This window comes from Myripristis murdjan, chromosome 7 (genome assembly GCF_902150065.1).
Source record: "Myripristis murdjan chromosome 7, fMyrMur1.1, whole genome shotgun sequence".
Classification (NCBI taxonomy): domain Eukaryota; kingdom Metazoa; phylum Chordata; class Actinopteri; order Holocentriformes; family Holocentridae; genus Myripristis; species Myripristis murdjan.
In genome coordinates this window covers 16,876,457-17,020,635 of record NC_043986.1, presented here as the reverse complement: position 1 = coordinate 17,020,635, position 144,179 = coordinate 16,876,457, and the positions used below count along the sequence as shown (strand labels likewise).

At 42.4% G+C, this 144,179-nt stretch overlaps 4 protein-coding genes and 1 long non-coding RNA gene across 8 annotated transcripts in view; 1 reads left to right on the top strand and 4 right to left on the bottom strand.

Annotated features, from left to right (window-relative positions):
* Window positions 1-39,315: 39,315 nt before the first annotated feature.
* Window positions 39,316-75,775, bottom strand: LOC115361701 (uncharacterized). Its single transcript, XR_003928438.1, has 3 exons — window positions 75,665-75,775; window positions 71,406-71,567; window positions 39,316-39,498 (listed from the first exon to the last, which is right to left on the bottom strand). It is a non-coding gene; the product is annotated as an uncharacterized LOC115361701 (long non-coding RNA).
* A 1,437-nt stretch (window positions 75,776-77,212) lies between these two features.
* On the bottom strand, window positions 77,213-87,644 carry dhx35 (DEAH-box helicase 35). The gene is made up of 21 exons (XM_030055355.1): window positions 87,538-87,644; window positions 86,935-87,062; window positions 86,712-86,804; window positions 86,199-86,276; window positions 85,981-86,085; window positions 85,834-85,895; window positions 85,642-85,711; window positions 85,432-85,491; window positions 84,928-85,040; window positions 84,685-84,781; window positions 84,393-84,551; window positions 83,685-83,895; window positions 82,967-83,091; window positions 82,636-82,690; window positions 82,123-82,313; window positions 81,954-82,031; window positions 81,742-81,871; window positions 80,934-81,015; window positions 80,742-80,813; window positions 79,325-79,436; window positions 77,213-79,080 (listed from the first exon to the last, which is right to left on the bottom strand). The coding sequence occupies exons 1-21, from the start codon at window positions 87,575-87,577 to the stop codon at window positions 79,042-79,044; spliced, it is 2,100 nt and encodes a 699-aa protein (XP_029911215.1). The 5' UTR covers window positions 87,578-87,644; the 3' UTR covers window positions 77,213-79,041.
* A 425-nt stretch (window positions 87,645-88,069) lies between these two features.
* Window positions 88,070-93,318, bottom strand: rab5if (RAB5 interacting factor). The gene is made up of 4 exons (XM_030055356.1): window positions 92,981-93,318; window positions 92,047-92,150; window positions 91,365-91,494; window positions 88,070-89,729 (listed from the first exon to the last, which is right to left on the bottom strand). Exons 1-4 carry the CDS (start codon window positions 93,086-93,088, stop codon window positions 89,688-89,690), a joined length of 384 nt encoding a protein of 127 aa, XP_029911216.1. The 5' UTR covers window positions 93,089-93,318; the 3' UTR covers window positions 88,070-89,687.
* An 8,608-nt stretch (window positions 93,319-101,926) lies between these two features.
* Window positions 101,927-117,084, top strand: zhx3b (zinc fingers and homeoboxes 3b). 3 transcript variants are annotated; one of them, XM_030055202.1, is made up of 7 exons: window positions 101,927-102,076; window positions 108,958-109,843; window positions 109,966-110,076; window positions 110,244-111,935; window positions 112,054-112,794; window positions 114,817-115,111; window positions 115,791-117,084. In XM_030055202.1, the coding sequence occupies exons 2-7, from the start codon at window positions 109,103-109,105 to the stop codon at window positions 115,799-115,801; spliced, it is 3,591 nt and encodes a 1,196-aa protein (XP_029911062.1). In that variant the 5' UTR covers window positions 101,927-102,076; window positions 108,958-109,102; the 3' UTR covers window positions 115,802-117,084. The 3 variants fall into 3 exon arrangements, with proteins under 3 accessions (XP_029911062.1, XP_029911059.1, XP_029911060.1); XM_030055199.1 differs by lacking the exon at window positions 101,927-102,076 and adding an exon at window positions 102,086-102,339; XM_030055200.1 differs by lacking the exon at window positions 101,927-102,076 and adding an exon at window positions 108,486-108,780.
* Window positions 117,085-117,971: 887 nt separating this feature from the next.
* The window catches only part of plcg1 (phospholipase C, gamma 1), a 31,173-nt gene continuing 4,965 nt past the window's right edge, over window positions 117,972-144,179 (bottom strand). The window contains exons 2-33 of one of the 2 annotated variants that reach the window (XM_030055197.1): window positions 144,009-144,179; window positions 136,495-136,647; window positions 135,870-135,963; window positions 135,617-135,664; window positions 134,964-135,048; window positions 134,376-134,459; window positions 133,931-133,953; window positions 133,743-133,812; window positions 133,516-133,617; window positions 131,468-131,586; window positions 130,758-130,843; window positions 130,363-130,483; window positions 129,972-130,140; window positions 129,638-129,760; window positions 129,316-129,417; window positions 128,788-128,975; window positions 127,642-127,842; window positions 127,071-127,190; window positions 126,483-126,663; window positions 126,212-126,289; window positions 125,974-126,077; window positions 125,718-125,811; window positions 124,972-125,041; window positions 124,068-124,231; window positions 123,673-123,769; window positions 123,308-123,532; window positions 122,981-123,129; window positions 122,714-122,828; window positions 122,125-122,286; window positions 121,617-121,705; window positions 121,267-121,523; window positions 117,972-121,129 (exon numbers count right to left, since the gene is read on the bottom strand). The exon at window positions 144,009-144,179 is cut by the window's right edge and continues 117 nt beyond it. In XM_030055197.1, the coding sequence (XP_029911057.1) occupies window positions 121,087-121,129; window positions 121,267-121,523; window positions 121,617-121,705; window positions 122,125-122,286; window positions 122,714-122,828; window positions 122,981-123,129; window positions 123,308-123,532; window positions 123,673-123,769; window positions 124,068-124,231; window positions 124,972-125,041; window positions 125,718-125,811; window positions 125,974-126,077; window positions 126,212-126,289; window positions 126,483-126,663; window positions 127,071-127,190; window positions 127,642-127,842; window positions 128,788-128,975; window positions 129,316-129,417; window positions 129,638-129,760; window positions 129,972-130,140; window positions 130,363-130,483; window positions 130,758-130,843; window positions 131,468-131,586; window positions 133,516-133,617; window positions 133,743-133,812; window positions 133,931-133,953; window positions 134,376-134,459; window positions 134,964-135,048; window positions 135,617-135,664; window positions 135,870-135,963; window positions 136,495-136,647; window positions 144,009-144,179 (3,887 nt within the window). In that variant the 3' untranslated portion in view covers window positions 117,972-121,086. The remainder of the gene's footprint in view (window positions 121,130-121,266; window positions 121,524-121,616; window positions 121,706-122,124; window positions 122,287-122,713; window positions 122,829-122,980; window positions 123,130-123,307; window positions 123,533-123,672; window positions 123,770-124,067; window positions 124,232-124,971; window positions 125,042-125,717; window positions 125,812-125,973; window positions 126,078-126,211; window positions 126,290-126,482; window positions 126,664-127,070; window positions 127,191-127,641; window positions 127,843-128,787; window positions 128,976-129,315; window positions 129,418-129,637; window positions 129,761-129,971; window positions 130,141-130,362; window positions 130,484-130,757; window positions 130,844-131,467; window positions 131,587-133,515; window positions 133,618-133,742; window positions 133,813-133,930; window positions 133,954-134,375; window positions 134,460-134,963; window positions 135,049-135,616; window positions 135,665-135,869; window positions 135,964-136,494; window positions 136,648-144,008) is intronic. The other variant, XM_030055198.1, reaches the window with a different exon arrangement.

The following is a 144,179-nucleotide window of genomic DNA, read 5'->3' as shown; positions in this document are numbered from 1 at the left end:
CTGACAACTTCAGTAGCGCTAAAACTGGCGTTAATGTTAGTTGCAAACTTCACATTTGTTAGCCTAACATTAGTGACAGTCATATCTTTACATCACTATCTGATGTAGCTAGCCAACATGACCAACATCAGCAGCAGAAGTATAAATGAAACTCAACTGGAACTAACCTCAACCAGAGAGCATGATCTGTCTCAAAAATCTTTAATATTACGTTATCTCTACAGGGCTCCTAATAACCTGTCTGGGCTACAAGAATTTTCATTGTACTTGTCTGGTGGGTTTCTGCAAAACATCCTTTACACCATTATCTGCCTTTTTACATAATCATTATTGGACAAGTAATAACAATATGTCTAGCTAGTAAAAAATTCACTCTACTGAAGTTTCTATGGTTAATGTGTCTGCTAGCTAAATATTAACATTAAGGTCTTTACGTAAAGTGCAGATGCACCAGAACTTGTACAACTAGAGAAGTCCACCTCCTCCCTCTGTCGCTAAGCAGTTGACCCAAAGTGCCTGTGCCAGCTCTTTCATTCCAGCCAGACAAATAGCACAGCCAGGCGACCTGCCACGTTTCATTCCTCTGTTCCCTTCTCCCCTGCGGGATATAAAGCACCCTTCACCCATTTCATCCAGGTTCTCATCCTCGCTTCCATATCTCTCCAAGAACCCCACGAGGCCCCAGCGCAGAGCACCCTGAAATATAGACTAGCGTAATGGCCCACTAAATTAACTCCTTGTAAGCGCGGTTTAGGAATGGCTGTAATTAGCATATAATAGGTGTGGGAGAGGAGGTAAAGGGCCAGGCCTGCCCTGGGGGCCCGATGCTGGGGCCGTGGCCCTCTCCCGTCTCTCCCTCTAATAGCACTGCAAAGTTCAGCCTTATAAACATGTCAGGGAGGTGCGTGATTAAACGTCATGGTCATTAGATAATGGATCCCGTACCTGTGGGCTGCCTATCACTCCCCTATCGGGCCAGCTCAGCTCTACCATGGTGTGTTCCCTGACATGCATACACACACAGGCACACACACCACCTAACAGTATCTTCCTGTTCTCCTTCCACTTCCAAAAAAAAAAAAAAAAAACAGAAAAAGGAAAGAAAGAGTGAGACAGAGAGAGAGAGAGAAAGGGAGAGAGAGAGAACAGCCCACTGCGGAGGAGTAGCACCCTGACTGATGTAGTTCCAATAATTGCAAGGCCCTGCTTCCTCATCCAAGTGCCTTTTACTTATTTAAACTGTTTGCTTTAAGCGCCACTGAAGCCAATTAGGGGAGGCATAATTCAATGGGGCAGGGAATGAAGGGAACAGAATGGAGGAGGGGAGGGAAAAGAAGCACAGAAGCTGCTTTTCAGCAAGCCCTTCATCATTTTCCTGCACTGTCCACTCTCTCGCTTTCACTGCTCCACTCTCCGTGTCCCTCTCTCTTTTAATTTTTTGATGGATACTTGGACCTTAGACCTGGCCCTTGTTTGCCTGTCAAGGCACTTCTCCAGGAAGACCTGCTGGACTTGCACAAACAACAAGGATTTACAAATAGGTCATTAACTATAATGGTATTGCTCATGTTAACAAGCTGTCATTCACATATCCATACACAAATGCATACAGCAACACACCCAGGCTTGCAAGTTCTCATAAACTGAGAGTTAGAAAACAACTGCAGTGTACATTTGTGGTGCACATGACATGCCATTTTTATCATTAAAAACTTGTTTTTCTTCAAACAATGTTTGGAAAAAAAAATCTGAGGATGGGATGAGATAATCCCACTTGTTTCCAATGCCAATAAACTTGTTTCGCAAATTTTGTTTCAACATATTATACTTTTTTTTTCTCTGACACAAGTGAAACTACACTGGAAACAAGTGGAAACATTTCACCACACCCTCCCAAAATAAGATCTCTAAATCTAAATCTGAGACTGAAAAAGTGTTTGTGATTTTTTTTTGCAGTGTAACTCTGAGCGCTAGCAGAAGGGGATGCATTCCCGCTGAGGCTACCCATACTAAAGATGTATGCAGTCATGGTTCTGTAAAGCAGTTTGTATACAAGTGTTTACCATGTGTTTACATGCACACAAATACTCTTGGGTCACGCAAACACATTAATCTAACTGTCTTACTTCAAGTAAGGTCAACTGCGGGTCGTAATGGAGCATTCACATTGCAATCAAAAGATGTATTGTAAGTTGCTGTTTTATTAGTAAAAAAAATTTAGAGCAGAAGGGATATAACGGAGAAACAAAATCAGTCCATCCTGCTTGCTAAGGAAACACTAATAGATGAGATGATGCACTCAAGATGTGGGCAGGGCAGGGAGTGAGAAACCACATCCAATCACTGAATCAGATGCTTCTTCATATCTATCCACTTCAGACATTTAACCATTCTTTGACTGCTTTCAGATTAATAAGAGCTAAAGCTGGTGGAGCGACGCAGGCTGGCCTGGACCTTCACTCATTCTAACAGCCGTTTAATAAATGTGATTGCAAATGGAACTTGTCACTTGCACTGGGGAGAGCTGGCCAGTCAATACCTCAGCTGGCAGGTGCCTGGGGTCACATATAAGTCAGCAAGTGATGGATATGTATCCAATAATTGATGTAGGGCAGCCGTTATTGTCAGTTTGGCTCCTGCCTCTATTGCTTATTAAAAGCTGTTGGCCTTAAGTACCAGCCAGCCAATTACTGAAGGAGCGAGGTGACTGTTTAGGAGCCAAGACCCTTAGGCACTTTGTAGGGAAGAGAAATGGACTATTCTATTGTTTTAGTGTGTGCTGGTGGATGCCTCTGTGTGTGTGTGTGTGTGTGTGTGTGTGTGTGTGTGTGTGTGTGTGTGTGTGTGTGTGTGTGTCCATGTGTGCTCCAGTGTTTATTTTTTCAGTGCACTTCCTCTATTTCTGCATGGCTCTGTTGCATTGTTATAACTCCATGGTTTCCTCAAATGTACATTTACTGTAATACAAGGCACATTTATCTGCTGCGTGAAGTCCTACCCCTCATCAGGTCAAAACAGAGCCATTGTCTTTCCCCACTATTGTTGTTGACCTTGCAGGTTGTGACAGACCCTGAGAAAAATAGAACATAGAAAACAGCGTTACTCCTCCTACTGACCTGCTGACCTTGCCCTGCGCTTCTCAGTTATTAATGAACTGGCAAGTTTCACCACTTCCTCTATCTGGGTTCAAGGTTCACACATCCACAGATGAACTTGTATGTTGTATTGTTGTTCCTATCTCAGTGAGGAGCGGGACTCTCCACATTTAAACAGACATTGACAGGACAGTGTGGGAACTCTGTGTGGGCGACAGACATGTTGACCCCTGGTCAATAGAACATAGTCCAGTACTGAAAACACTAACACTACCAAAAGCATAGAAGCCAGCCTGCCACAGCAACAACCTATCTCCCTAACACAATCTCCCAGCTCCATGCTCAGCAGGGAGAAAGCAGAATGAGAGCCGTAATAACGCTCGACGCCGCGGGCCCTAACCCCAAGACTGAAGGGAGAGAGGGAGGGGGAACTTTGGATGTGACCGTGGCGTGTAGTAATTGTAAAACTCAGAAAGAGCTGCTGAAGCAGATTTCTGACATGTAGCGCTGCTTTTCAGTTCTGATCAAAGGGTCCACCAGAGCAGCAGCTGATAACCCAATCAATTCACTCCTTTTGTTTTTCGCTGAATGATGCACGTTTAGCGCTAACCTCCGGGCGAAGAATGAAGGAAAGAAAAGGAGGTGAGGGAGGGAGAAAAAAAAAGGTGGTGGAGAAAGAAGGAAAGGGGGGGTAAAAGGAGATGGAGGGGAAAAAGGAGGGGATGTGCATTTGAATTCCAGGAAACGTCAAAAAAGCTAGAGGGAGAGAAGGAGAAAAAATTGAATAAACTTAGCAGAGTGTTGGTGAGTTTGATGGATCTATAGAAAGGTATTAAGAGGTGCTGCGGGGGATGTGACGTGCATAGGAGTCGATTAGAATATGAAATGTTTTAGCAGAGAATGGAGTAGAAAGGCAGGGAGATGGAGGGGAGATTAAAAGATTACCTGTCTACTGCTCTCGTCCTTCAGGAGCCAAGTGACTGTCTGGCAGACTGAGAGCCCCCTGCCTACAGAAGATAGTCAATGAGAGACAGAGGGAAGGGATAGAGAGGGTGTGTGTGTGTGTGTGTGTGTGTGTGTGTGTGTGCGCGTGTACATGCAAGAAAGTGAATCTGACAGAGAGAGAGCAAAAAAGGATAAAGAGAGACACAATTCTGTAAAGTTGGGTGGACATAGAGGTGGAATGAGAAAGCAAGATAAGCCAATCATTACAGTTTGTGATGATAAAGAGGCCTCTTAGACGCCAATCAATCAATCAGTCAGACGATCAATCAGGCTGTATTTAGTAGGCATAGCGTTCTCCAGACACCGTGACAGAAAGAGGGGAGAGTCACATGAAAAGGTGAAGGCCTGACTCACAGCTCCTGGGAAGCACAATTATTGGTATTACAAGAGAAAGCATGCAGCACTAACAGAAAGAGTGAGAAACACAAACATGAAAGACTGAAATAACATAACATGAAAGACTTCTACTTCTGTTCAGAATTCGGATCTGTAAACAAAGCGGCAATACAGTGAAAAAGACTCTTGACACTACCATCTGTCAAGTGTATAATTGAGAATACTAAAATTTCATAGATTTGTATTGCTTCATTATGTTTATTGCATTTTGTTCTTAAAATTAAATTTGTTTTGCCTTGAAGACATCTGGAAAAGCGGCCTAGCTACTTACTAAAGGAGGCCTTAATCAACAAATAACCAAACTAAAGCATCCACAAACCTCTGTCACTTTCTCTCATTATCTCTAATTATCTCTCCTGTTCCATTTCAGCTTCTCAAGTGGACTCAGCCCACTGGCTCTGCAAATTTTGAGCAATAGGTGAACATGAAAAACAAACTCAGAAGCCCCAAAAAGGTGGTCTCAGTTTAGGTTTGTGGCGTGCTCTGTGGATCACTTGATTTTTATATTGTGAATACAAAGCAGACCAAGTACACTTTGAGTTATGCTTTACCCTTGAGGTTTGCCATGCGTATGCACACGTGGATTAAAAACAAAAAGGAGAATGTGAGGTGAGGTGTGGTGTGAAGATCAAGTGTGGTGCAGCTGTGTGGAGTCACGAAGACATATTTATTGGGCCCTATCTTACACCCAGCACCAAGTGGTGCCAAGCATGACACAAGTTTCTTTGCTAGTTTCCAACCGACGCAGTTGTCATTTTCCCATCCAGTGCCAACATTGGGAAAATGGCAAATGTACTTCTGTCCATCTGTGCACCCATGGACGTGTTGGTTTTAAAATGAGGTGTGGTCAAGCACATTGTAAGAGAATTGCTATTTTGGGGCAGTTGAAAATGTTTGTGTGATTGACCAACAAAAAACAGGTCTGAAGTCAGTGGCACAGTCACACTATTATTTTAAGGGTGCATTATAAAGATAGTGATGCATGCCTACATATGCGCGTGCTAATGTGTGCAAACTGCTTGTTACACACACAGGGATGCCTGTTTCACCTCAGGGAGCTTTGATGGAATCCTGCTGTTGCCCAAGATGATCTGCTTGTGCACTGTCACATCAGATCTGCATGAGCAGATCCACTGCCTCAGCAGAGAAGCGTCCCTTCTTACCTGGCAAATGCACCATTGTGACAGCAATCCGCCGAGGTGCAAGCACATGGCTTTTAAACAGAATAGGAGATGGCATTCACACAATTGGTGTTTTCCATGTTATGCCCAAAACACACCCATGATTAACTAAGAGTACAACCCTTTTGAACTATGCATCTGGGTCAACAACCCTTTTTTCCACCGTTAAAATAGCAAAAGTGGACTTTTACACACTTGTGCCATGCTTCTCAGACTCTGCACTTAGATCATTAAAATAGAGCCCATTGTCTGCATTTATTGAAATAAGGGACAAGGACAATGCCAAAAGGCAGATGTTCTCTTTCCCCCAATTTTCCCAGCAATTTTTGGAAAAAATGAAAACCAGAGGTTACTGCAGAGCTGCCGTGAAAAGTGAAAAAAGAGAACATGCGTGACACAATGAATGCAAGTGGAGACATCAAGGATATCTGTCCTGTCTGTGATTAACTTGATGGAATTTTGGGTGCAAGCATCTGTGCCAGTCCCACAGATGTACTTGAGGGAGGAAGTGTGACACCGGTGGCAGATTAATCAGATAATCTTTATGCTGATTGTAAACCCAACTGGAACATCCTTACAAGTCAGTACTGGGTCTGGCCAGTCAAACCTAATTATCCTGTAGTGTGAAGTGGTTTAAGGCTGGGGATTTTGACTCTTAAGACCAGTCAGAGCCTGATAAGATTTTTTCAAAACTTGTTTGATTTGAAGTGGTCCAAGACTCGCCAAGACTGCAACCTGAGAAGAAGCGTGGATGCAGCCAATGAAAGTTTAGTCAAAGGGTAAGAGAAGTCCACTGGGCTTGAGGTCACTTGTAACAGCAACAACTTCCACTGACACATAGTTTATAGAGATTCAAAACTCCATTTGTTCCAATGTTGATAGGTTGTTAGACAGGATACCATACTGCATAAAGTGGTAGTGAATGGCAACATGCCTCATCATTTCAAATGCATATGCTAATGCAAATGAAGTGGAAAAAAGTCTAATACACATTTTCATCAGTGCTACATCTGCAATGTCACTTTCAAAGAATTAATTTGTGAAATATGAATATAAATATAAACTCTGGACCATGGAGACAAACATGGAACCAATAGAACCTATTTTGCACATTTATATACACTGAACTTGTTTTAATTTGTGGGATGCCCCATCTTTGCCCTTCATTCTGACGTGCACAGAATGGAGACTGAGTCACATCTTCTCTTTTTCAGGGTTTAGCACTATAAAACAACTTTCTGAAGTTGGTCAGTATGTGCTCAGATAACTGTGCTACATAGACCAAACCAAAGAGGCAGTGCTAAGGATAAATAAACTTGCAGTGTACACACACTTGACAACCACTTGTGATGCCAAATATGTATGAGGAGGAAACCACACCCACTCCTTGGTAATGAAAGCCATTCAAGTCAAGAGGCAAACATCAAAAAAGGAGATAATCAATTATTTTTCCACAAGTAAAGTTTGGTGTCTGGCACTGCACCAGCAATAAGACATAAACAAGACATCATTATTCTTATTATGTTATTTTGATGGCTGCTAGGATGCTATTCATAGTGTGGTGTGGTCTGCTTATGAATTACTCTACATCACCACTGTGAAATACACTATAGGCATATGAATAAATAGCAAGGTTTGACAGGTGCGGTACAGTACTGCTGGTGTGTTCAGAGATAGGTCTGGTAATTTCATGCACAGCGGTAGAGGAAAACTTAATGTTCTATTTGTGAGAAAACTAACTGTGAAAACAGTGGTAAGAGTAATGAATGCAGTAGCTGATAATGTGTGCTAATTGCTTAATTGCTTTGGTACAGCTTTAGAGAGAGGAAAACTCTTGTCTGTCGTGTGTAAATTGTACAGGTTGTGTATGCAATGTGACTACTGACTTACATGTGCAGTCGGAAGTGAGGGCGTGTTGAGGATTAGCACAGGAGGAGGGGACCCACAAGGACAATTATGTCCCAGGCACAGAGGATTTCCAGAAAGTCTGTCTCCTCTGTGTACTGCCACCACTGTCCACTCTCCTGTGTGGTGCTGGCCTGCCCTGACGGATGGGGATTAAAAGACGCTAATGTGCACACGTGGGCCGCTGACCTTCCATAGAGATTGACTTTACACCAGTGGAAATAGAAGCGAGTAAATCAGCGGGCTGCTGCGGTGCTCATCCCAACACATCACTCCCTCTGACACTGTCAGCTGAGACAGGAGCACATCAATCACAAACACAGGCCCCGACGCTGTGCTGTAGGTACAGCCATGTCACATGCATTTATCCATTTAGCACTGACTTTAACACACATGGACATGGACAGACAACACAAATGATCAGATGCACACATGCACGTATGCCTGCATGCATGCCGTGTGCACTCACACTGCACAAACGCATATGCAAGTATTACGAGAAATATCTCGGCATCCATACTTAATAAAACAATGAGATGACAATAATATTTTATTTTTAAGTGCAAAGTTTTATTACTTCCAGTGCATTTACGGCATGTACAGTACTCCAATTTTAATCTAAATGTCTTGCTAATGGTGTATAACCTTTGCAAACAGAGGAGTGCAATCTGTTAGTTTCTGGTGTGTGGTTTTTATCTGTGTGCGGAGACAAGTCTTTTGTTTGTGGTTTCTGGCAGCCAGGCCTGGTTAGAGAAGAGGAACATCTGTGATAAATTTCACATCGAACCAAATGAGCTCTGGCACAGCAGAGGGCCCATGACAAACTTCCTGCATGTGTTAATGTGAGGATGGATTTGGAGCCAGTCAATCGCAAGCTGGCACACAAGCACACACATACACACATGACATGCGGGTGCACATGCGCGCGCGTGCACACACACACACACACACACACACACACAAGCACACAAGCACACACACACAAGCACACACACACACAATCACTCACTCACATGCATACATGCACACCCACAAAGGCAAATGCACACACTTATAGTTATCTAGAGAAAAATAAGGCTCTTGTGATAGGAATATCTCAATGAAACACAAGTAAACACACATTTCCAGTGCAAGATAGGGACAGAGAGAAGAGGAAGATAAAGCAGCAGGGCCTGTAAAAACAGATATTTATCTTTCAAACAAAACTATATGCACTGACTAAGCTAGACTCCTACAGACTGAGTATATTTAGTGCATTGCTCTCCAGGCAGTGTTAGCAGTATTATCAGTAGTGGAGTGGATTCACAGTGGTCGTTGATAGAACTCATTCAGTCTTATTGACCAGTGAAGGGCCCCACGGAGACTCTAGTCCCTTTATGGACTGACCCCCAGCCGTTCACCATACAGAGGCTAGAGGCTAGTGAGGGCCAGGGGGGCATTAACCCTCCCACAGGTCAGGCCCCTGACCCACCAGAGCCTACCTAAACCCACTACCCAGCCCAAGTGCAGCCCACTCCACTCAATACCCTTTTAATTGCATTGGGATGGTTTGCGGCCTATCGATTAATACGTGTATTTATGTCGTCTCAGGCCCTGGGGCTACATTGTATTTCTGTGTGGCATATTCATTTATTTACCTATCTGTCCCGCCCCTCATGCATCATCCATATATCTATCCATCTCTCCTCCGAGAGCACTTCAATTCAAGGGCTCCCATAATTACTGCAGCCCTATAATTGAGTGCTTTGATTTAGGATTTTTTTCTGTTCCCTCTCCTCTGCCACCGCCATCATTCGCTCCACGCCTCTCCCAATGAAAGACGGAGGGATGAGATATGGAAATAGAAAAATGGGAGATGGAGAGCAGAAGATACCCCCCTCATACACACACCCCATACCAACACACACACACACACACACAGTCTTATCAGAATCTACTGTTTCTGTCATCCGTGAGGGGAGGGGTGAGTTGATAATTACTGAGGGAGATTCATGCAAATCGATGCCAAATTAAAGCATTATAAAGCCTTTTATCAGCTTTTCTTTTCCAAATTGAAGGTGATAAAAACCCATTTTAGAGGCGGGAGAAATGGCCCCGGTCCCTTCATTTAAAAAAGAGAGAACTGTAATTATGTTAACACCAATAGAATCCAAAACCCCTTTTCTTAACACACTCACTCATTCATAATTAATTAATTTCTCAGACAACTGGGCAGGAAGAACAATACCGTCCGGTGTCTGCTTTCTCTCTTTCTCTCTCTCACGCTATTTCTAGGAGAATAAGGGAGAATTCAAGAGATATTGTTGAGTATTGTGACGGAGGGCTCATTTCCATACCTGGTCCTGGGCAAGGATTCTCTCTTTCCTTAGCTTAGCTCTGTCTGCCTCAGGGCAGCAATAAAAGTGGCTCTGTTTTAGAAACAAAGGTGGGTGGACAAGGACAGGATTGTGTTTCCGGAGACATGTGAGGCCTATGGAGACAGAGAGAGTGAGACAGACAGAGAGAAAGACAAACCAAGAGAGACACAGAGTCAGAACAAAGGAGAAGAGATGTCCTTTTACCATAAATACTTTCTTACAACAATAAAACATTCCAACCCCCACCAGGCCTTAACCTAGATTGTATTTTTGGGGTTCGTTACCAAAACACAGAATTCCCTGCATGTACGTCATGGCCAGCATCTTCATACCAGCTCTACAGTTCATGGCTATGAACTTAAACAGGAACAGCTCTTTGGGGAAAAAAAAACAAAACAGATAGCGACAGCAGATAGACACAACAGAGATAATGACGCACAGAGAAAACGATTGAGAGAACCACTGCCTGTTAGACAGTCACCCCAGGCCTGTCTCATCTCATCCATTAGACATCCAACGCTCTCCTCAACACCAACAGCACTGCCCCGGGACACCTTCCCTCTCCCTCCCCAACCCCTGTCAGAAAGCTGTGTCGGGACAGACCAAACACAGACAAGGAGGTGAGGAGGGGGTGGTGGAGATAGAGAGAGATAACCTGTCACTCCACAGGGTTTTTACCCCTAACACATGGTAGGCACATGTACATACATCAACCTTTGCACCGTAGCAAGGCTGACATGCGTGATGTGTGCACGTTTGAGATCATATCATATCTATCCCCCCCACATACAATTCGTCTCCTATTGACAGACAATGATAATGTGCTCGTGTCCCAGAGAATTAAAACTGTACGTGTTTGTTTGTTGTTTTTATTATCATATATATATGTATGTATATATATATATATATATATATTTTGTGAGCGTACACACACACTGACACTAACACAGAAATGCACACCTGCAGGGTTTGGCTGAGCAGCTTTTCTGTCTGGATTTTTTGCTGTTTATGACCCTATTTGGCCTGTGTTTGGAGGGGGCAGCAGTGCTAGCCAGGAGTCGCTACGCTGCTAATCCTGGCTAATGTGCTGTTGACAACAGCCCAATTACACAGGACTCCTGCTGCGAGAGGAGAGAGGAGAGAGGAGAGAAGAGAGAGGAGAGAGGTGGGAGGGCTGAGGACAGAAGGGGGGAGCGATGGGGATTGAAGAGAGGGGGCTCTGAAAACAAAACAGGAGGACTACAGGATACCGAGAGTGCAAGAGAGAAAGAAGGCAAGAAAAGAAAGATAAATTCAGTACACACTAAAGAGAGAGGTGAGGCGTGTGTGTGTGTGTGTGTGTGTGTGTGTGTGTGTGTGTGTTTATGCACATGTGGTTCAGCGGTGGCGCGTGGTGCTGTGCAAACACAGGCCTGCTGGGCAGAGAGACAGAAAGAGACAGAGGGAGACTTGGTGAGGCAGTGTGGCGCTGCAGGGAGCCTCATTACACCCAGCAGGAGCCTCACTCTGCCTCATCACTTCTGGCTGTATGGGAAACAACCATTGCTTACTACTGTACTTGAAACACAGCAACAGACCATAACCACTGGAGAGCTGAAGATGACCATCCGGCAGTAGAACCGCTACTATCAGAGAACTGGAGAACGGTTTTGTTCAAGACTATGAAATGTTGAGAACTCAGGGGGGGACTGAGGACTGAAGTGTCCTTATAATATAAACACATAAACACAAAGGTAAGTCACAACTGCAATATATCATGCTGTGCATGAACTAGGGCTCCTCCACGTTTATCTGTTATTCAAACCCACAGGAAGCAACGGTGCATTCAAGACAACTAGGATCTCCAACTCAGTGATGTAAAATATTGCTGTGAAGCAGCTTTTACAACAGCGACAGAAACAATAGAGGTTAATCTTCATTAATAGACATTTTTCTCTCGTCCCACGATACACTGCCATATCGCATAGCCCTAGTATCCACAAAGCATGCTCAGGTAAAGGAAGATATTTTTAGAATGCCACACATACCCCTTTGGTTGACCACTTGATTAGCAAGACATATTGTAATCAAACCTCTCTTTATACAAAGGCTTTGATTGCAATTGAATACCGTATAGGCTTAAATATAAGGTGACGCTGATTTTACTACTACCCTTTGTCAACAACAGTTTTTGGAAGAAGACTTTTTGAAAAGAAAATATTGTTTTTCTATATGAAGAAAACAATTTTATTTGACAAAAATAAAGAAATAAATACAGTATAAATAAAAAAGTAGGCTAATTCTCAGCATCTTTTAAATCAATCAACAAACAGTCAAAACATTGCAGTGCAATAACCAGCAAACATATAGTCTAATTGTAGACTGGTAGAGAACTTGAAACAAATCTGACTGAGAAAATGCCTGAGCTCAGACTGTAATAAAACAAAGAAAAAAAGACAAGAACAAAAGAAATATGCAGACTTCTTTTGCCTAATTCTTTTGGGCTATGGCAACAAGACAAATTGGTCCAAATTGGTTCCGCATCTTATTTTGCTTTTTTTCCTGTTTTTCCACACAGGTCCCGTGTGTCTCGTGTTCACTTTCACTATCGTCACTTTCTTGCTCCTCCCATATAACGTTAACCATTGCTGCTGACCCTCATTAGTGCAATATCTCATGGCACTAATGACCATGATACTTTCTTGTGCATGAACATGGGAAGACTTCATGTTTTCAGATGTAATTTTCAGATAAAAATACTGTCTTATATTTGGGCCAATACGATAATATGCAGTTACATGTTCAACATAAATCCTATACAGCTAGTCAAATGTAAGGTTCTATAAAGCAACTCAACACTGTATAAGGCACTGCCTGGGGCCATATCTACACTACACTGGGTATATTTGAAAACAGCTTTTGTCTTTTTTTTTCTCTGCTCTTGCCTTCCATCCACACTATGCCCATGTTTTCCACCTGCAAAAATAAGGCATTTTGTTTAAATTTGACAACAAAGGCCTGGGATTAGAGTGTTATGCAATATGATTGCCATGTGATCTCGGTCATAGTTTGGCATCAAGCATCTGAAGGTCATGCATGTAGGCACACACATACTCAATAAGTCCAGTGTGGTGGGCTTTTGGGAAAACAGTCTGAAAACATCAGTGCGGTGTTGTGTGGATGGAACAAATTTACCCAACTTAGTATGGACATGGCCTTACATTAAATAGCAGATGGCCAATGACTTGTGCATAAACCCATGATGTTCTCTAATGATTTTGAGGCTGTGCACAGCTATTGTGTCATCACATCACCAAACAGGATGGGGAAGCTCAGTAAGGAACATGAGGCTGGAAGAGATAACCTCATGACTTGAGAGGCATCGTCTTATAATTCAGGCAGAGGGAGGACAAATGCTGGGGTATCCGATACATGAATGCAATTTAACAAACACACATGCGGACACATATGCACACAAATGTGCAATTATGTGCGCCCACACAAATACACAGATGTGATATGTACACACACACACACACACACACACACACACAAATACACGCAAGTAAAAACAAAGCTCATCAGCCCACCAACAACAGCTCTCCTCAGGGCCACAAATCCAGGAGCATAAATCTGGGCTGGCAGGAAAATGAGGCTGGGGGAAATGGAGAGAATGAAAGACAGAGGAGAGAGAAAAGGAAAAGGGGGAGGGAGGACAGTGTAAAAAGAGAGATAGTGCAGAATAGAGGAAAGGCACAAAGAGGAAGCAGGACGACGGAGGGAATGGAAGTGAGAAGAACATCAGGAAGGAAAGAAGAGGTGAAAGGAAGTGGTGGTGAAATGAGGGTAGGGCAAGGAAGAGCGAGTGAGCGTCTGAGAGAGAGAAAGAATTAAATAAAAATGCAATAAAGCAGCCGGTGTGAAATCAATCTGCTTAGAGTTTTGTTTAATAAAAATTCATGAAGGGCTGGTGGCCGAGAGCTCATGAGAAATATTGGTGGCAATGTGGGGGACGCCGGGCTTGGGGGAGGGAGGGAGGGGCCGCTCATGTCTGTGTAGATCGGGTGTGTTTGTGTGTGTGTGCATGTGTGCTTTTGGCTGTTTATCTGTGTGTTTGTTTTGACATCGGTGTGAGTTACAGAGCTGCTGTGAGTCCATGAGAGAGGGGACAAAGAAGTAAAGGATTGAAGGTCTTCATAATAACAGCCTTCCTACAGTGGAGAGAGGGAATGGAACTGGGCTGTAAGTCATGGTGTCTGCCTCTGTGTGTGTGTGAGTGTGTGTGTGTGTGTGTGTGTGTGTGTGTGTGTGTGTGTGTGTGCATCTTTGTCTCTGTCTCTCTCTTCCTCTCTCTCGTCAAGGCCTCAGTGTGTGAGGTATGGCAGGGTTATACTAACGTGGTGTAAATCATGTCATGCAGAGCAGACAAGTCCAGGTTGGCCAGTGGTTTATGTGCTGTCCTAGAGGCCAAAGCCAGCTGTCTGCACATCGCTGGCATGCATGGTCACTGTCCAACTATTGTCTGGACCCAGGCGGCTTTCACAGAGTTAGGAGCTGTCGTAACTTTACCTGTTATTACCACAAAATATTAAAGACCAAGCAATAATGATAGAGAGTGTGTTTCAAACCGTTTTAAAGGACAAAGAGTGTGTTACCAACATCTATAAAGGGCTAAAAGTGTGTTTCAAACATCTTTAAAGGTGTCAAAAATACTAGGTAGCCAAACACATACAAATGCACAGTGCTTTTGCAAAAGTATTCAGCCTTGATTTTTGTCATGCTGTTAAGTTATTTCCAAATGTGTTTAACAAGGATTTGTTTTTATGGATAATTGCTGGGTAAAGTTTTGCTTGCATGGCAGCCTAAACAAATTAAAGGGGCTTCAAGGACCATACCTCTGATTTTGCATGTTTATCATAATAACTATCAAATATATACATTTCACATTTCTGCTAACTGTTTCCTAAAGCAAGCAAAACTTTTTCCTACCTTTTATCCAGCCATTCGTTTCCATTCATTCTACTAGGATATTAAAATTAACTTTCAGAGATTTCACACCAGTATTCCATCACCTTAATAAAGTCGTCCACATTAGTTTTCCTAAACGAATCAGCACTGTTGTGTTATGGTGACTTGAAATTTGGAGTTAAATGGTCTCTTTGCAGAACATAATCCTCATGAAAACATTTGCTTTACAGAGTGAAAAATCAGTTCCATGATTTATGAATGGCAACAACTTTGTTAGTCACAGAAGCAGAACCTTATAACCAACCAAACATCCAAATTTTAAAATCAAGGGATTTTAATCATATTTTGTGAAATCTTTAGTACCCTCACATGATTTGCACAATGGCCTGTTTTAATGTAAAATGAAGATAAACTGTAGTAAATGAGACAAACATTTAAAATCACTTGTATGGTCCTTTAATAGCACAACAATATGTGCCAAAAGTCAATGGGTCTGAATAGTTTTGCAGGACACTGTATACAGGATCCAGCTGCAGGGAAGCCCTTGGTGCCCCCCATCCTCAAAAGGTCTTTCACTCAGAAATGAACACACAGACACACACACAATGCATTGTATTATCATCCCTTGCACTTCTTCATTATCCAACTACCAGTACAGATAATGAGACACAACTGTTGGCTTTTGACAGACACAGTTCTGGAAGTTGATGTGAATAAGATTTCTACCTAAGTATCAAATCTACACGTAGTTTATACTGCATATCCTCCAGGGTCATTTACTGGCAGAGGCTGACACAGACTGCCAGGCAGGTCGGAGGGTCAGATAGCGGGGGTCAAGGGTCAGGATGCAGTGGTGATTTAATATCTACAGTCATGAGACATGAGGGCCAGGGCCAAGACAATTTAGATAAGAATTCTTTCTCTCTATTTCCCCTTCCTTTTTTCTTTACTTGCTCCTTTCAAGCACAGGAGGTAGATCCAATGGTTAGACAGTAACAGACATTATTGGATGGCTCCAGCAACTTCCAGTTCTTGCCACTGTGCCTGTGGGCAAGGCATGGCAAAAACTGCACTCTCAGTGAAAAAAAACGGCAGCATTTCGCCAACTGGAGTTGTACCTTATTTATCTTACACAGCATTTCTCCTCTTCCAGGATTTATTTTCTAAATGCTAGCGAGGCAGAGCTTGTGTTGTGTCTTCAGGTCTCCTTATCATGTTTACAGGAAATGCATACAAACAGCATGTCCACTTCAAGGCCAGATTGTGCAGTTGACACACTCACCCCGCACCATGAGTCATGCTATTGCAATACATGATGGATATCAGACACAAAAGTTAGCAGCCCTACTGTCTCAAAGGAGAAAGTAGCAGTTTTGAAATGTATCCTGAAATCAGGCCAAGGGTCTCGCCAATGATCTTGGAGAGGAGCTCAAGGTCAAACAAGGAGCTGACTACTGAGATTTCAAACCTGAAAACAACACCGGAGTTCTGGGAAAACTTCTCTAGTTTTCATCCAGGAGATACAATGCAGGGAGGCACATAACCACTTTTTGTAAACAGAGCACACACTCTAAAATTAGGGATGCAGCGATTGCATTTTTCTTGGTCAATTCCAATTGTCAGTTTTTCTTTAAGCCTGACCTGCTGATACTGATCCTGGCCGATTCTGATTTTCTTTAGTTTAATGTAATTAACAGTCTACAAAAACCAAAAAAAAAAAAAAAAAAAAAAAAGTTAAATTAAATTAAATTAAAACTTGTAAGGGTATTTTTTTTTACATTCTTAATTTAAATAAATGATTTTATTTTAAATATTTGTAGAGTACTATATTAACATTTGTACTATGTCCTATCATTAAAATTAGTGTTACGAAATTAAACAGGTCATAATTGCCTCTCTAATATGCATATGATATTGGTGTGGAAACATGAAAAAAATTCTCCTTGAAACAACTGCATTTGGTCTGTTTTATTTATTTCTTTGTTTATTTTTTTACCAAAAGATACATTTTACAAGATTACATCTAAAAACATCATAATAACATGGTCTTTGTTCAATACCCATTGTTACTGAAGAGATCTTGAACACATCATAATGTGACTCAATGCAGCCTCGAACAATAACGAGGAGCTGACAGCAGTGTGGAAAACGTTGCAGCTCAGTGAGACCCAGATCTCAGGAAATTGTGACCCTATTCCAACCCGGAGCCAGTTATGAACCTCATCCCTGCTCTGTCATGACTCAGGGCTTGTAGGCTTACTCAGTTAGATGCAGTTCAAAAGTGCCTCCATTTCTTCTCTTTAAATACAACAACATGTTTTGCTCGCTTGACCAGGGGAAAGTTTTCATTTGTAATAATAGGAGAAAAGATCATCACACGATTCATTTTAGGAAACTAAAACTATTTGGTTAAGGTAAGTTGTTGGTCATGGTTGAGACACACCACCGCTTAAAATATACCTTTTTCTGATGGTAAAAAAAATCTCTGCTTCAGCTGGGCATTAAACTTTGCAGTTGAAGGTAAATGTATACACCCATCCACCATGTCTCTACAGTGCATCATGCTATTTCAGTTCAGGATGTGACAATATAGGATTTTGTCATAGATCATGATAGAAAAAAAAAATTGGGTAGGCGGGTGTTACAATATCCACAGGCTGAACCTACTGCATGCATGCATTTTGGAGTCTTTTTTAGTAGAGATGCTCCTCTTCCCCTCTCCTCTATCTCCACCCTCTGTGTCCTACAGCATGTGTCCCACGTAACTCTGTCCCATGTCCCTCGTTACAGCCTGGCCTGCCTCTACAGCCTGCGTGCTCCTTCCTTCCTGTCCTATTGTCAGAGGGGGCCGGGGGAATCCCTGCACTCGGCCTCCAAATCCCCTTCATCTGTGATGTCCTCATTCCTCCCGCACCCTTCCTCACACTGCCCGATATTCATATGGTTAAGGAACCACCAGGTGAAGGACAGGGCAGACTTTCCTGCAAACAAAATTCAATGATGTGCACACACACACACACACACACACACACAGAGAAAGACAGACACTGGATATGTCTGTGAATGTGTGAAGTGAGGAGAAAAGCAGAAAGGTATAAAGAGAAAAAAGAAAGACATAGAGATGGAAATTAGAAGGTTTAAAGAAATTAGAAGACCTAAAGCAAAAAAGGGAAAGGGTGCAAAGAAAGAGTACGAGGTCCACATGAAAAACTTCCCTGACTTTTCCTTTCCCAGAAGAGAGAGACAGAGACAAAGAGAGAGAGAGAGAGAGAGAGAGAGAGAGAGAGATGTGGAAAACAGACAAATCAGGGCCTAATGAAGCCAGGAGGTTGCTCCTAGACAGCTGTAATGAATAACACTCAATACTATTAATTGGAACAATCGCTGTTCATTTGGCTAAATCACTAGCAAAGCCAAATGAGAGTGGAGCCGAGCTTCACGTAGACCTTTCACTGATGACACTGCTGCACTTTTCTCCTTTTTCCCATCCTTTCTTCTTCTTTACCTCTCTTCCCTCAATGTGATTTTTTTCTCTTCCTGCTGTTACACCACATACCAAAACTCTCTCTCTCTCAGTCACTCTTTCTCTCTCATTAACTAACTCACTCTCCCATCTCTATCTCCATCTCTCTGTCTCCACCAGCTGTTCAGGAGTGTGTAGGCTAGCTGTAGCAATGCAGTAATAGTAGGAGGGTAATTGTCTCAGACCATAATGTGTGTTGGTATTACATGGAACATGACTGCTCAGCTTCCCCTGCTGCTTCCCCACTCTACCTCTGCCAACAGCCTGAGTTTAATGCCTAAATCTGCACATATTTTCACAATGATATTCCAGTAAGTCAAGTGTTACAGGAAAACAAAGTCGTGTAAGAGTCAAGTTGTGCAACCATCATGTATTTGTTTTGTTTTGTTTTGTTTTTTTGGGGTACCTACAGAGCTACACTCTCAGGCCCCACCACCCACACAGCTTTGTCTTAAACTCATTTTGGCAGGGCTAACTTAAAGAGCATAAGGGGGAGGAAAGAGACCCCCTCCCTCCACCTGGGCAATTAAAGAGGGAGCCAATTAAAGTGAGTGTAATAGTCCCTGCCGGGTAAGTTGTTAAACAAGATGGGGGTTATTGTCCTTGGAGGAAATGGTGCAGAACTCAAGACATCTTTGCTCTTATGTTCGATACACCTGCCCCTCCTGCTCTATGCTGTTTCTGTCCAAACTTGGCTGCTCCACAACATGGAGCTACTTTTAAAACCACAGAACATCCCGTATTTCCTAAAATGTTCCATGATCACTTTGCAGCGGTGTCTCCAATGTGAAATTGAGCAGATACAGAAATAAAAACTGGTTTTGAAACTGCCACATCTTTGCCAAGTGCAGGCAATAAAACATGGAAACAGACAGAAAAGGAAGAAGTGCTCAGATAGGCTGAATGGATAACAAGGATGAATCTCCACCCCCAAAGATAACACAGGCCACAGGCAGTATTCACCCGTGGTTGTGTGTGTATGTGTGTGTGTGTGTGTGTGTGTGTGTGTGTGTGTGTGTGTGTGTGCGCGCGTGTGCATGTGTGTGTGTTTAGGGGTCACAGGAAGGCCCAGCCCTCGCTTCCTTTGCTGTCCAGTGCCAGCATTCAGACCAGCCTCTATTTAATGACCATTATGTAAGCAGGAATTGTGGGTAACACATCCGCACAGTTTGACCTGGTGTAGTGAACAGGTACAAAGGTCCTGCAGAAGGCAGGGTATGAAACTAATATTTTGTAACACAAGGTGAACATGTTTTGTCTACCTTAAACCAAACATAGCAATGGTACAGCAGCTAATTTTTCCCTAGCAATATGTGAATGTGAGTGTGTCTGTATGTGTAGCTATGTGTATGTGAGTGCTTGTGTGTGTGAGAATATATCACTTCCATGCTTTAATGTCTCAATCTCAGGAGATTAAGGACCTAATCAAGCCAGCGTCTGCCCTAATGGGGGGAAATTGAAAGATAGATATGGTACTTTACACAGCTGATTAACCAGAAGTGTGTGCGTGCGTGTATGTGGGGTGTGTGTGTGTGTGTGTGTGTGTGTGTGTGTGTGTGTGTGTGTGTGGCTGTAAGAATCGTTCACAACTAGCTCATTAAGATAACCACGTTTGTCATGTGCAAATGACAAAAAACAGGCCTACACTGTACATGTCAGAGTACGTTTATGTGTCATTGTGCATTTGTATGCAGCTATTACATTACTGTGTGTATTTTTATGTAGCCATTGTAGCACTCTCACTTTCAACATGTTTTGTAGCAATGCTGCAGCAGCGTTTCTGCACCCCCCCCTCCAAAGCATTATTACCAAAAGCTTGTGGCTGGATAGATGCAGGCTTCCCACAATGGCACTGAACAGTTTCACAATTTCTCTAAATAGCAGCTTAACATGAGAAAAGAGTTTGATACTTCTCGCTGAAAATGGAGAGAACATGGTTCTGGTTCTTTGTCTGCATATAGTATGTGTTTACTGAGCTGAATGCTTGTCCACATAGTTACAGAATGCGATCCTGGCACTGAACCAAACAATGTCTCAAAAGCAGGCATCTTTATCAATATGACATTTTAATACACTGAGAGAAAATACATCTTATCATTGAATTCAGTGGAGAAAAGACTCTAACGCAGTACAGCTCTACCTTTTGGTTATCTTTCTCTCTGGCTTACTGTAGCAAAGTGCTGTGTGAGTTTTTAAATGGATAGATTAAACTTTTCTGTGTCCAAGTACCCATTAAATAATTGTATTCCTTCAAAGTGCATTGTACATAATCAGACCTAAGTGCTCCCTGGCAATATCAGTTATGCACAGAATGTTTGATTAACGGGGGTGAGCTCCAAAACTCTATCTTGATTGAGTGATAATTGCTGTGTCAATAACAAGTGTTTGATAGATTGTTAATAAGTGCTACTGAGCTTGTAACAAGTGAGCAGTCTATGTGTGTGTCTCCGTAGGGACCTGTCAACCCATCAACCTTATCAGCAGGGTGAGAGGTCTGCATGGTGTCGCCGAATATCTCTCCTCCCTCCTGTGTGAACACAGTGGTGTCACAGCATATCCCATCCCCAGGGAAACACTGAGCCCCTAAAGACAGGGCTGCACACTTCATGAGGCGAAAGAGAGAAACATATGGAAAGAGGACAGGCAAAAAAAAAAAAAAAAAAAAAATGTGTAGGTGTGTGTATGCGAGGGTAAGGAGTGTGAATGGACATGCGCAAAAGCAGCAAAATGTGTGTATATATGCAAAGGGGTGCAAAAAGAAAAGTGTTTCATGTCAATAGGTGCTGAAAAATGTGGCGAGTGAGCCAGGATAGCAAAGGTACATGCAAAAGAAAAGGCAGAAGTGTGTGTGTGTCTGCGTATGGCGGAGAGCCTGATAGAGTGAGTGAGAGACACAGAGAGACCAGCAGTCTATGCAGTGTGGTGGAACTTCTCTCATCTCAGCGCATTTGGTTTGCTCCCATTCTTCATTAACTCCATTAACAGATGAGCCGGGGCGATTAGCGAAGCTTCCCGCTGATTCAGCTCTCACACCCCCCCACCCACCCGCCACCCCTCTCTCCCCCTCTCTACCCTGTCGCTCCCTCGTTCCAACACTCCTCTTCCTCCTCCTCATGTCCCACTGGGGGGCTGTAAGACCATCCTGCCCAGTCATAAGCAGTACACAAACACTAGATGGATACACTGCACACTTTCCACACACACACAAAGAAAACATCCTCAAGCTAAAACACAGGGCATTTTCTAGGATTTCAATCACGAGACAATTCATAGTTTGACTCATTTACAGACGCAGAGGCCACTTAATCCACAATAAGTTAAACACCCGGGCCTGCGTCAAAGGCTATAAAACCATTCAATCCCTCCCTGCAGTGCCTCTTCGCTCAGCTAACCATTTTTACTGCTCTGTGCCATCTTAAAGCCCTCTGCTCCTCCAATGGGCAGTGCCAAGGGGGCAGTCTGCCTGCCGAACACTGTGCCATTAGCTACGGCTGGCTCTTTAGCCAAGAGGAAAAGAGAAAACAGGCACAGATTACTGAAAGCCACTTCAGAAGGGGGAGAGGGGAAAGTAGAAAGAGACAAAGAGATACAGACAGGCAAAAGAGATTTGTCGTTTCTTTTATTCCCTAGCATCTGTTTTATAATAGACCCAATTAACAGATTAATTGGACTTACATTCCTCTATGCCCACTACCTCCTCCCCCACCCCTCCTGCCTCCATCTCCCTCCACTCAAAAGGAGCTGGAAACTCATGGTGTATCATGTTGCCACTGATTGACTCCTTTTGGCCCAGCAGTGATTTGGATCCCTTTTAAGGCTGTTTCAGGTGCCTAGACACACAGACCTGTCACTGGCAGATGGCAAACCTCTCTGACAGAGAAATGACAGTGTTTGTCCGTCTGAGAGTCACAGAGAGACCGAGGTCTCAGTTCTGACTTTTGATCAGTAATAAATCATACAACAAAGAAGCTGCCACTCAGAAATCTCTCCTCCTCTCCCATCTGAGATCTGAGAGCCTGTCGCCACGGTTTCACTGCTTTGGAAACAACAACAATAACAACCACAACAACAAAAAGACTATAGAATGCATCAACACAGGTATCTTAAGGGGGCTCGGTGGATGATTTCAGGAGGGATCAGGACACACAGCGTTATACACAACACTGTTTTTTTTCCATATCTAGTTTTCTGGTTGTATGTTATGAAATTAATGACCTGCCGGTTCACTGAAGTGAGACTGGTTTTGTGTGTGATGTGTGTAACTGTGCACATGAGAGAATATCTGCAAATGCGTGTGTACAGGAAAATGTGCATGTGTTGCTTTGCATGTGCTCTCTGCTGTGTGTGTGTGTGTGTGTGTGTGTGTGTGTGTCTGTCTGTCTGTCTGTCTGCCTGCATGCGTGTATGTGCATCAACAGTGTGTTTTTTCATGTTAACAACAGCAGGTTCTCCACGCACTGTGGTGGCCTGCAAATTTTAGAATAGGGTGCATTTGCCCTCTATTAATACAAGTTTTTTTTGTTTTGTTTTTTTTTTTGTTTTTTTGTTTTTTGTTCTTTTATAAATCACTGACCCGCCACCTACCAAACATGCCTCCCCAAAGGAGAAAATAAACCTGTTTCTTTCCGCAGAGCCATCAGGGAGAGGTGAGATATTTGCCAGTTGAAGCCTTACATGGTCCTCCTGCCTTGCTACTCTCCCACATCTCATGCACACACACACACTTACACACACTACAGCGCTGACTCTAAGCACCCGACATGCAGATCTCACAACATACTCCGACAAATTAATTTTACCTCTCACCCTTCTCTCAGCGTCTCCATCTCCATATAGCTCTCCCTGTCTCGCTCCCTCTCTCCATCACTCTTCACGCTGAAGACGAGAGGAGCCGTGCCATCTGGCTGCGTGTCAAAATAATATCATTTAATTTGTTACATGATTAAATGGCTTCTTTTCACCGGGAAGCTCTGACTCCTAAAACTACTTCCAGGCTCTGCGCAGTCTCTCTGTCTGACTGTCTTTCTGTCTCTCTCAGCCACTTTATATAGTTGTTTTTTTAAACTACACTAGGAGCTTCTTTGTCTCACTCTACATGACAAAATGATCTCTCTTTGTCTCCCTCTTCTTTGTTTTGGTCTGACTGTTTTGTCTTAGACAATTTTCAGATATTGGCAGTCCAATGTTCCCCTTCAACACAGACATCCATTTATACAATTCAAAAACAACAAAAGGATGCACATATGATACACACACAGAAAAACCAACGCTATAGGACAGCATGAGAAAATGGAGCAGGCTTCCATTCTTCTAGTGAGTCTTGCCTGTCTCTTACATGAATAAGAGGCACGGCTAAACGTGCTGCATAATTTGTACTTTTAATGGCAGAGCCTTCCATTCCTCTGACATGACTTAATCAATAACCAGGCCTGTCGCAGTCTCAGCCCAGACTCGGTTGGCGTTTTATTAATTTTGAACAGGCGCACTAACTAGGCGTCTGCTAGCGAGAGGCATTTCACATGGGATAATAGGCACCCTGGATTGATAGGTTCATTCCTTGTAAGCTCAAACCCTCATCCCTCTCTTTTCTCACTCTCTCTCTACCCCCTTTATCTCTCTCTCTCTATCTCTCTTTCTTTCCCTTTTTCTGTCAAAGTGTGATTTAGGGAGGACTTGGGGAGGTTTGTGTGTGTGCCGGCTGAGAGACAGAGAGAGAAAGATGGATAAATAAGAGGAAGAGAAGAAAGAATAAATAAAGAAATGGCAAGAAAAAAGTCGGACAGAGGAGGTGACAGAGAGTCCTTGTCTAGATAATAGAGAGCTGTGACCTAGGAGTGTCCACACTATCGCTACATCTGTCTCTCAGGTGAACCAGAATAACCCCCACCCCTCCTGCAAAACACACTCATACACACACACACACTCATACAAACACATCCAGCGTCAATCCCTGTTAAATGCAAGTATTCACATTAAAAACATGGAAAACAATGCATTGCACATTCAAAAATACACATGCATACATACAAGCGCACATACAGATACAAACGCATAGAGAATACATTAGCCAACCACACAACATGATCTGTCATCCTCGTGACACCGATCAATTCAACAGTGTTCGCGCCCAGAATGACATCACTTGAAAAGAGCACAGCAAAAGCAGGAAGACACACCAAACAGACAACAATGTAAGTGAGAGAATCGCGGGGAAAATACATTTTATATGCAAGAGAGAGATAAAATGTGTGGATATATCTGGTCAAATACTTTGGTGTGGTCAACTACAGTGTTCTGATCTATGAACTATTTTATTCTCAGATGGTCTCAGTGTGTCTGTGCGAGTGTGTATGTGTGTGTGGGCTGGAGACAGATCAGAGGCACAAAGACTCAACACTTGATCATCTGAAGAAACCGATTATGATGAATGTGTAGTAGAGCTGAAATGAGACCAGTTCTCCATTGAGCCATTTTTTTTTTCTTACTTCTGTCAAGACAGAATCTCTGCATGGGATGACGGCATGTCGTGTTGACAGCATGGCCTAATTTAATGCAAGAACTCATGTCTACCCAGCACTATTTGAGTTGGTCTGGACAATGTCTCTCAAGATAAGTAATGATGGAGAAGCGTGATTTGTTAGCACATCTTTGTCAAATCACCAGAATGACGTATCTAAAAAGAAACTAAAAATGTCTTGTTATTTGTGTTTATCAAATGTGCATATAACACGTGAAATAACGTATCTCTTTAGACCAGAGCTTATTTGTTCAAAATGATTCCACGAAGCAGACAGGAGCAATGTAGTCTAAAACCTGTAATCACAAAGGCAAACTAGTCCATGAGGTGTCACGCACATGGTTGGCAGACTAGTCTGTCTTGATTTCCTGCTAAACACTGCTTATCACTTCATGTGGCCATGAGGATCATCACATATGTGCAATAAGCACAAAATGTCTCCTCTACGTTGTTGACACTGTGTTTATCTCTGACTAAATACAGCATAGGGACTGCTCACCATGAGGGTGGAAAGTTCCAGCATCATCATGTTTGGCCAGTTTGTATTGCTTTTTGTTGTGTATTTGTGCTTGGAGGGCTAAAAGCAGAGGACTAAACATTTACCCCCTGACACAGGCAGGCCTGTGACTCATCTAGTTGATAGGCCCAGGGACAGGGGGAGAGACAGATGGATGGAAAAAAGCAAGGCGGCGGGTGGAGGAGGAGGGATGGACAGATAGGTTTTGGTGGGAGGCAGGATGAGAAAACAAGGATCATGTGTTTACCAGAGAGAGAAGGAATGCATCTCTCTAGAAGGGTCAATATTGTTGACAGCCTCCTCATTCTCCTCTTCATGGCCAGACATCAGACAATGAGTAGCCTATCTTAATGGCACCACACATAATCACAATAGTCAATTCAAACTCACAGTAAACTGTCCATTACCTTGTCAAATAGAGAACATGGACGGCAATGAGGGTAACACATGTTTTGGGTTTGGGTATAGTACAGGTTGTGTTCTGCTTTGTTGTGTTTGGCTATGTTCTATCTGAGAAGAAGTTGCGCAAAGATTGCCATTACAAGAATGCATTAGTGCACTGTCCGAGCATTCCCATCATTCCTCTGCCCATATGAGATGTTTCTGACCTTTGTGTTCTGGTATGTACCACACAAATACACACACACTTGCCAACACATACACAAATACGGTGGACATGACTGTGGTTGTTCTGTGCTGGTCTGAGTCACACTCTGTCTTGTCCTCCTGCCTCTGCTCCTGCTGTGGAATAAAATGTCTAGGGCCTGACCACTGTGATAATGATGCTTTCAATTGGAACAAAGTTCAATCCTTTCACTTTAACACAGGGGTTTTGTAGCTCAATACATGGTTCTCTCTCTCACACACACAGAAACCAAGATTAAACAAGAAGACAAGATTAAAGTGATGAAAGAAATTGTTTTTTGACAACATATTGTTGAAGGTAGTAGATTCTAAATCAGATCAGTGTCAGAAAGATTAATTTTTCCATGATAAAATAACTGGGCAATATTTGGAATAATAATATTTGTAACTGTTCACCAGGTATGAGTGCATGGAGGAGACAAGTCTTCAAGAAGAGAGTATAAAAATGGATCTGTGCAGTTCTACGAAATGTTGTGATGGAATTCTACCTTTTTTAAGCAGATGCTTCACATTTCCACCTTTCCACCTTATGGCTTGGCCCACATCTCCATGTTTTCAGGACGTCAGAAGTTTGATGTATGTGAGCCCCGCTGATGTATTGAACTCCCTCCTATGTCTCCCAGTGGTCCCGGGACTTCATGTCTTTATTCAGTCTTACCTGGTTTCCCTCTCACACTCCTCATACTCACACGTGGCCCTTCCTTCACCCACCAAACCCTTTGATCCATCCCTAACCAACCTTCTGCACCCCCTTCTCCCTCTCTCCCACCATCAATATTTCATAAACGTACAGTGACAAATTTATTTGAATGCAGTCTCCGGCGCGGACGCAGAGATGGATGGGCCGATCGGGGTGGTGGTGGGCTGCTGAGCGGCGTGGTAGCGAGCAGCTTTACCGCATACATTAGTCACACGGTCGCAGGCTGCTGAAGAAAGAGAGGGGGCCTGAGAGAGATAGTGCATGGGGGTTTGGAGAGGGGATGGGGTGTGTGGGGGGTGTTGTGTGTGAATTGCATGCATGTCTATCTGAATGCGTTAGCGAGGGCGAGAGAGGGAAAGGAGGGGGCTACTCAGAATCGGAGGAGTAAATTTATCATAGTTATGGCTTTCTCAGGCATCCATTTTCCTGTGGTCTGTTGACAGGTAGTAGTATCTGCATGCCCCCACCCCCCACCCCTTGTGATTGACGGCTCAGGGCTCCAGCCTAACAGGCCTGGTTACACACCTCAGCACTGGACACACAAGCACACACATGCATACAGGCACATTACACACACACACACACACACACACACACACACACACACATATATATATATATATATATATATACATATACACTACACATTGTGTTGGTCTTGTTTATTCTTCCCACTCCTTTCATTTACCATTGAATCAGAAACCCCACCTGTAATTTGACTTTTCCTGGATGCCAAGGAAAATGCTTTTTGTAATTTTTTTTTTAATTTTACAGTTATGTTATCCCATATTGTAACTTAATCAATATCTTCTTACATCATTCATTACTTCAGACTGGCACAAGCGAGTAAAAATAAGTAGTTTTTGTAAGAGGGATAGTGGAGAGTACTTGCTGGTAAAATGAATGAAAACGAGCGAACAAGAACGAGAAAGAGCGATAAACAGAGAGATGTAAAGACCAGGGACAAATAAAGTGACAAAGTGAGGAAGACTGCTTTCATAGGCCTTCCATGAAATGAACACATACACAAATACATCAAAGCAGATACATGGGACTTTTAGTTAGAAGGCCTTATTCCTTTCTTTGTCTTACGACTAAGTTGTAAATAGGAAATGAATCTGGATCACATGACAGTCCAGTGTTTTCAAAAAGCTCAGTTTTTTTCCCCGTCCACACTACAACACCAGACTGGAGCTTCCAAATTTAAAAACTTTGGAGAGTGTTTTTTAAAAAGCCCTGTTTTTGTGGTTGGAAAATGCTAGCTTAGGGCAGAAAGATGGCCAAAATGGAGAAAAAAAAAAAAAAAAAAAAAAAAGCGTTTTAACATGTACCCGGCTTAGTATGGACATGGCATTAGTGAGTGTATGGGGTTGAGATGTTAGAGAGAAACACCTGGATTTAGAGAGGAGGGACTGGATGGGGACTGAGGGGGGTAGGATCAGTGTGACCCAAGCAGCAGTGGGACGGCTCACTGTGGCAGAGAAGGAAGGCAGTTAATTGTTATAATAATTACCATGACTACTGGGAGCAGGGAGAGGAGACTGATTATACCCAAACACACACACACACACACACACACACACACACACACACACACACAGGAGCAGAGAGAGAGAGAGAGAGACAGAGAAAGAATACCTGTGAGTAGACTGTCATTAACCCCTCTCTCCCACACACACACTCCATCTCTTGCTGTGTTTCTTGTCCTGTGGAGTGCCAATCTATATCCCATTGTTCCCCTCATCTTCCCTGCACCACACTAATTGAAGGCAATCTGAACGTCTCTAACAGACTCTTATCACACCTCTCCCTCATCCTGAGCACATACACGTGCGCACGCGCACGCGCACACACACACACACACACACACACACACACACACACACACACACACACACAAACTTCTACAACAGCAGAATACAGAGTGTGGTATGTTTCACTCCAGAAAAAAAATATGGGGTCATTACTGGAAAACTGCACCTTGCACTTTACTTTTCTTAAAAATAATTAATTGCTTTACTCATTCCTCTCTGAGAAAACTATTTACTTAAACTATCTGTTACATCAAGTTTAAGTTACACCCTAAAATGAATGTGCTAATTTAATTCTAACTTTAAATTCTAACAAGTCATATTTAGTACTTTTTTTTTTTTTTTTTTACTTGTTCATCTACACTGTATTCAAAATGTTGTCACTATTAACATAACTGCAGGGCAGGATAAGATGAGAAGACTATTTCAAAAATATTGCATGACTTAATAGGTTAAAAAGGCTAGAGAATGTAATTCAAGTGACCTATTTTAGGATCAGTAACTGTACTGTTATTTCAGAAACTGGAACAGTTACAGTTGGCAATGTGACTGTTACCCCCAAAACAAAATTCAGTTAGTGGTATACATATTAGAACAGTGAGATGAACTTCTTTGTGTTGTAGGTTACTCTACAGTGTTTCACATCAAAAAGATGGATATGATATGAGAGAACAGACTGTCAGCTGTGGGCCTCATTGTCATACAGCGTTGAAAAAAATGGCAGCTGCATGCAAAGATCAACTTTACATCGCCTTCTCAATGTTTACTATATGAGCTGTATGTAGATTCAAGGGTTTTCACCCACTGAAAGACAGTAAGACCTGCACCCACCTTATGGAGATATCATCTTACCATATCAAATGTAAACACCACTGCCTGGGATCCCATAAGGGTGAGTTAATACACTGTCATAAAGGCATAATACAGGTGTGGCGTGATCACAATAGGGGTGGCATTATTAAAGTCTGAGAATGACAGCTGATGGCTGACACAGTCCATCGAAAAACCTGTTTGGTTTTCAGTCTGTCTCTGTCTCCACAGTCTTGTCATCCAGGCTGATGGTCAAGAGGCCCAAGCAACAGAGGATGAAAGAGTGAAGGATGACTAGAGTACAAAAAAGTGCAAAATACAAGCATGTATACATAGTACCAGTCCTTATCCAAAAATGTACAGAAATTCTCTTATCATTCTCTTATCATCTTATCATAACAAGCAAAACCTGGTACAGTGGTAATCCTCTTAAATATAGACACTGTGTGACATTAGTACCAACAGGGGCTTACTGTTCCAGTTACAGCAAGTACAAGATATGAAACACCTCAAATACTTGTTAATTACTCATAGGAGTAATTAAGTAGGTAAACACTTTAAAATGTTCACAGCCTTTCTCAGTTCGAAAAAGTTTATTAACTTAACACGGAAATTTTTAGGAATGATCACTTACAAAGTCTGACCAGAAACATATTTTTTTCTCTGTTTTCTGTGGCACAAGTTAGTTAAATGTTCTGAGATTCATTACCTGAATGGCTACAATGTATATGACAAAAAGTCTCATTTTCTCAAAAATTGAGTACACACTGGGCTATAGAAGAAAGGGCTCTGAAAAAACACTGTGCCAGGTGAAGCGTTTCAAAGTATTCAGCAAGAAAGCTGAATCCGGCCTGCAAAAGAAAGCACTGTTCGTTCCAACAGTTTTATCAGGTTCCTCAATATTCTTTATAATTGCTTATTTCCGTACAATTTAGACAGCCTATCTATAAATACTACTTCACTAGAAGAAAGCTAAAACAGTCAATTCTTTCTGTCTCCACACAGTAACAAATGTAACATACATGTTCTACATTAAACATAACAGTATAATGTATAGGTATGGAGAAAATGGACTGTAAAATGAAGAAACATCTAATTCTATTGTATTACCCTGATCTTATTCCAACCAAAAACACACGTTTCGTGATGTATGAGTTGATGTCCTTGTATGCTGCTCTTGTCATTTTAGCACATGCTTTTGTCTGCATGGCTGCATGACTCATCCCTGTGTTTTGCTCTTAACTGTCGCTTTTAATGTCTTTGTTGATTCACCTGCCCAAGTATGGAAGATGAAAGTGAATGTTTTGCCAATTCTGGCACATAAAATTGTAACATGTAAAGCACTTTGTGCTACATTTCATGTATGAAAAGTGCTCTACAAATAAAGTTTGATTTGATTTGATTTGATAAAAGTATATAATAAGGTGCCCCTGAGAGAAGCCCCTCTCTCAAACTTAATAAATGTATTGATAATGGATAGAAGAAGAAGAAGCAGTAGTAGTAGTAGTACAAGAAGAAGAAGAAGAAGCAGTAGTAGTAGTAGTACAAGAAGAAGAAGAAGCAGCAGTAGTAGAAGAAGAAGAAGAAGAAGAAGAAGAAGAAGAAGCAGCAGTAGCAGTAGTAGTAGTAGTAGTAGCAGTAGTAGTAGTTCCTGTCTGTTTTCAGCTGTTTAACAGAATAAAACATTACAACTATTATGTAAGTAAATAGAAACTGAGCTGTAAACGGAACAACACTTAATTCTGTGGTACCACTAAAATAACCTCAGGCCCATCAGAACAAAGACAATGGAGCAGAAACTGTTCCTATATGTGAGTATAAAATTTCACCAAACACAGTGCTATAGCTGTAGCTAAACATTCTGTAATCATATTGCCTGTCATTTTAAAATAATACAGGCCCATGTTCACTGCATTTAGCACACAAATATAACAGTCCTTGCCTTGCATTTAAATATGCTGGTGATAGACTATCACTGACTATCACTGTAACCTATAAAAAAAAAAAAAAAAAAAAAAGAAAAAATGAGCATTATCTGATGTGCGCTGGTAGAAACGTCATAACGCAACACCTCGGGTATGGCCACATGTGGTCAAAAATAATCAGCTCCAGACTCATATTTGAAGCCATTTGTCTTTGTTAGCAAGCTAATGAACATACAGCAGTTTCCACAGTTACAGCTTAAGTTTTAGTTAACTCACCATCAATAAAATAAAGCTACTACACAATTAAAGAAAGAAAAGTTGATAGCAAAATTGTTCATCCTGTTACACTGTACTTACAAAATGTATTCCACATAACAAATGATGCAGAACTGTATGAATATACAGAGTGCATTCACTATGAAATTGAAGTTATGTAATCTGTCAGCTATAACATTTGGTTATAATCAATATAATTCCCCAAAAATGCATATATTGTCAACAGAGGATGGTAAGGGCGTGGATGTCTATAAGAAAGTGAAGCCTAATTCAAGAGGAATCAGGCAGTTTATCTTGGGTTGTTAACATCTGAAACCCATGACAACTACAATGTAGTGAATTGACCTGATGAGTAGTACCAGATGTGTTTAAGTATATATTTACTTTCTTTGTTACAGTTGTAATTACTTAATTAAAACTCAAATTATTTGGTAAGTTACTACGCTCGCCATGTATTTACCAACAAACTCATAATACTCACACTAACTGTAAAACCAAGGGCTAAACATATGAATTATAAACATACCCTGATCATGCTAAAACAATCACTTACCCCAAGTGACTGATTCAGTCTTAGATCAAATTACAGAGAGAAACAGTGGAATGAAGAGAAGGATGCAGAATGGAAGGAAGAAAGGGAGAGAAATGAAGAGAAACAGAGGAAGACATAGAGGTAGCCTGTGTGGTTCCGTGTAATTAGAGCACAAGAAAACAACCACTGCACTGGGAAATTAACTAAACACACACACTCTCACGCTTGCTCACACACACACACACACACACACACACACAAACACACACACACACACACACTTACTTCAGTAGTATACTGCTGAGTGTTGAGCGCCCTCTACTGACAGACCGGGAAAGGTCAGCAGTCTGTCTGCCTGACCTCAAACTCTAAGTCTTTCCCAAATGTAAATATGAGATTAACAAAGGCAACACATAAGAAATAATGACAAGACTGATAAATGTCTGACTGCAATGACTAAAAACTGGTGAGAGACTGTCCCCTTAATGCTCTTCACTTTTACTGCATCTCTCTGCTTGCAGTTGCCATTACAACACAGGACATCAGATTGGGAATATTCTCTACTTTGACCTCCAAAGTGATTTCTTTCTGGATTTTGGTCAGTTCCAGTATCAGCAACGTTGCTTCATCTAAGGTAAATGTCCTTACCCGCCACTGTAGATAAAACGTTAACATATGTGACCTGGTGAGTTCACTCAATTGTGAGATATTAATGTTATCCAATTATTACAAAGAGGATTAAATTAACACAAAAGATCTTCTCCTCTCTTCCCCAGTTATATTTTAGCATTTTATCATTGTACTGTCTCTTTATCTGCCATGAGAGAAAGCAGTTGTGTGTCTTTTGTTCTTCCTGTCAAATAACCTCCTGGGACGAAAATGGGGGGGGTGGCAAGTGGCACAGACTGCCAACTGTTGACAGTGAGAGTGAGACTGTGAAAGGATGCATATGTGTGTGTGTATGTGTGTGTGTTCTTCCTGGCCATATTGCTGCATCCCCTCACACCTCTGCTTGTGATGATGAGGCGATGGTATAACCGCTCGGGTGCCAAAAGATGAGGGGAGTGTGTGTGCTGGTGGGATACTGTAGGTTGGGGTTGTGTGGGGTCGGGTGGGGAGGCATATTGACAGAGGGAAGGAAAACGACGTGAGGAGTGAGAAACAGACCTCATCTGACAAGCTACTACTGACACATGGGCTTTCAATAAAAGGACGTGTGAGAGGGTGCGCAAGAGGACTTCTGGCTACGGTGTTTTTTACACGTCCAGCCCTGTTGGAGATGGTGCCATCTCAGTTAAATGCACAGATTCAATATCACGGGGCTGGTTTCTGTGCATGTGTGCATGTGTGTACATGTGTGTGCATGTGTCATGTTAAAGTGTGTTTGTGAGTGTGTCTTGGTATGAGGCGTCATCGCAGGTTCTCTGCTCGTCTGAGAAAATCACACTTCATGCTCACTTCCAACTCCCAGCCAGGGACAAGACCCGCTGACAGCACCGCATTGTTATTTCATGTTTGTCAAATGTGGCATCTTGACACGCACATGCAGACACACACACACACACACACACACACACACACACACACACACACACACACACACACACACACACACACACACAGAGACTGTCATCAGCTCCCATCCTTTCAGACACCTCTCACTCCTAAGTGTGACAGAGTTTGTCAACCTATTGCACACAGCCCCCCTGAAATCCACACACTCTGTCTCACTGTCCCATCTAAAAACACTCAACTTCCTTTCCAATTAATTTCCTACAACTACTCTTCACCAAGTTTTGTGTCTGAGATTGAGTGTGTGTGGCAAACTCTCAGTCTCAAAAACAATTTTGCATAGACTTGGCAGCTCTGTGGGCACACACATTAACACACACACACACACACACACACACACACACACACACACTCACAGGGTGGAAGAGTATCGTCAGTCCACCTGCGCTCAGACAGGCTACCTCCTGCTCCTCCTGCCTGCAGCAGGCTGGTCCACCGCTTGTGTCTCTGTCTGCAAGCAGCCCCCTTTTCCAGCTCAGCAACTGAGAAAGTGCCAATCCCACAGTTTAAAGGCCCCACTGGCCCTGCCAGCATGATAGATAGTTTAGAAATGAGGACGCGTGTTTAAAAGAGAAGAGAGGAAAGGGGGAAGAGTGGGAGGGAGAGAGAAAAAAGGCACGCAGCAGCAGCTGTCAGACAACACAGAACCCAAGCTACCATGACCGGGCTCCTACCAGACAGAGACACATGGAGGAGAAAAAACAAAATAGAGGGATATTTGAGAGGTGAAGACGGAGTAGACATGTATGATGAAAAGGAGAATTCAAATGTATAAGCAGGGAATGGAATGCAACTACAGTTTGGTAGATTAAATGACAGGACTACGGAGGGCTCACGACTGAGAAGTGGCACCATTGCTTCTCCACACTGACATGAATGAGTTCATGCCACATGCATATACATGTTAGCAAGCTGTTTGAGGTGACGTCTCTGTCAGGATCATCTTGACAGACTGTCAGGTTGACTCCTAACACACGTTTGACACCCTCACCTCCTGTCATGGCACAGATACACACACAAACACAATCTACAGGTGGTATCCCAAATACACATGACATGTAGGGCACATGTACATAAACAGAACCCTCTTGCCACCTCAAAGTCACAAATGCACCGTGAGAAACACCCAACTCATTTCCTTTGCTCCCTCCCCCCAACCTGTACAGTAGCAGCAGTAGATGGCCCTCCTCTCAGTGAGCAGTGCAAGTGCAGTCAAATAGGCTGTAATTCGGGCCCCAGTGAGCTGGGCTCCATTTGCAGGTATGTATATGTGCTCTGCCTCCCTACGGCTTGCACAGGGCTCCTGCCTAACACTTATTAAACAGATCTTAAGAACATCTCCATTCATCATTGCCACCTAGCTCATGCATCAATGCCTCTGCATGCATGTGTGTGTGTGCGTCTGTGAGTGTGTGTGTGTGGGGGTGTGTGTGTATGGCCCCTAAGGGCCTCCTGTCGGGGTCCAGAAAGGGAGTGACGTAGGAAGATTAATATGGGTGTGATGGCAGAACCATGCCAGGGAGAAAGGGTCACTCATTACCCATCTGACCAGCCTGTCTTCAACACAAATACATGGAAGAAAATGCGCACACAGAGGCACCCACAGATGGCCACTGAAATAAAAAGGCTATGTAGAATAGTATCTCTCCTGTTAAATTCACCATATCCTTTTCCTATGTACGTTAACTTGGTCCTAACTGCTCTTTTTCCTGTTTGTCTTTTACCTAATTCTCTCATTATATCAGGGCTGCTCTTGTTAAATTAAAAAAAAAAATGCTTAGTATATAAAATGATTTCTCTCTCTCTCTCTCTCTCTCTCTCTCTCTCTCTCTCTCTCTCTCTCTCTAATCTTTATAGTCAGAGTGTTCAGAGTGTATGGACAGGGACGAGATGGGATACGGTGGGCGGGGTCAAATACTGCAATTATTGCCCAATTGATTTCCATTGATGTGACAGAGAGAAGAAGTGTTACTCCGTCAATGTCCACTCAACCTGGCAGGGAATCCTCCCCTGAGAGAGAGAGAAAGAGAGAGAGAGAGGGAGAGGGAGAGAGAGAGAGAAAGAGAGAGAGAGAGAGAGAGAGAGAGAGAGAGAATCCTTCTAAATACTCATACTCATTAATGCATTAGGATGTTCATTTAATTTCTCTCAAACCTTTATTCATTCATTCTCTGAAATGTACATGTGATGTATAATTTACTTATGTTTGATAGTTTTCTTGATTCGTAGATTCATGTTTGATGTAAAAACTGATTCACAATCTTGCACCACCTCCACTGAAACTACGCGTGTCCTTCTGCTGAGAATATGCTTGGGAGACCAGGGCATCAGTCAGAGCAGACTGCTCCACTCGCTTCAGAAAAACTTTTTTCAGACAATCAGCTTTCTCAGTCAGAGCAGCAGGTAAAAGGAATGTAATCCCCCCACACACAAGTCAAAACTATGATGCAATCACTGATTAAATGTCTTGTACTGTTGATAGAGTACATTGTGTTATGTATATTTCGCATGAAAATGTTTTATATGTGATGTGTTTTTGTGGAAAGTTTATTAACTGTTGTTTCAATGTTTTCTTACCCAGGGACTACAGATGTAAATTATCTATTTAGTTAACTCTGGCACAACTACTGTGCTAAACAAAGTAATAAACTATGAACTTCTTTCAATTGTACATTCAGTCATTCATACAGTCACAAATAAGCCTAACATATTCTGAATATGAAAAGCAATTAGTGACAGAAAACCTTAATACTAGGGTTGCCCCCTGAAAGTTGATTGGTCAAATAGTCAGCCATAGACCTCCACAGTTGTCTCAGAAGGTGGAGTTGAAGAGTCATGTTTTTTTTTTTTTTTCCTTTAAGACAGTTACTGGGCATTTCAATATGACAATAACACAAAACCGAATGCACTGGGAATACGGTGCAATAGAAAATGGAAAAAATATATTTTTATATGCTTTCAGAACTGGTAGCTGTGCAGTTGATTTGATTAATTAACAAGTAAATTGCCGAGGACAGCACTGAAGCCCGTGGTCACTTGTATGGAGTTACTGTTACAGTATAAATGTTTTCTTGTCAGCGACTCTGCCTGTCATAAACATGAAAACATATCATCTGCAAGTGAACAAAATCAAGACAGTATTACACTACCAGACAACAAATGATGCTGCACTCAAAGCTGGTGCAGGAAAAATGAGTACCGCAATCCAATGTATGCAAAAGCGGACAAACAGATACAGTGCATCGTCAGAGTAGGGCGGGGGTGGGGAGCGACGAGTCGATTCGTCGTACTGAAAGGCCGACTCTGAGTCAAGTCAGGTACAGTTCTACTTAATAGTTACGCTGTCCAGCATAGCCTTTTTTCTCTTTCCTAAATTCAGATCAATCTGTCACCAACATTCCTCAGCTTGACATGCTGGGTACAAATCAGCAGTACAAATCAAAACACCAGCAGAGGAAAAGAGAGAGGGGTGTGCCCTTTTAAATACTCGGAAGATGGAAAGGAGGAACAGCAGTATCGACCCATGCCTGCACTTTCATTGGAGTTTTATGGAAGGTACTCAGAGAGGCTATCATAAAGTGTGTGTGAGCAGGTCCCACACACATGCAGCCTTGGCCAAGATTCCCTGTTTTTTTTTTTTTTTTTTTTTTTTTTTTTAAGTTTACTACAACCCACACCCAGTCACTCCTCTGTACTTAGCTCCTCCATTCTCCAACCCACTCCCCCTTTCCTCTCTGCTTTCTAACTCTCTCTTTCAGTCGTTTTCATCTCCTGCCCTCGGTTTCTCATCTCTTCAACTCCCCTCTGCGTCTCCTTTCTTAAGGGCCAGACTGTGGTCTGTCAATGGAATCAGTGGAAAACAGTTTGGAAACCCAAACCTCAGTGAAATTATTCGATTACAACCTCCCATTACTTGCTGGTTTGGAGGCATTAGAAGCTTGCTGAGAAGTAGTGATTTCCATTTTGTGTTTGAGTTGTAATACAATATGTCCTGTTGTGTCTTACCAAGGTCAGTATATTAAATGCTGGGTGATTTTTTTGATTGTTTCTACATTGATCCAAAAGACACAGGACAGTATTGAATCGGCACACCTTCATGGACACACAGACAGATATGAATGCTTTAAAAAAAAGAAAAAAGTCAAGGCACCAAAACCCTAATGGAAAATTTGTGTAATTATGGGACAAAACCGCCTAAATTCTCCCACTCACCAAACCAAGTCTAGGTTTGATCCTTTGAGAAAAGCAGGAGTTTGTAGCGTGGCAGCAGTTGACTAATTAGTCAAAAGTCACAGAAATATGACCCTGCAGAACAACAGGAGAGAGATGAGGACTAATTAAGGATACCTTGTCTCTCACCAGCAATTAAAAAACTACACAGCTCTGCAACTTTTCTCTTCAAATCTCTCCTCTCTTTGTCTCTTCCTCTCAACCCAATTTATCTATTTATTTCCAAAAATATGTTTTCCATCACCTCTTATGTCATTAAAGCTTAGAAAAATTAAAACACCAAGGCAGAGGTGTGTGGAATGGCAGAGAGGCTAAATGGGGAGAGGATGACGGGGATTTGATGACGTAGTTCATCTGGTAGGAGGCTGTTTACAGGAGGCTGCGATTGTATGTACATGTGCATGTACAGTAGCACTGGTGTCAGTATGTGCTTATTTGTGTGTGTCCGTGTGTGTATGTATATGTGTGCATGCGTGTGTGTGTGTGTGTGTGTGTGATTGGGCTGTTTGGCAGGTAGGAGGCTGTGAGTGCAGCCTGTCACAGCCCAGCCCTGATTACTCTGCACCATTCATCAAAGTGTCACCGCCCTGACAGCCGCTAATAAATATACTGCCACAGACCCCCTCTCGCACCTGGCAGCGCACCACACTCTCTCACACACACATATACACCCCCACCCCCCACCCCCCAGACACACACACACACACACACACCCATACACACACTGCCACCCCAAGCACCCCAATACAGCACCAAAGACAGCTCGAACAGCAACACATACTACAGCTCATTTGCTAATTGCTGCATTTCTCATCAATTCTGTTTCTGTCTTGTTCAATGTCAACGGGAGCGAGAGGATATAAATAAATAAATGAATTATATAAATAACCACTGGAGAAACATGTTTAGATTGCTTTCTACCCCATGTTTTTTTTCTGAGTTCCTGAATTTTTTTTTTTTTTTTTTTTTTTTTTTTTTTTTTTTTGTCACGGTGCCGTTATGTTAAACCTTCCCCCCATTTTTCAGTGTGTGCACATGAAACAATACAAAACACACCCATAAACTACATTTTCCCAGTAATATTTCATGGAGATGTTTAACGCACTGTGTCCCAGCCATTTTCTCAACTCCTTGTTTGATCAATACAACTCTTAGTTTCTGTATGATACAGCCCGAGACATAACTAAATTGTTTTTGTTCTCGCATTTCATAAGTATTAATATATCCTCTTCATAGCCACCAAAGCCATTGCAGTGTAAACATCTGAAACAATTTTACAGTGTATGGTATTGCAGTGTTTCAAGTGGCTGCAAAAAAAAACAGAGACCATTGCCTCAAAAATGTGCATTTGCATGTAATTGCTGGTTTGCTTTCCCTTATTTTATTTCATTTGTAGTCAATGTGGCACACACACCCATGCGGTCATCATTGCCTTGTTTGTCTGTGATTAGGCAGTATGTGACTGCCGTAATGATCTGATCTCTTACTGGAAGTGCAGGCTCTCTCTCGTCGCTGACTCCTGTCCCGACTCTGGCAGATGCTCTGCGGCTCCCCCTGTTGGGAGACAGATGAAGCGTGTGAGTCAACAGAGCTGTGTGCGTCTGTGTGTGTCTGTGTGTGTGTCTACACAGTGCGTGGGATATGGTGATCTGGTGGCGGAAACATGGATATGGGTATATCCTGCGCTGGAAGGTGTCCTTGCCAAACTATGTGTGTATGTGTGTTTGTGTGTGGTCATGTGAGGCTGTGGGCATGCTGGGCTGGCAGATGGCATTACTGCATAGCCGGGCCACCCTGGCTAACAGGGGGAGGACATGGAGAAGGTGGGAGAGGAGATGGAGAGAGGACACAAAGCCGGGCAGGAGATGGGTGAGGATGGCTGGAGAGATGTAAACTGTGAAAGGGGAGTAAGCAGTGGGTGAGAAAGGGCTCAATTCATGAGGGATGATGAAGTGATGAAAGAATGTATGAGGAGGATGAGTGGAGGACAGGGAGGCAGCAGCCTTGTTAAGCAACACCAACTCTCCACATTAGGCCAGTGCTGCCCAACACTTCCTCCCACACACTGCAACTTGAACTCAGCTGAGAAAGAGCATTTTGTAAATAATGTACTCATGTATTCCTCCTTTCTTCTAATTTTGCTCCACCAAGTACGATTCTGTTGTGGTCAGTTCCCAGCTGTGCTCCAGGTTGTGCTGTCCATGCTATGTCTGTGTGAATGTGTGTGTGTGTGCGCGTCTGTTTGAATGTGTGTGTGCGTGTTGGCGTGTGTTGTGTGCCTGCTGGGCAGCAGGGCTGGGCCAGGTGTGGAGTGGGAGCAGTGGGAGGACTGGGAACAGTGGGCCTGTTAATTAGAGAGGGGTGATTAATGGGACAGGAGAGAGGGAACGCTGCGTTAGGGAGGAGAGATGAAGGAAGGTGGGAGGGGGAGAGGGGAGAAGGCAGAGGAGCTGAGAGGGAGGTGAGTAAACTGTTTGGGCATGGGGTGAGCACCAGACCATGTATACAACGCTCAAAAAATAAATGCAAAAACTCAAAAACTATGAAGCCAAACTCATCACTGTCCGGCATGTCCGTCTGAGTTCATGTCAACACCCGTCTACGTGAGTTTGGTGACGTCTTCCTTGGGATCCTGCATGTTATTGAGATGTAAGAAGTGGCGTTGTGACAAACACTCCTCCAGGGATGTGGCGTGTAAACACCAATCATTTGGCAGATGCGCTGTGAGCAAATTGGCAGCGTATTCCCCGCGGCCAAGCCACACACCATTATCAGGATTGAGACTAATCGTGTGCCGTCTCCCATATGAGGAGCAATTAATTCACACTGAATCAAACTGCTAGAGAACAGAGTGAGGAGCGGAAAAAAGTAGAAGAGATTGAGAGACGGAGACTGGGCAGAGGAGAACAGAGAAAAAGGAGCAGGCAAGCTGAAAGAGTTTGCATAGTTCAAAGAGCGTACAGCATGATAAAAATTATTTCTGTTTTAACTTTTGTTTTCAGATTCACTCTATGCCACCTTTAAATCTTTAAAACTGAGGGTAAACTGTCTACAAAAGCACACAGAGGAGAATAAAAACAAAATAAATGTAGGATGAAGAAAGCAGTATGGGGGACTTGAGTGCACAGCACAAGAAAATTGACTCGAGTGGATGTCCTCTGAAGCAGTAAAGCATTTATAAATGTATTTCCAGAAAGATTTGACGCTGTGAGTTTTACGGTTTTATAGATAGTTTTTTCATCTTTCTAGAAAGATGACAGTTGCAAGGAATCATTAATGTGAAGTTACCCATTCTCACCTCAATCCAGTCTAAAGGCATTGTAGAGGAGGGTCTACACAGCCAGACGCCAAGCCATTATTTCCTGTCTGATTGCTCTGCGGCCAGCACGATTAAGGAAGAAGACTAAAAGGTAATTTTTCACCATGATGGACAGAAGGAGAGAGTGGAGCTGGTCCCGGTTTAATCTCCTGCAGATGGAGGAAGTGAGGGAGGGACAGTGGCTAGAAGAGGGGAGCCATCGTTTTCAGGGATACAGAACCTAAATTAATAGTCTGGCCCGATGGCCTTTTGGATAAGATAAGTAGCATTATAATAAGGAAGGCCATATAAAAGACCAGACAGAGCTGACAAGCCAGGGGAGACTATTCAAACTCTCTCTCTCTCTCTCTCTCTCTCTCTCTCTCTCTCTCTCTCTCTCTCTCTCTCTCTCTCTCACTCTCTCGCTCTCTCTCTCATAGTCACTCTCTAAAGATTGGTGCTTTTAACCTTCTTTATTACCTTAGTGAAATAAATTTCCCCCATTGTAGGACAGTTTGTGCATGTAGAGCTCGAAAGGGGACGAATGAAGACACAGTGAAAGAAACACAGGTGGAGGAATGGCCAAGAAGCTACGAATGGAGGAGACTTTGTGGAGCCAGACACAGGAAAGAGTGAGAGCAAGAGATGTTTTTGAAAGGTCTTGTAATTCATCACTTTGTCACAAGACAACCAGGTTCTGTATGTAACTGTAAGCAGTGATCAGAACTACTCCTCTCACAGGAGGCAAAGGAGTATTTAAAGTAACACTGCACTGACACTGTTCAGGAACAGTGCTGTTTGTCAACTTTGTGGAAAATTTATTGAAATGAATGAAAATCAATGAAAATCAACAATCATTTTGGCTGCAGAGTACAATTATAGTGTTAAAACATACTATTTCTAACATTGTAAATGTTTTTGACAGAACATTTTAATTTTAAAAAAAAAGAATCATTACCAATTATTGGGAAATCACCAACTTCCAATGAAACACAGAGAAACAGAAATGTCTGGATGAGTCAGCAGAGTCAGATTGGTCATCAGACGGGTTTATGATTGATTACAAAACTTAACATCACCATGTGCTCTGCTGAGCATCCTCATGACTAAATGTGCTTGAAATCAACTCTGTTTTGTTAATGCATTAATATCCTTCATCACCAACATACATTAACACCTTTCCTCTCAGTGCTGTCCTGGCAACTTAACTAGTAGAGAAAGCTGTTTATCAGCTTGTTATGTCAATCTCTGCTACCCCCTACTATGAAGTTTTTACCCTCTGTGTGTGTGTGTGCGTGTGTGTATCTCTTCGGTGTATCAGCATACTCTTGCAGAGAATCTGTCGAGTATCTCACAGCCCCAGTCTCCCTCCCGTTGAGTGATTGTGTGTGTGTGTTTCCCGCAGAGCAAACATGTTAGTTCGTCTGCTCTCACAGTGGGCAAACAGCGAAGGGGGCTCATGAGCGGAGTTAATGGGAAGAAGGAGTGGGGTAAAAGGTGGATCATGAAGGTAGCACAGGAGGCTGAAAGAAGCTGGGAATTAAGATCTAACAGGGAGCGAGGCTTGCCTAAGTACTTAATGCAGGTGGCTGTTAGTGTTTATGTGTGTGTCATACAGTATAAACACAAAAGTGGGTACACATCTGTGTGGGTGTTTGCACACTTTTGTGTGTGTGTGTGTGTGTGTGTGTGTGTGTGTGTGTGTGTCTGAGTGTGTGTTTGTGGGCGGGTAAGGGCCACAGGGCAAGCTCACTAATTGCGACCACTGGGTTTTACCTGAGGGTCTTCTCTGGCTAATATCATTAGCTAATCTGCTGTGTGTTGTCCCCCTTGCCCTCTCCGTCAGAGCGTCCCGCTCCAGCAGCACAACCAGCGGCATCCACCCCCCTCTGCACCCCATGCCTGCTTCCCAGAGCCCAGCACAGACTGCTGAGTCCAAGCTTGTGCTGCTGGAAGGGCCCTGCATCTGGGCTCCTCTGACAGAGAAGATTAATACCTCAGCCACACACACACGTAGGCGTGTGAGAAAGCACACATACGTATGCGTCCAAGCACAAACATACCTTCACCGGTCCTCCTCAACTCCAGTATACACACACATTCCAGCTTCAATCAAAACCAAAAACAGAGGGAGTCGGTGCATCCTACCCTCCCACCACCCATACTCCCTCCTTCATCCTCCCTCCATTTCTCCAGGCTCTGGACCACTCCAAGTCTCCCTCCCCATTTCCCCTACATCCCTCCCTCCCCCCACTTTAAATAGAATCTCCAGGCCACAGAAAAACAACTTTCTGCTGATGCGAGTACTCCTTCATCCCCCCAATCTTTCCCCTCTTCCTCCCACTCCTATCACACACCTATGGTTATGGAGAGAACGGCTGAATTTGAGCCCTGAGCTCTAATGCATACGTTCATCTGAGTGGGCTGCACTGCACTCCTGATGCCTCCTGTGGGGAAAAAGCCCACAAGGCAAACACACTCTCACAAGGCCTGTTTCATTTGATACCAACTGCATCCAGAATGACCACTGGATCAAAGCGAAAATGTATCAGTGATGCACAAGACTAAGGCTCAATGCTAAAGTGTTAGCCTAAGTTACATAAAAAGATCATTTCCAATAATCTTTTCAGTTAAATTTTGAAAAATCTGTGTCAGGGACTCCTCCGAGATGTAAAAGTCTACACCTAAAATAGCCCTTTGAGAACAGGAGAAGAAGAAAAACCAAAGAGGAGACGGTGAAAAAAAAAAACATCAGTGTTCCTGCCAGATGTGAATAATTCCTATATCCCACCTCTGTGTGTTCATAGTGGAAACTCCCCGGCATTCCCCTACAGACTGTAGAATGTGTGGTTTGGCCCATGAGACACAGAGGAAAGCGTTGTTGAAGTGGCCAGAGGTGTTAACATAACTTCCCCGACTCATTCACCTGCAGTGGCCTGTATGACTCATGAGCCACACCTGTCACTGCAGGCAAGGAGTGTGTGTGAGTGTGTGTATCCATGTGACGAGGTAGGTGGATGCAGCATGTATCAGAAGTGAATCAGAAGTGCACCAGAAAAAGGACGGCAGGGTTAATGGACAAATATTTAACCCCAGAGATAGAGTGAAGGATCAGATAAAGGAGTGATCACTTAGGTAGGGACTATCTTGGCACATCTCCCCATGCCTAAACGCTTCCCCGTGTCAGCACATTGGCTGCCTGTCAAAGAACAGAGAGAGGGAGAGAAAGAGTGAGAGAGAAAGAGAGAGAGAGAGGCCAATGGAAAAGGAGCATTTACAGTATGTCTATATAGAAAAGGGAGAAGAAGGTCAAAAAGAGATGGGTAAGAGAGAGGAACAAAGCTTCAGAGCTGGTGGAGTCGACGACGTAACTGTTCGACGTAACTATTCTTCAATCTTCAACTGTGCAGCCACACACTCCATGTCAAACAGAGAATGTCAACTGCAGGTGAGTCACTCCTAACCCGATATAGAGGTAAGAAACAAGTAGTCAAGTAATAAAAAATTATCTGTATGTTTTCAAAGGCTGGTCACCAAAATGAAATGCCTGACATGTAAATTAATTAAAGATGAGAAGTGCAGGGAGGTGACCTGTTTGAGGGAATGGACAAGTATCAACCGAGTGTCTGCACACAGAGACACACACATAGAAACACAGAAACACACACATACACACCAGCACTAGGCCTGCCAGTTGAAAGCTCACATAAATGTCAGCGCAGCGTTGAAGCTGAAAGATTATGAATTTTGGTCATGATGTATTTGCCTTATTAATTCTACCGGCTGGAAACCAGCCTCTGCTCTACACTTAACACAGTGTTGAGTAAAGAGAAAGGGCAGCAAAATGTTTAAGTCCAGCTGATGAACATCATTGCCTTGTTTCAAATTTGATTATTCATCAATTACACACTTCTTCCTCCTCCTCAGGCAAGAACATGCATCTAAGCTCATGCATTTAATTTCTTAAACTCATGAGTAAAGATTTTTTTTTTTTGTCAGAATGACATCTTACATATTTTTAAAAATGAAAATGTTGATTGCAGTTGTTAAATAAATGCACACTTTATCAATAACAATTTTAGATGTGGTTATTCTCATATCCATGTATCTGTTTTTCATTTATGTATAATATATTTTAATTTCATCCATGTGTGACTCATGCATGGAAAGTTTACACAGAAATAGCATCAAAGGCAGTTTAAGTGATTTGATATCAGCCTTCCATGAAAATATATCAAATTCTGTCTTTTAGTGTGTTGAAAAACGCAGAGGAAAATATAGGTAATATCATTTAAACAAAATAATAAAACACTTTTACTATGCAATTTTACTATGAGACATATTTCAATATCAGAATATAAAGGGGACCATTTGTGAGCATTACAAAAATGAATAACTACTGTGGGAAGTGTCATGATCAAACTTGTAATGTTGTTTGGTGGATATTGTAGGTGTATTCTTCCTCTCTCTCCGCCCTATTGGACCAGCATTTCATGTCCTTATAAATAATTCATTTTTTAATCTGATTTCCCAGAGCGATTCTCAGTGTATTAGTCACATATTCAATAACGCCGCGCAGTGAATAATCTGGCTGTGTGTTTCCATGATTCCCCCCCATGTTGTGTGTGTGGGGGGGGACCGTCTGTTGGTGTCTGAGCATGGCTGAGGAGCATCACAGAGGAGAGGAGAGCAGAGGAGAGGAGAAGTCAGGTGCATCATCAGTCAACATCCCTACAGGTTGACAGTGAACAGATGCATATACTTCTACTACACATCCATGTTTAGGATTACCTGTCTGTCTCATCTTAAGCCTGAACATCAGCACCGCTTCCCTCCGCACTCTCTCACAGCAATATACATCTAGAGGGCTGGGGAGGAATTCTTTTGTTCAAAGATTAAATCATTTTTCACTTGACAGTGAGAAGAAGGAAATTACCCCACACACTTCAAGGAGACGGTGAAAATACAGGATACCATAACAATATTTGTATTGTTTAGTATTATAAAAGACCCCTGTTCTCTAATTTCTTAATATTATGGATTTACAGTAAAGTCACAAAGAAGAAAAGGGGAGTAAAATCTACAGAAAATAAATAAATAAGAAACACACATAAGGCATTTCAATTTCCATAATAGTTTAGAATTTGGGTTCTGGGAATATTTCCAGTATGTTCCCTCATAAAACCACAAATGGGGAAAACAAGACAAATGATTTAGAGTGGAATACAAATTATAAAAGAATTTGTCTTTAAAAGTATAGGGCCAGTATGCCTTGGCAAAAAAACAAACTAAATATGTTGTGGAAAAGGGGTTTGTTTAAAATTTACCACAACTTGAGAGAGTGACAGAAATATTCAGAGTGGTGGATGGGTGGAATTGTCTTGCCATACCATGCCACTGTCCTTTCTCCATAGCGCCCTGGGCACTGGCTCTGCTAGCCCAACTGTCTAGCCACAAACACACAGACAATCATATACTACAATTCACCAAAACCTCACTACACAGAGACTCCAATTTTAATCTGCTGCTATTTTGTTACTCCGTCTCTCAGAAATATGCATCTCATTTACGAGTGTCCTCATATGATTTTCACTTGCAGGAAAGTGAGGCCCACAACAATAAAGCAGGACATCAATGAAAAGGATTGTACTGTGTTGATGCAAATAAAAGATCATGTGCCACAAATGTGGGTCATGCCACAACACGAAACAGTGCATCTAAACAGCACACCGCAACCGGGAAATGTCCATTCGGACGGTATACCAGTTTGATAATTGAGAACAGCTAAATCACTCTGCATTTCTGCTAAAGGCTGCATAATTGAATGACTCTGTAACTCAAGCTTCATAATGAAACCAAGTCGATCGACATAGAGAGGTGATAGGTCTGGAGTTTTACACACTGCTTTTACTGTGTTGAAACTGAGAGGGTGTATGACAAACCTCCTGCTGCTCAATTAGATTAGACGTGTTTGCGTGGGTGTGCGTGTCTGCATGTACAAGACAGAAAAGAAGAGAGGAGATAAGTGTATCAATAAACACAGAATTTGTGCGTAATATTAATCCTAAAATTGTCTGACTATATTTCACTAATGTCATTGTAGCAGTTAAAGTTTGTTCATACTAAACAGCTTTAGGTAACCAGCCATGAACAGATGTATGCAGCACTGTAAACTCAAGAAACCTCTCATCTATTAACTCAATCATCATGTGATAATTTGTAATGATGAAACATAAACTAGAGAAAGAGGAGAGAGAGAGAGAGAAAAGGAGAGAGGGAGAGAGTTAATGATAAAGAGGTCTCGTGGCAGGATGTGGTGTAATTGTAATGGGAGAAAAGGAAGACTGTGACTCCAGGCTTCAAAGTGGATCGCTCTGTGAGCAGCAAGTGCACAGGATGCAAAACGCAAAATAAACACACACACACACACACAACCACATATACGCCTACACACACACACACACACACACACACACACCTGGAGCTCTGTCTGAACAATGAGCAGAGAGAATCTCAACAGTTGGCTGGACAAACCTTGAGCACCCCCTAGTGTTGTTTTTCTGTAATCCACAGGGTTACAATGATCAACAAAGAGAATCATGTTTTTGACAATGACACACACACGTGTGTCAAAATGCTGAAAGTCAGTGTGTGGCAAGATGAACAATATAAGAGTTTTCCTCAAAGGACACAACTTTCATCAAAGGAGAAAATTGGATCAATATGTTTTTTGTTTTTGTTTTTTTTCCTGGAGGACAGGGGAGTAGCTGAATAACCACCTCCCCAACAAACTGAAACACCATGTCCAAGTTTGAATTTTTGATATATACCATCCAGGTTTGTAAATATTACATAATTAGAAACTGCGAAATAAGTTAAATCCTGTCAGTGTGTGTTAAGTATCTTTCCTTAGCTTTTGTCATCGCTTAAACTTTTCTTCCTGGGAAAGCAGATTAGAAATATCAGAGATGCCTTTCATCACATCTTCATACACATTGGGCAAGAGTGTTTCTGTAAATCATTGGGTTGCCGCACAACAGATGAAGCTGACCCGAAGTCTTCCATTCAAGCTAGCGGGCAAAGTTCCCATTTAGAAGAAGGAGAGCAGAGTGTGATCCGAGGCACTGCCCGGTTGCCAAAGTAAACCCTGGGCTAAAGCCTAATGTCTGTCTCCATCCAGGCTCATGTAAATGGTTGTGATTAAAAAGGGAGATATGAGAGCCGAGGCGTTTCTGCAATCTTGCACATCCTAATTTGGTACTGGGGGAGTTAACACACCTGCCAGCTTCCTGCTGACGAGGGTGATTTCTCAACTGTTGTTGTTTGTGCCGTCGGTTGAAGGAGAGGCGAAGACAGTGAGAGAGGGAGAGAAAGTCCAGGCTGGGTAAGACGGCACACACACACACACACACACACACACACACACAAATACGCATACACACACACACACACACACACATAAAGACACACACTCACTCCCACAGATCCCTGGCTGCTGCCAATAACAGGCAGTCCTAACGTGAAAATGTTGACTGCTTGATGATTGATGGTAGTTATTTGTGGCTTTCTAACCCTCCTCCTTTACCTCCACTCCCCCTTTTCCTCCTCCCTCTTCTTCCTCCTCCTCATCCTCTGCTCCCTCTCATCTCTGTGCTGTTGCTTCCTTTCTCCCCCTTCCAGACGATGTGAACATGATTAATAATGTGTAATGTTGTGTAAGCGGCCTCCTGTCCATCATTCCTGCCTTGTCTGACATTCTTCAAAGCCTGAACTTAGAACATAGATGTTCTAAGCTCAACTAGAAAAATGCATTACATGTGTGTAACACTGAATTTAAGGCAGCATGTCAAATTCTACTTTTGCTTCTCCTCTACATACCTAAACTCTTAGTATCTTATGCCACATCACGACATCTCTGAATGAATATAATACATAATAAGGCTAATACACACATTTTAACATTTTCACTTATAGAAATGTTAATGTGTCATACATTGTGCAAGTAAATCTTTATATGCCATGATGCATATCTATATTTAAATGCTGTGATGAGGAAGGGCATACAAATATAGAAGTGAATAAGGAGACAAATGAGTAAGTGACAGTGTAGCTTGGGGTATCTGCTATTACTGCCACACTGCCAGCTCCCCGTCTATCATTCCCTAACACTGTCTGTGTGTGTTCGCGCACACATGTGTGTGTGTCATGAAGAAGAAGAGGAGGAGAATAAGGAGAGAGGAAGAGGAGAGGACACTCGAGGCCACAGTGCAAGTTACACATCCATCATTCTCTAAGACCAAACTTCAGAAGTGAGGAAAGGCAGAAAGGAGATGTTTTCTCAGAATGCTGCTTTGCTTCCTTCCCCTTTTCCACGAGTGATCAATGATCCAAAACTGTGCTTAAGTTGTTTCTACAGCAGAGCCAGGAATTCCTCTTTTACTGACCCTCTTTGGCCAGCATTGAACCTTTTTTCAGCCTGACCCTCTCCTCTCTTCTTCCTCTGGCTGGTCGACAGACGCAGACGGGGGAGGGATCGAGGGGGGAAACAAGACAGGACAGGGCCTTTAGACTAGAGATCATTACTTTTACATTATTAATGTATGGCTAAACCACAAAGGACGTTCACAGAGAATGAGGAAGAGAGAGACTGCTCCTCTGCTTTCTAGAGTGAAACCTATAGGGAAGGTACATTTTTTACTTAAATCATATATACCCTAACCAACCTGGCAAGACTGCTACTGAAAGCTTGCAAGGGAGGTGTGAATGTAAACGGTAAGAATTCAATTGATTGATGATTTAAGAGCAACATTTACATTTAATGCTGTGTTCACCTTTGAAGAGAACTTAATTTCCCCTACACAAAAACAAATAATACAAATAAATAAATAAATAAAATACTGAATTAAATAATAGATAAAATAATATTCATACAGCAAAGTGCTTTACAAAATAAAATGGAGGCAGTAAATAAAAAAATGTGAAAAGTTTAAAAAACAAGCACAAAAACAAAAACAAAAAAGTGTGTGGGCGGGGGACAAGGTGAAATGTCAGGATAAAGTCCCTGGTTAAAAGGGAAAGAAATGTTTGGTGAAGTTGAGAGCAGAATTAAGGAGTGTGCTGTGTGTTTCATTAAATGCTCAATATATCTTGTGTTTTCTGGATCATTTAAGCCCCATTACAGAACAGTGGCACTGCTTTAATTTCTAAAGTGCCTTTCAAAGGCGTCACCTCAGGCGCTTATTCTTGCGCTCTCACACAAGCATGTATGCGCATGCAGCCACACACAAACACGCATACACAGTGCTAGCATGCACACTATATGCACGCTCAGACGTGCACATACACGTGCACTCACAGACACAAAGATGAAATAAATGCAAGGCCTATATTTTCCTTTGTCCATTAGCTGTCCACATTCTTATATTTTAAAGTTTTATTTCTTTCCTTCCCTCCACTGTGTCTGATTTCCCCCTCTCTTTCCCTCTCTCGGTAATAGATTACGGCAGCCTTGCAGTGGCTGGGGCCCTGTCTTGGCTGGTGGACCCATTTGACTTGCCAGCTTGGCCGGAGAATGAACCCTGAGACTAACTGGAGCCAAGGTCAGAGCCTCTTTGTGTGTGTGTGTGTGTGTGTGTGTGTGTGGGTGGGTGTGTGTCTGCACGGGCACACATTTGTCCATTTCATTCAGTGTGTTAGTGATGATGAACTCTGCATGCTTGGTTACAGTATATTGAAGATACTAAACATAAGAAGAAAAATCCTTCTGTGCACATATGACTTTGTGTGTGCGTGCACGTACATGAGGAGAAGTGAGGAGTGTGTGCTGAGCCAGCTGCAGGCTGAGGGAGGTGGAGGTAAGAGGAGTGTTGTTCAGAGCAATTGATACACTGTAAATAGAGTGGACTTCCTGTCCGGGGTCTGTGGCTAAGGTGCTAAACGTTTCAGGAAACCAGATACACTTGCACATCCTCTAAAGAGATAGAGAGTGCATGTGTGTGTATATGTGTGTGTGTGTGTGTGTGTGTGTGTGTGTGTGTGTGTGTAGGAGGGGGGATTAGAGGCAATGGGAAGGTGAAAGGTGGGAAGGAAAGAGTAAGAAGAAGGGTAGAAAAGGAGGGAAAGACAAACTGATGGAAATCTGAATTCCATCTTCATCTTTTCAACTTTGTTTTATTGCTTTCGTTTCCCTTGGACATCCCTGTAATCAGACATGATTATTAAATGCACGCTGATGAATCCAGCAATTTTTTAGAGCATTTCAGCAGCATTTGTAGCTGCTTGAAATCAAAGTAGGGCTCATTTCTCAGAGAATGCCTTTGTCGTTTGTTCTCTGCTTCCTCTCTAATGAGATGGAATGTAGCTAAATTAGAGGCTGAGAGGCAAAGTTTCATTTACAAGACAATCAAATGATCCTTTACAAAACACACTCAATATGCATTAGATGTCGGCTTTTGAATAGAGGATGGCCTCCTTATGCACTCAAATGGGGGGGTATTTGGATGTTGCACTGTGGTGAAAAATGCCAAACTGAAATCATCCATCACAACGCAATAAAAGGCCCTGCAGCACTCTGAGTGGGTGAGAGGAGTGAGATGTTTGCATTGGCCCACTGGGTTTCCCCCTGTGAAGGAGGGAATGTGTAGATGAACGTGTAAATGTTAAAAAATGTTCTTTTTATTAGACGAATTGCATCATTAAATCACATTATAAAAACAAAAAATGCACCATTAATTTCCTTCCCAAACTGCTATAAGTACATGTCTCTCTCTGTCCCTGTGCCCATCTCTGTGCAGCCCCATGGGGCGGCAATTCCAAAGCTATTCCATCCCATTATGCAAATAATCCAATTGGGTTGGGGGAGATCTATGAACACATGTTGGGCGTTGGATGAGTCAGAATACAAAACAACAACGATGACTTCCTTATGTGTGTGTAGACTTGATTCTCTGAGAGGGAAGGACTCGGCAAACAGGTAGTGTCTCCTTTCCACTTTCTAGCCTCCCTCCATCAGAGCATGAAAGGTAAGATGAATAATAGATGAGGGAGGTGATGAGATCGATCAGAGGCTATCTGTCTGGGAGATAGGAGTGGACAGAGCAAGGCGTAGATCTGCGCTGGTCTAGAACAGCAGACCTACTGTCAGAGATAGCAAAGAGAGGTGCAGATAAGCAGTGCTGTATAGACTGGGGACAGCACAACTAGAGAGGCCGCAGTGTAAATATATACAGACAGCTTTGACTGAGAATGATTGGGTGCTGCTAGCCGCACAAAAACGTATGCACAGACACATACACACACACACACACACACACACAGAAACATCCTGTCATGAGGCACCCATCCCTGCATGCATTGACCTCTTGCACCTCTGCATCACACATTCTCACATTTGTGACAATGCCACCACAGCATGACAAATGCAAAGAAAAGGTTCACCTATTCATCACTGTAGCAATGAGGGCGGGGTTAATTATACAACCCTGCAAATTATGACTTTCTGTTGTTTTGTTTGTCCTCCAAGAGATTACAAAGCTGAGGATAGAGGTGCAGAGGGGAAAAAATAGCCTAGCAGCTTCTCTGTGAGGGGGCACATGAAGGCGCGGGCACAAACACACAAAACAAAAACCAAACTGAGTCATAAAAATACACACACAAGCACACACACACAAATACAGCTTGTGTCCCTGCCGCCTGTACCTCATCTCTGCTTGCAGGCATGATTAATCCAGTGCAGAGTGGGGAGATTTTGACCCTAAACAGAAAAGTCCTGTTGAGGCTGGGAGAGGCACTGATTTATTTAGGTACCACTCCATCCGCATTAATTATCCCAGTGCAGGTGCAGGCCCAAATTCCTCTTCCCCAGCTGTAGTCCAGCCCTATGCTGTGATACACACACATACAGGCACACATACACACACAAATAAAAAAAAAAAAAAAAATCAAGCACGCACATGCAGCCTGCCCCCATTGCCTTGCCAGGCTGTACCTATAGTGTCTGGGTGGCACAGAGAACGCCAGCCGTCACAGCAGTGAAAGATTACACGTCCCAATTTAGCACAAACACAAATAACAAACCAACAGCAAACACAAACACACACACGCAAACACACCACTTTGTCCTGGAGTGTTCTCTCCTCAAGCGCAGGTTTTCCTGTTTCAACTTCTCCTCTTTCTGCTCCTCACTCCCCACTTGAGCTTCATCCACTGAAACTTCTCCTCCACCCTCTCCTTCATTTCCTCTCTTCTTCCTCTGCTCTTCTTCCTCTTTGTCCTGAACTTACCCCTATCCCCCAGTGACTCCTATAGGATGAGGACGCTGACTGGGAGTTACACCTGTGTTTGTGTGTTTAAGTGTGTGTGTGTGTGTGTGTGTGTGTGTGTGTGTGTGTGTGTTTGTGTGTATGTTGCAAGCTGCAGCTCCACCACTGTGCTTCCCCTAACAGAGCTAGTGGTGTGTGATGTGTCACTGAGAGCTCCTCTCATTATGGCCTGCATTAGCACCCTGCCTCGCCCTGATTAGTCCCCCGCTGAGCTGAAATCCACAGAGTGTGTGTGTGTGTGTGTGTGTGCGTGTGTGTGTATGTGTGTGTGTGGGTGTGTGTGGGTGTGCATGTGTGAAAGAGAGAGGAGTGAAAGAGAGAAAACTCTCTCCTCTGTAGGATGGAACATTGTCTCTTCATCCTAGTGACAGCTTCCTCATTTCTCCATTACAAATGGCTGCCGGTGTTGGTCGGCATGCATCAGGAGCTTGGGAGTGGGCCCCATCACTGCTGCTCTGTCGCTCTCATTTATTACCCAGTTTGTTTGCACTCTTATCCGCGGCCTTGCCCTGCCAGCCCATCCATCAAACACATACAGACACACATACTCGCACAAAGACACACTCAGACTCACATATACACACTTCTGCCTGCTGCTTGTCTGCACCTTTACTTCCTGGACATTGAAACACAAAGACACATTCTGTCTTGTGCTTGGCTCTAAAACACATTCATATACACACATAAACAGAACATACAGGCATTCATACCTGCACGAACATCTCGATGCTTCCACTTTCACCTCAGCCCTCCTGCACTCATCTCTACACCCACATACGCTGCACTCACAACTCACACTCAACACCTATAGTTCAAATGCTCAACTCTCCCACCCTTATTTTTCCTGTCACACCACTCCATCATTGTCATTGTCCCTTTCACATTTGCTCATCCAGTCTATTTCTTCTTGTATTCTCATTTCCATTCTATAGATGCTTCTCCCAGTAACAAATCCCCCTGAGGAAAAGTGTGTGTAAGAGAGTAAAATTGATCAAATCCTCATTCATCAATATCATTCAATATGTATAATCTCATAGATTCATCAGTCAATACCTTCATGAATGCCTGGCCAAAGCCCATGCTGTCCCTTGAGGGGACTGTGATCACTCCTGCATGGTACAACAACAGACCATGTAAAACAAGATGATCAAAAACAGTTCAAATATTGGAATTAGGTGAAATGCTAATTTGAGCTATCTTTCTAGACACTTGGGCCCTAATTTACTGAAGCATTTCATGAGTGGAAAAGACTTAGCATGTGCAAAAAGCCAATGGCACAACCCCTGACTGGTCAAGTAATTTGACTTTGCCATGTTGACAGCAGTTCTGGACGATGCTTAGCCTGCTCAGTGTTGTGGTGCAACTAAACTTTTTCAAGAGGCACACATGAGTCTACAAATCAGAATGGATACTAAAAAAAAAACAGACAGCTGTAGATAATCGATAATTGAAGTATATCTGAACATGGCCACCAGCGACATTTTAAAATAACTTGCTGTGGTAATTTCTAAGATTATGAGGAAAGGGAAGGATGGATTAGTGGTGTACTATACAATCTATGATGCAACTGGATCATCAAGGCTAACTATTATCCAGTATATCTATGTAACACCTACAAAGGAAGTTTTCTCTTTCAGTCACTTTAAACAACAAATAACTGTTGGGCCACTGAACATAACAGCAGTATGTTTTCCTTTTCTCTGCACCCCAGACAGCACTGAGCCAAGAGCATAGATTTTTCACTTTCTCTCAAGGTCACAACATTGACCAAAAACAATCATCTTCCTGTAAAATACTATATTTCCCTATTCAATGGATGGACCAGCCAGGGATAATCAATACTGTTAATTGTGCTTACTGGAGGACACATTAATATTGACACATCAAGTCGGAAATGATGGGGAAAATAATGTAAATAAGCTTAGTAAAAGTTTTTGCTGTGAGTATGATAGTCTGGTTATGAAAATGTTAGGCAATTTCATAGGAAAATGAAGATAAAACTATAAGCAATAACATTAAGATCAAAACAATGGTTGTCTCAGTGTATTCAGTGTACAGTATGCAATAAGATGTTTTCACAGACTCTCAAAGCAGTCCACACACTCAAACCACTGTGTACCAAAGGTTTGGACACACACAAAGACACAAGCACCTACGCACACGCACCCATGCACATACACACACACACAGTCCATGTTTGGGGGCCAGCTGCCAGCAAATGAAGGATCTCCCACCCAATTCACTTGTTATTGTGCTGTCTGGGTGACAAGTATACCTATAGAGTGAGTATTTATTTCCGGAATGTTTTGTTCCGTTTTCCTGCAATGATGAATGTTTCTTTTATAAATCCATCGCCAGGCCTTTTAAACCATAAACAATATTTCTCCAGCCCCAGATTCCTTGTGCAGCAGTCTTGGGGAACCTTGAGATTTCCAGGCTCTGATTTAATGGCTCGTAATTCCTGAAAGGCAATCCTTCTTCTCCCTCCAACGCTCTGATGCTCCATCCTTCCGGCAGCCTACCACTCTCGGCCTCTGCTCCCCTCCAGATCCCCAGGCCAGTCCAGACGCCAGTTAAAACTGCTCAGCTGGAAACAGCCCTATGCCCCCTCTGTCACTGGCATTGGCTTTCCACAATGGGTTGACAGTAGGCCAGCGCTTTCTGCTGAATTTTCTACAGATGTGGGATAATGGTTCTGAGACCCTAGATCCATTTCAGGATGAGTTCTGTTCAGTGGATATTATTTGGGTATTTCTATCTTGATATAGGGCTGTGCCTTGTTTGTGATATTTAGGTAAATGATGTCAAAGTGTAGCAGGGGTCTGGAGAGAGTTCAGTTGGGAAACAAATGAAGATTTACAGACAGTGTTGTCCTTTTGGCTTCACTGGACTGTGAATTATGTCTGATGCAGACTGAAGCACTGTGCTGCTATGTGTGACATGGTCAGGATGAGGGTCAACAATTCAAAATCTGACACTATGATTCCCCTCTGTAGGGTAAGGTGGCTGTCCCGTTAGGTAGGGAGGGATCAACTGTGAAGTTCAGGTATCATGGAATCTTATTTGTGAGCATTAAAAAATATGAGACTGGCTACATGCTGCAGCTGCAGTAATGTGTGTGGTCAATCTGACTAGGGTGGGAAAGAGGGTTGAAACACAAAGAAAAGCTCTCAATTTAGCTGGCAATCCTTGCTCCATTGCTCACCCATGGTCATGAGAGTAGTGACCGAAAGCATGAAATCATGGATAAAAGCAGACAAAATTACGCTTCTTCCCAGAGTGGCTGGGCTTACTCTATTTGACAGGGTGAGGATCTCAGAGAACTAGTAGGACTTCAGAGTTCAGCCGTTGTTTCTCTGAGATGAGAGAAGCAAGAGGAGGTTTGGGAACCTCATAAGGATGCTGCACAGGTATTTCCCTTTGGAGAAATATTAGGCACGCCTAACTGGGAGGAGACCCTGGGGCAGAATCATGACAGGCTATAAGGATCTCCAAGTATCCCTCTGAACGCCGTTAAATACCCCAGGAGGAGTTGGTGGACATCTGGGCTGCTCTGTGTAGCCCATTGCCACAAGTCTAGTGGCAAGAAACTGGTTAAATGGATAGAGCTGTAATAGTAATAGTATATAGTATATGCACATATGCATATTTTTGAGTAGGCAGCATGAGCAATAGGACCAGATGACACATTTTAAATTCATCATCCTACTGAGTACAAGTCACTTCAGAGTTGTGTCTATGCTTTAGTACTTACAGCACATACAGCCCAGATTTTAGCACTAAATGCATCATTACAATATTACAAAAAGGCAACAGCCTAGAACGGCTAAGGAAGACCTGTGTGGCTGAAACACGTTATGTTTGTTGCCTTTGAGTAATACTGTGTTTGAAGATGCGGGCCTTCATTTGTATAGACTGAGACTGCTGTTCATTTTGAACTTGTAAGCCCTCTTGAGTCTCCTGCCCTCCCCTTTTTTTAGTTACATATGTAAAACAATGCATACATAGCTGTAAATATCCATATGTACGAGACAGTGCTTTATTTTTGTCATATACCTCAGAAAATAAAGTCTGAGAACATTAAAATCTTCAATGTTAAATCCTATGTATCCAAACATTATTCAAACGTTTAGAATTTAAGCACTTTTTGAACAGCTAATCAATGTCAAATTGCTCAGTTGTTACCTTTGTAGGAGCAATTTCCCATACAAATGAATTTAAATGAACACAATACATTACAGTGGTATATTAAAAAGCAGTATACAGCCCTACATTCTCCCTAAAACATTCGTCATATAGCATGAGCATACACAACGTCATAACATCAACCTGACCCTTAGTTCTGATGCCAGAAGTACTTCTTAAGTGCTTGTTATGTGCAAGTATACTGTATGTAAGCCTACAATATCAGTGGCACTAGCAAACTGTTTAAGCAGGAAACCTATAAGGAGAAAGGTTTCAAGGTGTAGGTGTCTGCCTGTATGGGGGAATGCAGAAGAGGTTAAGTTCATTTTAAATAGCCGATAAATGTGCCCCAGCCAGTCAGCTAAGTACAAGGGAGAAACAACAGCAAGTTAAAAAACAATCATTAGGCTGGTATCTCTAATTGTGTTCCTTCCTCTCCTCATGTATAATCCCTGGTTCCTCGCCTTTCCTTCATTAACAATGGATGAATTAATTAGAAACCTTCATAGGATTTCTGCAGTGAACCCAAGAGATAAAACACATCCTATCCCTCACTCCTGCTCTCTCCCTGCTTCTATTATTTCTTTTTTTCTCTCCCCTCCCTCTGCTCTTAATTGTATTGTTTGCTTGTTGTGTCGATAGCAGGATTAATTTCACTATAGATCAGGATTATTGACCTTCTCGTCAATGTTATTTCATTTCTGTAAGGTGCTAATTATAGGGAACAGGGGAAAGCAAATTGCACTGTAACTTGCCTCACTTGCTTTCCAATAAAACAGAAAGAAAACAACATTAATTCCCTTTTAGCTGCCCTCCCCAGTGAGGTAAATCCACACACTATCTGACTGTCTATCTATCGCATCTGGGAGGGAAACTGTAAGTGACTGTTAGACCTGATAGGTTGAGTTTCCTTTTAAAACAACGTTGACTATTCTGACCCATTCTCCTCCTCTAAATGCCATGCTTGTCACACTCACTGCTGTTTTCTTGGTTCTCTCACTTCATTTGAAAGAAGGGGAGGGCGCAGTTCATAAACAATTAACCGACTGGATAAGTGATACACTTGAGCGCTAACAGACCTGAAAAACACTGTGTGATAAATTCTGGTAATTGAGTAGAGGAAGGTGAGCATCAGCTCACTGAAACAGACTGGCCACCATGCTTGATCAGTGCTTTAGCGGTGGCTTGAAGATCTAGTTGGCACTTTTGCATCATGATGATGTCATGAGAGGTGAGAGAGGGGACACCTTTTGAAGGAGATGGAAGTACATAGTTGTAGAACTGCAGTGTTAAAAAAAAGTCAGTCTTTGAATATATCATCAATACTAATGAACCAAAAAGGCCCAAGTGCTGTGCTTTTCAAGTGGACTCATTTGCCCCCATTATGTCACTTCTGCGATTGTATCTACCACAGGTCTATCCTAGTAGAATGAGCCCTAAGCCCCTTTCATCCACCCTTTCCTCCCTCTCTCCTCCCCTCCCTACTCCCTCAGTCCTCTAATGAACTGAAAGGTCAGAGCACTAATAAAACTATTAGCAGAAATGAATCTCTCAGATGTGTTAATGCACTTTTAATTCCTGTTAGCAAATTTCATCCCCCAGCAGTTTGCTGCCCGCTAATGAGAAATAAAACGCCCCGCTCTAGGGAAGGGGGATGGGGGTACGGGTCGATGCTCCGGCTACTCAACAGTAGACTCTGTACACACACACACACGCACACACGCACACACACACACACACACACTACACAAATGCACACACACACACACAAGTAATATACACTAAAATTGCACCTTACACACACCCTGGATGTGCTGGGTGTTATTCACGGACCGAGGCCTGTTCTCAGCCCTGTGATTCTGCAGGGTTAATTAAAGAGCACATCTCCATCTGTTCTCATTCAGCCTCAGCCCAGTCTCTTCCCATCATGTGGCCACACACCCCCACACACACACACTCAATCACACTCCTCCTCTGTCGCTTTTTTGTCCTCAGTGGAAAGACAAGGAAACTTGACAGCAGCGTGTTCATACAGACACACAGACAAAACTTGTTCTGAATTGTGGATGGGTCATGATCTGGCCTCTCCTTCAGTCTGGCCAATGACCTAACTAATAAGGTACAGACAGGGCTCGACCCTCATGTCTAGGAGCCAGGAGAGAATATCGAGCCACTCTAGGCACATTGTTCACAGCTCTCTCTGCATGTCATTTAGATATGCTTTCTGTCATGTAATATTTTCCTGCTCTGACTGTCAATCAGAAGTCAAGGTTGAAAAATTCTGGCACACCTTCAATCACTAAATGGACAGGTAATGCTGAGAAAGAGTGTGTGCTAGGATTTCCTTTTTTTTAAGCGTCATTTAGAAGTCAGCAGATGTCCAGAATATCACAGGGCTAATCAGTTTTCCATTAACTCGAATAATACGATTGAGTCGAAGTGAGTTGATAACAGTGAGTAACAACTGTTGAAAAGACAGAAACGAATATATCCTCTCAATTTACAGTAGAACGTCAAATCATGGGTATGTCAGTGAGCATTATTCTCAGTATAGAGAATTATTATTATAATAAGCATTTTTTCAATAAAACATTGTTGTAAAACAATCAATCCAAACAGTATTTTGTGATAAAAATGTTTCCACAAGTGGGGTGACATCAGTCTTGAAGTTAGAGCGGGTATGTGATCACAAGGCTGCTATTTCTTATCTTAAAATAAATCACTAATTTATCTCCCTTCTCTCAACCACCACTGCCGTGTTGCCCTTGAGCAAGGCACATAACTCACAACTGCTCTGTGGGTAAGAGTGAAAGATAAGATGCACAAGGCAACTTCCAGGTGTGAATTTAGAGTAAGGAAGAAGAAAAAGAGCAAGCAATCAACTTCCCCTGGAAAAATGAAGTTTAAAATAAAACTGAAAATTGAAAATTCACAGGTATGGTGAGTATATGTAATTATCACAATACTACAGCTTATAATGAGCTTTTAGTTTAGCCACAGAACTGAAATCCTTAAAACATTCACTTTCTTTTATCCTTAGCTACTGAGGAGAAAGTTGAAAAAAAAAAAAAAAACAAAAAAAAAAAAAACAGATAGCACAAGGAGGCAAAGGGAGGCCCAGAAGGGAGGGGCAGAGACATTCTATTACCAAACTAGGTCTTTTAATCAATAAAGAGATAAAAGATATTTTAATCAAAGACATATTTCCTTGTTTGTCTAATGCTTCTGCCGCCGCTGTGCACATAATCTTTAAATGCTGAAAAGGATGCATAATGCTCTCCCAGAGAGCCACTCATCCATATAAACACAAAACAGGAGCAGTCAGCAGAAACACACACCAGCCCAGCCCAGCGCATGGACACTCCATAGACGCCAAATTACATTAGGATGGGTATATTAAGGGGAAATTGCATCCTGTAAACTAGAATATTATTCCTACACACAAACACATCATTTGTGCACATGTACACACTCACTCAGACAAACACACAGATACCATTTTTCAACATCAGATTACCCAGCTCTGCGCTCACTATTCAGTAACAGATCCATATATTTATTGTTTTGTGCATGCTCATGAACACACACACACACGCACACACACAAACAGTAAACACAAAACGTGGTGCTATTAGTGTCTGGACTGTTTGTCGGACATGCAGGCATCCGCTAGCTGTGGCTAAAGCGTTCCAATGAGATTAGAGGGGTAACCGGAGCCCTTCCAAGGCCACTGAACTGAGCTCACTCCAGGCTAACAAGTCGAGAGGTGGTGAGCGGGCTGGATCAGGTTTCGGGAGCTGGTGGGTCAAATACTGACTGACACTTAATAGAGTGATACAAGTGTGTGCATGTGCATGCATGTGTGTGTGAACATGACTAAATTTGCCTATACATGCCTGAATACTGCGTATAGAGCTTTGGTGTGTGCGTGTGTGGTCTTGACCAGCACACTACTTATAGCACATCAGGGCTTACACACGTCTGCTGAGCACTGGGGAGCAAACAGCAGCTCCAGTAATAGTGATTCATGCTTTCCGTCAGGCCCCCTGACAGGCTGGGTTCGATCCCCTGCTCAGCGCGCTGTAGCATCGGTAACAGCAGCAGAAGCAGGCGCAGCACCACGAACATCATCATAACTGCTGGGGGAGTGTTGGGCTGCTGACATATTGATCGACTCTCAGTTAAGAGATTTGATAGATTGACCTCGGACTCTTGACTTTACACAGTAAAGGGGAAGAGTGAAGCGGGAAGTGAGAGACAACAAGCAAGACAATAAGGAGAAAGAGCGAGAGAGAGATATTTCAATGAGTGTGCTGTAACATGAAGTATGTCAGTGATATTTATCTCACAGATATTTATGATGTAACACAGTGAGCAACACTCATTTATATTCCGTTTTGCTCACAATAAATTATGCCCCTCTGTTGAGGTTTTCTAATGGCACAGGTCAAAACACTCTAAGTACCAAGACTATAATTTTGTCAGAACCTGGATCACATTGCATGATCAGAAAAGAACAAGCCAGGGATAAAATAACCATGAGGATACTCCAGTACAGTAGTCCAGTAGGCCATACCTATCTTCTGCCCAGCCCCCAACCCAAGAGTCCTTGAGCCAGCAACTCATCAGACCGTCAAGCTAAGCCTAACCCTGAGTCCCTCGTGGGGCCCGTGGGGCTCATGGGCCAGCAAGGGCCAGAGAGGGTGCTAGCTCACACTAACGATGGAGGAAACCATGTCCAGTCGGCTGGAGCCATAGCTGAAGCAGAAGACCCTGTACCATTGTTCTGCCAACACGCTGACAGCTAGTGATTTAGGACCGGGGCTGCCCAGGAGCGTTAGGGGAGGGACGGGAGCGAGGGGGGTCAGAGAGAGGCTCCACAGGCACCCCTCAACAATCCTCGCTGAACCCCTCCATCCGTGAGATGGCAGAATGAATCATGGCTGACCCAGTGCTAGGCCTGAGCCTGGCCTCTCTCTATCCCTGCATCGACCCCCTCCTCTCCATGGACAAACATGACAAATCTGGTGTTTATTTACTTAAAGAGACCTGGAGAAAGAGCAAAGGGGGGCAGATAAAAAAACTGTGTAAAATCAATACAGAGTTAGCAGATCCTGCCCCGCTGTTGCTCTTTCTAGGCTGAGGGGCTGGAGAGAAGCCTGTGCCTCGAGGATGAGGTCTAATAAGGACCCCAGGCGGAGCGGGACGCAGGTGGCTGTAGCAGGCTGACCATCACTGGAGGGAGAACAGGAAGACAGGCTAGCAGAGACTGAGGAGCTCTTAGAAAATCTCAGCTTTGCCATACTACTCAAATATCTACCAATTAATTTTGCCGACTGTCAACAATCACTGATATCTGTGGATGAGTGATACATGTTGATCAGTGAAATTTAAACACTGCAACAGCCAAAATCGAAGCTGTGGGTGATGCATGTGGCCTGCCAGGGACTTGTGAGATACACATGGTCTACTAGTTGGAGCCTTGACAGAGGACCACTGAATGTGTGGAGCCTCTACACTCGCCACATGACAGGGAGAAAACAGATAAGGCTTGCTCTCGGGGGAGAGGGAGGGTGGCCATCAAGCCAACCCCCTAAAAAGAAATAGCAGCAGCAAGCTGTCAAGGTTTCTGTCATATCCTACATCACATCAGCCGCCCATTCCATCCCATCGCTGGCAAACCATGCGCGTTGTAGTGGCCAAGGATGAAAGTGCTGGAAAATGGGAGTCATTGTAAACCATTTTCTGCCCTGAAGCCCGCACTACCACCATCACCCCCCTACGCCATCCCCTCCATCTCCACCCCTCTTCTTTCCCACTCCTCTTGAAGACAAATGGGTCCAGGGCAATGACAGAGTGCCTGGTCCACAAATCACCAGCGGCCAGCCTGCTCGTCCACTGCATCCTCCTCCCCCACTACCTCCCCCTTCACCCAACCTCGCCCCTCCCCATCCTCGGCCCCTCCATTAGTCATGTGCACGCGGGTAGCAGCCAGCAGCCATAATTAGACAAGGACAAATCGCCAGCCACAGACACGGACGGGTCCGGCCACTAAATAAGGCCCTGTTTCCATACCGACCAGTGGGCGGCAAGCAGGGCCAAGGAGAGGACTGGGGTGTGGGAGAGAGAACTGGGGAGGGGTGGGTACTGTCCAATATACCCTATGATCCTCTTGGCCTGGCCTGGCCTGGCAACTCATTTATTATCCTACAGGTCCTTGGCTTGAACCCGTTTCCCCAACAGTACAGCCCCATATTAATCCACTACTCCACCATCACACCCCTCAACCCCATTCTCAAATGGAGGGTGGTTCTACTCATGTTCGGGCCATTCTTAGTTGACTTGACTCACTACACTTACACTACAGCCTAAAAGGAAGGCAGAGGAAATCCTTTATGTGTAACACTTAAAGCCAGCCATAAACAAAATGTCTAATGGTTTACAGTGTGTTCAAGAAGGCTTATAATTTGCAAATTACATTTCATAGTTATCAAACTTTCTCTGTGTTTTCCTGACAAACTTTTGTCATTATGCCGTAAGTGAAATGTTAATGATCTAAACCATCTGCAACACAGAATCTAAACACAACAACAACTCATCTTTCAAGGCAAGGGCCGGGAAGAAACCTCATACAATCTCCATCTCTCCATCACATTCCAGTCAATGCATCACCACTACGTCACTTGTTTTTGCAGTGGTCAAACCAACTCTAAATAAATAAATTAAGTAAGTAAAGCCAGAGCAATAAAAAGCAATAAAGGGGTTTCAGGGTACATTAGGCGTAACATTAGAGGGGTGGAATTAGCAAAAATGAGAACCCATCGAATCAGATTACACACGGACGAAGAAAATGGCAGTCAACAAAATATAAATTACTGGTATATGAGGGTAGAGCGGACTGAATCCACAGAGGAGTATCAGTAACAATTGCTTTGGCCGGGTCAGAGCTGCACCTCACTCCCTGGGCAGAAGGGGGTCGACGAGGACCTGACCGCCACACACACACAAACACTTACGCACACACATACACACAAACACCATGCTCCACCAGAGCAAACCTTATTGATCTCCCTCCTAATTTCCTAATTAGTTTTTATTGGATTTCATAATCGTCATCAAGACACATCAAAAGAAACTCGAAACCCCAGCAAGATTTTCTGCCCTCCTCAACATAATTTTTTTAAACTGTGAAAATGAAGCCATGTATTCAATTCCAAGTCCCCAGCTGTGAGAGCAAACCCTTTTTTTTCACTTTCCCACCAGAACTCCTTGGACAGCAAACACTGCACAAACACACCATTTCTCCCATGTGCAGTAAGTGATGTTTAGCATCGCACATTTTCTGCATGATCTGCTGCTATTTGTCACACTTCTGCTCTCTCTTCAGTCGCCCCTCACTTGTAGCACTTGTTAAACATACTGCAGTAAGAGGCACCAAAAATGTGGAGATAAAAGGAAAAAAATGGCCCTTGCTGTTACTGATGCTAGTCACTGGATTATTAGTGCATCATCACATGAAGTCTTCAATGGCGCATGTTACCTTCCGCTCTTGACCAAAAAATAACCCCGACTCCCCTCAGTGAACACACATATATTTTATCTTCCCGCCACTTTCACAAGGATCAAAGGAAAAGACAGGACGATGACATAAACCATGATGAGAAAAGGAATCTCTCAGCCATTTCTGACCTCCTGATGATACCTGGCCATGCTCCCCAGGACAGATGTAACACAGCATGCTCCCTGCTGTCCTATGACACCTTACACTAGCTAGTCAGCACTCTGCTCAACACAGGAAACTGCAGAATAAATCCTGTGAATAGTGTAGTTGCTAGCGCGTCAACACGCTGAAAGATTGAGCATCCAACTTTGACTGGTACTTTCCAAGAAACACAGCAGCTGGCTAGTGGTTACTATACATTACTTTGTTTTGTGGCTTTTTTAGGTATGTAGTGTTGAAAGATACAATGAGGATGAAGGGCAGAAAAGATCTAGAGGGGTTCGAAGACAAAGAACATTCAATGTTCACAGTCACACCAGGGAACAGCTATCTCAGTGACATCTGTTTATGCAGAACAAATGGCATACAGAAACAATGGATACGATTTTGAAATTACTGGCATGAGTGTCCCTTTGGAGCAGGGATCTTAACTCCTCTATTTGCACCTCCCCTATCATATCTGCTCCAGAGAATCCTTCTTGCACCATCTGGTGTTCAATAATCAGGGAGAGAAACTGAGAAAGATTTAGAAAAGGGTAGTCCATATACAGACACCCAGTCTATGTACTTCAGTGCTCTGATATTGTAATAGACATCAGACCCGAGAACAATCTAAACCTCTCCCTGTATGTTCCTTACTTCTCCCATTAAGTGCCCACTGCCAGATGTTAAACAGCCACAGGAGCTGATTTTCCGGCTATTTCTCTCTGTTAAGGCCCATTCTGAGATAAAATCTCTGGCGTGATTACACAATAACAGCAGCTTTAAAAGAGGGAGGATGAAGATGAGACTGCAGGAGAGCTAGAGAAAACCTGGTTGAAGGTCTCCCTCCTGACTTGTCCTACACTTAATGTCCATTCAGATGGACACTTCATGTACTGTGTCTCTGCCATGCTTCTGTCATAAACTAGACACTTACTTATTTCACTGACATACTAGATATCTACCACCTTTCCGTACCCACAATACTGCCAGACCAGCAATTTAAGCAGAGTAACAGCAGTGAATGAAGCTCTCCGGCTAATAAGATACTGCATATTTCGACATGTTGGGCACAAATACATACATAAAATCCTATTACTCTGTTTCATCTCAAAGCTTCCATCTTTTGTTTTTGATAATTCTGTTTAATCTGAATTCAGATTAAACACCAAATAACAGGGAGCATCGCAGGTATGGTAAATTACAAAATGCTTAATAAAGTGATCAATTAAGTGAAAAGCCAGAATCTACCACCACCCTGCCGACACAAAAGCTACTAACTTTAAAAGTAGCATACAGATTGAAAATAAGGCCCACAGCATTTGGATGAGATACAAAGAACAGATTTGCTCTCCTAATTTCAATCATCCAATTCACACTTCTCCCTCGCTCTTTCTTTCACAAATCTTTATAAAAAAGGTTAGTCCAGAAGGGTGAATGGGGTAGGCTGTCCTCCTCACCTGCTGACCCATCTGTCCCTTCTTCCCTACACTCCTTCTGTGACATACTACCCCCCCCCACCCCCCCACCCCATGACACCACCACATGCTCACTCTGAGGTGTGTGAGGGGGCCACAGGTCAGCAGAACGGGCTTAAATCCCAGTGAAGATGTTTTTGGCCTTGATCACCGTGCCCATCGATCCCTGGCTGATTCCCACTCAGATACGTCTTATTTTATTAGTGGCTTCGGCCTTCTGCCGCCCCATTCCGCTGTGATCAATACCAGTGTGGGGATGGCCCATATTTTTCTCACTTTTAGTGCCTTAACGCTGTTTAACCGTGTCACCTGATAAACGACAGGCCCTCCCCAAACACTGATTTCCTATTGATTTCTCCCTCATTCCACCATCCCTCCCTTCGTCACTCTCCTATTGTTTTTATCTCCAGTTATCCCCCCAACTCTTTCCCTCCTCTCCTCTATTCCTTCACTTCCCTAACTTAAGTAGAGAACAACCCTGCCAGCCATCTTAAACACACTTCAATCAGACATCCGTTCTTGAAAGTGAGCCTAGGTCAGTCATGTTAGGCCAAAGGGAGCCATTTTCTGCTTGATCATCTCTTTTAATGAGAATTAGTGAAATATTACCCAAACAAAAACCAGTTCACCACTTTATTTGTAATATGTAACACAGCAGTCATTTCAAACACCTGCCAAGGGAGGTGTGTTCTGTCACTGAACAAAGGTGGGTCCATGTTCCTCATTTTCCAGCATTACCCACCAGTTGGTAGTTGGTGACCTATTTGTGCGCGTGCATGTGCGTGCATGTGCGTGTGCATATGTTGGGGGAGCCAAGCATTGACAGAGCAGGATGCAATGAGAACCATGCAACAGATGCTATGACAACCTGGAGGGAGACAGCTCCATCCATCATCAGCTGTAGTCCTGATGATCAGAAAAGGGTTTGGACTGTGGAGCAAGGTGCACTGGGAGCTCCAGCAGGGCAACATACAATTCACTTACAGGGCTTCAATGAGAGCCTAACTGTATGAACACACCTTATAAGTGCACATAGTCAAATTAATGGGGAACTGATAAATGAACATGAATAAGAAACAAGATTACAACTGAATAAAAATCTGAAAAATATATCTTGTGGATATCCATGATAGAATGAAATATATCTTGTCGAAATATTGAACAAAACATAAATTCTCCGCATATACATTATTTATGCAAAATTAAACCTGTTCCTATTCCTGCTTAGTCTCGTTCATCCACTCAGTTACCTCTTTATTGATCTCTCATCTAAGGCACTTCTGTAAATCCAGTGTGTTCTCCCTGGCCTTATTGCCATTAATACCATTAAATATAGGTCTCTTATCACAAGGTACTTTGAGGATGTCTGGATAAGCTGTGGCAGCCCAGGCCATGACAATCACTCTATCTTTTAACTCACAGAACAATGTTATTATCTTATCACAGTAAAAAACAATCTTATTTGAAATGTATGCTCTGTAAAAAAAAAAGAAATACGCACTCTTGCAATTTACCCACCATGTTATCTAGTAAAATCTTAGCATCAAACAATTTTACACCCTGTTCTGATACAAAAAAAAGGGGATAATAACCACTTGGCACCAATCACTGCAGGGGGAAAAAATTACCTGCTCTATGAGACAAATGAAAAACATTTTTCAAAGACAAATAGCCCACTCCTAGAAATTTAGTGTAATTCTAGGCGAAGGCACACACTCTGAATAAGTAAACATGCACCATAAGCATCTGTTAAGGAATCCACTAAAACGATCTGGCATCTTTTTTTTAGGCCTCTCACCCTTTAACAAAGGGTTAAGTGATAAACTGACATTTACAGCAAGGCCTGCCAAGTTACACAGAGTGGGGAGCACACTGAGAAACTGACCGTGAAGTAATAACGAGGGACTGGGCTACAGCACAGATTTTCTATTAACACAAGGGGAGAGGAGTTAAATGGGTTGAGGGCTATGTTCAAGAGGACCAGTCTCTTGAACAAAATTGCCCGCCTTGACCAGCCAGCCCTACCCACTGTACCCAGTCCTCAGTCTCAACCAGGGAGGAGCTTGAGCACCAGCTAGTGGTGGTGGAGTTTCACTGCCAAGACACCTCACACCAAACACATTAATCATGACCAGGGGAGTGTAAAATTCAATCGGCTCCTTCCATCCATTTCATGTGAAGCAGACTGAAGGCCGGCCTTGTAGTGCCTGAGAAAGGAGGGATGAAAAAAAGGGGGAAAAAAGAAAGAGGCGCTCCCTACACTTCATCAGGACCCCTACTTCATAACAAATGGAGTGTCTCTCTGGCGGAGGAGTGCCATCAGAAACGCGCGCTCTCTCTATCCATTTAATTCCGGCAGTGGAGGAAGGGTCAGGGAGGGAGCAGTGAGTGCGTGTTCTGCTCTCCGCTCGCCGCTTCCCCAGTCACACAGTAAACTACCTTTTAGGAATTGTTTCTCAATAAGAAATGATCAGTCCATTTATCTGCACCAGGCGGGCCTGTCTCCTCACCCAGACCTCCAATATTTTTCGTTTGACCTGATCAGGGCTATAAACTAGACTGAGACACTTTCAATTTGTCACCCGGGGAGGCCTCTGCAAGTCCCATGCTAGTGATTGCATCCTCCCTCCCAAATGTAAAAATTCCTCCCATGCTTGAAATCTCGTTGATTCTTTTATTTTTTTCCATTTACACAGCTACTTAGTAAGAAAGCCTCCCGTTCCAAAAGAACGCAACAGAAAAAACAGGTTCTTGGAGATGATATCCACTGACATCCATTTACTATGTCTAGGATGGTAATGATATTTTGGCTAATGAATTTAGTCTTGCAGATTAACATTAATATAAACTTATATAATAATGATTTTGCAACCTCCTGCCAGGAATGCAAGAACAATTCTCTCACCACCCTCTGCCAAACACAAACACAGACACACATCATCAATGGCTGTTATTTCAGCACCATATTTTCCACATCTTGTCACAGCCTTCGCACTATAAGAAAACATTAATATGCGATCAGCTGGAATGGAAAGATGGGACAGCTTTTGTTTTTGTTAAATCTGCTGATTACCAGGTAACTATCTAGGTTTACAAAGGAAGGGGTTGTTCACTGACACAACCATGTACCCTTCTGTAAACAAAAATAAACATTATATTGATATAATTTCAAAATGGTACCCTGTGTGTGTTGAAAAAAAAAAGAAAATCTATGGTACACTGTGAGTGCAAGAGACCATCCAAAAACACTCAACACTTACCACTTGGTTGGCCACGAAGGAGAGAAATATTAACCAGATTGTTTTCTTTCAAAACATGTATAAACTTTGAACGGGGGTAATTACAATCCACACATGACTTGTTTTCCCATCAAACCCTTTAAAACAGTTAAACATTCTTTAAATTGGATAGAACATGTCAATGATTTTTTGAAGGCGCTGAAATATGGTAACACTCAAGCTTATACTCGCAACCTGTTCAAATTGCTGCCTCGTCCGAATCACATGTGCACGATTAATCACTGATACCTCCGCCTGTCAGACTTCCTCTCACGTATGTGGTTACACAACAGTAATGGGCAACTGAGTGGAACTGAAAAACATGTCAAAATTTAGTCTTTCATCTCTTACTGGCACTTACCCTGAAGACACATTAGGCAGAGAGAAGCCTTCTCCCTTCAGAGAACACTAAGCCAAAAGCAGCACAGCTGTAGCTTCTACACTCCTAAGTTGTACAACATGAGTAACACTGGTAAAATTAATCTGTCTCAGGAAACAGCTACTACCTTTTCTTGAGACTACTTGCAGTTGTTCATGCATCAGTCTTTGTCAATGTGATGTACTTAATCAAAGCTAATTTTGGAGTCATACAGAGCTTGATTATGACCGATACTGTTGAAAAATGTAGATTTTTTTTCCTGGTCTCTAGTTAAGCGTAGGCCATATTTGCCATAATCATGTGCAATGGTACTACAAAATCACATGTTTTATTAACTGGAACATGCAATTATGACTTCTTAATGTAGGGGCTGGGCTTCACCATTTTTCTTAATTCACACATTTAATGCCAAATTGTTACAATTAATTAAGTAGTAACTAATACCCGTTGCTAATTACTTCACACTGGATGTGAGTGAAAATATTTTTTATTTCCATCTCAACGGATGCAGCTCAGCCTACTCTGTTGACAGTAGAGAGGAAAGGATGCTGCATTGTAGCAAAGCCAATGTAAACTTAAATTATAACTGAAATAATCACAGATTCGTTGGGGAAAAAGGGAAAAATATTTGGCTAAGGATGGCCATGTAACCGTAGCATATATCATTAGTTCAACCTCACAATGCATGTTGGGAATCAGTTCCTGTTGAGAAGCCACAACCTCAATTCCACTCAGTGGTTACTTGCCTCTTCAGTTTACAAGTCCCAGATAACATGCCCAAAGGCAAAAAAAAAAAAAAAAAAAAAGCCTGCCACACTCACCTCACTTCACTTTACTCTGTGATGAGCAAGAAATTCCCCTTTCCTTCTCTTCCAGTCCATGATTGTCTCTTCCTTCTCTTGGGAAACTTGCATCCACTTGCTGCCAACAGCAGCCACTGCAGACTGTTTAGACTGCCTGGTGTCCAGCACTCCATTAACTTCCTACGATGAAAACAGAGTCATAACATTTTTAAATTACCTTTGAGAGCTATATTATTGCATCTTAACCAAACTATTAGTTGTGATGTCACCGTTACTCATTTGCATTACTTCATCTTAACATTGATCAGAAAAGTTACAGCTAAACAGTCATAAAGATGTCCAGTGGCACACCTACTTAGAAATGTGGATCACACAATTTCAGAACAGTTATGCCTATACAAAGCCAACTATGACACACTGTCTGCAAGTTCCACCAGGTACAATTAAATAAGACCGATCACAGCAATGAAATGAACATGAAAAATTAAGGCTTAAAGCCCATTCTTTGTTTCAACAAATAATCAAACTGAAGACATTTTAACAATTCTTTGGAAGTAGCAGAACTGTTATAGAACAAAATCAGCCTTTTGACAGATTTTTCCAAACATTATTTTTATAGACAGGCTACCCAAGGAAGAAACTGTACGCTTAGTGCATGAAGAAAACATGCCTAAGTTCACATTGTCAAGATTTCTACTGAGGATGTAAGGTTTAAAATCTGTCATTGTAGATATGTAGGTCAGAGAAGCAGGAGCAGGGTACATTTAAAAAAATATTGCAAAGAAGTTCCCTTTATTGCCCTCTGCCAAAGCAAATTATATCTGCAAGCACCATCTTCTAACAAAAATAAGAAGTCTTTTTTGACTACAAGAAGCTGCAGTAACAATAGCCAAATGCATTTCCCCTGTCTCATCTTGTATTATTTTTCAAATAATGCTGAGTAAGATATTTGTGTGGGTGGTGTATGTTTGCAGTGTACCAGCTCTGAGATACATGAACTGGTTTGTCCTGCAGCTAAGGGCTTCACATGTCCAACCATTTTACTACCATGCAAACTCTTGGTATTTCTCAGTTCACATTCTTGTCCATTCTTTTGTCCTAGGAGACACATTTGACATAATGTCTAAAAATGGCACTATAACTTCAAGTTCAAGTTTTTTTTAAGGAAATCTTGAGAGGCACCACAGAGAGAGGAGACCACTTCATGGTGAGAAAGGTGTGCAATACAGGCCGACCCAGTGGACAGTGTCAATGGCTGGTGCAAGGTGCAGCAGTAAGCAGGGCAGAGGGAGCAAGACCAGAGACAGCAGGGCAGAGACAGACCTAGGGTGCCAACCTAATGATGGAAGCCACATCCATGCTGAAAGACACAGACACCAACCAACCACACAGACAGAGACAACTGGGTTAGTAACACAGAAAACAATGCTGCTGCAACTGGAGGTGGAGAGGAAAGAGAAGAGGAAAGAAACTGTTAGGAACATCGAAACTGGCAGAAACTAAACTAACCTATGACAAGAGAGCCAACAGGCAGAGACTGAGCCTCCCTCAGTGGTCAAGTCAAAATTACATTATCCATAAGTTAAAGAAATCAAATTTGCCGCTGATTAATTTGGCCGGCTGACTTCTTCGTCTTCAATTTCAAGACAAAAGAAGACAGAAGACGGAGGATGGACAAAAGTCACAAGAAGTTTACTTGCCAAAACATTGAGGATAAATCAGATGGTGACTTGGCAGACAAGAATGAATGGGAAGCCCCAAGACTCACTCTGAAAACGATGCATCATGACCAAAGGAGCTGGCACAAATAAACAGTGGTTTCGTCTCTAGTGCAAACCCAGTCAAAACAACAGCGAAAATCAACATCTGTGTGCTGTAACTAATGGCATGACCTCATGCACATGGGCTGTCTTAAACTGTAAAGATGTGTTCTTTGCGCTTGCATTCATAGACCATTGTTCCTAAAAAAAAAAATTGAAAATCAAGGATGTACGATATTTAAACACAAGGGATTTTTACTAAACAGTCATTTGTAATGTAGATTCAATGACCAGACATGTTGAGGCAAATAATAAAACAGCTAGAGCAGTCTAATAAGTTCAGAAAACAGCAACTCATTATTGTAATGCAGCCTTTAAAAGCAAGAAAATAAAACAAATAGCTCATATTATATTACATCCAAAATGCCAGACCATACCTAGTGTCACATCACAATATCACCTTCCCAATGCAAAAATATAACATGTTGAGGAAGTTCCACTTCCCAGGTTTTATATGATCCAGCACAAAGTCAACAGCGTGATACTGCATGCAATACTGTCTGAAATTAATAGTTTCAACAGAGCAGAGAAACGCAAATATCATGTGGCCAGTGCTAGCCACCACTAAGGTCATTACCGCAGGGCTCTCAAATCCATTCTCCTGTCATTTATTCATGCTACATCTGTGGTACTTTGAGCATGTACAGTACATCCATGGTCTAAAGTCTGCCCCACTAATGCTAAGTAATGTTGAAATATTAGTGGGAGCCTGTTGTTGGGTCAGAAAATACCTCCAATCCCAGTTCATCTAACTGTGTCCAAGATGGTGGTGCGGCAGTCCATTATGGGCCACCGCCTGATTTTGCAGTCAAGTAGCCTATGTGACCAAAATGTGATTACAAAACATAAGCAGGAGTAGAAAATGTATAAATTAAAGCTAAACAAAATTACAACCAGGAGAGTAACTCCCCTGTTTGCACTTTCACTGTAATTTACAGTTGCACTGGTTGAACACTGCCTGAGTCGCAGACCAACTTCTCACACTCACCATTTTCAGGGCTTTCTTCTGTGAATGTTTATGACACATTCACAGAAGAAAAAGTAGGTACAGGGTGGACAAGAATGCTAGATCCTGTAGCAGAATGAGGGTGAGTGACTTAAATTTACAGTGGAAGCTATTAATGTTTGGGTTTATGATGTGGCATTTAGGCATTTAGTACATCATTGCCAAATTGATTGTGCCACCTTGGTACAATTACGATAAATAAAAGAGTGTATGGTCAAGATGATTGGTAGCCTATATGTCACGCCACTGGTATTGTTAATGGCAGTGTTTCTCGAAAATGAGATCACATTTCCCATGAACCCTGTGGCTTTCTGTCACAAAGAGTGATGCATGCCCCCACAGTCTCTGGAGTCAATTCTGAATCTGACTGTAATTGTGGGAGTCACCAAAGTCGACTCCTTGACTCCCACAGATTTAACAACAGGAAAGAAAACTTGAAACCGCAGTCAATAAAGCACCAGTGACCCAAGCTGTGGCAACTCTTTACACTAAAGCGTATTCAAACAATTTAGGAATGCGAATACTGTTGAAAGAGCAACAATAACTTTATAGTGTCTCACTTATCTCAAATTGATGTTTTCATCTAGGCCTAATCCACTCTCAGCTCAGCATCTCCGGCTGCACATAGGAACGTATGAGGTACAGTGGAAACAACCTGGAAAATGTTCAACTTAATTGTAAAAAATTCTACTTTAAAGACCCACTTGCATTTGGGGTCAACTATTCACTATAATCAAAAAATGCTTTGTTGGTGCAAGGATTTCTCTTTCACATTACTTAAGAGGCCATGATACAAGGTATTTGTCCACACAGGATCCTCACTCACTGCACACCTGCTATCATGACAAAGTGAAAGCTTTAGATCAGTTTTCATGTTTTGAACCATAAAACTAATTTCCCCTTTTGCCTTAAAGTAATACAGATTTAACACACACACAAGCACAAATTTTACCTAGTGGCACCCAAGGTTATTATTTGTATATCTTTTGTTTATGGGAATTGCACTCATGTTGATGAAACACTAACTTTAAATGGCATTTTGAAGAGTCATTATTAAGATTTCTTCCCCTTTTACCCATTTTTTCTCGGGGTTTTTGCTCGGTGGGGATTCAAGTCCGGGCGTGTCGTCTTTTATTTATTTATTTACTCATTTGGGACTCCAAATAAACTTTGACTTCTCTAAACTTGTAAACATATCCAAGTTGTGGGGTAAAATTTGACTTCAGGCTGTATTAGATTAAAAAACACAGGAGGCTCTCTCTATTTTGTATTTTCATAAGAGGTTTTGGAGCAACGTTAAAAGTGCTGTTTCGTGTAAATTAACGTTAGCTAGCTAAACTGTAACTGAAACGTATTTTAACCACAGCCGTCTCAAATTTACATGCTGTTTCTACAAGTTCACGTCAAATTTTGTCACTTAAACAAAAGTGCTTATGGTAAAATATACATACCTCACTGGACTTAAGCCCTAAAACCTTTTAGTTAGGGTCCACAGGTAAAATTGCCAATATTCACCAAGCTGCATTTGTCTCTTTTCACAGTATGGGTCATTATAACGAGATGCACCATGGGAGGGCGCTAGTGAGCAATAAAAATACATTTTTCTATTTCTAAATAAGATTTTCACATTTTACGTTGACATTTTGGCGTTATAAGGAATTTACAAAGATATGCAACTTATGAAGCAGGCCAGTCTCTCAGTGACAGTGAGATCATTGCATCATTATGATTAAATATCCATTTCTTCTGCAGTGGCTTGTCTACAGCGGCATATTAGTGCCACTGTAGGGGAAAAAATATGGAGACGGGCAGGCGGGTAATATTCCAAGAAAAAACGCTTTCCCAGATTAAAGTTGTAAATTTATGAGAAAAAACTTGAAAATTCTGAGATTATAAAGTCACAAATGTATGAGAAACAAACTCAGAAAGACTTTTTGTTCAAGGAACTGTATTGCTTCACTTTGCAAGTTTGGTTTAACTACACATTGCAGACTCTGCCAGCAGTGCTGCCTGCAGTTGATGACTTAATCAATTAATGCTTTGTAACTGGATTTAGTTGCAGGGAAATCCTTGTGATTTTAACCCAGAATCACAACATTGTTTTCTTGTGAAAAGGCCCAAGTCACAGCAATGTCTCTTCAAGGTCCAGATGTTTATGATAATGTGATTCTGGGCTATTTCCTTGCCACTAAATTGGATAGTATAAAAATATTTTTCAAGTTTTTTTTTCCTTCCTAAATTTGTGACTTTATAATCTCTGAATTTTCATGTTTTTTTTTCTCATCTGAGTGAGGAGGGTTTTTTTCTCTTTCTCTTTCTTTCTCTCTCTTTCTTATTTTTTTTTTTTCAAGCAAATTTGTGACTGTACAATCTCAGAATTTTCAAGTTTCTTCTCATAAATTTGTGGGTTTTTCCTCAGAAATTTACCACTGAAATCTCAGAGAATATTTGAGTTTTTTCTCATAAATTTACGACTTTAATCTCAGAAATTCAGAGTTGTTTTTTTTTTTTTTTTCTTGGAATATTAATCCCCCTCTGTGATTTTTTTCTCCCTACAATGGCCCTAATATAGCATTGTACTTTCCAGCATCCAACACATAAATTGACATTTTTAAGGTTTTACAGCCTATAAATTGGTCACTGCAATTGTGACGATGATATTTTCACTCAGAGCCTACCATTATCAATAAATTTGCATCAATAAAAAAGGTATTGGGCCTAAATGGACATGTTGGGATGGTGTCAACAGCATGGACAAAAATAATAGAAAACTAAGCAAAACTGGTCTATATATGTTATCACAAAGGAATTAAAAATACAGCAAGATAAAGGCTCAAAAATCCCTCACACTACCTGGTTCATGATTTTGGGAGAGGAAAAGAAGCACAGGCAGAGTAGGGTCCACATTGGTTTACAGTGCAACATCGACACCTGCTGGCTGAAAGAAGAACTACATTAAAACTGAACAGGTTCAGCCTCAATGAAGACAGAGCCACAACTCGATGCGTGACAATAAGGCTTTATTTGAGGATGTTTCAGTGGAAATGTCAGATGAAACAGCATTTCGTCAGCAGTGAGCGACTACACAGTTCTACGGATTACAGTTTGGCTGCGTACATATTCAGAGTATCGGCAGAAATGAGAGAATAAACAAGTAATCTTGCTACATCTGCAATTAAATCTATGGGGTGATCTTAAGTGTACCTTAGAGTACCATTTATCATGCAGGAGTACTTCACTTGTATACTCATCTAATTTGATTGGATTTATTTATCTATGGTGTGTTGTTCTCTAGTTTGATTACTGTTTCACTGCATCTAGTTACTTCAAGAACAAGTTATCTACGTTAAAACCATGCAGACATAAGTCAATAAAGTTCATGACAGAAACCTTACTGATTTGAAAGCAGGTCTTGGTGGATCAAAATGACAAACCTTTTTTTCTATTGCACACCGAGGCTTTCTAAAGTATTCAGGGCCAAATACCAGAGCGGAAAAACAAAATTACAGCACACTAATAAGGACAAAAGCAGAAATATAAAAGACATATCGTAAAAAATGGAATGGAAAACACATAAAAACATTTTACTAATCACCTAGTAGATGACCTTGACAGGAGTGATAAAAAAAATATCCCGTAACTCCTTGTTGTTGAGAAGAAAGGCTACAACAATGGCTTAAAAATAAATGCTGCAGTTTCTTTGAGGCTTTGGATGCATGTCTGAATGCACTTTATGTCATCATAGGAATAAATGGCACTTCATTTTTTTTAGTTATGATTACACAGCTTTGCATTTACAGTGCTTGGGTTTATTTGCACATTCCATCTCAGAATGAAATGTGAAATACAGTTAATAAAAAATTTGGCACAGAGTGGTAACAAGGCCACCATCTTTGAGCTAGACAATATTTAAGTGGCAATAAAGAGCTGAAAACAACGCTCCCAAAGTCTAGATGTCTTTTCACAGTATCGTATTAGCTGTACAATCTGGTGTTTACTGAGAAACAAGCACGTATTTCCCTCTGCAGCAAAGCCCTGAAAATATGTACCAGAGGCACAGGGGCCAGAATCAAAGTACAGATGATTTAAGTTCCGTAAATTGGAAAAGGAAGATTTTCTGTGTTGAGCATCACATATTGCAAAACCAATTAGAAACATAAAGGCACCCAGGCTATGGGGGGAAGCAAATCAATCAAAAACTAAACCATATTAAGTCCCTCACACTACAGCATCCTCACATTCCATTGTCTTCAATTATTTATCATGTTGTGCTGCAACAGGAAAAAAATACAGCAATAAAAAAATAATGATGCCAAGAGCCAGGCATGGACAGACCTGTGGCAGGAGAGCCATTCCCTGGACCTGAGCCTGCTCTGACTATGTACAGGTATGAAGGGTCTCCTCTATGTGACCATGCTCGAATGGACACAAGTCAGGCACACTCTGAACACATCTGACATCCATTCACCACGAACTCTCACCTTGCCTCAATAACACTGGGTCATGGATCAGATATTAAAACTCTTAAAAACATACTGCACTACATCATTGCCAAATAGTAAGACATTGACCTTCAAAAGTCAGTTTAACACACATTTAATATTAACAAAAACTTAAATAACATAAACCACCACTAGCTCCCTTCTAGCATGGCCACACAGGACCCCCTGCATGTAGGAGTTGTGCAGGTGGACATGGACAGTAAATATATAGTACATCTTTATATACAGTGGGATGGATGGGGGCACAGTGGCGGTTTAAGAGGGCTGCTCTTCTAATTATTTCCAGTGCGTCTTCCTCTCTTAATGCAGAGTGGTGCTGGCAGGACTTAGAGAACCCGGGATCTTTTACTGGCCAGTGATCCGTGCTGAAAGAAGAAAGAGGCAGGACAAAGTTAAATCCAGCTAATCATTGAGGCAGATTATTAATGCTGCCAAATAGTGGTGCCAGAAGTTAAAATGGTAGATATGGAAAAACATGGGAATGCCTGCGTCAAGCTTAACATTTTAGCTGCGGCTTTAGCCATGGTGAATCAACCTATTCAGATCGTTCATGAGAGCTGCAGCCAAGGGATCAGGGGTTGGAGTATTGAGTTTCTTTCTTTGGCCTACCTTAGCCTGCTTATAAAAGTGGGGGGCCAACTCAACCAACCAGGACGACTCGACAGCAGTCACATCACGCATGTAGTACTTTGCAGTCTGCACCACTTCATTGAAGACAACCCTGGAGAAGACACAATGGGTTCTGAGTGTAAAACATAAGGTCAATCCAGTTTATGATGGTTAAAAAAATAGTCACGCTCAAATGTTTTGAGAGTCTGGCCCTTCTCGTTGTGTGGAGACACTCAGACTGTGCTAGGACAAGGTCCAGCTACTCATCAGCTACTTGCATGGCACGCCAAAGAGCAAGAGCAGGCTATAATTTGTGCAGTGCAAAACAATAAATACTTTCAAATGTAAGAACAGAATGTCAACACTTGTGCTTTGAAATGGCCGTTGTGGAAAACAGCCTGGTGCTCAATAATCCATTACATCATTTTATGAATGTAATTATTCTTGACAAATAAGCTTCCACACTAGTACACTGTCTTCATAAGATCCTTAAAGTGCAAGTAAATCTGCAAATTATCAACACAAAAGACAAATGAGGCCTCTTGAAAGGAGAGGCACGCTACACAAATTGAGTAATGTCGAACACTTCATTAGCTGCTCTTTGATAATCAACCAGTGCATAACATTTGCGGTTTCCAACTCCTTTTTATACAATGATTTTTTTACTGGCTAAATGAGGCTTGGGTGTGTTTCAGGGAAAGTGTGGGATTTAAACAGTAATCACTTGGTAAGTCGTGCATTTTTTAAAGATTATTTCGGATTATTTTTATGGCATTTCTTTTTCATTGGATAGTTTAATTACAGCAGAGAGAGACTAAGGTCCCAAGCAAGATTTAACCCTACAGGAAGATATTACAGTTACATGGTATGTGCCATACAAGCCTCATATAGCTATTCCTGTTGACCAAAATGGATAATGTTTTATGAGAATTGTGGGATTTAAAAAATGAAAACCACCTGTTAAATTATCCATGAAAATTCACCACACATTATGCCATATTTCCTGTTGTTTTTAACTATATCTGGCTGGAAAACTAATAACCCTTTGGGACAATAAAGACATTGATTTATTGATGGGCTAATCTGACAGGTTTTTGTCCAGTCAGACGGGGTGATATGTCAGCTTTTTGTCTAAATTTATAGCAGACACAAACTGAGACGCGTGCAACAGCACCATGTTTTACATCCCCTTGGCCACTTTAGAGCTCCAGGCACACAATAACCTTGCCATTGATAAGCACATATTGAGGTAAGTTAGCATATTCAAGATGTATTCCTTTCCAAAATGCATTCACTGAAAATAAAAATCATGTCTTGTCTTGTGTGAACCTGTTCTATACCCATAAACTGATTATACATTGTAAATCAACATATGCCTGTCACACAAGATGGAATATATTATATGAAACATACTGACCATTTTGGAGGTTTCTCTCCATACAGCACAGAGTTGGGGTGGATATGAAGCTCACGGTCGTCTCGTAAAGTCCTGGGAGAGTGAGACAGTGTCATATTATTTGAAAGTGAAAGAACAAACAAATTACTTTCTTTCCCGGAGAAAGGGGAATAATTCAAGAGAAGGGCAACGAGCAGCCAACAGCACCCTCACCTGTATGATCCTGAATGGTGAATGCGAGCTGCATTGGCAAAGAACCCAGACACAATGCACCTTAAAATCACATCAGGGTCACCTGAACAACAGGACAGTAGTGATGAAAATGTCAGACCACTGCATATTAAAGTTTATAATACCTGTGACAGTATTTTGTACCATAATTATTGGGGTGACAGTGATGAAGCGTAGCTGATTTATGTCACCACAAAAAAACCCATAATTACACAAGATGATCAATATATTAGCAGATACTGGCCAATATTATCTTTAAAAAGAATATTAGTATTATTTTTATTGTCAATAATTGGGTTATTGTGAAATTGAATTTGTGACACGTGACCTTTTTTTTTCGAAACGTGTGTGACTTAATACAACTATAAAATTTGTTAAAACTAACATGAGCCTTTGTTTAAAAAGCACTTAATTATTTTAAGACCAGCCTATCTTTAAGCTTTACCTATTTTGCACCTGCATTTGTATTAAAATTCTTACAAAAATCAGTATCCGTATTAGCCATTATGGGTGGGAAGATATCGGATATGGGTACTGGCCTCAAACAAAATGGATAGGTGCATCCCTGATAATTATACTTTATCTTTATGAAAGTCCTCAGAGGTACTATGGCTTTGATACAATGGTTACAATAAAACAATGCAGTTTCTTTGGAGTTGCAGATATGATTAAAAAACAAGTGAAAAGATCTCCAGAGTTGGAACATGCCTTTTGCCAGACAGATTACTTGGTTGGAACTACCCGGTGTATTACATACCATAAACACAGTCATTTACACATACGTATGTACCTTCACTGGAGGTTCGCGGCACCTTGAACTTGTTCATGAGACGTCGCAGCTGCTCTCGTACGGTCATGGCCCGCAGCAGTCCTTTGTAATTGAGGAAGTGTTCCTGGCACCACTGGGAGCTCTTCTGGTGCTGGAGAGGAATGAGGAAAAGGATTTAAATCCCTGACTCTTGCTCCACACACAAGCAACATCCACACTTTACCAACACACACCTTGATGAATGCTTCATACACATTCAGCATAGTGAGATGGTCTCCCTCAGCTACGGCAAACTTCCTGTGCTCCCGGGCCTACGGGGTGAGAGAGGGAAAACTGCTGAAATGTAGCACTGGCAAAATATCACACACAAAATAGTTCTTTTCAAAGCCTGTTTTCACTCACAGCAGCCTTCTTCTGATTGGGTGGCACGACAAATATGTTCTGAATCTGCATCATCGCTGCTATGGTAACAATCTCTTTGGAGCAGCCAAAATTTCCTGACTCAAGAAGCATCTTTGCAAACATGGGGCTGAGAGGAAACTCTGCCATCCGCACACCCATGGGATCAGTCAGACGGCCGTATTGATCCAGACCTGTTGACAGAGACACACAAACACACGCACGCACGCACAGGCACATCAGTCAGCTTGCGCAAGTCTGTTATGGTGGAGTGTGTTGTTTTTTGTGGTGCTCCATTTGTCTCTGAAGGAGAAATTCTGCTTTCACTTGCCCCCCTCCACAGGAAGGTCAAAGCACAAGTTCCACTACAAAAGAGATGGTAAGGATTCAGAGTTTTGTGGAGGGATAATTCAGAGGGGCAGATGCTTGCCAACACAGCCCCTTGAACTTCCAGCTGAAAGAAGGCGTCACTATGCTCACTATGCCATCCTGCTGCCTGACTTGTTTGTGTCTTACCTCCTAGAGCATAGAGCAGTTCCAGAGCCTGAACCATGGTCTGAGCTGGAGGGGGCTGCAAAATTTGAATAAAGCAGATTATACTTCAAGTCAAGCAATTCAATATTTTTGCACTCAAAATAAAAGCTGGAATCAAGTGAGATTCAGGCACACAAAGCACTTTTTTTCATATTTCCAGAAGCACAAACAGTCTAGGATGACTGTTAATTTTAAAGTTTCAATACAATCTTCCCTGAAAGCCATTCCAGCTAATTGAAATGTAGAGTACAATTGCTTTCACAGCGGGTGAGGACGTCACAGCCGCCCAGTGGATGCAGAGTTAGTTACTCACAGAGAGGAAGCTGAATCGCAGCACATTGTCAATGCCTAGAGCTTTGAGCTGCAGGATGACAGGGGCCAAATTGGTGCGCTGCATCTCTGGCACAGTCGCGGCAGGCAGTTTCTCAAAGTCCTCCTCTGATGAAAGGCAGAGAGGCACAGCAAGGGAAGGGAGGAGAGAAAGACAGAGAGTGGCAGACGGGGGGGAGAGCCATGACAGAGAGAAAGAGAGACAAAGGATGACAGACCAGCAGTGGCAGAGAGAAAGAGGAAGAGAGTGTGGAAGAAGGCATGACAAATTACAGCAGAGGTTTTCAGCTGTCTTGGCTTGCGACCTCTTGTACAAATCAATGTCTATTTGCCACCCCAGGGCACAGGCATGCATATGCAAAGTGGGGAACAGCTGAACCAAATAATGATTTTCGCTTGTAAGCCTGTTTCTATTGATTATTTATCAGCAGAGGCCTGTACAGTAAATTATTCAATATTTTACAAGAAACAAAAGCACAAATTAGGTTAAACAACAGAAAAATAGATCAATATGCTTAAGTAAGGTATGTTTTTTTCTGTCCCATATTCATCTTGCAATCCCCCAAACTGATCCCCCGATGCACTGTGGGGGTTGAGACGCATTGGATTACAGCACTGGACAGCTGAAATAAACATATTCCTCTCACTGTCATGATTCTGCAAAAACACACACACGACCACAACACAGACTATACTCATACCTGTGTATAGTCTGAAGCATTTCCCGGGCCGGTTGCGCCCGGCTCTCCCTGCCCTCTGGCTGGCTGAAGCCTTGGAGATGGGGGTGACCACCAGCGATTCAATGGTGGTGCGGGGATTATAGGCTCGCAGCTTCACAAATGCACAGTCAATGACAAACACAACGCCATTTATAGTGATGGAGGTCTCAGCTATGTTAGTGGCCACCACCACCTGGAAGTAACATGAAAGAGGAATAAGATAAATGCTTTGGAAATTCCAACATTTTACCAATACTAACTAGGAATAATCTGAAACTATGAAAAACTGCCTTCAGTGTTTGTAGTATGAAAAAGAACCACAGTATACTGGTGCATCTTCATATCTGTTAACATAGAAACAAAATGTAATTCTTTTTTTCCCCGTTAGAATAGTGCTTATGATTTTTGTCCATTTTTTAATGATTAATGAAATCCTTGAGTTGCTCACAAGAAAGACTGTAAGTTCTCATTTTACATCACTTTGTATGCCATAGACTAGTATCTTCAAATTTAAGATATAGTCCAACATTCTTCTAGAAAGCATAACGTTTTTTTTTTTGTTTTTTTTTTTACAGATCCTTAGGATTTCCTTCATTTTTGTCCAAATGAAGGAAATCCTAACTTTACAGCCCACAAAACTGTGTCAACTTCATCTCTATAAACACTGAACAAAAAGAGCAGCACGTTTACCTTGCGTACAGTAGAGGAAGCCCTCTCGAACACCTTCATCTGCTCAGCATAGGGTAAACCGGAATACATGGGCAAAACTCTCAGGTGTTTCTTCATGCCGTATCGTGACAGAGATCTGGCCTGCTCCTGCAGAAGGGACACCACCTTCTCCACCTCTTCCTGAATGCATAAATACCAGGTACAGTAAGGTACAATGAGGCTGCCTGTCTACTTTTACTACACTCAAATATAGTAATAAACCAGGTATACAAGATATTGGTGCATTTACTCTGTTGTAAAAATGGTTACTAACCTGCCCGGTGAGAAAAGCCAGCACATCTCCATCATCCTCTGTCTCGTGGATCTTCAGCACCGTCTCCACTGTGGCCTTCACATAGTCCGGGACAGGACTGAGAATGAACGAAGCGCATGAGGAAGAGACACTCGAGGGTTAAATAACAGGGTTACCTAGTATTGTCCTCCCGTAATGCACATGACACTCGATGGATATTATCCCCATGGGGTATTTCCTGAGACTGGCTTATGTGTTAAATACCTGACGGTGTAGAAGACGTCCACTGGGAAGGTGCGTCCCTCCACTGTCAGAATTCCACAGGTGTCCTTGTTGGGATCCCCGGATTCATTCAGGTTGAAGAATTCATGGAATTTCTTCAGATGGAAACAAAATTGATTAGAGGGCTTAAAGGATGCATGTCTAAGACAGACAAAACTAAAAAGTAATCAGTTACTACCACTGCCCTCAGTCTGACATTTCAATAGCAGCGTGCAACTTGCCCGTTCCAATAAAACTAAGTAGACTGCAAGCTTAGATTTAGATTAAAAGACATTTTTAACAGACGACAGATGGCTGATATGGCGTTTCAGCTGGCTCGCTTAATGCTGAGCACAGCCATGGCCTCATTATGTCTTTTCTTCGTCAGTGCATCGCAGATGTCAGTACAATGTGGTCTGACCTGACATCAACTTTTTCCCTTATCTGTCTCCTTGTTTCCATTTCTCTCCGCTCAAACATATCTGTTCATCTTAATGATGCAGTCACCTTGGCGTCCAGAGTGGCTGAGGCCACAATCAGCCTCAGGTCTCGCCGCTTCTTCTGAATCTATTGAACAGAGAACAAGGACCCGAGGGAAAAAGAAAAGAAAAAAAAAGGCTTGATTTTGTGCTGTGTTTTCTGAGGCTGTAACACAAAAATTATAGTTTGACAGGTAAAATGATTTGTTGTTCAAATGATAGATTGCCCTAGCATTACCTTCTTTAGTAAACCAATGGCGATGTCTGTGTACAGGGTTCTCTCATGTGCCTCATCTAACATCAACACACTGCAGGCGACAGCACAATAAAGAGCATTAGAGGTACGGGGAGTTAAAACAACAAAGTCTCAATGACAAACACTAGTATAGAGGTCCAATAAAGATTCGGTGTCTTCATTTCAATCACTTGCCTGTATTTTTTCAAAAGAGGATCAGCCATCATCTCTCGCACCAGCATGCCATCTGTTAGAAACTGACGCAGACGGCGGGACAATTAGCCACTGAAAAGAGTGAGGCAAAAGAGAGCTGGCCATAAAGACTGCATAAGCATGAAGTACCTTGATCCTGGTGGCATGGGGATCAGAGCAGTCATCAAATCGGATGGTGTAGCCCACCTCATGTCCAAGCAAGGCCCCTCGCTCCTCTGCAACACGGTTAGCCACCTACCAGGACGAAAAAATATGCACAACACATTTTTTTGCACTGACGCTGCTTTGCCAAAGGGTAATGTGAAATAGCTAATTGACAAATCTGAGAGCTTTAGTAAAATACATACAGAGATAGCAGCCACACGGCGAGGCTGCGTCACCCCGATCACCTTCCCCTCTGCTGCCCAGCCGGCCTCCAGCAGGTACTGAAATGAGGGAGATGAAAATGGGACGGCACAACCAAAAAGAGAGAAGCATGAAGAATGAGATAGAAAGAGACAACTGCTGTGCTGTTTCAGAACAGCAGGCTTGGCATAAATTAAGCCCTGGCGGATTTGTTCCAAAACCCAACTAGCAAGAGGCTACTGAGCATCCAGACAAGGTCGTATTAAACTGCGGTGGGAATTAAGCCGTGTGAAGGGTATCAGTCTACTGCTGCATCATAGTGCCTTGCAGCTGCTTGGTCCAGTGCCTATCTGACCTTGAGACAGGTGGATTTTTGGCCTCTTCTGAGAAGGCAGAATCCAAAAATAAATTCTCAAAACATAAATTCTCACTTGTTTTATTCCCTTAAGTGCCAGTGGGAAAAAAAGACAGGAAAAAAAGATGCCAAATGTTTTGTGACCTATAACAATACCAACCTGAGGTATCTGTGTTGTCTTCCCACACCCCGTCTCGCCGACTATGATGACAGTCTGGTAGCTCTCCACTAAGTACAAGATGTTGTTTCTGTGCTGGAGCCACATACAAAACAACAGTTCAAAAATAAGGGGACAAAAATCAATCAAACACAGTAACACCAGTGCCCTGCTTGACCTACAACTGCTCTAATGTCGCACTGAGTCGGTGGAAAGTGTGAATTACCTTAAACACGGGGAGTTTCTGTCTCTGTTTCTCTATGGAGAGGGCGGTGTGCGGGTTGAATATGACAGGGGAGCCGGTGGTCTCTGTTGTCAGCTCCCGCTCCTCTGAGATCCCGGGAGCCTCCGACCCTGATGGTACCCGGCAAGAGGAAATAATGTGCAAATAAGACTAGTGACAAATGAAAATGCATTACAACCAAATGCGATTTCTGCAACTTGGCGATCCAGCACTATGATCAGCTGAGGGCATGAGAGGATAACAGACAGGATTAGTGCAAACAGGCGATCAAAGCCCTTCACCGATGCCGATCATGTCGCTTGGGATGGCAGGCACCACCGCACCGCAACGCAACGCGTCCATGTCTGTGTTTCTCTATGTTTATGTTTGACAGGCACACCTTTCACTATCGCTGCGAGCTGCCCCGCATTGCTACCTGAGCTGAACTGGCGGCTGCAGAGTCGCAGATTATCACGCAGCTACCGCCGGCAGCCTGCGTGACACCGCCGCGGACTACCCGGCCGCTCCGCATCGGTAGCTCGCCCGTAATTCAGTCACGCAAATTGCACGCGTAAAGCAAATATCTGATCAATTTATGATACTTACCCGGCTTCCAAAATTTCATCGTGGAGAGGGGAGCCGCCATCTTGGCCACTACGTCACATATTTTTTCTTCTTTGCGGGTGACGTCATATGTCGGGGTTTCGTCGAGGATGTTGTGACCGAGCGCACCGCCGCGTCTGACAACAGCTGGCACTTGATTAAATGTGGCACGTTTTCATAAGTTACATGTCCATCACGTGAGTGCACAGACACATATATTGCTTAAAACACAAATGAGAGATGCAACTGTAATAATCCATGTTTGCAAACCTTTGCAGCAGTAAGATCAAGGTCAAAAAGCGAACAAATCAAAGACTAGTGAATGAACAGGCCACAAAAACAAAAATACATTACAGTTGGCAGTGGGCCTTCATTAAGTAAAGGCAACATTTTTTAACAGCTTAATCAATAAGACTGATTAACTACTGGTATACAATGAAGGGCACAGTGCATGCAAAGCAAAAAGTTGAAACACATGATTAACGCACTGAATTAAACTCAATTATTCTGAAATAAAATAACACAAACATCACAATTTCTTTGAAAATGGAGGCTAAATAAAGCCCATGTTTAATGATTCCCAAAAGATTTAGATCAGAAAATATAATCCGCTCAAACATCATGTGTCTAGTATAATAGTGTCATTACAGTCAGCTTGCAAGAACTGTTTTTTTATTTATTTATTTATTCACTATAAAATACTGAGAAGTATGTTACATCAAACGAGATATAACACAGTACAAATAAATCTGCGTAACACAATGAGGATTTTTGACAAAAGGGACATTGTACAGAATTTACAGACATGTTTTAAATTAATGTCAGAACATTTGGTAAGACTTTGATCTGGAAGCTACGTGTGAAGGAAAACAAACACAAACATTTTAAATTAACTCTACGCTCTATGTAATAATGCCATTGATGGTTAATGACATCAAGACATACTAACAGCAAGTCATGGCAGTGCACAGACCCAGTTGTAGCTTAAATCTGTGGAGAGTTTGCATTTGAACACAACATGCATGTTTCCTTCCTCCTCTCTGACGGTTTGCCCTTAAACGGATGGACACAGTTATTAAAGCCCAACTGATACATCAATGCATTGATATCACAAGCAGATGTTGGCATTGAATACTGGCTGATATGTAAACTGCATCAGCATTTGTTCTGTCGATAAGATCAGTGCGCAAGAGTGTGATTTGGACACAGCGAATTGTGTTTGTCTAAGACTTTTACTGGACACTGTATCCTTCAAACAGCAATTTGTGAGTTTCATTCGTACGTGTCATCCTTAAATCCTTAAAGACATAACATTTTGGTAGACAACAGTCTTAAGATGGCTCATAACTTTCACAGTAACCTGCAATGTGCTTTGCTGCCAAGCCATTTTTATAATTTTGAATCTCTGCATTGATTTTTTCCCAATAGTGGATGTATCGTTTTGCACTGAATTCACACATGCATTTAGGATTTCTGGTCTAATGGAGGTGTTAAGCCACAGAAACCTCTTACTGTTATTTGAGCATTTATATCAGCTATGGTTCTTTTTCATCTCCACTTAAAAATCACACTCAAAAACACTGTACTCATGGATCACTCAAATGATTATATGCCAAGATGAAGTTTTTACTACCCTGCTCCTGTAATGACAGTAATCAGCTGGTGCCAAGTCAACTGGGATGAATGTACATACAGATTGCATCTCTACAGTCTCAAAATTCTTGCTCTTATCACTCCTCTGAAACAGCGGAGTGACTCAGCAAGCAAAACCGAGAGAGAAAACCATCAAGATACTGTTCCAGCATATTAATAAAAAAAAATGCAACAGGTCTCAGCAGAACCATGAGTTTCCATATTTCAATCGAGTTTGATCAGAGATACTGTCGACGGTGGGAGGAAGGAAATATTACATTTGGGAAGTGTAATGTGTAAAAAAAAAAATAAAAAAAAAAGGAACCCTCAAACTGTCGAGATGTATTTGAACATGTTCATCATGGTGGTCTCTTGTTATTCAAACTATGATTCCCATAATGCACTGCACACTCAAAAGTCTTATGCAGGAGTGTTGGCACTCCCTCAAGCCATGGAGTTCTTTGTGTCTTGACAATTTACTTCAACGGAAGTGTTCATATTTAATGTCCGATGGGCTCCTCTCAGTCGTAATGTAGAGCTGTGTAAAATATAATCCATACCACCTGTTAGACAAAGACGAGAACACACAGCCGGTTAGACACAAATTATTAAATGACAGAAAAATGACAGGCCGTATTTCAAATGTTGACAAAACAAAAACAAATTCATAAAACTGCAATTAGTATAATGAGATCATTACCAACCAACTAATGATCTGCTGAAATGATAATCACCAATTTGCCCAGATTTATGAAGATATCTTAAAATAAAACCCTGGGATTATTCTCATCCTCCCATGTAATGCAGCTTTAATCAAACACGTGATGGTTTCATTCTCATATCAGCTCTCAATGTCTGTTTGCTCATTTGGAGTCACAAAGCGTCACTAACTGATACCTCCAACTTGAAACTACAGGACATTTTTTTTACATGATGAAATGTGACAAATTGTAGACAACAAAAATGCTACACTGAGATCTGATGATGAATGGGGCTAGTCTAATTATTAATTCCTCCAAATAAATACATGCAACCATAAGTTTATTCTAATCACTGGACAGTTTTTAGCGATACGGTATAGTATAAGCGCAAAAATGCAGATGATCTGTGAGACTAGATGTTTACTCCTGCTAAGTGCATTCATCAGAGGCCAAACGCAGGCCTGCATGGTTCACTGCTCTCAAGTATGTGCCTTTTACATGAAGATATTATCATGTGTCACAAATCAAATGCACCAACTTTCTTTAGATCATTTCAAAAACTGAATTTGTGATTTCTGTGATTGTTTTATAAGGACATTGTTTCCCTAAAACATTTGCACAATACACTCAGTGGCTATTTCATTAGGTCCACCTGTACAATGTAATGCAGATCAATGCAACGGCTCTGCCATTAATTCTACCTTTTAACAAAGTTTATAATGTTCAGTTTTTGTTGACATCGTAGAGAATAGGTAAATTTAAGTATATGTTTATTACTGACGTTGTAGTTTGCTAAGGTCTTTTAGTGGACTACATTATATTGAGGTGTTTCTGATTTTTTGTCATCCCTATTTATATACACATGAGGGGGACAGAATAGTAGAAACACCTCTCACTAAAATGCAGTCCAGTACAACAGCACCACTAACTATAGGCTCAATGCCAAACATAGAATTGAATGAACATGACTATTACTATGACAAAAAGAAAACCTGAGCATTACAGGCATCATATAAGTGAACTTTATGGCACAACAGTTGGATTGGATTGTATTAGACTGTGCAGGGGGACCCAATAAAGTGGCCACTGAGTGTATATCAGCAACACTCTGGCCATGAAAAACTACATTTTACAGTCAGATTTTCCTGAGCTACCTCAACAAATCTGAGGAAGTGCGTTTAATCCAGTATTAGGGCTAATGAAGGTTGGGTGAAGCATGCGTTTAATACATCTACAGTAGCATCCACTGAAGAATCGTCTTGCTCAGTAATAAAAAACGACCAAACAGCTGAATCTGATATTGTATCCAACATAATGTACAATGGAAAATATTTAGATATCCATTTCCAAACATGGCCTGTACTAAATTTAATGAATCTGTCAAAAAGCAAATAGGCGTAGGGCAGGAGTGCACACCAAGATTAGTGAGGTGCTGACTACAGTGTACAAATGCAAAAAGGAAAGAGGCAGAATGATGGCAGAAATTTGCATCCGTACCAGAAACAGAGCAAAAGACGTCATGAAGCCTTCTTTGGTGAGTTCCCATGTGCCACCATACTCCTCCTCATCAATCTGCTGAAAGCTGCTGAAGTATACATACAGGACGCCGGCATTGATGATGCAAAATCTGGCGAGGCAAACACAGTGTTTGACGATAACATGTGAATAAGCTTTGAAATGACAATAATCTTTTTTTATTCAAAACCTGCAGCTCTCTGTGCAAATCCAGAGCCTCAGTCAGGACTACACCAAAGCCTAGTCAATCTGATCCAAAAAAAAAAAAAAATTCACAATGTAAATGTAACCACTCTATTAGGGCTGAACAGTTTAGTTTAAAAATAATTATTATTAATGATAATAATAATAATAACGATTTACAGATAATTTGACAGATACTGCAATTGCAAAATGATTGAAAACGCTATTAAAATGGTGCTGGTGTGATGTTTTCTGGGGTCTGTACCAAACAAACATGATTTCTTATTTCTGGAAAATACAGTTTGTAAGCCAGTGCATCACTCTAGCACCATAATACTTCATTTACAACAATGATTTGTCACTCATTTGACCTTTATTAAAAAGAAAACAAGAAGCTCTGGCAACATATTTTGTTAATTATCTAACCCTGATGTTGATGAGCTCAGTTAAGGACCTAAGAGGGCCACAACTGAATACTTACATGGCTATTCCCAGAAATCCTTTCAGCGGTGCAACGCCCCATATCACACCAAGGATTACTGCGATAATTTGACGGATCCAGTAAATCACATCTAAAAACTCATCCTGTTTAAAACAAAGACAGAGATGGTGTTAAAACATTAATGTGGTTTCATGCTTATATCAATAACAGCGTGCCAGTTTTTTGTGCAAATTATGTCCAGCTCTGCCGCCCCCCCCCCGCCCCCCACCTCCACCCCCCCCCCCCCCCCCCCCCCCCCCCCCCCACACACACACACACACACACACACACCTACAGATTAACTGTTTAAGACAAAACACTAATCTATAGGAACTCTTTGCACAGATATTTTGCAGATATACTTCATTATATATATATTCTATGCAAAGGTTCAAAGGTAAAAGATATTCTAAAGATATATTTTAGTTTTTTAATCTCTCATAAGGTATGCAAAGTTTTTCTATTCTTCACATTGATCCCTTTAAATATTTTGTCACTTTTTCTAAAGATGTATTTCTCCTGGTTTTGAGAGGTACATCTTGTGTAGTCTACTATATGGGTGGACAACCTGCTGCTGTAACACAAGAATTCCCCAATTTGGGATCAATAAAATACATCTACCTATCTATCTAATCCTGAGGAACAATGTTGAAGTTTTTGAAGAATTTCACCACTTGTGATCTGTTTCATCTCTAGACATGAGGAGGACTGTTGAAACTGCAGGATGACACATATTTCACTGATCATACCTAAATTAGACGACGATACAGTTTTAGTGTGGCTGTTTAATGGTTAGCATGCTAGCTAGCAGCAGTTCACCTTGTCTTTGGACGGGCAGCGACAGACCGTGCAGGTGCGCAGGGTTTAAGGGACAGTTTTGGATGTGTGTTTTTTGCAAAAACACCAGTCGAAATAAGCAGAGGACCAAACTGACCTTCTCCTCCCAGACGGCATTACTGTTGAATGCTTTGCTCCATGTGGACTGTTTTACACCCCCATTCACCAGGTGAATCTCCTCTTTCCTCTTGGAGCTATTCGTCATTCTTGGCTGTGATCGCCGGCCACCAACGTCGAAAAGTGACGCTCCAATCCTCACAGACCCTAAAGCTACCAGAAGAGCCTCTGACGCCTGAGGAGCGGGTCAGTATTTTGGTGTCTTTGAAGGTGTTAGGAGGAATAAACGCTCTGCTGATCTGACAGATTGCAGTCGCTAACAGAAAATGGACCGTCTGCGCATGCGCAACACGGCTTGACCCCGCCGCTCACAGCCAATGACAGAGTGCGACGTCCCCCGCACGCGAATTTCCGTTTCCTAGTATAGCGACGGAATTTCCGATTGACTTACATTTATTCTCTGCAACCTTTCCCTGATCTAAGTAATAACCAGCTTATGCCTAATCATAACCTTGACTTAACCCTAACCCCGATCTTAATCTTAACCTTAACAATCAAACTCAAATTGCCATTCAAAATGTGAAAAAACCCGTGGCTGTACTAGGAAACGCAGATAAGCCCCTCCTGCTCGGCCTTACGAGAAACTGAGGGGGAAAAGCGACAGAGCCCTCTAGTGGTGGAGGTCTGCACTTTCTCCCTCTCTGCCTCCTTGGCCTACGCTAATGCACAAAAAGACCTACATATAAACCATTACACCACAAAGATATAAGAGCCAAACTTTGTCATGATCTGGACCCCATGTTGACTCTCATTAAGATTATTTCTAGAATAAATGTCATACTTGTCATGTCATATCATACATAAATAAATTCAAAGTGGTAAGATTAAAACGTAATGTTAAAATAACCACTCGTACATATGTGTGTCTAAATAACCTGAAAATTGCAAAAAAGGAGGCAAACAGTCAGGAAAATATTGAGAAACAGGAACAAAATCCAGTTATTTAAGAAGAATAAGCTATTACATCACACCTGTAAAGCCTGAACCATCAACTAATTCTTATTCTTTGAAGCTGTGGAGTTTATTGAACCTTCTGATAAAAAAGAAAGAAATTAGACACCTCTTTGCATATATGAGTTATGTTTTGCATCGTATAGGCTATGACATTAATTTGTTGCAGTGTGTTGCTCACAGCAACAAACCAGACCCACACGCGCCTGAGATCATCATTTTGAAAGAGAAATAATAGGAATATGGCGACATAATCAACCTTTTCAACTCAAAGTCCAGAGGAATCCGCCTTGTGTGGGCATAACAGCACTACAGTACACACCATATATGCTTTGTATTATTCAACACACTTTTCTGAATAAACAGTACAACAAAGCTAAAAATGTCCACGTTATTTCGGGACAGCGTCCTTGTGTAACCATGGTAACCCGTGCCAACCTCACCTATACCGGCATCTGCAATACACCTGGCAACAGGAAGGATGAACCTTTGATTTTTCTCTCTCTCTCTCTTTACGTCTGTGGGAGTATTTAGGCTGTTAACAATAAATACAAACTCGTTGTGTGTCTTGCAGGCCTCCTCGTCACCAGAAAATGCTTCAATTACTGGGAAAGGTGAGCAACTAGATATAGTCCAGGTGACTAAAACACTGATTTTTGTCTTTTTGTGCCCAATTTTTTATTTTCTTTTTTTCCCCCATTTGTTTTCATTATGGGGGAGACATTAGGACGCATAACAAAATCAAGTAACTTAAATATTGTGTTGACACTGCATAACACTATATCTATTCACTAAGGTAATCACATATGCATTATCAAATACATTTGCACATGCATAAAGACATGGAGTGAAATAACAAAATAAATAATGTGAATGATAAAAAAAAAAGGGGGTGTGTATCCAGAAGCTGAGATAAGTACACTAGTGTGTTATAACCTAGTGAACTTTCAAAAAAGAAGAAAAAAAAAAGACAGAAAGATAAAGGGAAGAAATTATCCACTTCCCAAGAGGTGACCAGCTGGAAGACATGGCTGCTGGATTTAGTCGCCTGGCTGATGTCCAGCATGCAGCCTGGTGGTTGGGGCAATTGATGGCTGTCGTATAAGAATACAGCCGCCAAATGTCAACAGGAAGCTGTTTTCCTCTGTACAGCTGCAAGCCATATGTAACCATTTGAGGCGATTTGTAGGATACCCAGGCTCAGTACATGATGCTTGTGTCCTGAAAAAAGCCTTGTCTATGTTAGTCAGCTCTACTCACCAGAGGGGAAGTGTATTTTAGGAGGTGGAGGATACCCTTTTTCTGGCTGCCTGTACATGTCTGATAACACCCTACCATGATGCTGTGCAGAACCCTGTCCAGGTGTGTTTCAACCACAAGCACTCAAAGACATGGAGGATCACTAAATGGGTGTTTGAGATGATGAAGACCTGTTGGTGCTCCAGTGTGAGGTCCTTGAAGTGAGTCCCACATTTGCTGCGCAGATTTGTTGCCTGTTGTGCCATTCTTCACAACATCTGCTTGGACAATGGCGACTTGCTTGGTGAGAGTGTCATTGAGTCCACTGACGAAGTCAACGGGACGCATTAAGGGACACACTGTCTGCAGCTGTTTCAGTTCCAGAGATGCAGTACCAATTCTACAAGAGCATGACTATTTGTAAATATGTATGTAGGCTATATGTATGCTTACACATGACATGTATAAGCAGAGGCGGTCCTGGCTAGTTTTGCGCCCTGGGCGAACCATCCCCCACCCCCCCACCACATCAGGCCTATCATTTGTTAACATCCTATTAACTAAGAATAACACACTAGAAATTACTCATAAAGCTATATCACATATAGCTTACAAAATGTCATGTCAGTGTATAGGAAGTTATTTAGGTTACCATAGACCCACGTATAGCAAAAAAAAATTAAAATTCCACAGTCAGGACGTATTGTTTACCAAATCCACAGACTAACAGGCCAATGTGAACTTGCACTTGTTGTGTTGCAAACACAAACTAGCCTATGGGTGAAATTAATTCCATGACATGATGCCTAAAATTTTAATAGTTGCTTGTTCAGCAAAACTAAAAACCAAAAAAAAAAAAAAAAAAATTCTGTGGCTAAGTGGCAACATATTAGCAAGAGGCTATTAAATAGGGTATAGGCTACTGTTTCATTACATGCACAATTAACGTCACGCATAGAGACTTGCATACCTTTATCTTTTGAACGTTTCTCCTCTTCTTCTCTCCTTCTCTTTCTGAACTGGGCACCTGATGTTTTTTTTGGCCTTTTGTCCATGATACTCCATTGACTTTTTGTTGTTGTTGTTGTTGTTTGGCATTTTCACATAACCCAATAAATTACATGTAGCTATAAGGGGTCTATATTAATTTTATGAATGAAATACAATTTATTTGGAAGCAGCAGTTTGTGTTGTTTGGCCTGGGATCTTTCATATCAGAGGTTAGTCTATCCCCCGCCCCCCCTCCCCTTTGCTTTTCCTGAGACTCACAACCTGCGCACAGCCTCTGCAGTCGCAAGTTGATCCCCCGCGCCCCCCTCCCCCTTGCCTTTTCTTCTGACACACACGACCTGTATACATGACTCTCAGCAGCAAGTTGACGTGATAGTAGGGGCGCCTCAGCGCCCACTGCACGAACTTGACATGGAAATGAGCGATATTAGTCTAGAAACGATTTTTTTTTTTTTTTTTTTTTTTTTTTTTGCGGACGCACTTTTTTTTTTTTTTTTTTTTTTTTTTGGACGGCGCTTGTGCGCCCCCAAGTAGATTGCGCCCTGGGCGGTTGCCCACATTGCCCATAGCAAAAACCGTCCCTGTGTATAAGACACAGCTATAAAGTTACCATTTTGTACTTGCCCTGATGAAGGCCTCAGTGGCTGCCACGTGCAGGCATGTCTGAACTGAACAGCCATGTGATTGTAAAGGCTTTTTATATTCATTTCCCTCTTGAGTGCCTCAGAATTGTTCTGCAGCTCTAAACTGGCAGGATCCCCAAACCAAAGAGCACCGGAGCGACATTCAGCCGAACAGCACTCCAGGCATGTTGCTGTTTGACTGTCTCGGTGGGTATTTTGATGTAGAGCCAGATGCACACTGAGATATTTTAAATATTTTCTGTTGATAAAGTAGCTAATTAAGGATTGTGCAGCTTCAGCGGGATCCACTGTTTTAAAAGGATACATTTGTATTTTTTTTCCTTTTAACCATATATGTTTGAGATGCATCCAATTATATTTAAAACTTAGTTGCTGATGGAAAATTAGCATTACGTTTGAATGTGTGTTTTGCTCATTCTAGCCCCCTCAAGTTTTTCTGAGTTTTGGTGGTGGGTTAAATTTGGTTTACTTTGTTTGTGCTTTATAATTTCTTCAATTCAGTTTGAGAATATTGAAATGCACTGATAGTTTTTTTTTATTTTTATAGATTTGTTACTTGTCATTACTTGCCATTGATGCAGAATCTGTTTTATATTCATGAGGGTGCTCTTAACTGCATAAAAAGTTTAATAAATCTAAACACTTGGTCGTTATTGTGACAATTTTTATTAATTGTCAACCATTGTCCTCGTTTGCCTTTAACCATATCAGCAGCTGCATTCTTTGTAAACAGTTGATCATCTATTATATGTATGTTGAAATCTAATATGCAGACTATACATACATAAATTTTGTTCTAATATTATACAGTTTTATACTGAATAGTGTACTACATCAAATAGTGCAGCATAGTATGACAGTATCAATGGAAAATATAAAAGTAATGCATAAAGAGAAGATACTGGCTGAGAAAATGTCTGGGCTTTAATTAAAACAATTAGAATTGTGTTTGAATGTTTACTGTTTTGTGTTACTGAAAAATGAAATATTTGATAGACGATGGGATATGATATGAAATTATGTTAACATCTTTTCCCACCCTAAGTACTTTGGTAAAACGTGGACATTCTTGTCAACCTGTCACCAGGACTAACAGCACCGACGAGTGTGCCCCCTGCTGGTCATAGCCCTACATTAAATTAGGGCTATGACCCTATCCATCTCCATCTGGTTAAATGAACCTATTGGTGCTTTATGCAGTACAACGTGTGGGATTAGAAATCTACACCATATTTCGTTTTATTTTCTGGAAAATAAAAACTCCCCACCCAGGGTCCGATCTCAGCTATGAAATCTAAAGGAAAAAATGCAAATTAGGGAGACCACTGAACCACTGCGACTGCTGACACAGATGTGGAGTCCTAAACACAAATTCAGCAGTATCTTGTCTTCCGGATTCAGACAGACCTCTGAACTTCAACAGTTTTCGAATATAACATATTGTAATGTTTGTTTATTTTTTCCCGGACAAAAACATAAACAGTGGGATTCAATGGCAACTGTAATATTCATAATATTCACATCACAACGTGCATACCGCTTGACTAAAGTTTAGATTACAGAGGGAATGCATTCGAGTTAAAGAGGCCACGGTGTGGGCTCCGAAAACTGGAGCAGGAGACGAGGACCGATGGAGGCCGGGCAGGGAGACGCCCCTTGCGCTGGCTGGGATGATGTAACCGGGACAGTCCAGGTGAGCATGAGTTTTTCCACTATAGTACCGCGCCGCGCCGTGCGGTGAAATTCACGGTTCCGCATTCACTCCCACTACACGAGCCCGCTTGGTTCCGGGAACCAACCGTGCGGGACAGTCCAGGTGAGCGCCGGGGCGGATGGACCCGCGAACCGCCGACAGCTTGTGTGTGTCGGTCGGTGCTAAAGTATCCACAAACCAGCCGTGCAGTGTGAGGCACACAGACAGGAGCCTAGTGGTCCTCCGGAGCGCAGGAGACCACGGAACAGGCGTACGAGCCAGCGGTCGAGGAGCTGGGTGTGCCAACAGGAGTCTGGTAAACGACCAGAGACCAGATGCTGGCGTGTTCAGACCCAGACCGCTCTCCAGGCGGTGCTCCGGTGAGCGGCAGGGCTGCGGACCAGCTTGGCGGTGCCCAGGCGAGCGGACGCAGCGCGGAGAGCCCGGGACAGCGGCGCTCAGGTGGGCCACCGGGCAGCAGTGAGCCGGGGAGATGACGCACAGGCGAACCAGAGAGCAGACAGCCACACGACACCTGGACGCCGGTTAGAGACGACTCCAGCTGTGCAAAAGCCTCGGCGGTGTGGTCGCCCAGGCCGCGCAGAGAGAGGAGATGACGAGCCTGGTCGGCCTTTTTGAGCAAACCGGGCCGCGGTGTGCTTGTGCCCGAACCGCGGTAGCAAGAGTCCATCCGGCGACATGTCCAGACTTACACGGAAAACGTACAGGAGAATACGGGCTGATCAATGTAGTTGAATGTAGTAGCAGGACACACAGGCAATCTCTGTCTCTGACAACAGCAGCCGGTGTGCCGACATCCTCTGCTGCTGCTGTTGGCCAGATGTCAAATGTTACTAGGCCTACTTCTTCTTTTAATTATTTGGCGGGTTGCAACACCAACTTCAGGTCCACACCGCTACCTACTGTATTGGAGTATGTAGAACAGGCTCTAGTTTACGTTCTTATATTTTTCACAGTGCATTATAGTGCATTCTGTATTTTCAGTTATCTTAAGAGTGCGTGTATATTTTAAGTTTCTCAGTTAGAAACAGTCTTATTTAAACCAGTGTGGTCAAACGACAGACTGTATATTTTATACAGTCTGGATCAAACTAGACGTAGATCTATAGATCAAACCTTAATGTGGATAGGACTACTGCCTCCCTTCTGTTTCTCCCTTTAACACTGTACTCTAAGTGTCTTTTGCAGTCTATAAGTAAGTTCTCCCCTTACTGTCCTCATTCCACCTTTTCTGCCAAAGTTCCAATACTTAGGTACATATCTAACAAACTGTTCATCTATTCCCAATATTTGAATTATAAATAAACACTGGAAAAAAATCTAACATAAGGTCTTCTCTCTGTAAATTTAAAAGTACCACTGCAGACTGCACTCAACACCACCCTGTCTGGTCACACTTCTTCTACCCACTGATGACCAAAAATCACTGCCATCATCGCAACTGTGTACACAGATGATTTATCTGTAATTCTTTTCTTTGAATAAATTTGAAATTGTGGAATGTACCTTGTTTCTACATGAGAATTCTGATCTTTTGATCCGGTAGTAGATATCTGCAAGTAATTAGAAAAATTATTTCTCAGACACTGGTTTGCACTGTCCTGGTTTCTCTTTCCACCCAATCTTTCCATAGCCCCATGATACTAAAATCAACTGTAATTATAGGAAATAACCACAGGTAATGGTACTTATTGGATTAAAATTTGATTCTTTAATCTCAAATTCTTCTGATTTATCTTTTATCTGCATCCAAATCAATTTCCTTTAAATCTGTTATATTCCCAGCATTCATGTAGGACACTTTCAGTGGTATACTCATGCCCACATCCTCTAAGCTGAATTCAGTAAGCTAATGAAAGCTGGTCTCTTCTCAGCACTTGAGGGATTTCTCTCGATTCTCTCAGCACAGCATTTCTTGGAGTTGATCTCGCTGCGCTGATGCCAACTCTCAAGACTTTGTTTTGCATTCTATCAGCTTTACATAGGTGAGATTTGGTCGCTGCATCATAAATAAAACACCCATAATCAATTGCTGATCTCATCAATGCCCTGTATATCTATTTATTTGTCCTTGCATATGTGCTACCCAGTTATGTAACGATATAGCCCGATATAGCCCTCATTAAAATTATATATATATATATATATATATATATATATATATATATATATATATATATATATATATATATATATATATATATATATATATATATATATATACGTGTGTGTGTGTGTGTGTGTGTGTGTGTATTTTTTTTTTCTAGTTTTTCAACATGTCTTCCATGAACATCTTTCCTTTACTTTTTCCATCAGCTGACCATACAATTGGAAACTCAGTTCCCCTATCTTTCTCTTCCGAGTGAAGTGCATATAACACAACCATTGTTCTTATTTTAGTATAGCCTCCTTAATCTCTCTCACATTTGTTTCTCCATATAGCTCCATCACCCACATACAGCAATGAACATGTCCCTCTGTCTAAATTAATAAAAATATCGCTGATCATACTGTTAAATAACACTAGACTAATGACACTTCCTTCAGGGAATCCATTAACTACATCATACTCATCTGATTACCCCGGCCCTACTTTAACTCTAATTTTCCATGGCAAATGTTACACACACCACATGGCACTTGTAGCCACAACCAGGAGGTATTCACGATGCATTGCATTACTGTGGCTACACTTGGATCTTAAACTGAGCGGGTAGCAAACACAGGCAGGCACATGACACAACTGCCCATACAATCAAAAATGACATGGTTTGGTGAATTATGTCCCTTACGTCCCATATATATAGGCTTTGATATCAGCCTTAGTTATAAGTACTTAAAAGTGGTGAAGCTGCTTATGGAGCCCCCCAGAGATATAGATGAGGGAAAAGTTTAATTCAGTTTCACCAATGCATAATATTTCATCTACCATTTGAATATTATTGTATGCTTGTACAGCTAACACAGCCTAAAATCCAATTTCCTATATGAAAAATGTGTACATTATTTCAGTAACATTTCAGTAAGAGTTAGTAATGACCTGAGAGTGGGCTGCTTAATGTCATAGCCCAATTCCTGTTGTGTCACTGCATATGAACATTTATGTCCGTGGTACTCAATAGTGACCTCATTATGATTTATGACTGGAGATGTATTTTACATCTCTAGTCACTCGATCAATATATGTTTTGCTGGACCTGTACAGTTGTTTATTGAACCTGCTCTGGAGTAACTTTTCACCAAGTGGGTGTACTATCTCTTTAAGAGAGGTTACCTGGGGAACGGAGGGGGCTGGGGGGGTTGACAGGTGTGAATCGGTCTAAAATCGTCATAATTTCGGAAGGTTTCGCCACTTTCAGAAAGTTGTCCACGTCCCTTTCGCTGGCTCTGTGTCATCCATGTGACTATGGTATGGGATGCCTGACTCATTTGGCCTCTCTGTGCTGTGGAGCTCTCACGCCAACTCCAAGTCTCCACCGTCAGTGACGTTTGAATCACGTGTCCGTCTCTTCCCTCGGTACGTCCGTCGTATTTTCCTCCCCTCCACTGCCTGCTTTAATACTGAGAGCCGCTCGAAATAAACAAGCGCAAAAGGGGCCATTGTACCAGCCCGGTTCCAGTGTCACGTTTATCACCAGTCGATGTGCAGAGGGGGCTTACACCTAAGTTACCATCAATAAAGCCCAAGCCTCCAGTCATTTATCTGCTCCACTGAGCGCATATCATTGTAAACTTTTGTTTTCCTGCGCCGCATGAACTGTTCCTCCCGGACAAAGCGAGGTGAGTGAGGTTTTAAAATATATTTTTGCACTAGCGTTTCACCTTTCCCAAAGTTGTGTGAGCTGTAAAGACTACCTTTGCGGGCTGCGCTTTGGCTAAGCGGTGTTGGCCAGCTGCATGTCGCCAGCTTAAAATGGCGACAGCAAGGGGAGGGGGGAGAGTAGTTTTTGGGCTGGGGGCTTGCCTTTTCCTCCACTCTGAATTGGTTGCAATGTTTCAAAGATATAATGTAGACAAGCCCATTAACTTAGGACACACTCCGCCTAACTTGAGCGGAAGATCAACACGCATCATTTTCGGAAATGTTTGACGCCGCGCTCTGGGACTTGAGTCGAGCCACTCAGTGGCTGCTGTCTTTCTGCCATCTCACAAATTACCACTATTTGTTCACAGTTTTAAAGGATTGTTCGCATATTTACAGTTTGATGCCGTTGGTTTACATTAGTCAGGCCTGCAAGATTTTACCGTGAGCAGCTGCCGTAGTTTTCCCTTCCCCTCTAATCTTCTATGAATGAAGAAGTTGACACTCTTTCTGATCTGCTGCTAATGAGTTATATTGTTTATTTTTCATAGCCTTGCACAGGTTCTAGGAGTACAACTGATCAGCTATAGCTACAAGTGATAGGTTCACCTTATGATTAGTCATTTATTTGTATAAGAATTGGGGGAGTTAAATAAATGTTTGTGTGATGTTTGTGTGCACTGAGTTGGTTAGAAATTAGGCTACCGTGTGCCAGACCTTTCGTGAACTAGACTATACAAAGCCTTCAGTATCAAAGCTGCCTCACAGTCAGGTATGAGAATGCAAGCTGTTGCCTAGGTTATTTATCATGTCATTGTTGTCATGAGTGCATGACTCCAGGGATTAGAGCAAAGCTTTCCCAGACAGCTAATTTGTGTCTGATGTCCACGTGAGTCCCAACCATAGACATGCAGCTTAATCCAGCTATCTATTCATCACCCATGTCACAGCTATTACCCTTGGCATAAGCCAATTGCCATACTATTGTTGTTGATCAGTGATGGAATAACAACAGTCACTCTGGATGGGTGGATCTGTGAGAGTGGGAGTCTCTTGGATATGAGGAACTGGCAATATTGGATTTCCTTAATAGCTTTGGAAGAGCATGATTATTATTATCAGCCCTGGTATGGCTGTATATCATTGTGTTGCTGTGGTGAGTGTTTGAGGTCAGTGGTTGGGCATCTCACTGATCAGTCTCAAGTGTGATCTCTCTCTCTCTCTCTCTCTCTCTCTCTCTCTCTCTCTCCCTCTCCCTCTCTCCTCTCTCTCCTCTCTCTCCCTCTCCCTCTCCCTCTCTTCATCTCTGTATTAGTGTCCTCGTGCCAATCCAGGTGTGCAGTTGGTACACAAGTTCATTTCTGTATGAAGAGTAAATCACTAATCAGTGCAAGATTGTATTGGAATCATATTTTGCACCAGCACAGTTGCTTTTTGGATGTTGACGTTTTCATAGTGTTAATGGTCAGCTGATGACTTCATGTATTTGAGCACTGGGTTTTGTGCCAATCCTTAAAACGGTCAGGAATTGCTTTTCATCTGTAAGTTGCGTCCCTCCTGTGTGTTGACCTGTCTTATGACGATATACCTGCAGATTTCTGCCACGCACGACCACAAAAAAGAGTCAGCTGCTAGTCAAGAGCCTTTTCACAGCACTGGGGAGAGCGTTGTGATCCACTCATTTAGTCCAGAGCTAGCAGGTTTGGGTCAGCAGTAGCAGCCTCTGCTCTGCTTGGCTGGTTAACAGCCTGTGATGTCAGCCATTTTAGGTTGGACAGCATAGAGCATGGTGCTCCGCCATTTTTCTTTCCCTCCCCTCTCAGCAACCCAGTTTTAACGCATGCACTGCCAGTGGCCACAGCACTGCAGCCGTTTGCAACCCACGCAGCCATCCGCTCCCTGACCTGAGAGCAGCTCAAATGGGTCTCAGCAGCAGATGGAATGACACTGTATGAACGCTGTCATTGAGGTTTTCGTACGATTGCCAGAGTTGGATAAGAAATGTAACAGCAGCAGTGGAATGGAAGTTCAGAAGCACGAAGCACATGCTGAGACATAAGATAGTATGGTAGGCCATAGGTGTCAGCGTAGGTGTTAGTGAACAAGGCCCCAGAGTTGATGGACAGCAGGCTAGTGAGAGCTGTCTTCTTAAAGAGGAAGCAGAGGTTAATGGCAAAAGATTGGTGTTTGTGTTTATTATTGCGAAGAAGTTGGCGAAGGGTTTTTTGGTGTAAAGAGGAGAGAGTCGCGAAGGGTTTGTATTTTGGTACAGAGTTGATAACTGGCTGCTGGGCCACACTTGAGAATAGGGTTTGTTCCTCTGTCCTCTCTGAAAGAGATGACATCTGTTGGGGCTCGAGCCCTGTTGTGTGTACCCGTGCCTACTTCGCCTACAGTGAATAGACGAGCACTGCAAGACTCTGCCTGCTGCAGACCAAGCCAGGCTCCAGAGCCATGGGGAGCAGGGAACAGGGCACGGGCCCAGGCAGATGTCTGGACGGAGAGTCAGGCACTGAGTGAACAGGAAGAGACACCATCAGCTCTGGCCAATAGCATGCCTTGGCGACAGCGACCACACCTAGCTGGGAGACATCAACACCGCGTGAGTGAGGCACTGAAATAGGAGCAGGGCAGGGACTCTCCAATCACCACTCACAGGGGTGTGTGGAAAAAACAAGCCCTGCTAGAGCCAGGGACTGGATGGCATATGAGGTGTGTGTGTATGTGTAGGCCTGTGAAACGGTGTGTATGTGCGTGTTTACACACACGCATGTGCTTTAGAGAAATGAGCTAGTGGGAGAGAGGGGGTAGGAGGTGGTTGCCATGGGGACAGTAACACTCCAGTGGCGCTGCCGACCTGTCTCCCTGGGCCAAACTTGCTCAGAGAGGAGGGAGGAGAAGGAGGAAGGGACGGGAGGGGGAGCGGAGGGTGTAGAGACGGTTGGAGAGGCAGGGGGAGCGGGGGTGAAGAAACAGGGAAAGAGGGAGAAAAAGAAACGAGTTGGGAAGCAAGAAAGGAAGCAGACGTGGAGAGTGCTATATTTCTATTCACTGTCTCGCCAAATACATATTTCTTTCATTTAGAAACACCGAGAAATTGCAGGTATTAGCAATATGTCTGCATTTCCAGAGAACAAGAAGAGTAGTTTTGTTAGCGTATGCAGCCACACTATGCAGCTAGTCTATTCCAAGCTGTAGGATTTCTTGTGTGTGTATGTAAGAGAGAGCATGTGTGAGTGCTATTATTGGCCTGTACTCAGAGGATATAGCCTAGGCCTAGACAAGAGTCAGGCCAGGGGATGGAACAAGGTTGAGCCGCGTGGAGGCATGGACGCGGCGTGGATTATATAGGTTGTGTGTGAGACGGGACGAAAACACTCTGTTTATGTGCTACTGGGAGCACTCGGTTTCTGACTCTCACACACAGGAAAAATGGCTGCCTCTCTGCCTCAGTAAACAAGCCTCACACACAGGCATGCAGGCATCCACCCCCGCACGCCATACACACACACACACACACACACACACACACACACACACACATACATACACAAGCGCGAATACACAGCCCCCCCACACACACATACACACCCTACCCCCCAACCAGTTCACACACAATCTCACAGGAAACCCACACATGCAAACGCTGACACACATTACAGACACAAACACACCGTCACCGCATGGTCAGTCTATGCGCAAGATTTCTGACCCAAATTGAAGTTGTTGGCCGATGCCCTCATACCAGTGAGTCAACAGGGCTTGTCTGAGCCTGGCATGGCTGAGACAAGAACTACCCACTTCAACTACCCGTAATAGCTCAGCTTGTGTACTTAATCTCTGTCCTCACCTGTCTTAGGCCTGTGCATCTGAATTAGTTATCTCTTAAGTTCACCCTTAACTGCGGCATAACTTTTGCATAACCTCTCAGTGCATGTGTGCTTGCAGATGTATCCCCAGAGTTGTGGTTTTGATTTTTGGCATGCCGTTGGTGCGTGGCATAAATTCTACCCAACAGTTAGTCGCCATTCCCACACTGCCTTTCAGTCCTAACTGGCAACTGGTGCTTGTATAGTTGCTAATACGGGTGTAGGACGGTTTGGGACACTTTGCATGATAACTGTTCATTTGAGCTTACATTAATTTGTATGTAACACTGAAAGTGAAACACATGCATGCACACTAAGCTCAACTCTCAGGTTGTGTCCACTGGCTGAAGAGCTCGGGGTGGAACATTCCAGGCTTCGCAGTGCAGCGAGGAAGGAGGGAGAGGGGAGGAGGGAAGGGGAACGACTATGTGATTGTGGTGCGGAGCGAGAGAGGGTGAGTAGAACAGTGGGGGTTGGTAGGGTGGGGTGGTGGTGTTGGCCGGGTGGGGTGGGGGTAGTGGTATCAGGGCAGAAAATTCCTGGTTGAAACACCTCAGTGCTTCCTCCATGACAGTTAACACCCCTCTTTTCCTTGCCTCCCTCTCCTGGTCTCACCCCAACCCTGCTGCCCATCCCCCACCAACCTCTCCCATTCTGTCTCCCTCTCGCCTGCCATCCCTAGCACACAACACCCCCCCACCCTCCCCCTCCCCCTCCTCTTCGGATCCACGTGATGGATGGCTGGGACTGCCCACCCATAAGCCTTTGTGTTTGGTCATGTGACCAGCCTGCCGTGGCAGAGCCATGCCCCCTGATGCAGAACTGAATGGCAGGAGTGTAGGAGGGGTGCACAACGGCCCAAGCCAAGGGCAGTTACTCTCTCTGGGGGGTACAGGGGGGAACAAGGGGCATCACGTTCCCTCCGCAGTGGCAAACTCCATTCATCTGTTAACCCTTCACTCACTAGTCCAAAGAGCGGGTAACCTACTGGTAAATGAGGAAAAAAGAAGATGACAGTACAAACTGAACTGGGGGGAAGTAGAACCCGAGTAACGTTTTCCTCACTGGGAGTCAATAAACTTTTGCCATATTGTTCAGTGTTATCATTCACCATGAAAGGCCTAGGAGAAATAATCAAATTATGTTTTATCATCCATGGCGTTGGTATTCAAATTACATTCAAAAGCTCACAGTATGTGGATTGCAGACAAACTGTGTCTGAAGTTACCAAGAGGCATAGATTTACCATTTTTAGTCTCTCTCAGCTTATAACCCAGGTTTTTGGCTTTTGGATGTAGAAATGAAAAATCTGAATACCTCTGCTCCCTTGATGTGTGAAAGGGCATCTGTAGCACCCCAGTCCTGTGAGGGTTAACTGGGCTCTGAGCTAATGTACCATGACCTTTCTGTGGCAAAGCAAGTGTGTGCGGGTGTATGTGTGTGTGTGCAGGGAGAGAGAGAGCGCGCCATTGCAGTTGAGCAAGACTGAATGTTTTGGGAGCAGGTTTACCATATGATGCCTTTGACCTATATTACTGATGTGACAGGGAAGGTGATGCTGAACTAATCTGAGACAAATTTGATTGTAATTGTTTGTTGAAATAATAAGATCATTGTATATGGGGAGCATCCGGCCCAAAACTCACAACACTACACTTAGTTTAGAGTTGTTGGTAATAGGGGCTGGACTTTTAGGGATTTAGGGTTTTCATGGCGAACTTATGTGAGACTTTAAGGTTTGGCTGCTCTGTGTGTGAGGTGTCAGGTCGGTGCAGAGTGGCTGGGAGAGTAATTGCCCTAGAGCTGTCCTCCAATACTGCATCACTACCTCTCTTTCGGAGGCAGGGAGTGGAGGGAGGGAGGAGACAAGGGGCTCACACTCCTCACAGGAAGCTGTACCATTTTGTGTGAAGACAAGAGATGCAGAATATTGGTGAAGTTTGATCACCTCAGTGAGAATTTTAAGCTACATGATTTTATGAATCACAAATCTTAATCTGTGCATTTACATGCATTCCATCCATACTGTTATTAGACGTGAACACCACCTTTCCAAAGGACATCTGTTGAGCCACCTACTTGTACAATCGCCAAGTAGACCCTTTTCTTAAGCAACACATTCTCATGCAAGTATTTGTGGAGCGCTCTGGCATAGCCTAGCTTTTATGTGTGGAGCTTTAGAGGTTGTGCATTTAAAAAAAAAAAAAAATACAGAGTGTGCTCCCTCTGTGGGGGTGTGTTTGAACGAGGGGAAGTGAGAGAGGGACGGAGGTATGGGGGAGGGGAATGAAGGGGGTAGACAGGAGCTCTCCCAAAAAGCCTTTAGTGAAGAAGCTGAGAATGAGGTTGTTTAAATGCCCTCATAAAAGAGATAGCCTTGAGTTTCACAGGGTACAGGACACGAGGAGAAGACATAATTTTAGTGAGTAGTAACAAGCAGCACTGGATTTTGGTGGCTCCAGTCAAACTTCTTCAGAAACCTTCTCACACCGTTTTTGATATTTTACCTGAAAACATCCAACTGAGAAGAAGTGGCTCATACTGCGTAGTGTAAGATATCCCACATCCTCCTTTCTTGTCATACTCTGTTCTTTTCTCATTTCAAGACTTAACCTTTTGTTAACTGACAAAAATCAGGTGTATCATTTTGTATGATGATTAATGATGTATTACATATTATGTATACATTTTGCCCACTGGTTTTCAAATTCTCCCTCTAAATTGCAGTGAGGAGTTCAAGTGAGTGAGCAGAGTCATGTCCCGCCATCCTCCTCCCCCCATGGCTGGTCTATAGTCAACCAGAAACGACCCCTATTCTCAGTCACACCCCACTCACAGCTATTTCACCAACCTTCCACCCTGTGGTTCCACCATGGCCAGCAAGAGGAAGTCCACCACACCATGTATGATCCCCAGCAAGACCATGCACCTCCGTGAGGAGCTGGAACAGGAGCCTCCCATTCTCCTCCGCCAAGCCAGGAGCTCTGGAGGTGGCAGACACAGTCCATTGGACCCAGGTGAATCTTCCAAATCAGAGGCGGGGGACACTGTCAGAGACAGCGCTGGCACCTACACCTGTAGGCCTTGTAACTTTGAAACCCATGACCTTAACCTGTTCTTGGATCATGTATACAGCGGGCACCCAGACTTCCGTGCAGACCCAAGCTTCCTTTGTGTGGACTGTGGCGTTTCTGCACCCAAGTTTGAGGGGCTAGCCCTGCACAATGCCAGGGTTCACCCCAGCACACTGAACACCACTCTGCAGCTGAGGAAGAGGGACAGGAGGGTGATTGTGGAGCAGAATCTGGTGATTGGGACAGAGGCAGGGAAAGACAATGAGATTTCCATCACCAAAACCCCGATTATGAGGATGCTGAAGGGCAAATCGGAGCCTAAGCGAATAGTGGTGTCCCACCCAGCCTCTGATGAGCCCTCCTCAGACCCTCACTCTGTCTCCAGAGAAACGGAGAGGAAAGAGACTCCTACAGTGACAGTCACCCATGTCCCTACCATTGTACACAATGGCCCAACAACCAAGGTCACTCTGCCCTCTGCAATCCAGATAGTCAATGGCTCTGGGGCACTGCCAGTGCTCAAGACTGCCATCACACAGGTATACTGGTACTTATGTCTCTTTTTTGGCTGTCTTGTTATGATAGTTTTTAATCTGATTATTCATATTGTTTGAAAGATTAAAATCAGTTAATATGCTCAGCTTGAATCAATTTTCTGCAGGTGGTCTCAGTGGTCCAGAACAGAAGCCTCCACCAGTCTGCTCCCATCACAGCTACTTCAACTGTCTCCTCTTCATCTTCTCCCTCTCCTTCTTCCAAAAATCTCCCCAAGGTAATGTGTTTCTTTGTCATTATCCTAACTTTTTGCCTGTTAACACAGTTTCAATTTTATAGCTCACTGAAATGTTACCACAATTGGATAATCAAATAGTAACTTTTTTTTTATTTATTTATCTCCTGTTCCTGTTGCCTGTCTTTTTTCCTCTCCCTTTTCACCAGGTGATGATTCCTTTAAGCAGTATCCCTACTTACAGTGCCTCCATGGACTCATCTTCTTTCTTGAAGACTTCCTTCAGTAAGTTCCCTTACCCCACCAAGGCTGAGCTCTGCTACCTGACTGTGGTCACAAAATTCCCTGAGGAGCAGATTAAGATCTGGTTTACTGCCCAGAGACTTAAGCAGGGCATCAGCTGGTCTCCTGAAGAGATTGAGGAGGCCAGGAGGAAGATGTTCAACACCATTATCCAAACAGCACCCCCTACTTCCCAGAACCAGCGTCAGACCCACAGTCACCACAGCCCAGCCCAACATACAATTACAGTTCTGCCTGCATCACTGGGAGCCACAGGGATCCCCCACATTCTACAGGGTTCTCTCGTCAGCCAGGGAGGGGTGATCGTTACCCAACCTGTGGTAGCTAACGGTATTCAGGTTAGCAATGCTCCCGTGGCTCTGGCCGTCACACCAAAACCCCAAGCAGCAGCCCGCCCAATGATGCAGGCCCGGCCTACCGCTGCCCTGGTGGCAGACAAGGGCATCAGCATGGTGGTGGGGACAGTGGGCAGCAGTAGTGGAAGCAATGTCATCAGCAGCAGTAATAGTAGTAGAAGTGGGGGAGGGAGCACTAGCAGTATTATCAACAGTACTACGAGTAACAGTAGCAGCAGTAACAGCAGCAGTGGGAGTACTAGCAGTCAAGCTAGTGTTATCAACCTCAGTCTGGGGAGCAGCAACCATAGTAATGCCAACGCCAAGGTCAGCAGTGTCAATGGCAAACACAACATTGCTAATTCTGATTTCAATGACAAGAGCAATAGTAATGCTACCAGCAGTTCAAACACCACTAAAGGCAGCAGTGACAGTAAGAACAATGATATCAGCAAGGCCAACAACACCAGCACTGGTAAGAGTAACAGTGACAAGTTATCAGTTACCACTGATAATAAATGTACCACAGATGCTAAACCCAACAACACCAATGCCAAAAGTGGCAGTACCACGCAGAAGAGCAAAGATAGCAACGGTAGTACTAACAAAAATAACACCAGCACAACCAGTGCTCCCACAAGCACAGCTACCCCAGCTGCTGCCACGAACTCCAGTAGTAACTCGCCAGCCAACAAATCAGAGGCTTCTTCTCCTGCCTCCAAGTCTTCTTCCCCCTCCCCTGTGGCTCCTTCAAGCAGCACACCTGGCTCTCGGACACTTCCCAACACATTCCTGGACCCCAGCTTCTACAAGGGCAAGAAGTCTCAGGAGCAGCTCAGTGCTCTGAAGGACAGCTTTCAGACCAGCCAGTTTCCTAACCAGGAGGAGGTGGACCGTCTCATTGCGATCACAGGGCTCACTGTACGTGAAGTCCGTAAGTGGTTCAGTGACCGGCGCTACCACTTTCGCAACCTTAAAGGTACACGCTCAAATGCAGGCAGTCAGAATAAGTCTGGCAGCACAGCTGGAGCTGGAAGTGGTTCAGGCTCGTCAGGGAGTGGCACCACTGGCAGTGCCACCATTACAGAATTCTCAGAAGGTACTGCAACCTCTGGGGCAAAAACACCGCAGCAGGGCTCTGCCCCCCTCAGCCCAACTGCCTCACAGACCCCCACTTCTCCCACCACACCATCCCGCCGACCCCCTAGACCACCATCTCCAGACTTTACAGCGATCCGCTATAAAGAGCGAGAACCCCACCAGGTGAGACTAAGCTTTTGGCGGGAAAAAGAAGCCATGGGCATGAAGTACTGTGTTAGAGCTTTGTTATTTAAGTTGACAAACAAAACCATTCACATCATTCTGTCTTCTCTTTTCCCAGGTAAGGGCACTAGAGGCCAGCTTTGCCCAGGATGCTGACCCCTCTGGAGAGGAAGTGGACCGACTGCGAGCAGAGACCAAGATGACCCGGCGGGAGATCCATGGCTGGTTCGCTGAGAAGAGGAAGAGAGTGGCAGCTGAGAAGAAGAAAGAGGAGGCAGAGCGGGCCATTAGAGAGGAGGAGGACATGGAAGTTGAGGGAGAGGAGGGTAAGAAAGTAGACGGGGAAGAGAGACAGAGAGACGACGGTTCAGGAGAGCTCAAAGTCAACCCTATTAAGATCAATCTGAAGATGCTGAAGGTGACAGAGGCCAATGGCAAAGCAGAGAATGAAGGGTTGGACAGCCCAACTATCCCCCCTCCATCCAGCACAACACCCACGCCCTCCCCTTCCCCAGGCCACACCCCATCCACTACCCCCAAACCGGTCCAATCCCAGTCCCCCAAACCTTCACCTGTCCGAGGTAAGAAGACTGCAGACCAGCTACACCTACTTAAACAAGTCTATGCCCGGACGCAGTGGCCTAGCGCTCCTCAGTATGATGAGTTGATCTCAGCTACAGGGCTTCCCAGGCCCGAAGTCGTGCGATGGTTTGGGGACTGCCGGTATGTGCAGAAGAATGGCCAGCTGAAGTGGCTTGAGGCTTACCAGAGCATGGCCCTGGAAGAGGACCTCCAGAAGGGCAACACACAAATACTCCAGGCCCACCTGGAAACGCACGGCAGCCTGGAGGAGTCGCAGGTATTGACTCACCAGCAAAAACTGAGAACAGTGATATGAAAATCCACTTAAACAGAATTTACATGTTGTTTGAGGACAGTTCAGTCAATGTCTCTGAACACGAACAGCTGTTAAATGCTGTAACCCAAAGCCAGAAACCTGAGAACCCAACGTTTAATCTGTGCTGCTATCAAGAGACTTGCTGAAGCTGCTTTATATACAGTGAGACTCCATAGTGTGAGCTAAGATGTTTTTTGAGTCTTAACTCCTAAATAACATTAACTCTAGCTAACACGCCTGTCGCAGAAAATTTGACCACAAGATTTTAGATGGAACATAATGTGAATTCTGTGTTCAGCGTGGATTCTCGCAGGATAATTCTTTTTTTTACATGTGATATGCAGATGACTCATTGCCCTAACATCATTAAGATGACTGTGCAGCCACACAAACATCAGAAAAAATATCACATTCACTTACTAATGGTAAATGAATGTATTGTGGACAGCAGCAAATTCCATAAATCTCGGTCACGTCACTATTGTAATTCAGCTTCACTAATGACATGTGGAAAAAAAAGAATGTATATTTATAAATACAGATATTTTGTCCAAATGTCACTACTAATTATTTGAAATGTTTGGTTGATAAAAGTTGAAAGATCTTTGTGTGCCTGTTAACCAGACAAATTATGTTTTCCAATTTCAACTCAGACACATCGAGTATCACAAGGAAAAAATCAAAGCATCTGTAAATTATAGTAAATTATAGTTTGCTGTGGATATACTGTAAAAATTATTTCACATAGTCAGTGCTTTCTGAGCCCAGCTGTTTACAGTGCATCTTGTTTTCAGAGGTGATTCTTCAATACCTTGATCACATTAAAATGCGTAGTAGCTATATACAATTAATGAAATCACATTCTTGTGTTCTTTGCAAAATGCAAATTTGCCTCCATAGTGTGAAAAAGTTCACTGTTAAAATGCACAATTTTCCCTTTGTTTATTTTATTTTATTTGTTTTTTAAATGATGTTTCCCCAATTAGAAAAGGCTGGTCACAGATAATGGTGATTGTTACAATAGCAAGAATCTAATGCTTACTGTAGTAATTTCTGTTGGGAAGTTCTTTTTTAGTTGCCTCCTTCCACAGGATCAGCTACAGAACAGAAATTACAGGGCAGTCTTTTCTCACTACACCCCCTTGTTGTCCATAACATCTGGGTTTCTGTATTTCAGTGCTGTTAAACAAGACATCGATTTAACAATTACATACCATCCTAAACATTGTGACTGAAAAGAGACAGGAAAAATATAAAACACAGGTGATTTAACCCAGGACACAGTATGACATTTCTCTTTAAATTAGCATGAGCATTAACATCCATTATTAAATGTGACTAATGCGCCCGAGTGCCTCTCTGACCATCTCTGGAGGTGGTTTGGACGGCCAGACCTCTGCTTTATTATTGCATTACAGTAATCGCTCAGTTTTATTGGCCTTGCAAGTTTGTACTCACAAGGAATTCAAGGAAAAACTGAAAGTAGAAATTATAGAATGAATGCATTAACGTGGTAGTGTATAAAGGAGTAGCATGCAAGTGAAAATACTATTAAGTTGTCTTAAACAGAAATTCAAAATATTTATTGATCCACTTTGGATGTTTTCTGTTTGAACCTGAATAGTAGCATTGGTGTAGAGCTACATAAACAAAGATAATATATAATAAAGACCATTTATAGGAGTCTAGATAATGCACTGGGATGAGTAAAAAAGGTATCAATAAATTGTTTTTGCCTTGAATATTTAAGAACTGATCATATGGCAGCTTTTGAGTGCTATTGTCCATTTTGGTGGTCTTGTACTGTCCAGTTTAATTGTCCTCTGTTTCTAGTAGTAGTAGTCTTTCATTGCATCTTGGTTGCATTTATACAGTCTGTGTGCATCAGATGAATGTTATGCTATGAAAAAGGGCTCAAAGCAGCGTGTCTGCTTGGCTTTATGTGGTGAGGTGAGCTAATGCATGCTGTTCTGTGTACCCCAGGTGCAGGAACTTGCTCAGGCTAGTGGTTTAACAGAGGAGCTGGTGCGGCACTGGTTCTCCACCAAGGCTTCTCTGCCCCAGGCTGAACAAACTGCTCCTGCTGCTGCTGCTGCTGATACGACAGGACCAAGAGCAGCCACACCAGCATCAGAGCCACAAACGACAGTAGTATCTGGATCCTCACCGCTGGAGCCGCAGCAGGAAGAGGGCAAGGACAAAACGGAGCAATCAGCGTGTGGGGTGGCAAAGGAGGTGGCAGAGGAGAAGAGCGACAAGACTGTGAATCCTACTAAAGGTAGTCTTTCTGTCCTCTATAGTTGATGTTGTGACAGTGCTAGTTATTAAGTTCCTTAAAGACTGGCCAAGCAGGTTACGAGAAGTAAAAAAGAATAGTTTGAATAGTTTTTTAGTTTTCACTTGTTTCTGTAACAGGGGAAATGTCTCCATCTTAACAACTTCTTTAGTCTGATATTATTATTATTACATATTATTATATATGTATCATTTTCTTGATACTGATGAGCTAATCTGCCTTTGTTGTATTTATACTTGTTCCCAGAAAAAAATACCTGAAATTGGAAATAAGTGGAGTTATCTCATCTTTTTTTTCCACTCAAAAAACAGTTTTAACACAGAGTGAGACAAAATGGTTTGTTAAGATGGAGATTTTTTTGCAGTGTGAAAAACAGCTGGTAAGTTATGATATTTGGGATGAGTCACCACACACCTGTGTGTAATTGCCTCTCAGGTAACAGGTTAGCGTTGAGATGGAGCATATGGGATGATCCTAATTAAGTATCGGGCATGCTGTGACAGGTATTTGTGTCTGAACGCACTTTGTTGCTGCTGTGCATATCCAGGAGAGGAAGAAGGCCATGCCTGCTGTTTTCTGTTCATGTGGAGGAGTGTGTTGCCAAGGTTCAGTATGTTTTTTTTTTTTTTTTTTTTTTTAAATTATTTTTCATTTTCTGCAGGAACAGATTGAAGAGCAAAGACCTTTTTGTGTGAGAATGGAATTCACAACGCAGGTGGTCTTTGTGCCGGGAGTCTGAGTGGAAGACAGCAGATGCGATTGTAACAGGATCACTGGATGGAAATGGACCTTGAAACCTTCCCTACCACCACATCCCCTCTCCTCTCTCTCCCTCACACCGCTCGAGGTAGGCATGACTGACCTCCTCCCCCCGGCCAACTACATGGAGATGGACACTCAAGCCACCACCCCACCCGAAACACAGGCACACACACTCTCACACCCTCTCCAGTATCCCTCCATCCGCCATTTTCCCCTTCAAAGGAAGTTCCAGTGGAGACTGAAGCACAGGACTGGTGGAGGAGGGAGGGAGGGAGAGAGGGAGGGAGGGGCAGGGCTGACTGCGGAGGATTGGCTGCGTTTTTCTGCCGTGTTTGTTCCGCCTGCCTGCTGCGGTGGGAGGAAGTGAAGAGAGGAGGGTAGATTTGGAGGAAGGAGGGAGGGGGGAAAAAGGGAGACGTGTGGTCGGAATTGAGACCTTAGCAGATGTGGAACAGGGGGTGGGGGGTTGGGTTGGGTTGGGTATTGGAATCCCGACTGGACAGATATCAACCAAGCCAACTCTCACATGAGGAAGATCAGTGGTGTGTTCAAAGACCGTTGGTAGGATGTTTCTGAGGGGGGCGGGGTGGGAGTACAAAAAACTGCACAGCTCTTTGCTACAGGGTGCTTGTCTAGGCCTTAAAAGTAAAATAAATGACCCCCCCCCTCCTTCCTCTACTGTGTCATCTTTATACTCAAATTTCCCACTTCTGCCATATTGCACTCATCCACTTTCATTTCACGCTCACAGCTTACCTTGAATGTGCTAGTTGGGCTGTTTATACCGTGTCATGTCATAAACACAGCACTGATATTCATTTTGAACCTTCTTCAGTTTCATTGGAGATCCTCTTATGGTTTCTTTGTACATAGTATTTGGTTTAAGAGGACATGAAACCGTTTGATATGGGGCGGGGGGAGTCTAGAATTATGTCATCCAAAGAGGGCGAGCACCCTGTCATGTCTAAGAAGAAAAATGACAAGATAATATTTGGACTATGAAATGATGTTTGTGTTTTAGCATCAAGTGCTTCTTTACGTCACTGACGAGTACGTTCATTTGTTTTTATGGAACTTTCTTATGTAATAAATTTGACTGTATAAGAACTGTGAACTTTTACCAGAGTTCCATACTTAGGCCTGATGTATAATTTTTACAGATGTTATTTGCAGAATAAACAAAATGTAACAAATTATTGGCTTTGTTTGTGTGTCACAGGCCTACTGACATCATGCCAAGTAGCAGTTCTTGGGACGTAGTGCTTCAGACGCTGAATTAATGGTTAATTTAAAGGTTTGTAGTTAATTTGAGTTCTGCATTCACAACCATAAGAAAAAGGCCTCTTGTCCACAAAGCTACAGTTCAGTAAGCCTGACCGTGCCACGTGAACCAGGCAACACATCTGATCTGAAGATTTAGTACTGCAGTTATTGTACCCAGCAGTCCTTCAGCGTGCTGCACTTAGTTATAATTTACTGTAAATATGACCGCATCTTCCAGCATCCACCACATCTAGAATGGGTAATATAAGTAGGGATGGGGATCGGCAGCAACCGACATTGATAAGATTCACAATACTGATTCAGTGTTATGGCATTGTGTGGTTTGGAAAGCAGCTGAAACATACTTTCCAAAGACAATCATCATGTCAGTCATATTTACTTGGAGCTTTTAACATTTATTGTAGGCTTAGAGATAGAAACTGACCCGCAAAACAGAGAATGTGTTTGTTTTGATTTTCCTGAATAATCTTAAGCTGATATGGCATTATGGGCTAGTATATTACCACAATTCTTGACATTTCCTTGGCATAGTTTGCATCCAGCAGCTCATATCTAACTCGTCTTCTAAGTTATTAAAGCCAAACTTCTTCCAGACTTTTGATTTAGTGTGGAGGTGCTGCATGAATCTCTACTATACGCCAGACACTGTGCTTGATTTCCAAGATGTTGCACCAAAAACCCAGAGGTATATGTTTGAATACTTCACACAACCATGTTTGCATTTAACAGTTTTTTCCCCCCACCTAGGAATTAAACATCCCCCCTCAACTAGTAATGTAATGAAAATAACTCAGAGTAGTATTAAGTAGTATTTTATTTACTTTTCAGGGTTGAATATGTTTCATATGAAAGGCAAAATTAAAATGAATACTTTTCTTGTCCATAGCTTAGGCACATTACAGAAAGGCGTTGTTTGTAAATGAAACCATGTGTGACAAAACAGACCAGATTTTTTTTTTTTTTTTTTTTTTTAAGTGAAACCAAATGACACCGGAGCCCAACAGAGTGTGTGTGTGTGTGAATGATGTGGCTGTAAAGTGATGTGTACACAGACAGAGAGGCACATAGACATCAGCAGACAGGTCAGCAGCAAGAGCAATGCAGCATTGGAGGGAGAACTCTCCACAACACAGACCAGTCATTGACCATGAGAGGAGAAATATCAGTTTTGGGATCAAGTAGGGGTGCAAATACAAGGTGCCAAAAATGTTCTGTGAGACCTGAAGAATTCAAACCAGCCCCTGCTTTTACCTTAACTACGTCATACCATATGGCTTAGGAGTGTCCCAGTGGAAAAACGTTATGAGTGAGAATACTGAGTTTACATCATACAGTCAATAACTTAAATTAGGTAATAGAAAACACTTTCTGATACAAACCTGGAGAAGACAACACCGCTGATTAATACATGCTTTGTCTAGGCTCACTTAAGGCCAGACCATGAATTTCCGCCCCCTTAGCATCTTGGCAGCCATGACCCACACAAATACAGCTACAACAAAGCCTTAAGCGCAAGCCTAGATTTAGCCTACTCCTCCCAAATTCTCATACCAGAACCACAGGAAACCAGAGCTGCCCGCAAGTGTAAGGGCAACATCGTTTAACTTGAGAAGCCTTGATTACCAAGTTATACAAATGTGTAAGTACAAGCCAGAATGAGAATCCAAAGTTTGGGAATGATGAATACTCAAGTGAAGTTGCTGGGGATTAGGACCAAAGCTTGACATTATGATTTAGCCCTCTCCTGGTTATTTACACAGTCTCTATTTTTTTCATTTTGTCACAAATTCATGGGGAGTGGCAATTAAACTACTACATCATGGCAGTGCGACTTAAAAGCCTTTGAGGTTTCTGGAAAGCAACTTTGTGCTGCAACAAAACTCCCCAGAATACCATGAGAGAATAAACACCTTTGTCTTTGTGGTGCGACGCATAAAAAAAAATGGCAAATCGTCTTCTCTCATTTGGTCACTGTTGGTGAACAGTACTGTATCTCATTTGGTTATCTGTCCTTCTGTTCACTCTACTCTCTAATTCAAACATAAGAGACCCCAAACTAAAAGGCAACACTGATGTCAACAGAGGAACACTTAAGACTTTGCAGAGAAGCTGGAAACAGCAAGAGGCATTTGCTGAGGAACCTGAGGCTGCTTTTAACAGAGACATCTTTTAAAACCACAACACATTTTCCAAACAGCCATTGAATTAAAATATGATAATGGTGGCCATTACCATCGCTGCTATAATCATATAGCTTTGGCAGTTATGGGGGAGAGTTAAGTTAAAAAAAAAAAAAAAAAAATCAAACACTGGATGGGGCACACACTTGCTTTTAAGACTTGAAACTTAAGTAAGCATAAATACATTTCCATCAGATCACTGAAAATCTGGGGCTGCACAATTAATCATGTATAACTGTGCATCAACATTTTAGTTCCCACAATTAAATATTGTGCATTGACCATTCTGAAACATTTAGTTTCTTTCAGAATATTTCCAAGAACTGAAAATTGTGCAGTTTTCAGAGGAACAAAATCTTCAAGATGTATACGTGCGATTAAGAAGCAAGATCAAATTATCTATCACAATCTTTTCAGCAGCCTATTGGAACAGAGGGAAATGTCATTATGTCAAGAGTAAACCATACATTTCTGTGCTGCCAGTACAAAGGCATCATCTAGCCCCCTGTAAACATACGGATAGATAATACAAATTAAAATCCAAATGAGAAAAAACAACTAGAGCTGTCAATATGAACATCATTCACTCAGAGATCATTCACTTTTGACAGGTATCACCGGTCCTGCTGCATCACTCAATGTGTGGGGTTACAAACCCTACAGACATAATCATAGCGGAGTAAGACTATCAGTGGATGAGAAGTGAGAACTGTTACTTTGTCAGGTTGGCTGGTAAAGGCACCTGCAACGCAGGAAAATGGAATGATGTGCAGTTTTTTGGAATGTAAGTGGGAAATAAAAAAAGGAAAAACGTTTGGCTGAGTGTGTATGCATACGTAACATATGATGCTGCTTGCTCTCTGGCTGCTTTCAACATAAACAGGCTATGACTTCTTCCTGATGCCTTTAAAAAAAAAAAAAAGAAAAAAAAAAAAAAAAGAATTAAAAATCACTCCAGGATTAGGGTGTGTTAGACTGGAGGTGCGCAAGTTCCTCCACAAAGCACAGAGGAGAGACACATTAAAAATAGCCATAAAGAGCCCTCGTGTTTTACACATATACATTTTAAAAAATGAAAGTCACATTATGAATGTTTAAAGGTTTAAATAATAATAATTAAAAACTTGGAGACAGGAGCTCTTTGAGAGCAGGTCAGCTGCTGCTGTTCTCTGGCCAACAGCACAGCAGGAATAAATATATATATTCATATATGCCAAAGAGAGAGGAGCAAAGAAACTTAACACCTTCACCTGGAAACAGTTTCAAACTGATACCTTTTACAGCTCTCTCTTTCCCTCCTTTTACCCTCCAAACTAAGCAGCTGTTGTGCTCACCTAAAAACACAACAGAAAACAACGTGCCACACATATGGCTAGTCCAGGGCCAGAACTTTTCAGCCTCACTTTTTGTTCTCCGGTTGTTTGTCCGTTTCTCCTTCCTGTCCACAGCCGTCAGCTTCCCCTCAGCCCCCCTCCCATGTTCGAGTCACTCCTTCTCTTCAGGAGAGTGTAGATGAGGCCGGGGGGGCGGGAGTGGTGGCAGGGAAGGAAAGGGGAATGGAGAATGGAGGGAGGGAGAGCTGCCTGAAATGTAGGCCAAAGCGGTGGTGGGCGTTTCCATGGAAACAGTGTTCACAGCAGTCAGTGACATCATCGGTACGGGGAGAGGCGACTGGGAAGGGGGTTGTTGGGGGGGGGTTTGCAACAGAAACATGTCCTGATTGGTCTGGACCTACACACGGTTTTCTCCGCCCACTCTGGTCCTCCGCATCATCCTAAGGTAGAGACAAAGAGAGAAAACTGTAGAATCTTCTATGGCCGCAACACCAAACTCTCACCGGCACGCATAAAGAGAGGTAACAATAAACCCAATAAACCCCTGCAGCCTCAACAGAACACTCCTCACACACACCTTCTGTTCTGTGGGTCCATGTGGTCCAGCAGTGCCTCTTGGGACACCCTGAAGTCATCTAGGGGGGACTGGTAGCGGGCTTCGAAGGAGCCCTCACGGCCCCTGTAGGCTGGGGACTGCAGCAGAGGGGACACGACGGAGGAGGCCGAGGACGTGGAGCCCGTATCTGCTAGACGCTCACGACCTGCTTGGGCTATTGATGCCACAGATGCAGCCCCAACTCCCAGAAATGGGCTCAAAACCTCTCCATTTTCATCCTGACAGAGACATGGAGAAAAATAAAAATAAATGCACAGTATGAACTACAAAAAAAAAGTGACAACTTTAGCTCTGCAAAGTTTGTAGCGCACCCTGCCCCTGATGATGTCCATGTGGACCAAAAGAGAAGCCAACTCAAGATCCTCATTGTAGCTGTTCTTCAGAGGCACAGACCGGTAACCTGCACCATACAAAGACAGAGACAAAAGGCTTATGAACACTCAGGGATTCACCGACGCCACTTTATCAAAGTCGATATAAAAACCTAAATGTGAGCCGATAGCAAGTGTCAGTCATATCCATCACTTAAACTGAACAATGTTAAATGGAGGAAACATATTTTGTCCCCAAAATATCACAAAATCATTTTACTCAGGGCTTTAGTGTTGTGTAAAATCTCCCAAACTGATACTCCATTTTAGTCCAGTAGCAGCACCAATAACAATACCAGTATCCGTATCACTACTCAGCACAGACAGAACAGATATTCAGTAGGATTTTAGTGCCATTTTGTGGTCCTGGTTGATTACAGCAATGTTTTTATGACACTGATCAAACTCTCCTCCAACTCATTCAGAGAGGTCAAGCTGTGGTGTGTACCTGTCTTGAGGCCACTGATGGGGAAGGTGGCCTGAGCCAGGAAGTTTTGGTCACTGAACATGTCAATCTCATACACCACAAAGCGCAGGAAAGCAAAGGCGGAGTTGCACACTGTGAAGTGGAATGGCTTTCGTGGCCACGTGGGGTTGAGACCGTTGTCAGCTGAAGAAGCAAAAACAAAGAAACCAAAAAAAAGCGGGGGGATTAGAAATGTACAGAATGCAGCTAACACAAAAATATGTGCAATGTCAAAGCACTTGGTGAACTATTTAAGTCTATAGGATATAGGATAAAGCCAGGAGGAGTTAACCCTCTGTCCAATTACAGTGTTGGTTCTTTGGCTGCAACCAAGCTATAAAACTTTATGAAAGCTGTGGCAAAACTGTGTGAATACTATGGAATGTTTCCTCATTACATTCCCACACATGGCTTAGCTGTTTGTACAACTTCCTGTTTTTCTAGGACCACACAGGAAATTACATAAAGATGATGTATCCAATAAACTGTTTTAAGTTATCCATTCCCTAACTTTGGCACAGCGTCCTTTACTGCCAGCAAAATCATCAGGTTCAATTAGAGCAGTTCTCACCTTCTGAGTCAGTTTTTTGCTTGGCACTGTCATACTCTGCCCCACACACCTCGATCTCGATCAAAGGACATACAATGCCACGGCCGTGCTTGGGCAGATGGCGAGCCCCCAGTACCTTAAAATCAGAGGAAACAGTTGCTACATCTCCACTGCTTCTCACTCGTTCCACCATACACAAACAATATACAGACAACTGGATGAGCATGAGTATGTAGGTGCACATACACAGCTGTCACACACATACACACAGTTCTATTGTTTCCCCACCTCTATCTGCAGAGTGACGGGTTCAAGGCCTCGAAGAGTATGTCTGTCAAAGGGATCAAAGTTGTCGTCCCTCATGATGGGCGGCTGGAGGACGTAGCCGCTCCTTCCATTCAGCATGAACAGAGCCTGGTTCATCTGCATGGGCTTGTCTGCACACAACAAGAAGGAGGTAAGTTTGCATGGGCAGGAAAACAATAAAAAGACAGTAAACGTTCCTTAAAAAATGAATTTTATCTCCAGTCAACATTCAGCAGCACTGAGCTAAAATGTTTATCATTGTTAAAAATCGCCCATGTTGTTAAACTGCTCTAAAATGTGTTTATCTACCTGCTGTCTGGAAGTTGAGTGCTACCAGCTGGGATCCACAGAGCCACATAGGCAGAGGGTCGTAGTTAGATGAGTCGAGTCTCTGGCCTCTGGGGTAGATCCTGGACAGCTGTAGCCGGTTGTACTGCAGGAACTTCTTCCCCTTGATCTTGTTGACATACTTCTCTGCCTTGGTCTCAGGAAAGGATGACATGTCCCGGAAACAGGCACGTTCTGTGCCAATCTCTACAAGAGACACCAAGACAGAGGAAGTAGATTTGTCATGTGTGCATTAGTAAGATGAGATAAGATTGGTAAGATTTCTACTCCACTGAGTTAATGTATGATTGAGTGTGCACAGTCAAAAAGATGTTCATCATCCTTACTGTCCTCGTCGAAAGGCACAGGCCTACAGTAGATGACCAGGTCAGACAGTTCCAGAGCAATCTTCTTCCTCCGCTCCATTATCTTCCCCTCCTCCAACTGATCATAAAGACACCCAATCTTTAATACAGCTGCACCAGCAGTAACAGACATCCCCTCTTAGTTTGTACTTTCATACAATCTGACCATTTGTCTTAAGACAATCGGTGATACTAAATCGCTCCCAGGTGTGAATTAGTTTGTGTGAAGCTGGGCATTGCTGAAAATAAGCGAGTATGCTCACTGGTCACTATTCCCTGGATGAAGAGAGGTTATGAATGTGTGTGACCTGACCTTCAAACCCACCATGTGGCAAGTACATACATCTTGACCTACATTTTCAATCCAGATACTCTACCTTGGCCTCTGAGGTCATGGTGACCTCACGAATCTTGACCACCCACTCCTTGAGTTCTTCTTGGCTGTTGGCGGCGATGTCTAGCACCTGGCCCACCTGCTGAGAGGTGGCCGGCATCAGGGAGAAGACATGAAGCCTGCTGCCCTTCCCATCTGGGCGCACAACTGAAAACAAAATGAGAGATGCAAAGGGCTTTACCCAACTGTCCAGAGACAACTCAGTCTGCATTTCAGTAAGATGAACCGACTGTCGCCAACTACTTTTTCCACCAATGAAAAAACATTGATGCCAAATACATCATGTATTTGTTTGCATGATTTAATGTTGAGAAAAAATATAATATGACATAAATTCTTCTAAGAGCAACATAACAGAAACAGTGACTATAAACACTCTACTTTCCTCTATATAAGGAGAGAGAACTGTAGAAAAAAGGAAAGGGGTAGGAGGGTATTATTGAACCTTTCCCATTCTACCACTAGATGGAGCCAAAAACCACTCTGAGGACCTGTGACAAGCTCAGGATCAGGTAATAACTGCAGTTAGCAGGCCCCCAACAGTGCATGCACAGCATGTGCCAGCAGTAATGGCTGTGTATTGACTAGATTGGATGATGTCAATAAAAAACTAGCTACACAGCAACAAGAAAAGCCAGACTAATAATAAAACCAAAGAGGGAGGAATTAATTATAGAAGAGGTCGAGGGAGAAACAGCATTAATGGATAAACATGACTTTAAAGAGAGTAGACCATGTTTATTTTTGTGCAAGTAAACCCAGCGACAGCAGAGACTGTGTGTGCATGCAAACAAAAGCCAGAAAATGAGGCTGCCCTCTGGCAAGATGACTGCATGCTCTACAGGCCTGCAGCACAGAGCAGAACAGGAAGGGGCAGGGCCACTCACCAATCTGACAGGAAGACACGTCCACACTTCCTCTCAGCAGATCTCCCAGAGGGCTATTCTCTGTCATCTCCTGCTTGACAGAGGGAAGGAGGAGAAGACAAGTGGATACTCCATTTAGAAGCTATATACCACGCTGTATATGTGCTCTATGATGGCTAAAAATAAGCAGTGGACAGGACCCAACGGTGATGAATGTGCTGAACTGTCGTTATCTTTGGCCAGAGAAGTGAGCAGAGATATTACTCTGGTTGAACATAAACAAACAATGAATTTGATTCATATGCACTTGTAAAATCATAAATGTGTCACCAATAGTGGTTACAGAGACTGGGGGATGTGGGTCTATGTCTGCAAGCATCTGTCCTACTTGTAGTGTCTTTCAGTGAGACACTGATTGATCCTGTGGTCTGAACTTCCCATTGAGGGGGCAAGCATGAGCTGAAATACTGTGCATATCTATCTATCTATCTATCTCTATATCTATCTCTATCTCTATATCTCTTTATCTATCTCTATATCTATATATATATATATATATATATAGATATATATATATCTATATATATATAGATAGAGAGAGAGAGAGAGAGAGAGAGAGAGATAGAGATAGATAGATATATATAAGATTAAGAACTTAAGAAATTATATGTTTATTTTATTATATTTACATTTATAATATATTTTATTATATTTATATTAATTAAATTATATTTCTATGCCTCTCATCATGTGGGCTTGATTCTCACAGCTCTGTCAGGCTCCACCGCTGATGGACTGATCTCTTCCACGTAGTTGGCAGGAAACCACAGCTGCTTCTTCCCTCCACAGTCACCCTTCCACCTGAAAGAGAAAGTGATGTCAATAAGAAGGAGAGGAGGAGAGGATGTGGCTTAGTTTGAAAACTACATTCTCTCAATTACCCAAATTCAGTCTGAATACACTTTGTATGATATTTGTACAAGTAGAGCTACTTCCTGACTGAATATTGTGCCTGTTTCTCACCATCCTCCTTCTTGTTTGTCCACATTAGAGATGATGGCATTCTTGGTGAAAGAGAGTTCATCATCCCTCTGGGCTTTATACTCATACATGGCTCTCACTGTGCACTGCAAACACAAGACGGGGGGTTAACAAGATCATAATGCTACAGGTATTCCTAAGGTGAAGAGTTCAAGCGCACACACATGCACATATGCACACACACACAAACACACACACACTTTGCAACTAAATAACTCACCTTGAATGTTGGCATCTGGTTAGCTTCCACATAAAATCCTGGGTTCCTGCCCTCATACAGCGACCCGTAGTCTGGCTCCTGTTGGAGATGATGTGATGATAAAGTTTTACACTTTGGAAGCAGAATGTAGAGCACACTTTCTACTCTTTCCTCCAATAAACAATGCCATGTCATATTTATTCAGATAAGAAATTCTTTAATCCAACATAGCCTTCACAACAGGTCAAAGTCATGTTTGACAGGTGTTTGATGAAGCGTATGTGGTACTCACAGCAGTGCCAATCTTCTCCAGTGTGTCCTCATTGATGGGATAGCGAAGCTTCATCTTTCGGTACAGAGGGTGTTTCTCATAGTAACTGATGAGATCTACTAGGCTGTCAAACTCTGAAGTGCCCAGCACCACAGTCTGACCCTCCTGCTGCACACGACAGTGCTTAATCTTACCCTCAGCCCTGTGGAGAAAGCACAGTACTTACACAACTACTTACTTAACTTAACAAATGGACAGTAACAGAATGAATGCACACTGTCCACAGAATACTTTTCAAGAGCCTAAAAGCACCTTCATTCTTCTAGTGTTGTGCCAAATACTGTGCCAGAACATGGTCATGAAACAGTTTAGCTGCCTATATACAACATTTTTGTCTCTGTTACTGTTAACTAGGATGCATAGTGTTATTTCTGCATTTGAGGTGGTCCCCCCTCTCATTTCTGTTGCCTTTTATCCTTAGCAACACTTTGCTCCTCTGTAGACCCATCATGATTGAATTTTGTGACTGCCCCACTCCACTCATATTTATGTTCATAATTCGGTTACATAAGTTTAAAATGATTTGGTCAGATGTGGGGGCCGCCTTACCTGAACGAGATGGCAAATGAGTTGGGTTCCGCCCTCTTCCTAACAAGGAAGGCCCCATCGCGGGGAACCCTCATCAACATGTTCTCCGCATGACTCCTGGACAGGTTGGCATGATACCATCTAGGACGCACATTCAGACAGAGCAAGATTGGTCCAGGGAGGTATGCTTAATAGGCATGGCCAAGAGAAAAACAGTGAGTAAAGTAATTGAGTAACTACAAGGATTTATCTGCTCTCCTGAGACTTACATATACATTTCCTTAAGTCTCACATGATTGCTCTGTGGTCCCAAGACTACTTCAGGGCACTGTGATGCTGATACTTGCACAACTTACAGTGGCTGCTTGTAAATGTGATGATCTAGGAACTGAAGCTTATTGTCTTTTCAGCTGTTGTACTCATTGCTTTGGATATGACCATTAGGTCAGTGTCTAAGCTGTAAATGTAATGTGGAATCCAAGATATTAAGGGGGAAAGCAGGGACACCAGAATTTCCAGTGTATATGAATAGAATTTATGTATTAAAAACAGTAAAAATTCTCTCAGATCTGCGTGACAAGTTAAGACTCACTCCTTGCTCTCATGTGCGTTGGTCTGAGGCACAGGTTCCGTCAGTTTCATCTCAAACTCATTGCAGCGCAATGCCACCTGCTGGTAGTGGTTGATGAGGGCAAAGAGTGTGTCAAACACCAAATTGTCAGTCAGGTAGTACTTGGGGCTGCCGGCCTCTTGACGAGAGTGGATTCGACAGTGCTGCACCCGCCCTGAGCGCCTGGAGCAGGGGAGGTATAACATGACAGGAGAAGAGAAGGTCAGAGACTTACTAAGAACGGGTAAAACTTAAAAATTCTTTCCTCTTCATACCGCTCCCTGTCAGGATCCATTTATGAACTTCTCTTGTAGTTATATTGGAAATGTCATCTCTCAAAGCCTTTTACTTGCTTTTTGAGGAAGAGGGAATTCATCTAAATAGAAAAATGTCTCCCGTTCCTTTAGGTTTTAACATACCTCCCAAGTATAAGCTCTGTGGCCTACTACTAGGAAACTTTACACCATCCCCCTTCCTGACCTTGAACACATTATCCTCTGAGCCCATCAATACATTGTTGTATTGAATCTGGATAGACCAAATCTGAAGTTACCAACTCACGCAAAACCTATGCATTAGCAGATAATACGCAAGTGATTGTACAATCAGACTGTGACTACAACTACATTCAGTCAATGACTGACTGAGTGAATGTAGTTTGACTTTATGTAGATTGATATTGATTTATCTGCCAGTCACTGTGCAATCCGCATGAGAAAGAGACAGAGTGACTCCACAGAGCAAAGAGTGTTAATAAGTTATACTGTGACACACAGTAAACGATAGTGAGTTATTGTTCTGTTGTCAATATTAATGCTAAAATGTAAATACTGATCGAAGTCTATCACTGAATGAAACTTGAAACAAATGAGAATATTATTTGAAAATTATGATGTTGTGTGCTTTATATTATCATTCAGTTCAATGCAAATAACATCAAATTGACTGAATAGATTAGCAGATATGCATATCTAGATCAATATCAAAATAATTTCATGTGCTTATTGTAATATTAATATTGCCCTGTTTCCCCTGTCAATTAACAGAAAGCAAATGCATTGTGAATATGTACAGAAAATCTAAAAATTCTATCAAATTTCAGAATGTAAAACAATATTAACTATGTACCAGAAAGAAAGTGTATAGTCTCCCACAAAGGTCTCACTCTCTCGGACCAGGAAGGAGCCATCAGGAGCTCCGGTCTCCAGGCAGTACTCAGACAGCAGCCTCTCAGCTATCTGCCGCCCATCCCGCCCTGCGCCCAGCTTCCCGTGGAACCACTTTTCTGTCACATGCTGGTCCATACCGTTCGATACCTAGGAGAGGAGAGGAGAGGAGAGGAGAGGAGAGGAGAGGAGAGGAGAAAGAGGGAGAGTCAGGGAGAAACTGTTCAACCTGCAGCAGTTTCACTGGTGTTTCCTTTGTATTCATTTAGCTGCACTGGTCCTCAGCAAAAATAAAATAAAAAACAAACAGATTTAAAAATCAGCATCTAACCTGACTGCTAAACCCCACTCTGTGCAAACAAAACAGAAAAATTATCACACACCTGTATGTATGATAATATAGCCATTAAAAAGTGTGAAAATGCTGCTGGAATGGGTCCAGCCATTCTGGTTTGTATTACTGTATCTAGAGTAGGTCAGGCATCCTCACCTCTCTGTGCTCCTCCTCATCATCATTGCCTTGGTTACTGGAGGTTTCCTCAGAGTAGTAGATCTTACTGCTGGTCAGGACAAAGAAATGAGGGTACCACTCCTGGCGGGAGAGAGAGGATGGAGGGGGAGAGACAGTTATTCCCACTGGTTGGTGTTGTATGAAATATTTACAAGATCCATGTGTTGCACTGAGAAGAGGCCCTCTTTCAAACTGTTTAAGTGGCTGGAAGACTGCAGGAAAAATCAGTTTATAATGTTGATGACTGATTCTAAAAACATTAGTGACCTCTTTTTTAGTTGGCCATGGTGAGTGTGCTTACATGGTTGATCGGGTCCTCCAGATACAGGATGCCGTTTTTGATGGAGTTGCTGATATCATTCTCTGAGTAGGGAGTGGAGGTGGACACCTCCTCATAGGCACTGCCTTCTGCAAGCTTCTTATGCTGTAAGAGGAGGAGGAGGAGGGAGACAGAGAGCATAAGAGGTTGAATGGAAGAGGGAGGAGAGAACAACAGACAGGAAAAGGGGGAAATACAACCATACATATTTACTGTCAAAAGGCTGTGTGGAATTATTATCAAATAAAAATAATTTCTGATATGATTAACAAAAACTCTCAAAAATGACAATTCATGACTCCTGGCAAGCCCTGACCTTGATGAGGATCTTTCTCTTGAGCTGGCTGGGGGAGGGCAGGCCATCGGCTGAGATGTCCACAGCCTTGGTCAACAACATGTCTCCAAACACCTTCTTAAAGAAAGTGGCCATGTTCCTCTGCTGCACAATGCTACAGTGATCTTCAATGGACAGGATGATGGGATAGCTGTGGGACAACCACAGGATTAGCTCTAACATTACCATGTTCTTTATCATTACTTGAATCAAATTCCATTCCTGTAGTCTATTAATAGAATAACAAACTGAGTGGCATGATTTCAGTCTTTGCACATTGTTTCCTTTGATAATTTTGCATGTGTGCCAGCTCTTTATCTCTTATTTCTTTTTCATCTCTAGTCCTAGCAGGTTTGCAGATACTGAGACTCACTCAGATGTAACGAAGGCATGCTCTTTGATAGTTGTGAGGACATCGCAGAACTTGATCTTCGTCGTGAGGGTGTGCCCATGGTAGATGACTGGCATTCCATCTGGACCATCCCAGCAGTCCACTGGAGACAAACACATCATTTATCATTTCATTTATCATATCATACAAAAACCTATTTGTATCATACAGCAGTTATGTAAGGGCTTCAGTGCCATAGATTAGATTCACAGATGAGTTACAGGCCTTTAAAGTGGAGACCTACATCATTTTTATTTACTATTTTATGAGGCAAGGTCACCCTTTTACCCCTCTAGACAAGTTCTATGAATAGAAACCTGTCTGACAAGTCTCTAATGTAAGTGCAACAGTGACTGTGCGTGTCTGTGTGTACCCACACTCAATGCAGCGGCAGCCCATCCTTAGACAGCGAGAATACGCCTCCAGAGACGACTCACTGGAAAACTGGTCTCCTGTCAAATAGCTAAAAATAAGAATACAACGTCAAAGTATGACCGCGCAAAACACACTCAGTCTTCTGGTCAGAAGGACTTAATGCACATGCCAGGGACAACAGCACATACACACAGTTTCCATGGTGGTAGTACAAACAAATGGAGAAGGCTGTATCAAAAAGGGGTCTCTCTCTTTGTTGACTTGAGCAAAACAATCCTTTCTCATTCAGCCAGTCAATTCCAACTTAATCAAAGCAACGTGGAAGTTTTCATTCCAACACTCCAATGAGTATTGTTCCACAACCAGTACAGAAGGTTATCATTTGAACTGCCTTTCACACACTTTTCAATGGGAGGAAAAATACATTTCCCCGCTAAATACAATCCTTGCTCTCATTGTGATATGTGATTTTTAAATAATACACTTTAATCTGATGTATGAAGTCAGTTCAAAAGCCCTTCTGGCTGGAGGGTGTAGTATCAAGGGAAAGATGCCAGACTCCAGTGTTCCCAAGGCCTAATAACAACTAGTTTAAATTTTCACAAAGGCTTGACAAAATGACATGTATGCACAAAAGTTCCGGTCTCACAGAAAAAGCCTCTGACCTCCCCCAACCCTCTTTCCTCGCTCTCATGCCTCTCTCCATCCTTACGTGTTATGCGAAGAGGAGATCCAGTAGTGGGACAGGGGATTATTCATGTCTTCAGGACACACCTGGTCCAGTGAGGAATCCCAGATGGTGTTCTCCTTAGAGAACAGGTAGGTCAGGAACTAGACAAGAGACACAATGAGAAGATCATTACAGGGTGGACTGCACCGATCATAAACTACATTTGTCCAAGGGCCAGAACTTTTCCAAGCAGACACATTAGGGATCAGACTTTCAAATAACAAAATTTAAATTTATTTAGGCCTAATTAGCCTATAATTGTTTTCACTATTTTCACTTTCTTAAAAAAAATACTGTTATTTTTATTTGCCTTATCAGTGTGAACAGCTGTGGAAACATGGAAAATCCTATAGAATGCTCTCAGCAGAGCACAGATCTCCACCAAGGAGGCAATTCAGGAATGATGGCTAAAATCTGTAATCCTGGAAACGTAACTGCAGAATGCAGTCTTTATTGGTAGGAAATATTAATCAGTTTTAACTGGTTTTGACAATATTGCGTAGTGGGGTGATTGGTGGAAAACATCCCCATGCTTGCATGAAGATATGGCACAAGCCACAATTCCATTCATCCATTGCCTGACTCCTGTGTCAGGTTGTGTAGGCTACTCACCAGTCACTGATAATAAGCTGACAGGTGGATTTATAATGTCTTTAGATCCCATGGGTCAAACAAACATATTTTGGGTAAATCATTCCTAATAAAATTATTTACATCTCAATTGTTTTGGTGTTGCTTCAATATTGGAAGAAAAAAAAAGCTAGATCTCCTAAATGCCAGAATGCATTTTTTTCTGGATTTTTTTTTTTTTTTTTTTTTTTTGGAATTCATTAATATTCTGCGATATGGATGGAAGGCTTTGGCAAACTGGAATTGGTCCGCAGGCTGCCAGTTAATCATCACTGGTCTGCTGGGATTACTGCAGTTCAATTACAATTTATATAAACGTGAAGTTGAAATTGAATCAGTACCTTGGTACTGAGACAATCCTGAAATTTGGAAAACGATACCAATACCAGTGTTTTTAGTATCATAGTATCGACACAACTTGACACCTCATTCTGTAACTCCATGTTCTCACTCTAAAGCAGCTTTACTCTATATATTTAAATAGTTAACACTAAAAATTGCAGTTATGGTTACAAGGCTGGAGGACTATAAAAACAAAATAAGGCACATAATCACACCACTGTATTTACAGGGTGTTTCATAAAGTTCCTTGTGTTTTGTTGGGATGCTTTTTCATGTCCTTGGAGGCTACAGGTCAAGTTTTCACATGTAACTCAGTGTTCTCATTATAATGTAGTTTATATGTTTAAATACTTGAAATACATTAACTTTCTGTTTGCTTGCTGAAGATTTAACAAAGCAGTGTGTGCAGAATGGATTTTCCATGATTTTTGCCATGGTATGAAAATGCTATTGATCGTACAATGGGTGCTGTTCTGTACCTCAACCTGTCTGACCTCTGTACTAAGTGGGGAACGCAAAATGAGAATTTTCCTGTCGGGATCAACAATGTTTTTTTTTTTTTTTTTTTTGGTTATAAAACACTGTTCCTTCCCTCTCTGGAATCCATGCACTACATGACCCAGACCTGTATCCCTACTATTTAACATTACATACTGTCAGGTGCAGAAATAAATATCACTGATTCCTACAGGCTTCCTGACACCGGCTTCCTCTTCACTGTGGTCAATCATAGCTTTATGGGGCAACCACAAAAAGCATCCCTTACAATCTGCTTAACCCTCACATGGTGTCACAGGCAATGGTCCTTTTTCCATCTGTGTGGGAAGAGGTGCTTTAAGCTTTGTTCATGATCACTCTTGTCAATTTCTACATGCATCTCCCACCCACACCAGCAACACAGGGGGGCATCGGAAAACATAAGTCATGAAACACTTTTTTTCTTCTTCTTCTTCTTTTTTACATTTTCCATGAGTCAGCAACTCCAAAGACAAACAAGCAGAATGAAAACTGAGGCAGAGAGAAAAAGAAAGAAGGAGAGGTAAAACAAGCGTGTGTACCTCATCTTGGTGGAAGTAAGGCTGCTCCACTTCTCTCAGGGGGTCTTTCAGGTAGCCAAACATAAACTCCTGCACCTTGTTGTTGTCTGTGGCCCACAGTTCCTGTATTCACATGCACACAGGCACAAATGTATTGGGCCTTGCAAACAAAACATGTTTACAAAATCTGGTAAGGGAAAAAAAAAAAAACAACAACAACGAAATAACCAAAAACCAAGTAAAAGTACCTTTTGGGATTCCAGGAGGAAGCTCTTGAAGTCCTCTAGAGAGATCCTCTGTTCTGGTCTATCAGTGAACCTGACACAGAAAGAACCCATTCACTTGAGAAAACACACATCCATTATGGAACAGTGAGGTCTAATGTGTGTGTATGTTTATGTGTGCGTGCTTATGTGTGCATTTAGTTTTGACCTACCTCTGTAGAAACGGGATTTCCATCTGAAAGGGGGATCAAAAGGGTGTTAGAACTGAAGGAAAAACATTGAAAATCAAAGTCCTGACCTTTCGGTGTGTATAAAAGTACCCATCTCCATCCTCACAATCGTTCTGGGGGGGGAGGGGACCGGCTGCTTAGTCACAGGGGCACTGAGGTAACCCATTTACTCTGACCCCAGCCAGCTTTCCTGCCTCTGCCTCTATAAATGTGTGTATGTGTGTCCTAATGGCCTCCACCAGAGGGGTTTGGTGGGTTTTTAACTGATCTATATTGATCCTGCAGCCATTTGAGAACAGACAGATGGGAGAGGAGGGGTGCCTTGGCAGGGTGTCAGATGGGGCGCTGGGTATGAAAGTGCTAGGGCGTACTGGGGGGAAAAAACATATCCATAGCTGCATGAAGCCACTTCATAAACTGAACTTACATTTTTCTGAGCGTCAAACATGAGACTGCGATAGAGCTGGGCGAACTGACTGAAGGAAACGTCTCCATTCCTCAACTCTGAGTCCTGTAGAAGAGACAAACAAAGGTAGAAGATAAACAAAGTCATTTGATGAGATGCTGTAATGACATCATGTTTAATAATGCTGGCTTCAAATGCTCATTGGAAACTTCATTTTTATTGTATTTATGAGTTAATTATGAGTTAATAAGCACACTGATGCCTCCTCAAACTCTTACCAGTGGAAAAGTGGGAAAAATCAATGATACCCAAGTGTCCACATTGTGATGTTTTATGACAACAAAAATGCCCTCATTACAAGTGAAGAACAATAAGGGATATGTAACCAATGTCAGTCTATGCTCCTTTTCAGCTGCTGATATAAAAATCTATTCTTGAATATTTGTTCTTGGTGATTACGTAGCGAAATCGAGTTTTGGACAGCATCCATTTTCCCCCCATCAAGGTGCTACGGTTGCCTGATATTTACGACAAAAGCACTTGAACACCAGTCAAGTCAAACAGAAGACCTAAAGGCAAGGGAACTGTGATGAGGTGGAAGGAGGTTACCGGAAGTTTCTCTCTGAGGAACCTCATGTTGGGGACCCGGTAGTTGACCTGGCTCAGCATGCTCTTCAGATCCTTACAGGATATCCTAAACACATACACACATTTACAGAAAAAAAAAAACAGATTCACATGTAGAAAAACAAGTACAAAGACATAGACGGGAATACACTGAGAATAACTACTCATACACAGCTATAAGCAAATGTTATTTTGAAACTGATGCCCCCCCAAAAAAACACATCTGAGGTGACTTCTCTCTGTATATGCTTTGTCATGTCGACTTAAGTGTTAGGGTACAGCGTACAGTCTCAGCCAGGGGAGACAATAACCTAGGAGCCTAACAAAGGATTTGCCCCTTTGTCTGGGAGGTAAGAAGACAAACATCGCTGTGCATCTCTTCCATGCTCTCCAGTCTGTTTCCTGCCTCAGGAAGTGGTGCTGGTGTGAGGCTGAGAAGTTAGTTCCTTCACTACACTTCACCACCAGAGCACTTTCAACAACCTGGCAGTCGAGTTACTCAAGACACTGCAGCAGAAGGAACAAGACACGCAACGGGAGCAGCAAACATTTGAGTCATATCTAATTTGCCATACTTCTTGCAAGGGTGATCTGATCAGCTTTACCCTTCACATCCTTTCGCTGAGCTCACTTACCTGTCTTCTCTATTGCGATCAACGGCATAGAACTGCTTGCGTAACCACCTACAAACAGAGAATAAAAATGAGTTATTTCATTTAAATACAAAAAAAGCAAACAACAGGACAAAAATGATAAATGCTGGTCTTTGACACTGACTTTGTGGTAAACATTTTAAGCTAAAGCACTTTAAAACATCATGAGCACACACCCAAGATTTGGACTGTGTATGTTTGTGTGTGTGTGTGTGTGTGTGCGCGATCTGTTTACCTCTCTATCTGGAGAGGCGTGGGTGACTTCAATGTGTCAGCCACAAGCCAGTTCAAGCCCTTCACCCACATGGTCATCTCCTCATCAGATGTTGCTGAGAGCAAAACAATTTTCAAACATCAAACATGGCAGACCCTAAGCCAAACTCTTGTGTCAGTTTCAGAACAGTCAATCAGCAATACTCGCTTGTTCTCATTTTTATTATGTAATACAAGTAATACTTGTGAAATACACACTGAGACTCTCATTCATAAAAAGTACAACATAGTAGGCCTGCACAATTAATTACAATACTATCAAAATCACAATATGGCCAAAAACAATCACTGCTGAAATTGTGAGTGCAATTATTTTGACAGGTATTTTGATTGCCATATTGTTCAGCCCTAGTAGATGCATGCACATTTCTGCATGGAATTAGTGATAACCAAGGCTGGAAACAAAAATATGAACATCAGCTGTGTTAATGGGTTTCTGATGGACGTTTTCAGTTCATGAGGTTCGAATTTAAACAATACTGGTGCCATATAAGATAGCGCTCTAAGTGCTAAATCAACAGCAGCATCTGACAAGAGTAATCCATCGTCATTCATACACATAAGCCAGTGCCTGAGTTTGTGTGTACCTGCAAGGCTGAGTGCTTTAAGGCGAAACTCTGTGCCATGCAGGATGACAAAGCAGTGCGCCTGGTCCAGCCGCGCCGCCGAGTCCTCCACATACCGCTCAAAGTCCCGAGACTTCTGCCCAGGACGAATCTCTTTGATCTCTCTAATGTCAACTGCAGAGAGAGAGAGAGAGAGAGAAAGAGAGAGAGACATTAAACACAGTAAGGATGTGTGAGACACTGACTTTGTCAGGAAGGTGTATTCTCTGTCCCAGCCTCACAATGATCTTGCAGTTTACAGACCTAGACATGCATAGTACCTAGTATGTACGATATATCAAGCCCCCTGACCACAGAAAGCCTTTCATTGAGGCTGAGGCCACAACCTCAAGCCACATAATGTGCACTTCTAAAACAGACACAGAGAACACAGATACAGTCCACTGATTTCATATGTCGTGTTAAGATTACCGGTAAGTTTGTGTTTCACTATTGAAGATAACCAAAACCACCAAATATGAGAAAGTAGTCTTACAGCGGTGTTAGGACTGGTCTGGTCTGTTTGTCAAACTATGCTGACACCAGGCCAAATGCTATTAAAAGAGAATCCACACACTCACTACAGAAATTGATATATTTATGTTTGTGTGAGTGTGTGTCTGTGCGTGGGGCAGAGACTGCTTGCTTGTAAAACAGTTTGTGAAAATAAATCTCAAACAGCATGAGAACAAAAAGGACCCACAACATCTACAGCACACTGACACCGCGTGGGTTATAACACTGATGTCGACCACAACTTCAGCGTTATAACCCTGAAGTCACGGTCGACTAGGTTTGCCACGATGCAGGGACGTTGATAGCTGATAACGATCTCTTTTAAACTCCACATTTCTAGATACCTGATTTGATACCGCGGCAAAAAAAAAAAAAAAAATCCCATTCTGCAAATACTAGTCAATTGAAAAACTGTCCACACATTAAAAAGTAAACACAAACGTCCCTATATTTAAACATACTGCCTGCTTTATAATAAGAACACAGAGTTTCAAGCACAAAATTGGCTTGTAGCCTACAAGAAGAAAACAAAGCAGGCAAACAAAATACCAATGTGACAATGCTATGATTACTTGCTCTCATTTTGATTTACATTGCAGCTTTGCGTGTTTTAGTAAGCATGCAAGCTAAGGCTAAGAATAAAAATCCTGAATTACAGAGGGATCAAACTGCATCAACACTACCGATAGTAAAAACACTACCATTGGTAAAATGAAATCCCTACAGCTGACCAGTCAAGCCCAAGAAAGTAGTGACTAGTATTTATGACTTTAAATTTCCCTAATTTGAACTATCCAAAGACCAAAGGATACGCTTCCGCACAAGTTTGCCTCATCGTTTACCTTTAGAGACGGCATTATTTTATATAAACATGTTTAATATTCTTGTGGTCCCATTAAGGAGCAGCCAGGAGCTTTATGCAATGTGTAGATATGCACATATGTAGACAGATAGAAAAACATTTTTGTAAACCAGTGAGAAGCTTTTTATAATGGCACTCTGGGAACACAATGACGAAAAGTACAATAAGCAATAAAAATAAAATGACAAAATTGAACTCGATATAATTGAGTACATCAAATCTCGAAATAAATAATGTCTTGCGAATGGGCTTTTATCAACTTTGCATTAGCAGCAGCTCAAGAGCTTAGGCACTCTCCTGCTGAGCACACACACATGCACACACACACACACATGCACACACACTTTGTTCAGCTCCTGCTCCTCTTCCTGCCCCCGAACCACACATCCTGTGCTTCTCTGTCGCCTACACACCACATCTGTGCCTGTGTATAGGTGAGCATGTGCACACTCTTTTCTCACACCTACAATTGTCTTCTCACCAAGCACCTCCTGTGTGTGTTTGTGTGTGTGTGTGAGTGTGAATGTGTGTGTTTGCAGACGAGCCCCGCAATCATACATCATATCTTCGTTTATTTTACTCTGCAGAAGGGATGGTAGACTTCCGCTCAAGTGAGCTGACAGGCTGATTTGTTAGACAACACTTTGAAGCATTTGAGTCAAAATATTTGGAGCCTGCTTTGGACAGATGCAGGAAATAAGAGATAGCCAGAGGTGTAATCTTACCAAAGGAGAGGACAGGAGGCATCCTGCTACACACTCCCACACTTCCTCCATTGCTGTGTCCACTCTATCCTCCCTTCCACACCACTTCTACTACTCCTCACCCTCACTCATTTCAACCTCTTACCCCTCTTCACAGGGCCTTAAATTGCCTCTATACCCTACAACCTGAAGCCAGAGGCCATCATGATGTGCTGCAGTGAAAACATAAACCTGCACCTCAGCCCTATGCTGATCCATATCAGCTCCTATGATGTCATATACCGTGAAGCCAGGCTGAGGACTTTCCCCTTGACAAATAACTGTGTCAGCTTGTTCCCTTTTTCAACAAGCACTGAGGTTATTTTCCAATGAGGACACAAGTTTTCATACCAGCTCCAACAGTCAGAGAGCTGATGCTGATTGTGTGTAAACTGTTGGTTTATGTGGGTCTAATTTGTTGTCATTCCTTCCATAAACATACCAAAATGACAGTCATGTCTGAATCAGAAAAAAAAAACAAAAAAAAAAACGTGTGTGTGTGTGTGTGTGTGTGTACACTCAGGAGGAATGGAAGAAGCAAGTCAGAGTGATGAGTTTCCACAGAGGTGTGGTGGTATCATCACGTCACACTGACCACAACACATTTACAACAAATACTGAAAGAAAACACACACAAAAATACCAAATATTCCCTCATTAGAATTTAAAGGTTAATTCTAGAGAGATGTCCTGGACACAACTGGTGCCTTTGTTGATCTTGATAACATGTGGTTAAGGAAAACGAACCAAATAAAGGAAGGAACTAGAAACTAGAAACATTTTTATTAAGTGAGATAAGAATTAAAACGAGGTTATACGAAAACAAAACAAACAAACAAACAAAAAACATGATAACCAACTGAAACTGGATCAAACGTTCACAAATCTAAGTAAAATAAACTAAAATTATAGGGAAACTGTCTTTAGTTTTCATGTGTCATTTTATTTCATACATAAGCCTGGTACTTTGGATGGGTGTGAAATTTATGTGGCAGTTTTACGCCGGTTGATGGCTAATATCCTTCTGTCTGCGCAGTTGCACGAGCGAGCACCTGACACATCCGTGTTGCCGGTGCAGGCACGCCTGGCATCATGGCAGCGAAAGCCAGGAGAAAGTGCCAAAGTCCCACAAACCTAAAAGTCCAGCGTGTCTCAGGGAATTCAAACTACAGTATTCTGAACTTTCTGATTGGTGGTCATGAGTGATTTTCCCAGTATGTGCTGAATTTAAACTGATTAGTTCAAAATGATTTGTTCATTCATTTTGACCCAGCACACTACCTGTATCTCACCTCAGAAGCAGAATTACACACATTTTGGCCAATATCTACAATTACTGTACTTGGTGTTGTTGTGCCCAGTTGAATTTTTCTCGTTAATGATACAAAAACACTGACTAACAAACGTCTTTTATAGCTGTTTTTTATGAATGGATGCTCATGTGTCCTAAGTGAATAAATTTTTTATGATTGGTATGATGTATTGTTGATTTTTTTTTAATTACACATTTTCTGACCTTTTTGAACCTCACTCCTGACATATACCCCATATTACAAAAAAAAAAAAAAAAAAAAAAAAAGACTAAAAGCAACACTGAAACTAACAAAAACTAAACTGGCCACCCCACTTTAAAAACTACTTAGAATTAAACTGTAAGTGAAAACAAAAACTCAAAATGAAATAAAAATAAATAATTAATGAGAAATGCAAAACTATAATAACCTTGCTGCAGACGCGGGTTATTTGATTTTCGTCTAAAATTAATTTTAAGTGGATTATTCCATATCTGCTGGATGCAACGCTTCAATGAAGCTACATGACACGTACACTGATTGAAACATTCAAATAAGATGCCATTGTTTTATGGTTGAACAATTACATCAAATAGAAAACATCTAGACATCTTGTGTATTTTTTGTACACAGTTCCCTGTAATTCAGAAGGACATATTTGGTATTAACGGGTGGATGTGAACATAGTTCGGTCGCACAGCACCCAACTGTAATGACAAGCCCACCAATAAGACAGGCAGAGTTAAAGAGTTGAAGAGATTGTGTATGGTGTGATGCTGATGCTCATTCACACACCACTGTGATATGCATAACGACACAGTTAAAGAGTGTAACCAAGAACACCTCAGATCCTCGACACACAAAGTTCAACACAACTTACACTCCGGCTATACACGCGACTTTATATATCTGATTAAAGTTTGCAGCAAATCCATATCTATCAAACAACACATCAGCCACAAATTCTGCTGTTTTATATTAGATTTAGGCCTAGTCTTAATCTGTGAGTATTGTCCAAAGTGGGTCAGTCTATTCTCCTGCAGTTTTCCCATGCACTTATTTATTAATGTGCAGAGAGAAAAATCAGGAAGCTGAGTTTTCTATCAAAGTTCATTTGGTGTTAAGTCAGAGGTACCATGGTTGTGCATTAACTAACTGTTTCAGTTGGCTCTGCAAAGACCTGACGGACCTGTGTGAGCAGAGCGGAGGTCGAAGAGAGCGCTCAATGTGACTTCCAAATGTGAACATGTTAGGGCTGGGTGATATAACAATGTTATCAATGAGAGCGGATAGCATTCGCGATTTTGGATATCAAAACATGAGATTTTCTGACCTTATTAGACTGTTCTAGTTGTTTTTTTTATTTGCCTCTACCTGCTTGATCATCATATCCACATCACTAATGAAACTCACTAATGAAAAATCTCGTGTGTAAATATCTTATGAACGTACCAGTAGTAATCCCTACAGTTTTAGCACAATATCGATGTTGAGATATTAGCTTAAAAATATCGTGATGTTTGATTTTGTCCGTATCGCCCAGCCTGAGGACTGAGGCTTATAGCCAAGACATAACTGGATTTATCTACTTAAATCCACATTCATGTTTATTGAGTGTAAAATATCAATGCTGCATTTAGGCCAATTAAAGTATTCAATACATTACACATGCTTGTCACATACATCTATTAAAAAAAGTGACAATATCTATAAATAATCACATAAGCGTTGTGGTTCCATCTTGCTTTTCTGCAATATTCTGACAAATACTTTGGTCCAGCGGTCCATAGTTTAAGGCCTACATGATTTCACAGATTAGTTCCAGCTCTCTGGTTGAAGTTGTGCTACTGAGTGGAAATCAGCTGGTGTAATGCTTTGTTGAAATGAAAACCTGCAAACTATTGAGGCTCCACAGACAAGAACTGAAGAGCACTGCTGGGGAACACCTGAGCTGAGAGGTCAAAGAGGCTCATTCATAAAAACCTAAAATTTCCTCATTCATTACACACTTAGTAATGAAGCCTGTTACTGTACTGATGAGATATAGCAAAGTGATGTGTCACTCAAACATGTGTCTCTGATTCATGGTTAAACACTTACAAGTTACACAATATAACCCCCATAAGCTGAAACCAGAAGTTACTTGTAAAGATTAGTCACGCAACGGTTGATACTGTACCGACTGCAAACTCATGATGTGTGTGTAAGTAGTTTCTCATAAACACCATTACATCCAATGTTTCTCTACAATGTCCTGTATCAAAACGCTTTATGAAATTATCCGCTTGAACTCCGTCGGTCCCATTAGCGACAGGGTTTGATATTACAGATGGATGCTGCTTTGTTGAAACCCACAGAACTTTACTTTAAATTCTAGTGGCGATCCCAACATCTCCAAAGGTACCAAATATGTCCTAATGAATTACAGGGAGATGTGTATGAAACGCTGTACAAGAAATGTAGATATTTTCTATTTGATGTAATGGTGCAGCCATACAACAATGGCATCTTGTTTGAATATTTCACTCAATATAAACTTGATGTAGCCTAAATGGAGCAGTGCAGCAGATACATAACATATAGGCTATATTCTATTGCCATACAATATAAAAAAGGAGAAATTTAAAGGGGAAATTTAACGAAAAATCAGGGTTTATAAGACTCTATTCTACATCCTCTAATTCCTGCTACATGTGCTTTTAGACTCACAGTGTTGCTTCAAAAGACTATGAATGAATGGACATGTAAATATAAGGTTGCCAAAATAATAACATTAACCTTTATACTAAGTGCATGATGAGTACTAGCGGCATGTCTAACAAGTTGGTTATTGCTGGTTTGAAAACTAAACACTGTCTGTTCAGCAAAAATGAATATATGCTGCCGATCATTTGATGTTATGAGTGACAGGACAGGCCAATTACAGAGAGAATGAGATCACTGAACCTCCAACACATGAACTCAATCCAAGATAGAACATGTGCTTAACATGTTTTGATCAAGCACCCAACAGGTACGTCTGTCGGCGTCATATATTTAGCAACAAACTAGAGCACCGCTTCTGCTGCTAATGGACATGATTCTCTCACCGTCATCGATACGAGGTAAAAACAATTGCCAAATCGTTCCCGAATGATCACACACTTCCAGTAAAAAACCCTCATATTCTATTTCTGTACATTAATGAGCAGTCTAGGCTGATATCACTTCTCCATAAGTATCAAATGGCAGCCATGAGCTCATGTGTGTATGAAACCCTTCATGGCAGGGAAGATGATACTGCTCAGTAAAGGGAAAAAAAAAAACATAAGCCGACAGTCGCTCTTCTTTTTTTTTTTTTCTTGCTCCTCTTGCTGCATCCGGAGCAGAGTGCAGCTGTGCACAAGGCATCCTGCTACCCAGGAGACAGATGAATAAATGACTCGCTGAAGGCCTGCGTGTCCTCAGCCAGACACACTGTTTTGTTGAAGACGAACCTGAATATGAGCCGTACTGCCAAACTACAGCATCTCACACCAGATTGTCAGAAATGAAACTTTCTCTTAAAGTGTCTGCCCTTGTTTTTTGTCTGCAGTGTGTTTCCTTACTTCTGGTCAAACAAATTTATTCCTGAAATAGTATCAAAATGTATTACTTATTTTTGAAGTGTGTGAACCGTCAGCTAAAATTTGGCCTGTATATTATTTGCACAGAGAGTGGAAATTTAGAGGAAGAAAAGAGGAATACAGGAAAAAATTTGAACATATAAACAAGCTAATACTATATTTTAGTGAGACTAAATGTTAACCTTCAGGAAGTTGTCTTTATTTTTCCAAAATGGCTCCAACAGCGCGATGAAGTCAACTCTTCATTTGCACGCTACATCATTTACTGGCTGTTTAAAATGCCATCAGGTCCCAGACATATTTTTAAGTCTGTTGTGAGCCACTCAGACGCGGTAGACCACTTTGTAGTTTTCTCATTTCTATTTATGAGTGTATGTAAACAGACCAGTTTGAGCATGGGTAGCTCCAGATTAAGAACCTGTTTGGCGTGCAGCAGCATGCGTGCATGTGTGTTTGCGTCTGTGTGTGTATTACTCACTCTCTCCCTCTATTTTATCTGTGCCCCGTGTCCAGATAATTGTCCTGGTCTCCAGCTTGACTTGAAATGTCCTTCTCTCCGGCCGCTGGGACTTCTTGGAATAAAACAGTGTCAGTACTGTGCCCAGCTCCAGATCTCTGTAGAGGTTGTTCATCTCCGTGTCGTTCTCCA

Coding starts and splice junctions, on each gene's coding strand:
- dhx35 (XM_030055355.1), bottom strand. CDS start 87,577: ATGGCGGCTCCCCTCTCCACGATGAAATTTTGGAAGCCGG. Junction 85,041..85,431: donor CAGCCACTCTGGACGCCAAG/GTGACTGCATCA, acceptor TTCCATCTGAAG/AAATTCCATGAATTCTTCAA. Junction 82,314..82,635: donor ACTGCTCTATGCTCTAGGAG/GTAAGACACAAA, acceptor CTCTGTCAACAG/GTCTGGATCAATACGGCCGT.
- rab5if (XM_030055356.1), bottom strand. CDS start 93,088: ATGACGAATAGCTCCAAGAGGAAAGAGGAGATTCACCTGGTGAATGGG. Junction 92,151..92,980: donor ATGCCGTCTGGGAGGAGAAG/GTCAGTTTGGTC, acceptor TGTTTTAAACAG/GATGAGTTTTTAGATGTGAT. Junction 89,730..91,364: donor CGTCTTTTGCTCTGTTTCTG/GTACGGATGCAA, acceptor TTTGTCTAACAG/GTGGTATGGATTATATTTTA.
- zhx3b (XM_030055202.1), top strand. CDS start 109,103: ATGGCCAGCAAGAGGAAGTCCACCACACCATGTATGATCCCCAGCAAG. Junction 109,844..109,965: donor TCAAGACTGCCATCACACAG/GTATACTGGTAC, acceptor AATTTTCTGCAG/GTGGTCTCAGTGGTCCAGAA. Junction 111,936..112,053: donor AAGAGCGAGAACCCCACCAG/GTGAGACTAAGC, acceptor CTCTTTTCCCAG/GTAAGGGCACTAGAGGCCAG.